Raw genomic sequence first — 120,644 nt, 5'->3', positions numbered from 1 at the left:
TGCTTTCCCTTTCTTCTCTGTCTTTAAGCTGCATGTTCTGTTCTCTCACTTTTTGCCAGCTCTTGAATCCTATGGGATGCCTCCATGAGCACATCTGGTTGAGCCTGAAGTTCAGTGTCAGCTTAGACCAATCTAACTGCTGCATACAGTCCTATTCTCTGCCCCTTTATTTTATAGATATTTAAGTTTATATAATGTATATTTATAAAGAGTAAAGCTCTTTCTTCTTTCACTTCCCTTTCCCTGGGCAATGTGTTCCTGCCCCTCTCTTGTAGCAGTCCTTTGTCATGCTTTGTCATGTCCTTTCCTTTGCTGAGTCATTTCAGCATGATAAAGTGGCAGAAAATGAACTTGGCAAAAAAAAAAAAAGGGAAGAGTTTTCTATTTCTGCTAATATTTTTGTACCAAGCTCTGCAAAACATCCAATAAGCAGTGGTGAGACTGCAAGGGAGAGGGTGGAAGGATCTGAGGAGAGGACAGGCTAACTGCCACACTTCACCGCTAGTTTAGGAGCAAGGAAATGTGGAGAGAGAGGCCTTCTTCCCTTGGTGCTTGTGAGCTGCGAGCTCTGCTCAGCCACTCACTCATCTTATGTCAGTTCACTTTTGGTCACGCAGTGGCAGCCATCTGGTCCCCCAGTTAGCCACAGTATGGGATTCTCTTGTCACATGGAGAGGGTCAATGCAGACTATGGGGGAAAGCCAGGTGGTTGTGATGGGGAAAGAAAATCCAGCTTGTTCCATCCACTGCTCACACAGACACTCATTTTAATATTATTTGTACAGAATGAGACCTGCAATTTGTACAGAATGAGACCTCATTATTTGAAAGAATGAGACCTGGCTCAACAGTGAGGAGTTTAGGCATGAAAACACCTAGAAATTGGAAAGAGATGTGTGGTGAAGAGTACAGAGAGGTATGACCCATGATCATGTTTATTTCTCTGAAGTGCTAAGTTCATTTCCTGTACTTATTCTTAGAAAAAAAACAAAGTGGTTTTAAAGAGGAAGCTCACGGAAGAAAAACAACTGTTTTGATGAATGGGGATTAAGATAAAGCTGTATGAATGATATTAATCAAGAATTAATAAAGGGAATACCTGACCTTCACTAAAGTATACAGAAATCTCTGTATAGTACCAACCAATTAAATTATGCTGTTCTGCATCAAGCAATGATCAATGCAAGGTTCTTCACAGGGAAGCAAAGCATCAAACAAACTGTAATTCACTCCACTGTTCGTGCAGTGTACTCTACCAATACATGATGTAGAACTGCAGAAAATTATTTCCTGGCTCTAGTGAGGGAACTTTCAATGTGACTGGTAACACTGGAAAATTTGAGGTTTTTTCCTCATATAACTGTACTTTCCCGGTCCTTTCTTTTGGCTGGCTCATGTTCTGTGTCAGCTTCCCAGAGTCGAAGACTTTTTTTCTTTCCTTCACTCAAATTAGAGCAAGACAAAATGTTCAATAGGCTTACAATACCACACTGATAATATTGCACAATGCTCATCTTTATTTTTTCAGTTTAAATTGTAAGATTTTGAGGCAGTCTCCCTTCATGTTTGGAATCAGCCATTGATCAGGAAAGCATGGCCAATTCTGAAAATTTCTGGATTTGAATTGCATTTTTAAGAAGAATTCTCACTTTATTCTGCTGGAATAAATTAAAATATCCATAGATTCTGATTTCTATCCAAAGCAATGAAGTTATATGATAAGAGGCCAAAGTTAGAAGTCGAAAAACTACCAAAATATTCCAGACTCTATATGATGAAGCCATTTCAGATTTTTAAATTATAAACAATTGTGTTTCTAATGCTTCAAAACAGAAGAAAAAGAAAGCCACCTCGATCAAGAGATATGGTTTTAACATGCAGTGGATAAATGTAAATACAAAATTAATTTGGTCTCTAGAATTTACCATGAAAAAGCTTTCTTACCTCATCTTGTCTGCTTAACTCACCTACTGCAGAAAAGTAATATATATTACACTTTGTTAGAAGGCTGTACAATAAATGACTAGTCATCTCAGTCTTTTGAAAGCAAGACTTAAGAGATACTTAAAAGCTTTTTGGACCTGCTTAAGTCAATTACATTGTTGTAATGAAAAACTCTCTTTTTTGTTTTATTCCTTAGAGAGTGATTATGATGTGCATTCTCACTCTCTCTTCCTGCCAACTCTTATGAAATATAATATTTCTAGTTTACACAACAGCTTTTTAAAGGAAACTAAGTACTTTCACAAAATGAACAGTTGGTAAGACTAAAATGATGGCAGCAAAACGTAAAACAGCACAGAAAAAGGAAAAAAATATTTGGCTGGGAAAACTCTCAGCATTACATACTCTTGACATTTTAAACTGGCATGTTTTATATACTGTAGCATTCAGCAAGTTTGGATGTGCAAAGCTACTTTCAGCGTCTTGCATGACAATGGTATTATTGTTTGATTTCTTTCTCATTTATTTTTCAAAATTCATAGTGAAATATGTGTAAAATGTGTCTAGAAAATGTGTCCACAGCAGTGCCTTTCTTTCCACCTGTAAGAATATTAGAAGAACTTTCAGTTCAATATTTGTCACTTCATCCCCCTTTTTTGATTGTAAACAAAGGGCATTTTATTTAGCAGTGTTGGACACATGAAGTACAGATATCTTACATATAGAATGCTAGAGTTTGCTAGTTTGTGTTTATTTAATCACTTAAATACTTTGCTTGATACTGCTTCCAACATATTCAAGCAGATTCTGACATGAAGCATCGTAACAGATGTTCTATATAGGTGACATTTCATCACAGCAAATTAGCTTCCTTGTTGTTTTAAGACTTGCCCTTATGATACCTCCACACTGCAGACAGGGTAAGAAACAGCAATTTTTAGTGGCAACAGTTCTTTCATTAGCATTTGCCTAACAAAAAGATAGTTTGTCTTAGATTTTTTTTTAAACCAAGTAATATTGCTGCATTATATTCATCTATTGCATGAGATCAACCTGAGTCAAAAATAAGAAATCAGAAGAGTACATACCATAACACATGATCCAACAAAGTTTTATGAAGAGAGAATATTTGTCCTACCTACTGTAAGATTTAAACTATTCAGCGCCTCAAACCAATTTTCATTACTGTGAATAAACAATAATAAATGCTTTCAAGAATAATACTGAATTGTGTGAAATATTAGCTGTCTAAAGTCCTTTTTATAGGGGAGTTTTCAAATTGTTTTGAAAAAAACTTCAAATAGGTGTTGATAGTGTGTTTGTAATGTTTGCAAAAGGATACGAATAATACTTGAAATTCCAATGCAATACTAGTAATGGTTAGGGACTAGAACAGGCTATCATGTGAAAAGTACAATGTGTGGCACTGGAAAATCCTGTTAGAATCAAAGTAGACTCATTATTGAAAATAAAAGTGTGTTTGTTCTCTGAGTTTGACTTTTAGAATCATTTTTCCATGCACTCCTCAAATTTCTTTATGTGTTTCTTTCAGTTAATATGCCTGAAGTTCACTTCTCAATTATATAATGTGTTAAAACCCAAGGGAAAGATTGCGGCATGAGACAGCGGCTTGAATGAGGTGCTGATATTGTTTACAAGTGTTTTGCTTTTGAAGAGTGTTTCTGAAATTAGCCTGAGTGCTACCTGTGAAGATAAGCCAACAATGGCATTTTTGCATAAACCGTTTGCTCTATTTGTGAATGTCTAAAATATTCCATAACCTCAGGAGAGAATAGTGCCATTTGACATGACACAGTCATTAATATTGTCAAAGCACTGAAGACAGATCTCCAGCAATATGCTAATAAAAACCTGAGGAAGACTAGAAGTGCTTGTCAGTGAATAAAAAAGATTCTGTCAGCAGCCTTCTGCTGGCATACATAGATGCCATATTCATTAAGGAAGAAAAATTATTAGTTGTTTATAAAGACCATTTCAAAGAATAAAAAATGCTGTGATAGCCAAGTTATAATATAGCACGCAAACTGTCAACAACAGGCACTATAACAGGAGGTGGAGATGGAAAGGAATAAGGCAGCAACATGTGTGCAAAAAGGATTCCAATGGATTTGCATGAGAGATGATATCAGAAACTGTTTTTATATCCTGCTGCCATAGGACTACTCCTTTACACCTTTCAGAGGGAGACACCCCTCCATATTTTTCCCATGTGTCATTAACATTTCAAAATTATTTTTGTGTATCAATATAATGGATCATATAATCACCAAGAGTGTCTACCAGGCTACTCCATGTAATTTGGTTACCAAAGTAATTTCCTCCTAGAACAGGGAAATTATCTAGTGCTGGTCAATCTGTTCCACGGTTCCTTTGTTATCACACACTGTTTATGGATAAAAAATTAGCTTGTTGTATTAAATTAAAGAGATAAATATTCCATTCCAAAATTCAAAACAGAATTATGAAAACAGAAAACACTGCCTATGTACGAGCGCTTATCTGCATCCTCACATGGTGTTTTTGCTGTCTCTCCTAGGACAACATTCAACCATGAGAGATGCAGGCTGGTTCAAATCAACTTTTTATTTCAGCTTTCTACAGAAGTTTGTTCAGTGTGCTTTTGAATTTTCTGAACTGTGTTGATTCCTACCACATATCCCAGACTAGTCCAGTCTCTGTAGTTTACACAGCTCTGCTAGTAAGTTGCAAAACTTTAAAAGATGTGTTAAAATGAAAGTCTTTTAGCACTGTGCATGCCCGCTTATCTCTAGCAGATCATAAAATTATAGAATCACTTAGGTTGGAAAAGACTTTTAAGATCATAGAATTCACTGTAAACCTGTAAGTGCCAAATCCACCACTAAAACACATCCACGTCTTTTAAATACCTCCAAAGATGGTGACTCCACCACTTCCCTGGGCAGCCTGTTCCAGCGCTTGACTACCCTTTCAGTGAAGAAATTTTTCCTAATATTCAATCTAAAGCTTCCCTAGCACAACTTCAAGACATTTCCTTTGTTCTACTGCTTGTTATTTAGGAGAACAGACTGACCTCTACCTGGCTACACCCTCCTTACAGGTAGTTGTAGGGAGTTCTAAGATCTCCCCTGAGCCTCCTTTTCTCCAGGCTAAACACCCCCAGCTTCCTCAGCTGCTCCTAAGAGTTATGCTTCAGACTCTTCACCAGCTTCATAGCTCTTCTTTGGATGCACACGAAGAACATATCAGGCAGAAACAACATCAAGCAGCTTTGAGACTGGTTCTGCCTTAGCTGTGGGAAGCCTCCCTGGCCTTTCTGCAGGCACTCCTGCCACCAGCGCTAGCGTGAGAAGGGCTTAGTGCAGGACTGCATTTATGGAAAGGCTTTTCCTTCATGGCTCGTCCCTTTCTGGGATGTGCAGTACCTTCTGGGACGTGAAGTCAGGAGAGAGCGAGAGTCTGTACGAACATGTCAGCGTCGTTGGACGAGCCTTGGTCTTTCAGCAGCATAGCATAATGGAGCATGTGGATGGCACCGATGGAGCAGCGAAACACTGGCACTCACGAGCGACAGCGGGGACAGCCGCCCGCTGGCCCAGCAGCGGTGCAAGCGCGCACTTCGGACGGGCGGGACCTCTGGCTACGCAGGGGACCCGAAGCGCGCGGGAGCGGCGGGTTCCAGCCCCAGCCCTCCGGCCTGACTGAAACACAAGCCTGGACATGATCCCCGGTCGCGGGGGAGGGCGGAGGAAGGCGGGGGTGCAAGCGTGGCTGCCTGGGCCGTGCGGGGCCGTTCGAGGCCCGGGGCACGGCCAGCCCGGGCGGAGGCACCACCCTCCGACAGCTGGTGGGGTGGCCCCGCCCCGCCCCGCCGGGACGGCTCGCAAAGCATGCTGGGGCTTGCAGTCCCGCTCGACGCCGTCCCGCCTCCGGCTGCGAAACTACAACTGAGAGAAACTACAACTCCCGGCGGGTAGAGGGGTGTGCTTTTGAGTGCCGTGTCTGAGCCCGCACGGGGCGGGGGCTGGTCCCACTAGGTCGGGCCGCGTGGGTGGGGCCTCTCCGTGCCCAGCGGTCGTCCGCGGGACTCGGCTGCGGGAGTCGTCTGCACTCGGCAGCGAGAGCGGGGCAGGATCGGGCCGCCGCCGCCCAGGGCTGGCGGCACACACCGCTTGCGGCTCGGCGGAGCGTGGGGCGGGGGCGGCGAGGGCTGAGCGGGAGGCGGCGGCAGAAGCGGAGCTCCAGCGCAGGCACCCGCTGCCCGGCGGGCGGCTGCCTGGGGGGGCGGCGATGGAGAGAAGTTAGCGCTATCGCCGCGCTCCAGTGGCCGGGGAGAGGGGGCCGGACCGGGTCGGCTGGTGCCGGGGACCTGCTGCCCTTTCGCCGGGAAGCGACTGAGTGACCGAGCGGCCGGCGGGGGCGGCGGAGGGTGCGCGCCTGTGTGGTCCCGTCCCTCACCGGCTCCTCCCGCGGGCGGGCGGCCGGCGCTGCGGTGGTTACCGCCTCCCCCTGAAAATGAAGAGGTGGTGGCAGCTGCTGCTTCTGGGTCTGGCTGCTGGGGGGAAACCTGGATAGAGGCTCCTAGAGAAAGGTGGAGAGAAAGTCGCCGCTCTCTGGTTCGCGGAGGGGGAGGCCGGGCGTTTTTCTCACCTCGCTGCGGGGCCAAAGCCCAGCGGAGCCAGGGACGCCGGCGGGAGCCGCTCCTGCGCGCCGGGGGAGGGGGCGGGATGCGGGGGGGGCCCCAGCACCGCCGCGGGCCGTGGGCGAGAGCCTGCGGCGGGGCGGGGTGCGAGGGCCCGCGGCGGCGCTGAGCCGGGCGGGGAGGATGGTGCGGGGAGCGAGAAGTCTTGGTGGAGATCTCCCACCGGCGGCGAAGCCTCCCTGTCCCCTGCCTCCCACCCTCACTGCCGCGGGGCCGAGGCGCTGGGCAGCATGAGGCGGCGGCGGGGACCTGTTGTGTAGGGGGAGGCGCAGATTGAGCAGCGCGGCGGCGGCGGGGAGGGAGGATGAGGAGGACCTGCTCCCGAGGCGCTGGTGTCTGTCGGCGACTGGCCCTGCCCCGGGCTGCCGCGGGCTCGGGAGAATCCCTTCCTATGGAGTAGTGACAGGGGAGCCCTGCACCCCCGGGTCTGCGCGGAGCGGCGGCCGCTTCCCGCTGGACTGCGGCTTCAGGAGGAGGAGAGCTTGAAGTGTTCCTCGGAGCTGGAGTTGCAGCCTGGTTCCTTACTTGAGTGGTTTTTTGTTTTTTTTTTTTTGTTTTTTTTTTGTCTTCTCCTCCTTAATGATTTGTTACGCGTATCTCTCGAGGGAACGTCTTAGGAATGGTCATTTTTAGCAGTGAAATCTGCTGCTCAAAGGAGGATTATAACAGATCTCTATGAAAGATAGACTCGATTGCTAAACCTTGCCTTGACCAACCTTCTGACCCTCGGAGAGAGCTCTCAGGGTGTGCGTGGGAAGGATAAAAAAATCCTCCCATTTGAAAATAAACTTGAAAAAAAAAGACTAATTTTTTGGAGCCTAATTGCTTTATAATTGCTTTTTTCCCCTCTTTGTTTTGTGATAAGTTGTTTTGAAAAGGATTGTCCTACTTGGTTGTTTTGTAACTGGTGGAGGAAGGAAGGATCCCTCTCAAGCGTTTCTGGTATGACAGCTTTGGTTTCTGAAGAGTTAACTGGTGTTTGCATTATACACCTCTTGCTAGTCTGGTAGCAGACTTTTCATCATTTTATTTGCATTTTTTATTAACTGGGGCTCGTGGAGAGGGCTGTCTTGGTCACAAGAATATTTGCACATATATATATATTGTATATATTTTTGGTGGGGTTCTCCCCACATTTTACTCTTTCTTGATGACTCCTGGAGGTGGTAGTGGGCCCATGAAAGACTGTGAATACAGTCAGATCAGCACACACAGTTCTTCGTCTCCCATGGAGTCTCCCCATAAGAAAAAGAAATCAGTTCCCAAGAGAAAATGGGAGGTTTTTCCTGGAAGAAACAAATTCTTCTGCAATGGGAGGATCATGATGGCTCGACAGACTGGAGTTTTCTACCTGACTCTTGTTCTCATCTTGGTCACCAGTGGACTCTTCTTTGCATTTGAGTAAGTGATGTTAAAGTCTTCGTATCTTCCTTCTCCTCTTCTAGTTATTTATTTTTTGACTGAAAGCAAAATAAACATTTTTATTTAGGTGTCATAGAGAATGCTGACTGAATTCACCTAATACAGGTTTGTATAATTGAAAATGTGATCCAATAAGATGCTGAGGAGGAGTGCATAATACAGTTTGGGTTATCGTACTCTGTGAAAAACTAATGTTTGAGGATTAACATTGAAGGTGTAAAAGCTCTTGCTGATGTTGCGTGAGGAGTGTAAAACAACAGGTTTGGGATGGCCAGGAAACGGTGTAGCTTCTTGTGTGTTAATTACTCTGAGAATCAAAACTGGCAGGTGCAAAAATACTGACCTTTTGTCATAGAACTGAATGCAAGAAAAAAGGTATCTTTCATTAGTTTATTAATTAGGCCTGGTTTTGTTCTCTTAACGTTGCTTAATAGCTTGTAGATGAGAATTCCAAGTGAGGAGAAAAAAAGTAAAGAGTCATACAATTTTGCATGTACCTAGCATTCCACCACTAGGTAACAGCATTAGTTTCTGTTTGTGATTATAGCTTGTATATGAGTTTGGTTTTAGTTTAAACTATGTTTGCTTTGGTTTGGTTTGTATTTTTTATTAAGCGTGCTTGTGTTGTCCTTCTAGGGCTGTTTTCTCTGTTGCTCTGAATTTTCAAGAGTCCTTTTCATCTGTGTAAAGTGAACATACAGTGACAGCAAATCAGATATACTGATTTTTGCACTTATGTTGGAGTGGTTAAATTAACTACATATGGCAATAAAGAATTAGGCATTTGATATGAGCAATACAGTTTGACTTTTATTTACTTATTTTTATTTAAGCACCAAGTACAAAGATGTTTATACTTCTAAAACACTTTATATAACAATAATTGAATTATTTTTAAAGGGTTAGTACTACTTTACCTGTTTTAAATTATTGTAGTTTGATTTGTGGCAGGGAAAAACATCTTCACATTACTTTTTTTCTGGAATAGGAGCTATTATTTATAACTGAGGCTCAGTGCTGCCTACAGGAATTATGTTTGTTTTGCTAAGTGATACAGTTGAGAAACAAAGGTCATTCATTACTTGGTGTCTTCAAGCAAGAAGATAGTGACATTAACAAACCCAAAATTGTACCTGTTAAATGCAGATCATCTTAACAACACTGGTAGCAGTAAAGAAGGTAAAAATGCTCGGCAGGTAACCAGTGGCTAAATGCATATGTGAGCTCAGCAGATGAGTTGTTATTAGTGGGCTTCAGATTACTTTAGAGGGATTTATTAATTGTAAATCTTCTGCAGACGTTATGAAGCTTGAATATCATGTGAGTAGTTGAAATAACAGTCAGTTCTGGTATCTACAGTGCAAGAGTGTTTACTTGCCTGGTTTTGAACGGGTATTAAAGGTGTAACCTGACAGTATTGCATCAGGACTGGGTGCTACTGTATTCTGTTTGCCTAGTTTTGTAAAGCTTTTCTGTGTGGGCTGACACTTGCGTCTGTGTGCAGTCTCGTCATCTTCAGAACAGCCTTTGAACGCGAGTGTAAATGTGGGATCGAAACTGTAATGTTTTATGGTCATGATTGTAAAACTGATTTATCAAACCACTATTTACAGTTTATTTGTACGTTTTAACACTTTGATCCTTCAGAGAGAAATTTTCTCTGCAGCTGCGTGATTGAGAACTGCTAAAGCAGGATGAGCGGCTGGCTGTTCATCACCTTCTGATTTCATTACTACTGGGACTTACGTGCTCTACCGGAGTTGAATTCTGCAACTTCTGTCAGGTCTTTGAGATTATTTGCAGTGTAACCATATGTGATTGATAACATTTTTAGTCAAGCTACAGCATTTTCATGTATAGTTGGTGCTTATTCTAACTGGCAGTCTTGAAGCGGGAAGAACCTTGGGCTTTATATAATATAACTGTAGAAATTCTCCTATGTACCAGTCTTGAGTCATTCTTGTATCACTTGCACTCTCCTTTTAAGGAAAATCAAAGTAGAGGGTGGCAATGGTATTTTATTTTTATAATTATAAGGTAGATTTTGGTCTTTAGAAAGCACTTGCGTTGAAAAATTATTACTCATCCTCTGAAGGCTAATTAAAACCCAAACCTAAAGACTATGAGAACGGTGTTCAGTATGTTAGTGATGTTGCAACTGCAGAAGAGTGTCAATGTTAGAAAAAGAGGGGAGTTTTTGTTAAAGTGTTACTTTGAAGCAGTTTCTAATTGTGTTATTCCTAGTACTGTGAAGTTACTATTTATTGATCAGTTGATAACATCCTGAGTTGTTAAGTGTCGTTGCCATTACTGGCTTATTTGGTTATGATGCTTCTCATTAACCAGCTATTTATTGAATATGACAGAAATGTCTTTCAGTTCTTTATGTACGTGTGGAACAAAGTGGTTTTGAAATGGGCATGTGCCTTATGTGTCTGAACTGTAAGGTCCAACTGTCATTGAAGAGGAAGATACCCTGTATGTTCTTGGAATTGTTTGGTTTGGTTTTTTTTAATTGTAATTAATTATTTTGTTCCTTTTGGTTTTGGAAACTGGAAAATAGGTACTCATGGTCCAGGTCATTCCCTGGTTGCACACACTGAAGAGGGGAAGTAGGAAAGAGATTATTCCTGGAGAGCTAATTCCTTGAAAACATCATGCTAACATAAACAGTTGTCCCTTATCCTTTGGCTTCATTTGTTTCTCCAATGTGATTTTCCCCCCCATTCCTTTTATTTTACTCTTGACATCCACTCATCCAGAGCTTTATCTCATGTACTTTGGAATACTCTTCAGGGGAGAAATACATTTCTCCAAATCAACAAATCTTAGGTCTCCAAAAACAAACATATGTCACACATTTTGACCTGGATAGCTTTTGACACTGAGCCGTGCCTTTGTAATCTTTGTTTCTTCATATTGGTGCTTCTGTGCTTTTTTCTGCCTACTTTTTCCAACTCTTGCTTTCAATTGGTTTTATTTCTTTCTCTCTTTTGACTTTTATCTCTTGTATACTCCAAGTACATCACCACTTCTTCCTTTTATCATTCACTGTTCTTTTTAATTTTCAAAGAGATAAGCTAGGATTTGCTTGAAAGAAAAGCAACAAACCATGAGGTTTCAAGCAGGTAAAATATTTATAATTCCTGTCTCCCTCCCCTTCCAAAGGAAAAGAATGCAAATAACAAGCAGTTTTATTTCTGCAACTTGTCTATTAAATGTAACATGAATGATTACAAGCACTTTTGGGTCCTAAGGGGGATGCTGTGCTTGAGTTGTCCTTAAAAATTATGCCTGTTTTAAATTGCTCAAGTTGAGACACCACAAATTACTGAATTTGTCCTTAAAATTTCAGTATATTATTTTACCTTGAAACATTTTCCTAACTCTAATCATGTGGTACTTAGCTGTTCTTTTTTTTCTTGTAAATTTGGTGTTGTGTTTCATTTTCTTTTTTTCCTTTGCCTTCCCCTATTACACACACATCTGTATTTTTCTAAAGTATTCAGTGCTCACTTATCAAGGTAGCTGCATGGAAAGCTCAGAAAACAAATTCCTTTCCCCAGAGCAAAGATAGCATCTGTAACTGAAGGGCAGATCTGCTGCTGTACCTAGCCAGTTCAGCCACTGTATTTACATATATGTAAAGTCCTTTATTTGTGCAATGGAGGCAGAACTAACTCACTTCATACTTACTGCACTTATTCAGCTAGGTATACATACTCAGAAAAGAATCCTTTATACCTGTGGTCATTTGGGGCACTGATTTTGTGGGTTACAGGAAAGCAAAATGGAGGGTGAATGACATTTAACACAGTAGGATTTTTTAAATGGGCATATTGTTAAGTGGCAAATCTTGTGTGGATGCACAAGTTCATGAGTTCCAGAGCAGTGGAAGACAAGTTTGGGTATGTTGCTACTGTGAGTAGCCCCTGTGTGCCAGCTCCCTTCCCTCTTGGACCTTACTGGGCAGGTAGCAGGAGGGAACGTGTCTGCACCTGAGCCGCTTCAGTTCAGGCAGGCAAAATAAACTTCCCATAAAACGTGGTTTTAAGTGAAGATGCCAGCTGAACTGAATTGACTCAGGCACAGTCATGTTTTCTTCTGTCAACTCATTTGCAGGGTGAGTGGCTCTGGGAGAAGGTTGAAGCAGATGGTAGGAAGCTGGAAGGGCTGAAGCAGTGCAGCTTTTTTCTCTGTAAACATGAGTCAGAGCTCTATCACTTCTCATACCATTTGAGGCTTGCACTGATTCAACAAACCGGAGGGGTTTTTAGTTTGTTTGTTTTGAGCTAATTAACCCTTGATTATTTTTTTTTTTGGTGAGCATTTGTGTAATTCTATTGTCTTTGCACAAGATGGATGCTGGAAAATTATTTAAACTGAGACTGTTTATGTGTCTATGTGTGTACAAGCCATTGATTTCTATCCACTCTTGCAGTTGCTGGCAACCTGCTCCATGCCTCCCACTTTGAAAGCCAGTGTGAGTGGAGGACATTGATGAGTCACACTCTGATGCCATGTAGATTGTTCAATATTGAACTTCTATGGCAAAGTGGTGTAACTTGCTACTCACTGTGACAAACCTCTATGTGTAAACACTGATGTCAGTAAGCTGAGCATTTTCACTGTGGTATCAATAATCATCATCATCTTATGGCAAGTGTTTTCTGCTCTTGCAAGAGCTGGATTCTTAGTGTGAGGTTTGTATTCCAAGTAGATAGAATGGTCTTCATGTAGTAACCTTCTTTATCTTTCTTTGTCTGTTCTTAAGTCAAGTAGGTTACTTGCGTCTTTTGATTGCAATGTCCTTAAACTAAGAGTTCCTTGGAAGGAAGTGCTACCAATCTGACTTCAGCTGTTAAAGGCTGCTATAAACTCACAGGGCATTTCCCACTGAAGTTGTCAAAATGGATTTTAAAGCAAAAATCATGGTATATAAACTAAAATTATTTTTCAACAAGAGGACTGCATCCTTTTTTACTTGGAAGGCAGTAGCTGCCTAATTGTGCATAGTGACATAGGTGAATGCAGTGTTGAGTAAGTGGTTTTTTAAAAATCCCTGTCATCAAAACTGAACTGGAGCAATATTTCTGTTTCTCATTTTGCCATATTATGGATCCCTGATAAGTTAGTGAAAAAGACATGGAACAGGTTAAGTCTAATCTTATGGATTCACTTTTTGTATTGAATTTATATAGTTATACCAAATGATATGACATATTTCTAAGGGATGACATGCATTCAAACCAGGTGGTGTTTATTCTTTGCACTTAATTGCCCTGAAAATGTTATCTGTCAGAGTCAAATATCTCTCACATACAAAGTATATCTAACACTTTTTTCCTTGACAAGGGACTTTTCTTTCCCTGGTCACAAAAGAGTTTGCTTAATCTTTTAAGTTTCCTGGTGATCTGTGCAACTATGTCTGCTAAAGTTTTTCCCTGGTTTTGTACTACCAGACCTTAAAGTAGTATCTCACTGAGCAGGTATATCAGTTTAAACTTGTAAACCTGCTTTCAATTAATTAAATGATATAAATTGAAATTCTTTCATCCAAAAATGACCAGCATTTGATATGAGGTTATGCATCTCTACTTTTCAAGGCTAGGTCTATTTATGTGGAAATGGATAATGATAAATGCTTCATTTTTCAGGGTAAAATTCTGTGAGGGTAACAGAAGGATAACCTCTCAAGGTTTAGAAGTCATACCTTCTTTAGTTCCCCTGAAACCACAGAAACTTTTTACGGTTTTGTAACACTAACTGCTTTTCCAAAATAAATGTTAAACAGCTTTTTTTTCTTTCTTTCTGAGGGTGTTTGAGGGTTTTTTGTTGGTTGGGAATTTTTTTTTTGTATTCAGCTTAGTTGATGGTCTTTATCTACTGTTTCACTGAGAAGTTTTGAACATAGTTTTTGTTCTTGTTTTACTTATGTTTTCTTTGTGGATGTGCAGGGCAATGAAAATAGGGACTACAGTGGTATAAGAAGGGATGTTGGCTTCTCAGATATGTCCTTTTAGGACCTTGGGAAAATCACTGTGTAGCTGTAGCTTTGGACCATCAACACATGTGCATCTTGAGAGTGAAATGTGAACACTTGTGATGGTCTTTACCTGATGTCACCCTGACCTGTTGCAGAAAAGAGGGGAAATTCCATCACAGCTGGCTGGGGGATGGTTTTTTAGGCTCATCATAATTGCAGATAGGTGTAAATTCTCGCCTGGAATATTTGATATTCTGTCCAGAGGGGGGGAAAAAAAGGTAATATCAATAATTTAGTTGTTCTTACCTATATAAATACTTCAAATATTTACAAATGCTGATGGATGATACTTTTGTACATCTTGAGTCTCTAGAATGTGAGGCTAGACTTGTAATTTTGTAACAGTTGTTTGATAAAATTTATTTTTAATTTATCACTCAAAAGTTTGAGCTTTCTTTTGCTGATATAATCTTCATAGTATGCCTATTTTATTTTGTTCTTCCCTGAGTAGGTACTGTTGTCCCTTTATCTGAATGGATGTGTGCCAAAGGTATAAAATGTATCTTCTGGAGAGACTGGTGTAGGGAGAGTCATATTAAATAGATTTACACTATTGAAATTTGTATAAGTTCTTCTTGGAAGACTGGTATTGTCATGTGGCCATCACTGGAAGTCTTCTCGTATCAACCCTGCGGAAATTTTTGTACAGTCTTTAGAGGAAAGATGGTCTTTTTCAGGTGTTTTCTCAAGTTAGTTTCTCAGGAATCATATTATATGTACAGGTTCATGTAAAGTATTCTTTTCACTTATGTTTAAAATTGGACTAATTATGCAAAAAATACCTTTTTTGCTACATGATTTATTTTCTGTCATAGCTGTGCTGCATTATTATTTTGTAAATGGCATTTCATACAAAACAAAGTATATCAGTGGATCTGGATAACTGAGAAATTATCTTCCTTTAGAAGGAAAAGAGAAAATATTAGTCTGTGCAGAACTTGAACCAAACCGTTCTCTTAATTTTTATTTTTTTTTCAGAAAAAATATTTTATTAAAAAGTATCTGGGCTTATTTGTAGATTCAGTAGAAATTGAAATGCTGAAATTTGAGCTGGATATTAAATATATCAATTCCCTTTTAACAAGTAAGTTTCTAATGGAAATGGTCTCTCCACTCTAGTGCAGCATCAAACCATTGGCTATAACGTTCAAACATGAACTAGTAATGAGAAGTGAAAATTATTGCAGAAGAGGAGAAAGCTGAGAATAACTTTCTAAGCTGCATTGTTGTTTCAAAATCCTAGTCCAAAAAAACCCACAAAAAACCCGCAACACTGGCTTAAAATACTGAAACATTTTAAAAAATTGCTTAAAAAGTTAAACAACTTTATGTAAGAAGTTTTTATTATCCTGATTGGTGATTCTTCTAAGTGAGGCTGTAGTAGCTGACTTGATGTCCAGACTGCCAGTAAATATTCGTACATGACAGTGTTGTTCATCTTTCATGTGACAAAACTGATGGAAAAGGGGAAAAAATTGCCTGAAGTATATAATTACAGGCCTTTTTTTTTTTTTAAGAACTTAATACAGGAGTGGTTAAACTTTTTATAAATTAAAAGAGGAGACAAATTGAGAAATCAAGATTAAGCGTATGTGTAATAGCCCAAAATAAAATTCTGTTCATATTTCTGATGTTGCAGAAGTATTAAATAATACTAACATAAAACATGCTTATGGAAGGAGACTGAAGTGTTTTGAAGTTTGTTTCATGTAACACACGCCCTGTCCCCTGCCCTGTTTTACATGTTCATATTTGAACTGCTGTTCGTACTGTAATTAGTAAGCAAAGAGGGCTTTGCATTTGCAAAGCCTGACCATGGGCTTTCTACAGTGTGCATTAGTGGAGCTCTTACCCAAATATATTTTAGAACTTCAGCTAAGTTGACAGTGTGCTGCAGTGCTATATGATTATTCAGCACCTGTACCCCCTTTTCATCAGTGTCCATAGGGTTTATTCACATTACTGTGGAATGGTGGCTAATTAGGTCTTATATAATGAGCTTGGCTAATGAGATCACAGCTGGTTTTGTTTTGTTTTCCTACTCCTGCTGTCCCCTTAAGTTGCTTACTGCAATAAATACTGGCAGCACACATTTGTTGCGGTGAATATGCAGTCAGTTCAGCTGCTTCTTTAAAATTTACCCTTATTTAAAAAAAAATAAAAATTACAAAACAGATTAAATAGAATACTGAGAATCAAATTGAAAACTGAGAACCTGAACTCAGAAGTTGATGTACGTAAAATCTGAGGGTGTGAATTTCATGTTATATTTTAAGCGCAAGATGACATTTTTACATTGGCTGCATTGAGTGAATATATGCAATAAATTTGGGTTTAGAATACGTTTCTTGTACATATAATCAATATATATCAGTTCTTAAGAGCAAGGAACAGATATACTAGAATTTGTTAGTATTTTAGCATAAACACTCAGTATATTACTTCAAATTATGAATGTAGATTTAAAACACTATCAGGAATTGGAAGCTTCCCCTCTCCCTCCCCCTTTAGAAGGAGTACCAATACAAAATTTTTCTGATTGTGATAAATTTTGTGTACTCTCTTTTTTTGAGCTGTCTGTATGTTTTGAGCTGACCAGAAAATTGCAGTCCTGGTCTTGCTTGTCCATTACACTTGTGAGATATCCCACTGGTTACAAATGCCATGATTCAGGGCAGAGAAGTGAGTGTCAGACCAGCCTGTACTTAAATTTTGCTAGCATGCTTGTTTGTGCACATGGTGTGGATTTTCATGGCCCATCTATGTATGTTCCTTAGAAAGCACTTTTATTGACAAAAAGGGTTTTCTAATATTCAGTTAGTATGTGAAAGAGTTATAATTGTTCCTAATTTGGAACTATGCAGAGCAGTTAAAAGCACTAAGAAGAAAAGTAAAAGCTAGAATAGCAGTGACTTCTGTCTAATCAGCATTGCAACTCTGTAATAAACTTGCTTCTTGTGAGCGTGGTTTCCTTAGACCTGAAACTCATAGTGCTTCTACACAGGGAAAAAAAATACCATTTTTAAGATACTTTTATCATTCAACATGACTTGTGTTGCATGGTGTGATACCAAAGATTGGAGTGCACTGTGTAAAGAGCATATTGATTTGCCTCAGTGAATTAGTCTGGAGAAGAGAAAGCTCATGGGGGAATCTTATTAAAGTAAGTTCTTGACTGGAGAGGGGAAATGGAAAAAAAAAAGAGCCCTGGACCCTTCTCAGTGGTGCTCAACAACAGGACACAAAAAGAATTAAAACAGAAGAAAAAAGAGTGGGTTGGTTTTTGGTGGGTTTTTTTGTTGGCTTTTTTTTTTAGTCTGCTTGTCTGTTTGTTTTGGTTTGGGTTTTTTTGACATGAGGATGATTGAACACTGGCACAGGTTGCCCAGAGAGATTATGGGCACAGTGAAAACCAACCAGATGTAGACCTGAGCAGTCTCCTCTAGCTGACTCTGCTTTGATTTGGACTCAGTTTTCTGAGGTCCCATCCTGCCTTAGCTTTTCTATGTTACCTGAACATCTGAGAACTTACCAGAAGACAGCAAAAGGTGTATCTAGCAAGATAATTTTAATCTTGTTTTGATGACCCATTTATCACATACATACCTCAAGAAAACTTCATTTTTATCTAGTCTTAGGATATGAACCTAAAGTCTAACAGAACTTAAAAATTGCAAGTGAAATAGATGTAGCTGTTCTTTCTGTCCCTCCTATTTTCTCACCTTTGAATGTAGCTTTCTCCATTCAAAGTGCACTTTCCAAGACTCTTTGGAGGTTCTTTTCCTGGTTTCTTTCATTTACATGCTGTTCCTCACCAAGCTTTGCCCTCTACTATTCATCTGGGTTTTGCTGAATTATAGCTAGTATTGTCTTTTCTTGTCATGTAAATAACAGAATTAAGTTTAAATATAATTCACTTCATACAGAAGAATGTCTCTGTATGCAGTTGTTCCAGCACTGTTATGTATTCATCAGTTTGTCTGTCTTGCTTAACTTTTTGAACTTTTCTTGCCTTCTATTTACTGTTCCTAGCCATTTCTTCACCTTAATAGACTAAGAGCACTGCTACTGTAGAAGGAATGGGGAGGCAGTAAAGGTGAAGCTCAAAGACTTAGTTTTCCCCTTTCTGTAGTCATAAAGGATGAGAGTGCCATTTTTTTCCTGTGATCTGCATTGTAAAGATATGTAAAATCATGGTCTCTGTCTTCTAGCCCTTGAGTCAGGTAAAAAAGTTTGGATCCTGCAGATTCAGGTTTTTCTTTGAGCCTGCCTTGACAATACCAGCTTCAGGCCAACTCCTGTACCTTAAATTATAGTGTGTTCCAGCTTCTGGACTCTAGACATAAAAGATGAAATGGCTTGTCTGAAAAGCTGCTAAAGCTGGATTAGTTATCTTTAGGGAAGAGAAAACACCCTAGATATGTCAGATTAATCCAAACTCGCTTTAAATGGTGATTTACTTAAAAAAGATAGAATGTGTAAATAATTCCAGTAAGGCAGATGTCCGTTTCTGGGTTAATAATTGGAAATAAAATGATAAGCAAAGAAATCTTAAATGAAGCAGTGTATTTTATTTCAGCAAAACGTATGTGTATGTCTCATAGCATTGATCACTGCTAAGGTTTTCTGAGGCTGGTGGAAGCCGAAGGGAGGATTTTCCCATACCACATATTCAAAGCACTGTTTTTTAGAGTGAACTTCATGCCTGTAGATCTGCCTGCTTTTTCTGAGAGGGCAGGGGTTGAGATTCTGCTTAAGAATCCAAACAAAATGTCAGATAATTTCATAGGAGCATCCCAGTTTACTTTCTGTTTAGCATTCTCCATTGCAGCAAGATGAATCTGGTTGTAGGCTGCTGAAAAGGATGGACCCACCTCTTCCCTTCTCCCAGGCCTCATGTGTCACTTCTTTTGTCTGGCTCTGCTGTTTTCCCCACCCAATGGTGAGCTACTTCAGGGAGTTCCCTTCCTGCATAGAGCTTATCCTTCCCTTCTGCCCACACAAAGAAAAACTTTCTGCTGCTTTAGACCACTGAGCTGGATCCCTAAAAGTTCAGAAAAATGTTAGTACTAGTGCAAGGGAGGAAGTGAGAGGGAGGAGATTGTTAGATCATCTTAGCTGTGATTTGAAACCATATCTCAACCTGAGGAAACTTGTTAAAAAGTCTTGGGTCTGTTTGGCATCTGTGAGGATGCGAACAGAACATCTTAGTTGCTTAATTAGAATTTTCAGAGTTCTGACTTCTTAACCATACTTTATTTCTGAAGTAACTGGATTGTAGTTTGCAGAACTTGAACTGCAACATCTTTCGAATAGCACGTTATTAAATGCTCCGTAGTAATTTGTGTTAGGGATTTTATGATTTTTTTTTTTTTTTAAAACACACTACACACAGTTCTGTAACACAACACGGGGCAGTAACTAAAGCAGTTTTTCTTCCTGCATCGTTTCTTCTGTAGTCTCTGTTCCCCATATCCAGACTCCAGAGCCAATGCATTGTATTGCATTTGATAGCAGAGCCTATGGAAAGCTGCATGAATGCCTCTTCACCTTAGTTTGTACAAAAACAACTGAGTTAGCTCAAAATATGCTAAACTGAACCAGGAAACTAGTATTGTCGTTCCTTGCTATTTCTTCTGTGCTTCAGCTGAGATAGCAAACAACACAGGGAAATTGCCTGTTTCTCCAGAGTCCCATTCAGCTACCTACTTGGGTGGTTTTTTTTTGTTTTGCTTGTTTGTTTGTTTTTGTAAATGTTGAAACTTTCAGCTTAGAAGAATGAAGGAAGAACCATAAAGCAGTTAATGGAAATCTGAACAGCCTGCATGCAAGAAGCAGTTGGAGTGTATGCCTCTATTCAGAGTGCAATTAAAAAAATGGCCTTTAAAATGATTTTGTTAAATAAGACACCTAAAGCTAATTAGAGCAGAAGGGATTGTCTATGGAGCAGAAGACAGGAAAGAAGTTGTGGACTGAAATCTAACAGAGATTAATCTAATTCAATGTAAGACCTTGAAAGGGTAATCATTCTTCTTTTACAAGAGAGAAAGCTCAGACGGCTTTCTTTACCTTGAGCTGTGGAGGCTTTGAGACTTTTCATCACTGCTGCAAGTATTCATCTTCAGAGTAAAATATGGGTTTTTTTCACTGATGTAATGAACCCCAGATCCTTTTAGGATCAGGCTGCACTGTGCATTGTTTTTAATGCTAGCCTCTGAAAGCTGAAATCTTTCCAGTACTTGAGTATATGAACAGTAGCGTGTTGAGGGACAGAGGGACACTGCAGAGGGAAGCATATAAAGACTGGGTGGAGTAAAATAATTTTGCTTTTTTACTCAGCTCATACTCGAGATGAGTTTCGGAAACAGGCAATTGACTATGAATGTGAAAATCCAAACAGTCTGATATGAGAAAAACAACTGACATACTTTTATCCCAGTAAGTGAAACTGTTACAGGCTGATATCCAGTGCAATTGAAAGGTAAACATGCCCTTCCCAATTCACATACCTTTCTATTATTGCATCCTAGCAAACTTTAACCAATAGTTAAGTTGCTAAATGATAGTCTGAAGGTGCAATTACCCAATGGTTGACTGTTCTTGGTAAAAGTAAGTTTATTTCCTGTTCTAAAACTTTTTTTAAACAGTTGTTGGCACTAGCTCTTGCTGTTGCAACAATGAAATGTCATTTGTGAAAGGAGAACATAGGTTTGTTGCTTCTTAGTTCAATACAAAAGAAGCGACATTTGTTGCAAAGGTAATTCACTGTTACTGAAATAACACTGTGACTGAAACAATATTTTAATTTGAGCTTTATTTCAAGTATTCTTTCTGACTGCAAAATAAAGGTCAAAGATTTAGGAAGCGTATAACTTGTTACTGAAATTCAACCCTACAGATAAGAAGAGTTGCACAGTTTTCTTATTCATCCAGAATGAGTACATTCCTAGGCCAGCTATACTTGCCTGCATATTCTGAATGATGAAAAGAAAGACAGTGTTGGAAGATTGTTCAATACATGCAGAAGATTTGGGAGCTGGGGGAACAAGAAGTGGAGAAAAACTGAAGTATTTGCTGTAGTATTTGCTTCTGGAAATTATTTTCATTTACTCAAGGGAAAGTTGTTTTGTTGCCATATTTAGTACATTTAAGTAAGCTCGTGATAACTTTGGATATGCTGGATTTTTCAGTTATTATAGCATCCAAAACTGTAGATAGAGTTGGACTGCACTTAAGTTGCTTATGCAGGTTGTATCCTATCAACATCTCTCTCACTTCAGAGACTGAAAGTAAAAAATAAGCATATGAAAAATAGTTGAGAATGAAACACTGGCAGTCCTACTTCATCAGTGCAGAATTAAGAACTCTGTGAATGACAACATGGTGCCTAGATCTTTGTTATTTGACTCTCTTTGGAGTTTGGTTATTTATATATTTGTTTTAAGAGTGGGTCAGAAAAGAGGGCTGTTAAAAGATAGTTATATCAGTAATGCTTCAAGGTTTCAAATTATTTTTGTGGGGGCTTTTGTTGCTTGTATAGAAAAAAAAATACAAAAACCACTTTGTAACCCTAAATACTAATGCTGCCTTTTTAAGTCAAGGTTCTAAGCAAATTGCATAAGTGGAGATATTTGATTAAAGTACATGTCCATAGTTAAACTTGTGGTATAGCAAAGTGACCAGTCAAACTGCCTGGGTCTTGATGACATGGAAATTTACACCAAATTTAGGTTAGTAAAGTCCATGGCATAATAGTTTTTTAATGTATACAATTTTCATTTTGTGACCATTTTACATGCTTAAGATGCTGTTCTTCACAAGGTAATGTAATACAGGTAGTTTGATAATTAGGCATACCACCCCTATATTGACTGGTTTTTTTTTTTCGTATTGTAGTGCTTCAGAACCTTCTTTTTTTACTATTATTTTTTGTAATTACTTCCAACATAATTCTTGGGTTCTAATTCTGACGATCAGCTTTCATTTTTGTTTTTTTTGTATCAGCATTACATATTAATTTTTATTTGTTTGAAGGTGCAGAAAACTTACTGCTGCTTCGGCTTTGGTCATATATCATAGTTCTAAATTTATTTTCAGTTTGTAAGATGACTCTACCTTTTGATAGCTTGTGTTGACTGAAGTGGACTAAAGTTCATTTGCCAGTGGAGGAAACTGAGGAGTTCAGCTTGGTTCTCCAGTGACAGCATTGGTTTACTATGCATGAAAAAATATAAATATCTCAAAGTAGTGTTTTAACTGTATGTGCTAGTTATAAAAGGGTCAGGCATTGATCAGACTACAGACAAGTCAGAGATGTGTGTGAGACAGACATGCTGGATGCAAATTTTTACTTCAGTATAGATTTTTCTGGGCTGTTGATCAGTAGGCACAAAAACTAGTTAATACTAAACAGCTGGCAGAATGGAGAAGCAAAACTACTTTTACTTTGCTGTTTGTTAATTATTTATTATTACTCTGTGACTTGGGATAGGTTTTTTGCAGTAAGATTGGCACTGGCTGCTTCCTCAGCTAGTTATCGAGACTCCCTGCCATTTCGAGTTTATTTTTCTTGCACAAAGCCTGGGAAAAAAGATGAACCTTGTTCTGAAGGTCACTATGTCCAGCTGTCTTTCTGAGCAACGGGATTGAATCATTTCAGAGCTACTGACCCTTCATATATAATACTGTGCCACTGGCTACCCTCATCTAAAGCAAGGGCTGACAGGATACTGAGGGGATTTCAGCAGTTGTGGAAATGAATTAGGAGGATGTCCTGTTAAGGTAGCTGAATGCAATGGACTCTTGTATTGGCAGGTTCCACTGGAATTTTCTTTAAGCGAAAATTCATCCACAAACAAACTTTTTTCTTTATTTGAAGACAGCGGAGTTTTAAAGGACTGTCTTATTCTTATGATAAGACATCGAGTACATTTTAGTACAAATTGCTACAGACTTTGATATAGGAGGCTGTCTTCTGGGAGAGCTTGAATCCAGTAATCAGTGTCTGTCTCTTGGTCTCATGTTTGTGTACACATCTATGTTACCAGTTTAATAGAGATGTACTTGTAGAGTGGAATCTTTGAAAAGGAGAAAATGGTCACTGACAGATGCAGACATGATATTTACTTTTTTTTTTCTTTTTGTCTGAGGACAAATCTAAAACATCCCTTCCCAAGAAGTATCCCTTCCCAAGAACTATAGTTGTGTTCTAAAAATGTTGTTTACAGCAGAGGCCATCCTACTAATCAAAGGCCAGCTCTAAAGTCTTGCTTATTACAGCCAAAAATATCTTTTGGAACACCCTGTATTTTAAGATGGTATCTTCCCAGTTGTTTTCTGCAGACTTTTTTCACATGCTTATGCTTAAAATTGAAAGTTGTTCCTCAGAAACTCTGTTTTCAGTTTGTACTCTGCCAGTAGGACTAACATAGTCAAATCAAACTCGTCAGAATAGTACATTTCTCCTAGCAGCATTGCTTGGTTAGATGCAGGATAGCAGTTCAACAAATCGTGTGCTTTGTGCAAAACAACAACAAAAAAATCTGTAAAAAGAAATCTTTGTGGATGACGGTTGCTGAACTATGACAAATAGGGCATTAGAATCCATTCAGAGATGAGATTAGATCAGAATATTCTTCTCAGACTTGAATGATGATTTTTATGAAGTGAAATCTTCACATATTTGGAAGACTTCACAGGCAATACTTACGATGTGTACAAAAATTGTTAAATGCAGTTAGTGTCAGTGTAAACTGTTACTGTAGATCAGAAGAGGCATGTGTTTAATTACTTGAGCATGTGCTTTTTTTCTGTTGCTTTTACTGGAGAACTCAGTCTCCTTCCTAATAGTCCTGATGGTGCATGGGGTGATCTATAAGGGCAATATAATGAAAGACGGTGTATTCCCTTGGGTATTGCTTTCCTAACTAGAGATAAGTTAGGTTGTTAAATTGAGAAATATTTTGAATATTTTTGTTTCAATTTCCTGAACTTCTTCTCTTTTATTTTTCTGAAAATTAGAGAACCTATCACTAAAACTGGCCGTTTTCTTCATCACAGGAATTTCTTCCTTCCCTCTCACCACCCCAGATACCTTAAAAAAGGTTGGGGTTTCTTTAACTCAGAGAGGATGATACTGGGAGAGTTAAGGTCATTGCCTTTGGATGTGTAGAAGGATGGTAAAAAATGGTTCTCCATGTTGTTTGGGATGTGACAGGACATTATGATTTTAAGTTGCAGAAGAGAAAATTCAGTTTAGAGGTTAGTAGACACGAGAAGAAAAGAATCTTTTCCAAGAAAAAGGATGGATAAGGACTGAAATAAATTTCCTACGAAGACTGTGGAATTGTCATCATTAGAAATTTTTTGCTAGGCACATTAGACAAGCTTTACCTGAAGTGGCTCATATATAGCTGATCTTTTCTTGAAGAAGGGTAACTTCCGAAGGTGGTTCCTCCTCCACTGGTCAGGAATATATCTATGAAATGATAGAAGGACTTTAGTTGAAACTGTTATTTTTCTTGTCTTTATTGATAGTGTGACACAACTGGGGGTTGGGAGGAGGAATGTACTGTATATTGCTTAGAAATAATTGTGTCACTTTTTTAATGCACTTTAGCTATTACTAGGTAGAGGTGATAGTGGAAAGGGCTTTTGAACTTTCAAAAACAGGGGTGCTATTGGTAACTCATATAAAAGAGCTTTCAAATGAACCTACAATCCGGAGTTTCGAGTAATCGTAGTAAACTGTTTAATGTGTGAAGGAATCAATCTAAGTATTCGCTGATGTCTTAGGAAAGGTAATTAATGAAATATGACATAAAAAATTGAAAAGGTTACCAAATGGATTAGATGGTACTTTCCAGTCCTACTACATACAAGAAAAATCTCATTATAAAGCATGGTCTTTTTCTGCGTTCTTATTAATCAGCTAGTTGTAAATGTATTTTCTTGTTAGCAGGAAAAATCACTCTCCAATAAACTAGTTTACTCTAGTAAACATACAAATTGCCTATTGCCTACTAGGGCAATTAATCAGTTCATCTCTTGAAAAGCTTGTGTTCTTTTTGAAACAAATGGTACTGTACTCCTGGGCTTAATATTTTCAGATGTCACCTATGATACGTATCTTCTTGTAGTAGGAAAGAGTTGGCCCCCTGAAGAATAATAGCGGATGAGAACAGCTTGGTGATGCCCACAGCTTCTTTGATGGCTGGAGGTAGACTGGACCAAGTAGTCAGGAGTGATGTTTAGCTCCTGTGTGCTTGATTTCTAAGATAGATAGTGTAAGCATAGTTTCTAGGAAGCCTTGGAGCTGTACTATGTACACTTATCAGCTGACTTGACATATAACATGGAAAGGGCTATTGCCTGCAACCATATTCTGCCACTGGAGAAAGTTATACAGTCACCTTATTAGAAATTGTGTGGTCCAGTGTCTTAAATATATTGAACTAAAATCGAAGATAGAATGTGAAACTTGCAAAACTTCCAAAGGGCTTCCATGTGATATATTGAGGTCTAAATATTTAAATTTCTAAATTACAGTATGTATTATGACCTTCCAATGAGTTTCAGTAGCATTGTCAAGAGATATATTAAAAATTAATAGTGTATGAAAACATGTTTGGTTTGGCCTACATAAAATAAATGCTTATGGAATCCGTTCTTACTGTTTGCATTACTGAACATCTGAATTTTAATGAACTAGTACTTCGGATTATTTTAACGTGTCTAAGCAGGTTTATCTGTCCACTGTTAGCTTCAGAATTAGAATGGGTAATGAATACCTCAATTTAGCAAGGTAACTTCCAGCCGAAGACAGGTGATGAAAGCATTGGCAAACAAATGGCGGGACCGATCCTGAATTGACTGGTAGGACAAGAGACTGGTCCACAGTGGCAAGTAGAGGTTAGTTTGCTTCTCTCAAGCTGTTGAAGTACATCTGGGACAAATAGTCAGGGTTTTTATGGAAATAACCTCTTAAAATGGCATGGGAGCAATTTGACAGTGAAAGAACACTTATGGATCTTGCAGCATAGCTGTAGTTACTATGCTTAATTTGAATGTTCAAATAGGTAATTTGGATAGGTAACAATCACCTGATTGGACCTGATGTTTTGCAGATCTGTGAGATCTCGTTTGTCTGCTTTAGCTAGGTGTTCTTGCTCACTACTGTTAGTCTCTTCAGCACTTGATAAGCAAACAACTAACCTGCTTTGATTAGAGTTAACTTGTAAGTTGTTTACCGACATATGGAATGCTGCTCTCCTGCTACTCTCATCTTTGGGACCGCAGCTGTGGTGGCTCATTAAAAAGGGGAGAGATGAGGTCTCTTTGGATGAGTGCGTGCCAGACTCTACATGTGTGCTTCTATTACTTTGTGTCTGTAATGGAAATTAATATTATGAAAAAAAATAATGTTAAAGGAACTATATGGGAACTGTAAAGCTTTCATAGTTGAATGTTAAAAATCTCTGGGATAGGAATGGATCATAACTGCCTGGTATCGTATTCCCACTCTGTACTAACAAACTAATTGTGCTTCTTCCTGAGGAGGGAAAAAAGCTAGCTGTAGATTGTATGTTCACATATATTTGTCCCCCCACCCCACTTCACCATGCGTCTATTAAATATACTGCTTTTAAGGCATTCTCTTAACTGTATGAGGACTCTAAATGAGTTTCTTTTTAGGCCTATCTTTGTTCCTGACACTGGGACTTTGCAACTAAGTTCATCTTTGTCCTGTTTTGTTGTGGGTTTTTTTCAATTTTTTTTTCTTTAAAGTCTGCTGTACTGTGGTAAAGAGAAATTAAAGGTAAATAATGTTACCTGTTTTCTGTTTTCAGTATAGCAGTGTGATTGATTGTAGGCTTTACTGAGGTATTATGTAGAAACAGGAACATACTGCTGTGTGCGATGCTAGACAATCAATTAGGTCTTGATGTTACCATGACTTATTTCAGATGGGTCCTTCCAAAAAGTTCATAATTTTTTCTAACAAATGTAATTGAAATCGGTACTACAATTGCCACTTGGATTTATTTGAGATTTAGCAAATGAACGGATAGTGCCCTAGTTCTACAGCCAGCTTTCCTCTACTTCCTTTGGCTGATAAACATTTTTTCAATCTTTAGTATTAGCTGACAATGATTTGTATCACAAAGATCAGAAAATAATGTAACATACAAAATTAAAGATCAAACACTCATGATGGTTTGTTTCTAAACTCATAGTTTTGCTTGCATTAAGTTTGTGTGTGCTTATCAAGAACATAGCGTTATATTTTTTCTATTTTCTACTTGAAAATATTTTACTGTGTTCAGTTTTTGACAGAAAGCACTTTAATTTTCTGTGAATCTAGGGATATTTAGTCATAGATTGAAAAAATGAATCTATTTGTAAATATTAGGTATACTTGAAATAATTTACCTATTAAGTAGATTAACCGACCCTTATTTGTAATATATCATTTTGATCCACCCAAAATTATGTAGTAGTCTTAATTCTAGGTAGGTGTTTTGAGGTATATAACTTAAGACTAGATAAAAACTTCCTATGTTAAAGAAACCTAGGTATCTCAGTGCCTTTGAACCAGTAGGCAGTTTCTTCATATAGTCTACTTTTTTTGGTAATGCAAGAGTAAATAACCATCATAGCTCTGACTGGCATGTGACTTAGAGCACTTTCTTCAGGGTACACTTCAAGTCTGCTTTATTTACTTTGTTGATTATTTTTTTTACACTAATTTATGTTAAATTTAGACCCTGTTTTAGGCATGTAATTGCTAAAATTAATTGGAAAGTTTGCTTCTTCTGTGTCATTTCATAATGATAGAATTATGTCTTGCTATTTGCACAGTGGTTTACTTTTGGTGACCTGCCAGAAGCCTGCTGGGATTTAGACATTTACAGAGGAAGAAGGATTTGTAAAATGTCTGCTGTAAACTCGCGGAAAGGTATACAGGAAATACCATTATAGACAACATACAGTATATTTGTAGAAATGTTTATAGATGATACTGTGCTTTTGAGAGTTTGACTTAAAGGGTGTAAAGTCTACCTTTGAACATGAAGGAAAACTAATTTGGGGCTATTTTATTTGATGACTGTCTGTAGACCCTGACACCTGGTTGTGGAGTCCTGTCCTGACCTGATCACTAGTGCATAGTCAGGAGATTGGAGGATGTTAAAGCAAGTCTAGTTAAGGATCAAAAAGTGTTAAAGCAATTTTGTGGACTAGTTGTAATATTTGTAAACTGAGCATGTTTTAATGCTGCTTTTCAGACAGCAGGAGTCCAAATCCAGGGATTCTTTGAATACTGTAATTACTAAAATCTGCACTTGAATAGTTGCTTGGGGGAAAGCAAATGTTTTCCTTGTTACAGTCAGCAGAGATGTGAACAATTGCCATCAAAGTAAGAATCACTTCAAATTATTCTTTTGGGTGTGTCAGTCATTCTACAAAGTAAGTGAAGAGTGGCCTGTTTTGGCACAGATTCTTATTTCATAAATACAGCCTTGTTATCAAAATTGATGTCCTCCCTCCTTGTGGTACAAGGAATTATGTTACATCATACTTAACAGAAATGCAGCAGAAAATATAATCTTACTTACAAAGATTATTTTTACCTTATATATTACGAAAATTATTTCCTTTATATATTTGATCAGTTCTTTTTTAACTTGTCAACCTGTGTTTTCATTGCTCCTAACACATATGCTTGGAAAGAACCATTTTTTCCAAGAAGGTGTTTTCACTTAGTTGTTGGGGTTTTTTGGAGGGTTTTGTTTGCTTTTGCTGGGGATTTTTTTAGGTAAGGTGTTGGGTTTGTGGTGGGTTTTTGTTTACTTGTTTTTGTTAAGCAAAGACAATAACTTTTGGCCTATTGAGAGGAATAATGGTAATTGCTCTATATTTTTAATGTAATTATTTGTCAAGAGTTTAGATAAAGTATTATTAGTTAAGGGATGGTCTACATGGATTATAGTAATTTTCAATGTTTGTTTAATACAAATATTGGAAATGCATTTTTCTGTGTAAGCAGTTGTTTGCCTACATGAAACAGTTTCCTTTTGCATTAAGATCCTGTCTAACTGAGAATGGCAAAATCCAAACAAATGCAATGATAGCTTTCTAATGATTCATAAGTATGCAATTTAAATAGGAAGCATGATGTATTTTGTTATTTAAACTCATTCATACCACTTAGAGATAGGGTTATGTGCCCTGCCCTCTTCCTTGACAGCTGTCCGGAGATACAATTTAACATAATTTTTGAGGGCTGTGTTGATTGTTCAGACAGTAAGCCATTCTCTGTAAGTTGCACATATTCTTTCAGTTTTGTTAACAAGAAAGACCAGTTGCAGGATATAACAAACATAATGTTTGAAAGGTTTGCAGGAGCCAGGGTAAAAAAGGCAGTTGTGATTATATTGCTAGCAATTTAAAAATTGAAACCTTTTTAAAATAGGAATTGACAGCATTTCCTTTTTTTTCCCTTATGAGATTAAGATAAAGCATCTAGACAAATTAGGATCTATTTTTTCCCCGTCTTTCATAAATGATACCCTTTGGCTGACTGTTGAACTAAATGAACAAAAATGTTAGTGTATTTTTGTAAATAGGACTTGTGACTTCTAGCTTGATTGTGGAAAGAAACTTTACTGGTTTTTAACATGAGACTAAAGAATGAATATAGATATCAGAATTGATTACTTGATGAAGAAATACGATGACTATTGAGAGTTAGAATACCATTTTCTACTTTGGTTTCAGAAGTTATGCTGTCAAGGCATTGGAGCAAACTAGACAATTTTTCTGTGCATCCAATGATATGTTTTTCTCTTGGATCTAGGACCCTAGTATTTTCAGACATTTGTGTTTAACAAGTGGATCCTTATAAGGGCAGAAGTAGTTAAGCTGCTTTTTTAATTGTCTATAAAATTCTTTTAAGATAACTGCATCTCGTCTCTATGAAAATGCCACGGAGAACCCTCAGATATAATACCTACCCTCAACACCCACCTTCTTATCCTCCTCCCACAGTATCTCCAATACAAAAGATAACTATAGGCAACAGCTGCTGATTTAGTAGAGTACTAATTTCTTTGTCACCTCTATCTTTTGATTTTTATTAGAACAAGCAAGCTTTTAGGTATTCTTTATTTCTTTATACTTTGTCAAAATCAGGTGAAAGGTTTGTCCTGGTCTTTTGGAAGTTATGGAAAGAAGCTGGAAAAGGAAAAGTAGATGGACAGGATGATAGTGTGCACTCTGGTCATTAGGATATCCAAGATGAAAGTAAAATGACTGAGCTTTGTTTCAGTTCTTCTTCACTTTCCTTGTGTGGTAGAATGGCCACCAGAGGATCTTGAGTGGTTTTTGTACACATGTTCATACTGTACCAGATGTTTTAAAGTGAAAATACACATATTTACTGTAAAATGTAACTAGTGTGCTTTTGTATCTTTCCCTTACTTTCTCTCTGTTTAAACCTTTTAATCAGAGGCAGATAAATAGTTGAAACTTCAAAATTTTTTGGAAACTTGGAGCCGAGATAGCATACTCCCTCCATTTAGACCTGTGATCCCAGCCTGAGTGGAAAGAGAATGTGCACAAAATCCTAGAAGTACAAACCACACAGAATGAAGTGTAATGCACGTGAAGGAGTGTCTTGAATACTGTCTTGAATAGACTCTAGTTTTCTCTTATGAAAACAACATGCCAAATGCAACAGTTTTGGGGTTTTATCATGTCTTTTTTCCCAAAATCATGTGGGTTTTTTTCACTACCAAAGTAATTACTGAGATACTTTGAGGCTCTCGGTGAAAATCTCACCAGTAAGCCATATATAATAGTTTATATCTACCACTTTTTTGTAACTATCTATTTATGCTTTCGGATGTTGTTTTTTATATATTCTAAATTATTATAAAATGTGTGAGAGCATTCTGTGGCAGTTGCAAAGGCTGGATCTGCAACCAGAGAGAGTAACTGTTGCAGTTGATTGGTGCAGAATGTTTCTTTGGAATTCATATTGTTATCTATTTTTCTTCTTTCTTTTCTTTTTGTATAGTGATACAAAGTTGTACAGAGACAGGCAGTGTTTTGTCTTCAGTGTGTGCTTTCATGTGGTTTTGACTGAGACACATGCCTCTCAACTGCCACATTTTTGGTTTGAGAACTCTCTGAACTTGCATGTTTAACATGTAGTTAAAATTTTATTTCAATGTTAGCTAAGCCATATAGATTTTTCTTCTTGTTTTTCACTGCTGCTAAGGTTTAATGGTATTGAGCTCTGTAGAGGACAGAGGAATTGGCAAGTTTGTTTTCAGCAAATACCTCATCCTAACTTGGCCTAAACAGGATGCTTGTACGTATTTTTAGTGTAATTGACTGTCTTTCTGGTAATTTAAGATATGTAAATTCCTGGTTGTGATGTATTAATGAGATTTTTTTATTTGAAAGAAATGATCTCTTAAATTGCACTACTATTTACTTTACTTTTATATAACATCAAAAATAAACTCTTATATCTTTCTCATAATAAAATTGATTTATATGAGATTAGTGTACAAGTGGACTCGGGTCCACAGATATATTCAGATACCTAACTTCCTGATGGAATCAGTACTATTTCAGAGAGATACCTTAAATAAATTTTTGAACCTGGCCACAAGGATTTTTAATGCTTTTTAGGCCTAATGATAACTCTTTTTTAGAGTGATCACTAAGTGAACTGTTCTTTAAAGTGATCACTTTATTCTTTAGAAGTGTAAGTTTCTTTTGCAAGACATATTGATGTGATACTATGTATCACAGAGAATGCCAGCAAGAATAACCACGTTTCAAAATTATTATGTAGATATATATACAAGCAAAGTTTTCTTTGCTTGCTTGCAAAGGTGCTGTACAGTTCTGTTCTTTAAGGGTAACTTGACTTTGCTTTAGGAGCTGTGAGAGACAGTTTCTGTTTTGGTAAATAGCCATGGTTTGCATATTAGATTAAGCTGCCTGCTGACAGTAATTATTCTAATTGAGAATGTAATTAAAAAAAACAAACAAAAACCAACAACCCAAACCTGCTCGTCCTAATTTATTTAACCTTTTTTAAAAAAGAACATCAGTGTGTGTGAGACCAAGATGGAGGGGTAAATACGTCCAAGTACATAGCAATTGGATATAGGGAAGGAAGGTGTGTAGAGGATTCATTTTGCTATTCTGCCTTGTGGATAACACTTCCAAAGGTGGTCTTTACCTCGGTCAAAGAGGATAGTGATGGACTTTTAGATTATTGAGTGTGGGCTTGATTTTATTGATTGTAATAGTGTGCTTATTGCGTGGTTTCTTTTGGGACAGTTCTTCATAGTGTTTGTGGCTCAAAGGGACATTAAATTGTTTAGTTTGCCATCCTTCACATACTACAAGTGTTTATATTTCATCCAGTTCTCCTGATAATGAACCTTGTGACTTAGCTGAGCAAAATGTAGTTTGTGCTTAGATAAAGTGCATTTGCAAGTATATCCATCATTTATTTAAAGATGCTGAGGGATTGAGAAGACACTACTTTTTGTGCTAGTTTTGTTCTGATGGTTACTTCACTTTCTTGTTTGAAGGGAAAAAAAGTATTTCTGCATTATGACATTGATTTAAAATTGATCCTGACTTTTCAGGTTGGTAACGTGTTTTACAGATGTATCTGTATAATTAAAATGTGTATATGCACATAGTATATATGAGGTCCATACTCTCAGTCTTAATTCCATTAAATATATTTTTGTTTTTGGAAATTCTGCTATGCCCTTTGTCATTTACCTATGATGTGTGGATATGGCACAGAAATGACAAGCTGATTGGAATGAACATAAAGGTTTTTATGGTAGTTTTATCTAGTGTGAACACCAGATAAATTGTGAACACAATTCTGTAAATTAATAATAACATGATTATTTCTGCTTGTTATTAATTACCTTTGCTCTGAAACCTTTTACAGCACAGAGCTTTCATTAAACAGGGTCAGAACAGGACTGCACAAACATCTGCTATTAGACTTTAATAACTTTTGGTATTTATTTTTTAGCACGTGCTGGTTAGATCTAGAATTCTTCTAGCTTAAGTTTTTTTACCGTGTTCTACAAATGCTGAATTTTTATATTTATTGTTTTGTCTCGGGTGTATATGTCCAATTCCCACACTGTATGGGGACTGAAAAAGCATTGCATTGGCCAAAATCCCTAATTGCTTTGCAGATTCCTATGAGAGCGTTCTCTTCAGCCAGGTTTTGGGTTATTGGAATCTGCCCCACATGGTGTTAATAAACCTTCAAATATGGTGTCATTTTCCATTCCCCTTCATTATGTTGCTGTTTGTCACACTATTGCATTAAGGTGCAAAATTGCTTTCAGGATGTATGTTTTGGTATACATTACTGTAGTTTTCTGTGTTGTGCGGCTTGCTTTTGGTCCTATTGTATGTCCTCCTCCTACCCCATTACAAAATTTCAGCCTTTCCTAGGTAATCCTCTTATTTTTAGTATGGTGCCCTACATTTTTTGGCCAAGTATATATTTGAGAAGCTTGGGACTATCAGCCATATCGTTGACTTTATTTTAGAGTTTAATTATAGGGTACAGCTCAGTGTTGTGTTGAGATCTGTGCAGCATTCCTGCCTTTCCCAGGTTTCTTATGGTGATTCAGTTAAAATCAGAATTTCTGTAGATAGTCACTACTTGTGGGGGTTTTTTGTTCAACTTAAGAACCTTGAATTTGACTGGGAAAAGTGCTCTGAGCTCTCATGTGCAATTGAATTGATAATAATTTTGTGTTAAGTAAATACAAAATTCTGTTTTTTATATATAATAAAAATATGCAAGGCCACTAGTTGGGTAAATATGCTGCTGGATGTTTCAGTTTGGCATCCAAATCTTGAACGTTTTTTGCCTTTCTGTGCCTGAATTCTTCCACGTCAAATCTTGAGGTAGTTCTTTATGGGTTTTAGGGATGTGTTTTCAGGACAGTGTTTTGTAAGACACTTAGTTGATATCATAGTGAGCCCTATGGAACACCACAGCAGGAAACTGAGGAGTCTGCCTTCGTAGAAATACTTGAGTAGTGCTCAGTATGGAAGGTCTCAAGCTGTATTTCAAATACTGAGAAGAAAACAAAATATTGAGTTGGTCAGTAAACAGGTGTTGATTCTTCTTTTTAACTGAATCAGGGAGCAGCCTTGTGGGTGGTAGTAGTATGTAATTCTATAAATAAAAACTTGACCATAATGCATGCACACAGGGCAAGGGCAAATCAAGGCTCCTAGGCATCTTGCCCGTGGTTTCTGGCCATGTTTTTGGCGTTTGCTGACTTTGGAGTGCTGGATTTTGCAGCTTGGTTTGTCTCTGGGCCTAGTGTCTGTTCCTAACTGTATAACTAGGAATAGCCTGCAAAACCTCTGACATGGCAGAGATCTGGTACAGAACAGCTTTTAGAAGTTGATTTTGACAAGGATCATTGTAGGGTTGAAAAGAAAAGGGTCATGCCAGAAAAAAGGCCGGGAGTTTTTGGGTTAAGAACAAATGACTGATATGCCAGTGTATTTGTAAACTGTGTTTAATCTCTGCTGTGGACAATTCGTAATTTATCTACCACTAAGGAAAAGGAACATGAAATTTCCTTCTCAGAATGAGCAATCTAGTGTGGGAGCTATTCATCAAAGTTTGAATGTCAGAAAGGTCATGGGAAGAGATTTGTAAAATTTTCATAATTCCAGAAATAACTCCTTCAGCATCCAAAAAGAAACTTGAGTGTTTAGGAAAGAACCTAGTGTATCTGATACCATCCTGGGGCAGGGTGGGTTGGCTCTCTGTGATGGATGTTCTGTTCAGCAGGGCTGTATGTTTTCACATACCTCTCCCTTCCACTCTGTGGGAAGAAAGGGGGAGGTAACATGCATATATTTTGTGTGAGACAAACAGAATTTGTTCCCTTTGCTGCTCGTGTCTGTCTTGTTTTGATTTTCCTACTCCATATGAAAACCAACAGTATACTTTAGAGACCCTATATTAAACTTGCTGTTAATTAAATTCTTCAGATAAAATTCTCCCAGCAGGAGATGTTGAGTTGGGAAGATTTAAAATGGAGCTCTCGTGCAGAGGCTCCTGCTGCATTCTCTGTGAAGGCTCTACGTAACTAAAATGTCAGAGTAGCAAGGTATTTATCATCCTGTTTGTTAATATTTTTTCCATTCAGATGTTTTTTACCTTTGTTCAGTTTTCTGATATCCCCTAATTGTCCTTATTTCTAAACACGTTCTATGTCAGAGTGATTTTCCTAGTATCTTTTTTTCAAGTTCTAACTCTTAAACTGTTTACATCTTATGACTGCAGATAAGAGAAGGAAATGGATTTCAGAGTTTTTTCCCCCTGGATTAAGTATGCCAAGATACAAAATACTCAGTTGCCTATTGTAGATATCTGTGAACTACTCTTAGAAAATTCTACTTTCAAAGACATTTGTATGAGGAACCAATATTATTCCCTTTTTGCTGAGTTTTTTCTCCACTCCCCCAAGAGTTTAATTAATCTCTGATCAGTATTAAAGCAGGTAATAGCAGAGAATATAAGTGTTTTTTCTAAAGGAATAGTAACAGGAGTAACTTCAGTTTCTTTTTATTAAAAGCAAAGCATGTGGCATTTTAATATACAAAAAAATCATAAAATCATAGGATGGTTTGGGTTGGAAGAGAACTTAAAGGTCATCTAGTTCCAGCCCCCTTCCATTAGACCAGGTTTCTAAAAGCTCCATGCAACTCGACCAGGAACACTTCCAGGAATGGAGCACCAACAACTTCTCGGGGCAACCTCTTCCAGTGTCTCACCACCCTCACAGTAAAGAATTTCTTCATAATACCTAATATAAATCTACCCCTTGTCCTGTCGCTGCATGCCCTTGTAAAAAGTTCCTTTCCAGATTCTTTGTTATGGTATTAATTGGAGGAAACTGATTTCAATTTGAAGTGTTCATGGACAAGATTCAATTTACATAGAAAAAACTGCTTGCAAAAATGCCCTGTATTTTCCCCCTTCCTTTTTCTTTTCATATCTGTGTTGTATACGGGTGCATGAAATAATGTGTGCAGCGTCAGATAAAGGAACACTTGCTACATAATTGGTAGACCAATATAAATTTTTTAGGGAAATATTTTATTGCAACAGGCAACATTACCATAAATAAATAAAAAAATCTAAAACAATGGCCTCCAAAAAAAATCCAGATCAGCATTGTGTACATTTCTTCCTACAAGTTTTTTTAATTAGCATTTTGGGTAAGACCTTGTTGATTGCTGATGTAACAAGGTAGGCAGAGAGCAGAGGCAATTCAGGAACACCGTAGGGTCTTTCCTTATTGTTATCACTGTTGGAGTAGAATCAGCATGTAACAAGGTTTTTAAAATGTTCTTTCATCCATGATCTAGGGCTATTGATATAGTTCATGCAAAGATGTGAAGTTTTCAGAGTAAAAAATTTCATTTCAAGCATTTTGAGAATAAAGATCACAATGAAGAAAAAAATCTGGTTTTCTATAGGAATTAAAGTGTGCCTTTGGTTTTTTTTTGTTTGTTTGTTTGGTTTGTTTTTTTTAATAATATCTAATGTTGCATTAGTGTTTTAAATTTTGCCTGTTTTGTCAACCATTTTATCTGTCTACCTCCAGTTTCATCTTCTATATTATATTCTGTGCCATTTTTCCCTTTCTGTTTTCATAATCTAGAGTACAGCCTGGCAATTTTGTTCTTCCTGTATAGTGCTGATATCTGATACTTGTATAAAAGATGGACACAAATTTAGCAAAGCCTTATGTCAAAAATTGCTTTATAGAGGATTTGTGAGTTTACAGTCATACGTTAATGCTGTGTAAGTATACATAGAGGACAGGTTTAATTGGAGTGATGTTTTGAATTGCCTTGACTCTATTGAAAGTGACTTCACAAAAGATGAAAACTATTGCTCTTTGGCTGACAGGAATTAGCAGAGCCCAGGAAGTGCTGTGTAATGGTTTTCTTGATGATTTATTTTTAGACAAGGAAAAAAAATTACTTCACAACCTGGTAGTGTCTTGAAATACTGTGAAAGAAATCAAAAGGCTTGTTCTGGAATGTGTCACTCCTGTTACAAAGTAAAAATGGGTTTAAATTCACTAATTAGAATTTATTTTTATACATTTGGTCTTTTTAATAATGCAGTTCTAAATTTCACTTTATTCTTTTTTGAAGATGTACTTACTTTTTGTTATGGTAGAACATTTTATTTTTAATGGATTTTTTTAGGCCAAAGGATATTATTGTTATGACTTGTGGAGTTACACTGTCAGTTTTACTTCCTCTTACCTGTATCAATGCCTGTGTGCAACAAACTTGCTAGTTGTAAATCAATTGCTCATTTGGAATAGTTAGTTCTGATGAGAGAAAACAATTTCATAAATTTTTCTACTGAGCTTTCTTTATCAGATGTCCTGTGAGAGAAAAGAATTTTCAACTTTGCTGTGCTCAGGCCAAATATATATTTAATTCTTCAGAGTGTCCATTTGGGTTATGATTAGTACCATGGTATGAAGTCAGGACTGTAAAACCCTCTGTCAGAATGGACTCCCTCTGATGTTCAGACTTACTACCAAGCTAATGTTAGAAGTTGCAAGATTTTTTATATTGATTTTTCCTATATTATTTTGTTCAATAATTTTTTGTAAAATTCCCTCCTGTAGAGGTTTAGATTCGCTTTATACAGCTGCTTTAAAAAACCAAGCATGACTATGCCACTGATGGTGTCAAATCTTTGCTTTGATCCTTTTTTTTTTTCCTGCCTCGGATTTCTCAGATCCTCCTGCACAAGCTAATGCCTGTGTCATCCGTCTTTGTTCTTTAGAGATAAAACTTTGAATTAGATTTTGAATTGCTCCATAGCTAAATAAGTTACCTTGGAAACATTTTAAAGTTTCTTGGTACAATGAGGGTCAGAATACACGTATGTATGTATGTGTGTGTACACTTGTGTCTATAAGGATGTACGCATATGTATGTATACATAACTGTGTACAGTATTAGATTCTGAAAAACACAAATTTTGTTTTGGACACGAGAAGACAAAGAAGTTCAGCAAATTCCTTGGAGCTTGTGAGATTTAGACATGCAGCTATTTTAGAAGAATTTGGAGATTGTTTTAATTCTATGACTCTGCATGAGGGGATGGGTTTTAGTGCAAAACATCTTTCATCCTCTGTTTTGCCAAGGCAGCTGGCCTATTATGGTGAGCAGTCAAGATGCTTATCAATTCAGGTATCTGATCTCAGTTAGAAGTCCTGTAATCTTGGCCATAATTTTTGAAAGTTTTAATAGAAGACCAGTCTTACTGTTTCTGTAGCTAAAAAGTTCTTCCAGTTTGGATGATATTTAACATAATGTCTTGTGCTGTATTTGGTGTATGCTGTTACTCTATCAGGTGTGGGGATTGCCAGCTTTTCTGATTGTTCTGGTAGTAGCATGATGTAATGTTGTGCTGAGAGTGAAATTAGTGTTATTTATAATGAACATTTCTCCTAAGCTCTTAGTAGTTGTATTTAGTAATATCATGAGTAAAAATAACATTTTTGAAGTGGTTTTGAGGTAGTAAAATGAAATATTGAGGAGAAATGATTACTTTACTGCTTTAAAATAATGGCTGCTATTATAGCTGGATTTTTTTCAAACTGAAGTGAGACAGCGCCAAGCAAATGTAGTACTAGAAAAAAGACCTTAAATGCTGTTTGTATTTTATGTTGGCTGTCTACTAGGGACGGACTTCATGCTCAGTGAGAGAATATCAAAATAAGTGGCTGTAAAAACCATTGCAAAGCCTTGGCAACGATTGAATATGAAAATAGGTATTAAAAAGAATAGTAAACTACCTAAGTTTGGGGGAGATATCTTTGTTTCAGCTGAGACAGTATGATGTTTGGTTACTGTTACCAGGAGAGAGAGATGATCTTTCTAATGATCTTTAATCCACTGCTGCAGCTGTGGGTATGGTACTTTTCTCTCCCATGCTCCAGTTCCAATGCTTCATGGATTAGCCTCTGATTTTGTCCAGTTTGCTAATGCAGTGGAAAGTGCCCTTCCTCAGCCCTTTTGCTAGGTGAGGGAGCTGCAGCCTCCCTCCTTGGGAGGCTGGCACAGGGTGTGCAGTGGGATTGCACAGCCGCGGGGTGTGTGGGCAGAGCAGGACTAATTGACTCCTCCTGTCACACGGAGTCCTACCTTTGTCTGTAATCCCTGTGCTTTTTCATACTACACAGCAGTCATTTTCCAAATACACCCTGCATTCAAGTTCTAATTTTGCACATTTCAAAACTTTATTGCTAGTCTCTCTCACCAAAGCTGCTCTGCAAGGGATCAGATCTCCTTGATCTCTGCTCCATGGGCTTTTTTTTTTAGCACTTGCAGATTTTAGATCTCACCTTTTAAACATATTTCTTCCCACTTGTACATTTTAGTGACTTAAAATTCTTTTTACTGAAGTTGGACTTCTTAGCCTTCGTATTTTGCATAATACCTTATCAATATGCTTATTGTAACTTATAAATCCTCTGAATGAGTTTCTTACAAGCTGCACAAATCCTTTCTTGTGAAGCTTTCAGTACAAAATTTTAACATAATTTTCTGCTTCAACTCCTGGTTGATCTTTTTTTTTTAATCACATGCCTCTGTTAATCTGGGGATTAGTATTGGTTTCCTATAAATTAAACAATTTAGATGAGGATAATTCTTTTGGCCAAAAGTATTTAAATGTGCAGCTTTAATATTATTACTGAAAGTTTCTTACAGGCAAAATTTTGCTATTTTTATACAAGTTAATCATTATTAAGAAGATTATTATTTAATATAAGGGAGCATTTTCTGGGTTTTCAGGAGTTCATCAAGAGCATATTTTTATCTCTTAGCAAAAAAGTGTAAACTTAAATCACTATAATCAAGTCTAGACTATTCGTAACTCACTTTAATTGCCAATGTCAGAGATACTGACTTTTATAGTTGTTCCTTTTGGGGTAATTTACAGGATCCATCACTTCCTGTAGTCTATAGCTTGGTTTATAATTGTGTGTATTCTGGTTTATATTGTGCATGATTTAGTTTATATTATGCATATGTATTATGAATCAGTTAGCTGAGAAAATATTTTTATCTTTCTATCCATTTTTTTCTTCTGTGTAAAATTAGGTTTAAACAGCTGTTTCCAGTGAATCTAATTATATGTATGTTTAAATCAAAGTTGCTTCATAAGAGTCCTTTTTGATAAATTAGAGTCCTTTAGCGTAGTAGTAATCTAGGATCAGTAATCTGCTTTTAGAAAGTGTACTAATTTGAGACAAAATCATTGAAGCAGACCGTCAAATAGAGGGTCAGCACTTCATGTTGGCTTTTTGACTTATGCGTGGAAAATTTAAATTGCCAAAGCAACTATGGTAAAAATGTGATTGTGTTGACAAAAACAATGGATTATGCTCTTCAGACATTTCTCACGCTATTCTCCTCTAACATGTAAACTTTGTCTTTTAATTTTAGTGGGTCATTCTGCTATTGTGAGCTCCTGCTATGATTTAGGTAAGGTAGAGATTTTTGGCAATCGTGAATAGAATAAGGGTTTTGGGACACTGTGCAGGTCTTTTTACAAAGAGTGTGGGACCTTGAACTAGGCAATGTAAGATGTAAAACTGGATAGGACAAGAAGCAGGAATTTCTTTGGTAGTTTTTATGGTCAAGAAATCCAACTAAATCTTCATTGTAATTGATTTTACACATTTTTGTAAATGTCATTATTTCACCTCAGTTGACAAGTAAATGTAGAAAGAATAATGCTGAGAGATGAGACTTTCATTTTTAGTTTGTTTACTATGTACTTCTTCAGTTCTTTCTTTCAAAATGCATTCTAAAGCCCTTTTTTTTGGGGTCCTTAAGACAAATTCAGAGTTCTATATTTGTCAGAATTGGTTTCACAAATGCAGTTATTTATTGATTGCTAGTCATATGGTAACATAAAACTACTTTCACAGTTTTATTACAAAATATGCTGGTTAAATATGCTGGTTTTTTCATTTTTCTGGATTATTATTCCCATAGTAGAGCATGACATACTCTCTGGGTTTCTCTCAGAAAGAGATGGGGACTTTTGTATTCCTCTTCAGTTTTTTTTTAGCTTTTTCTCCATGTCTTGATTTATGCTGATATGTTGTTTCTTGGAAGCAGAGGCAAAGCATCTGTTTGATGCTATCTTTGATTTTTGTATGGCATGAGTGCATATTTTTTTGGTTTGGATGAGGTTTGGGTTTTGGTTGCGTGTGTTTAGTGGGTTTTTTTGTAGTTTTTGTTCGTTTGGGTTTGTTTTTTTCTGTTTGTTTTCAAATTTAAGAAAAAGTGACAAAATTGTACTTTTTTATACTAATTCAAATATTTATTTGAGCAGTTCACTTCTTAAGCAAGCAATTTTTGACTTCTGGGATGTAAATGTCTTCCCTCAGCATTTCTGTTGAGCTTCTATTCAATCCTGGCAATTTTTCTGAGGTTTTAATTTGTATAGTTAGTTTTGGGCACCTGCTTCTCTCTCCACCACCATCCCAGCCAGATAATTTTTGTGCTTTTTGAGTTAAGAAATGACAAAGCCTCCTTCAGATCCAGATTTTTGTGTTCTCCAGTTCTACTCTTTTATTGTTCTGAGTTGTTGGGGGGAAAGGGATGGGCAAGTACCTAGTTACTGACTGATTTATCCTTTTACTGAACTTCAGTATTAAAAAAGTTGATTCACTTTAATATCAGTTTATTTCCTATGACTTGCTCCTTTGTAAAGTCCTTCCTTTTATCCTAAACCGGATTTTAATTAACAGTGCCTCCCTGTTAGGTCAGTGCTTTTTCACTGAAGAAATCTTAGTCTTTCAGGGATGCTGCTGTTTGGTGGTTTTTGTCTCTTTGTGAAGATAGTCTTTCCAAGACGATATTTTTACTCTGTTATCCTCTATTCATCTCCCAGACCACTTATTGCAAATAGCAGCACTGTAACTATAATCTTTTTGAACTATCATTTTCCTAACTCAGACCAAAGCTAATTCTGCTTTATCCAAGGAATCTGTATTTTCAGTTGGGAAGACATTACTAATGCGCTTCAGTATCTAACTGGCTTTACTTTTGATTTACTTTTTCTGAATACCATCAACCATTCAGCTTTGATATAGATATTCCACTGTATTTTTCTGTACTACTTCTAATGTGCTGAATTTAATGTCTGGAACCATGATTTCTGATTTTTCACGTTGCATCTTCCAGGCTTCATATATTCAAATGTTTGTTGCCTTCTAACCTCTCCTGAAAGAGTCAGTTCAGGTGCAGTTCTTTCATGAATGCTACAGCAGTAACTACACCTACTATCCATATTGGATCCTCTGCTGTGTTTGTGTATCCAGCTTCACATGGGTGTAGAAACCAAAACTCCATTAATACTCTCTCGGACTCCGAGATCCAAAATCTTCTAGGATACTGAGTTCATATGAAAACAGGTTTAAGTTTAAGCTTATACACAACAGGGAGTTTCTATATTTCCTTCCAAGTGCCTCTGTTAGACATTTTTGCTTTGGTTTGTAGAATTACACATAATTTAGCCTGAAATGGTTTGGTTGATTTACCTATGAAATAAAAAGCAGCTTCAACTTGCTTAAAATCCTGCCTTTAACTAAAAGAATACAATTCTGAGTGCGAATGAGACATGATTAAAATCCAAAATGCAGTTGACAATGTCTTTCCATTTTGCTTTGTTAGACCAAGTGAAAAATGAAAGACAGAGCAATTGTTGCTAAAGTTGAAATAATACACAAAGCTAGTCTGAGTGTCACCTGTATAACATATCATAGTCCTATGATATGAGGATTTTTATAAAGCCTATTTTCGTACACTTTGTCAGGATAGCATTTGATGGTCATTTTCATTATTGACCCAATTTACTAAATTACTCAGTATCACGTCACTTAACAAAACAGTAGTGGTGGTGTGCAGATAGTTGCTAGCAAATTAAAAAAGAATCTCGATAACTAAGGATTGTTTGTTTCTTGGATGCTTGCATTTCTTTAGAGATCTTATTTTCTTTTTCTGAAGCTTGAGGCCATACAAGGACATATATTTTTGTATGGCATTCATCATTCACTGTACTGTTGGGGTTTGGTGGGTTTCTTTTTTCCCATTTCAGACTTTGCCATTGATTGCACAGTCACAGAGCGAGCTGCAGGGCAGAAAGGGAAATGTACTTTTCTGTCACTCAGAATTTGCTTTTGTTGGAGAAGGAAGCAGTGCTGAAAGGAACAAAAGTGAAGCATTCAGTCAGTGCTGCATTGAAAATGCCTTCCCCCCAAAAATGATTCTTCTCTCTTTTATTATAGGTTTATAACACTGGAATACAGTTCTTTCCTGCCAGATTGAGATAATTGAAACTACCGAGTTACAACATCCTTCTGTATAAAGAGTTTCTCAGGTGTAGTCTCTGTAGTTGTTTCTCTGTTAAGCAGAGGGAATGGTCCTCTGGCTGGAGTCTGCAGTGTTGGAACACTGAAGTGTTGTCAGGTGCTAAGATACTCTCGTTACCTAACTAGGAACAAAAAGAGTTGTTTGCATTTTTATTTATAAGAACTGATTATCAGGATGCTTCCCTGGATAGCTGTCTTCTGAAAGTTTAATTTCCCCAGGAACACAAGGCGCTGTTTTTATGGCTGCTATCCATGTGTCACAGCTGATGTGCATGGCGACTAGAAGGACAAGCAATGCTCAGGACTCTTCAATACTGACAGTGGGACTTGATCTGCTTGCAGGAAAGGGCCATGAATTAAGGAAAGCTATTAGTTTTGAAGGAAGGCATTTTGGTGCTTCCCAGCTCAGATGGTCAGTAAGCTTCACTGCTTACTCCATTTGTAGTTCTGCTCCAGTGTTAATCCTTTTCCAATTTAGAGGTGTTTATGTCATCTTAAAGATGACACTGAGCATTTGGCATTTGGATTAGGCTCCTGTGATTCATTCTGTTTGCTGGAGTTGATTTAATCAACTCATACAGGCATTGGGAACAAATACAGATTTGTCGAGTTTCTTAAGTAAAGCTTTCTAATAGTAAATGCCGGAGAGACCGACTTGGAGATGTGCTTTTCTTGCAAATAGAAGGTGCAAAATGCCTGATGTTCGTATTCAGGATTTCAAGAAAGAAAGTGAAAAATAAAGGAAGTTTGACAAAGTAGGAATTTTTTTACCCATGGAATCATAGGATTACTTTATAATTTACTTAAGTCTAGAAATGATATAGTTATTGAAGTATTAGCAGTAATAATATTCTGTAATATGGAGAATATCAATTAACTCTAACAATTTAACTGTTGTTCTGTCCCAATAAAATTTAAGTTCTACTAAGTAACCTCATCTTACAGAAAATATTTTTGTTTGACACAAGAAGAAATTGCAGACTAAGTGAATTTTATGTTAAGTAGCAACAACTTTCATATAACATCAACACTTTTTTCATTATCTGGGAATCAGAGTGCTATATAACAAAATCAACAACAAAAGAAAGGAGGAAAGTGAAACTTTCCTTGTTTTTACAGTGGTAATGGTAGAATTTGCTTTGTACGCATCTCTGCAGATGACCCAACTTAACTATGATTTGAAGAGGCTGAGTGAAATTAGGATTTCTGTTTAAAAAAGTTTTTTCTGCAAAATTCTGTAGAGTTCAAGAGTAAAATGCTCAAAGGACTAGGGATTTTTATGTGCTTTGGATTGTTTCTTTAATCAGTCATCTCAATTATAATGGGCTGCAAGTATTGCTTAATAACGCCTATTCATATTATCTGTGAATTCTGTTGCTTTCCTTTAAAGTTCAGTCCTACTACACGGTACTTACTGTGCTGGAGTCAGTCCTGTGGTGTCTGACTTTTCCCTAAAAATATTTTAAAGTTTTTCTCTATTGTAGCTGTGTTTGTAGTTTAACTGAAGATGATTTCAGATCTTTGAAAGCTGGTGATCAACTATTTATTAACAATCTGCAATAAGAGACAGACAAATCTAAACAATTAAACCCAGCAATTTTAAAAACAACCAAAAACCCATCTCACTTCTCACTCTAGCATGTTTTCTGCACTTCATTTTCTCCTCGGGAGGGCATCAGTCTGGTCTGTTTCCTCACTCCCTGGAACATTTGTGTCAGCACAGTGGAAATGACTAGGCTGGCTGAGAGGAAGAAAAGTTTTATTTGGCACCATCCACAAAAGTTACTGTCAGCACGGTGGTGATGGAGAAATTCCTTTGGTGTGTATGGAGTACTGTTACTCTGCACAGTAGCAAATAGGTAATATCTGATTGCTTCAAGGCTCAAATACTGAAATTCAGAAAGTCGGGGGCTTTTTTTGAATCAACTTTCTTGGAACATACATATTTCTCAATATCATTCACTTTACAGAAAGAAGAATCCAAGTATCTCAGTAATTCTCAAGAAACTTTTTTACCCCAGGACTTTGAAGTATTTTCCTTAGGGTTACTGACAGATGTACTGACTATATTTGGAAAGAAATTATTGATAACATATCTGCCAACATAAGGTTCCTATAAAATATTTTTGAAAACCAGTTAAGTTCTTTTCTGAAACTGAATGGTATTGTTTTATAAAACAAGATAAAAATGTATGAAAGACAAACACTTTGTCTGTTTAGGAGAAGCTGAAACACTTCTGGTTTGATATATTTCTTAAATTTTTGTAACCACAGTATTTAATGAAATAACTAATAATCAGCATAGTAACATATGGAGTTACTATTTTAAGTCCTCTTCCTTTTTTTTTGCACCTATTGTATTGTTTAAGGCAAGCAGTGTATCCTGTTAGCAATTATTTGTATTTCAGTATTACCTGGACATTCCAACTGATTTGCTTACTGCTTAGACAGTGTTTTTGTAGAGTAGAGTCCAATACCATCATCAGTGTTCATTGGCAGCAAAAAATCCCCCAATAAAAATAAATAGCTGGGGGTAATTTTTATAGTCGTATGGAATTTGGCACATAATTCTGCCTTAAATGTGTCCTGGATAGGTGTACACTCCAAAAAAGCAGAGGAATAATAGAGAGGTGAATTGCCTTTGCTCAAGGTCATGCTGCAGATTGCTGGGAGGCAACTTTACTGATTCCTAGTCTCTTGTCCCATCTGCTGAACTGTCTCTGAGCTCTGTTGTAATGGACCTTTCTTAGATTGAGCCATCTCCTTTTTGAAAGAAAATAAAATATTATTTCATCGACAAAAAATGAAGTCCAGTGCACATGTTCACCGTCCTTCAAAAGAGACAAAAGACGCAAAGATGGATTTTGTATTTAGCAACAGTTGAAGGATACATTACTGTTTGTACAATACTCTTTAGGTCTCCAGAGATTCTTTCCTAAGCATAGAAAGGCTGAGGAAGCAAAGGCATTGGCATGGTGTCGAAGCAGCTGCAGAGGGTTGGCTAAGCTACAAGCATGTGAGTGCAGAGTAGGTCAGAAAATAAGGAATGTTGCTTTGTTGTTTTGAAAAAATGTATAGCTTTAGCTAATTTTAGAATTAATATTATAATGTCATATACAAAATAGGGATGATTGCACTGTAGGGGTGCAGTGTAGCAAATAAACAATTGGGGGGTTTACGCCATATATTTCCAAAATAGTTTCAGTATTAATTTTTTTTGTAATCTAGACACTTTCTTATACCAGTTAGACTCTAATAGGCCACCTCTGGCCAGTAATGGTGCCAGGGCCTTTGTTTACACTTCACTTACTCCTGTCAACATCCTTGGCATAGAGATTTCTTTTTTTTACCTAAGTCTTTTGTGAAGGAGAAATATACCTTAAAATTATGAATTTTTAAATTGTGTTTATAGGTTTAAGGTTTAATTTAGTTCTTCAGTACCATATGAGAAGCACCTTGAGAGGTTTTTGACAAGGACAGTATGCCAGCTTTTTGAGAACAGTAAGGAAAAACAAAGCAAAACTTTAATCTGTTGCTTTGGGCATCAAGTAGTCAGTAAAGAAATAGTAAAAATAAAATAATAAAGGATTTGCTGCTGTTCAACTTTCCTTCTTAAAAAGGTCTCCTTTTTTTGTCACTTTTGTTTCATTGGTTATTAAAATTGTACCATTTTTTGCTCTATTGTAGTTTTTAATACAACTGTCATTAACATACTTTTCTGTGAAATTTTTTCTTTATGCACCGATACTCTTGACTGTGACAATGGTAACTGGGCTTCAAGGAAACTCTTGCTTAAAAGCTAAGAGTAAGAACACAAATCATTCCGTTTATAGACCCTTCATTGTGTTAAGGTGCTCCTTTTGCTAATTTTAGTATCTAGCTAGATATTGCAAGGGAACACCACATTGTGGACTAATTCCTACAGGTGTTTTAATTATTTTTGTCAGTTGTATGTATGTTTCCAGAAACAGGAGAGAAGGGGTTGATAGAGTAGGAATGAATTAAATGCTCTCAGAGATTGGATTTATATTGGCACTAGGTTCCATTCCAGTCGGTGCTTATCATGTTCCTAAATGCTGAGTTTTTTCTCTGGGACCTTATCTTAGTGTAGGATAGGCTTGCAGAACAAGTGTTTACACTTTTTTAGGTTACAGATCAAAATGCAGCTGAAGATGCTATGAATAATTATTACTGCTGTTGAGAAACAGCAGTAATATTTCTCACTGTTGAGAAACAGCAGTAGGTTCATGTTCAAAGAGGGAGATTTGTGGTGTCCTCAGGATGCTCAAAGTGAGTTGATCATACCCTCTGCATAGTGCATGAGCCTGAAACACAAGCCTGGCAGTAGTTCCTGGTTGGCAGATGTGGGCTGTTACATTTTAATGGCTTTTCACTGTTCTAACAGTCTGAAAAATTACAGAGAGCTCTTATCTTAGTATTTCTCAGTGTCTGTGTGGAGTTGGACACCAGTAACAGGGCTCATATCCATTCGTGGCTATGCATTTTAATTCAAGAATAGTTGCATTAAAAATCTTTTGGTGGAATGGATGCGGCTATACTAGCAACTTGATATTTGCCATGCTGCTTGCTATTTTAAGGTTTGTAGCTTTTCTGAATGGAATAACTGCACTGCCAGCTCTTGCATGTTTGCTTCTATTCCCTCCAGCCCTAGTCTTTTCTGCATGTTTTAAACAAGGTTATTAGTATGTATTTAGGACATAGAATATGAATGTTGTATTGCAGTTCAGGACAAAAACACAATATTTAGCATTTTAATAAACATAAATTTAAAATAGGAGTTTCTCTCTAGATTAGAGTGTATGTTAGGATAACGTCTGGTTTTCATAAGTCGTGTAGTTTTCAGTCCTTTTTTCATCCTTTCAGCAAAATTTTGTTAGAATCTTCTGTATCCTAGTAAGCTTTGACTTCATAGACAGAACAGAAATGTGTCTGACAAAGCATCAAATATGAGAAAAGAATGCAAGGGGTCTAGTAGTGAGAATGATTTGGTTTATTGCTTTAACAGGGGCTTTAAAAAATAAGCAAGCAGGAATTGAATACTCAGTTTGTTGAGAAGTTTGGTTGCCTGACAGTGCTTCTGGACTTCAATTTGTGAACTTATTCACAGTGATATGATGATATGATGATATTGTTTGGTGTGTTCGTCATACCACTGAACCTTTGAGGGTTTGATCTTCTTCAGGCTAATAAAACACTAGGTAATACATTATTGTTCAATAGATGTGAAAAATGAAGTTTGGTTTGGCGTGTAAGAGGGCAAAATAATTGCTTTTGGAGGATTAAGTGCACATAATGTTATTTAAGCTTATAATGTAAAGTTCAGTGGACCTGAAATTAGATTTATAACTGTATTTTAAGGTTGCTTGCATGACTGTCCATTCTTCTCTTTTTTTTTTCTCTTCAGAGAAAACAGAGTATTGGAATAAAGAATGCTATACTTCAATTGTAAAATAGAGTACTTTCCTATGCTTTGAGAGGCAAAGGTTCTTTGTATACCTGTGAAGAAACAGAATCTTGTGCTCCTGGTCTGTCCTTTATTTGTAAATAGAAATTGCTTACTCTGCTGCAGTGCATGTACACTTTGCTTTGTCATTGATTCACTGTGAGCATTAGAGTAATGTTAATAACTAGGAGCAAGATGCACCAAGGTCTGTCTTTTCTGAGCACACGCAGACAGAAAAAGCTGTAAATCCCCATTACATTGCACCTTTCTGTAGAAAAACTATGCAGACTTGAACTTGACAACTCCTGAACTTTGTTGTCATGTAAAGTGTACAGGAAGGAGGAGGAACGTGTTGGGCATTTACCTTTTCATTTAGTGCAGCTATTTGAAATTACATAATCAGCACCCTTCTTAGTTACATGTAGCGTATCTATTTGAATGTAGTATGTTCTGCAAACCTGAAAGGAAAGCTTTTACGTGGAGAATGAACATAATCAGAGGACAGGTTGAAAGAAGGCTGACGAACATTACCATTGCATCTTCTTCCTGGTTATGGTCTGTGTAGGAAGCCGCTAATTATTCCAGGGTAGCAGCTGCTCTTTAAGTTCAGTTGCCAATATCCTCAGATAAGTGGGGACACTAGTGGGGTGTTGTGAAAGCTGCAGCTCCCCTCTGATATTGTAGCACAAGGAGCCATGTGAGTTTGGAGCTTGTAGAAAGGCCCAAGCAGCCTCTGTTCTCTGATGCCCAGAGTCCAGCCAGGAGAGAGCCTGAGGAACTTGGGAGGAACTCGCCAAAGACAGCAGAAAACCTGGTTAAAAATAGAAAACACCAGGTTGAAAAGTGGAGCTCATGATACCAGTACTTGAAGGACTCAGTGAAATAGGTTGCCCGTCACTGATTTACATTTAGAGATGGTTCACTACAGAGATATTTGCTGTAGCATGATGTTTTCTACAGCCAAATGCTTCTTTTTTTTTTTTTTTTGGTAGAGTAGTAGTCTTATAATGGTATTTCATTGGTTGCTACAATCTTTGTTTTATTTTAGCTTCTGTGCAATTGTTTTAGGTATTCAGAAGATTTCCATTTTTATTTAACTTGGTGCCCTGCTGGTTTCGTGTTTGTGTAGAACTCCCAAGCACTGGTGCAGTATTTGCATGGTTGAGAGTGTCTGGAGGAATTGTTTTTATGTCAGCATCTGAAACTGGAAGGTGGACAGCAGAACATGTTTAACAGTGGAAAGATGGAGAATAAATCTTGTGTTGCAATTCCCGAGAGTATATTCTGGGAACAATGATTTTCATGGCTGACCTTAGAGAGAGAGTTCACATCATTCCGCTTGTCTACTGGATGTCTGTATAAATACTGGTAAAACAAGTGTTCTTTCGGGGGGGGGGGCTGGAAATCCCATCATAGATAGGTGCTAATAAGTTGCATAATTGAAATGTTAGGGAAAAAAAATTGAAATTTACAGTCACGGTGGATGTAATAAAGACCTTTTTTTTTTTTGCTTCACCTTCTTGTGACAGTTTTTAGGAGTTTTGGCAGTCTGACAAAAATAGATGTTAAATTGAAGAGGTAAATTATACTTTCAAAGAAGGATAGCAGTAACACCCTGTGTTTGTTTTTCTTCCCTACCTGAAATCCTGGTTCAATTTACATTAAAATTGGGAGTTGTGGTAATTACTGGACAAAATTGCAGTATCAACTTAATTGGGAAAAGACTTAAAAATTTTAATGAAATAGTAGAAAGAGAAATTTGCATATGAAAAAAATTAAAACTGAGTGGCAATTCTAAATAAAATTTTTTTAAGAAAGAATGGAAAACCTAGGCATTAATTTGTCATCTTACATTCAGGTCTTGTTTATGCTTTAGCACTCAAAATATTTAGTTACTCTACAGCAGCTAACAGTAAATTAACTGTGGTTCTTAAGTGACTGACATTTGTATGAAGAACATAAGTCTTTTAAATGTGGAAATTATTTTGCTCTTGAACTTGCTACAGAACCTTCTATGATATCCTCAACTTTTAACAATTAACGGATTATTTTGTTTTTAATTTTTGAAGTAAAATTTCTGTGATAATTTTCATTGTATTTTTCTGTAATGCATTTTTCTTGATGTAGTTGGTTGAAGAGAAAATATGCTGAAATATGCTTTTTTTATCTAAACAGGTGATGTAAATCACAGAATTGATATGTGGTAGAAATAAATTTTGGTGAATTATACAAGTGTTCAGGAAGAGAATAATGGAATTAATAATTTCAGTCAGTGGTCTTTCTCAAGGGGAAATGCCTGTGCGTGACGTGTTTGTGGAAATACAGAGGAAAGCAGAATATATTAAAGCCACTGATTTTCAATTTGAATGTGCTTAGTTTGATAAGTATTTAACATTTGATAAGTATTTAACATCAAAGTGTATAAACAGCATTTTAAATGTCTTCCTAGAAAAGGAAAAATTCAGACAAAAGTGTTTCAATATTCAAACAGTGCAATCTTCTGCACACATCCCTATCCCTAAAGACAATTAAATAAATAATAAAATAATTAAATAAATGCTATGACATTGCTAAGCTCTGGTGATTCAGAAGCAATCTTTCAGTGTAGGGTATTTCTTAAACTTACATGACTGGACTTGTGTGGTTTGCACCCAAATCTCATTTCTGATGCAAAACGGTAAAAGGCTATTCCTAGTTGTTTGAATTACATTGCTGACCCAAATATTGTAGTGGTGATGCTTTCTGTGTAGATGAAGCACTGTGTGTTTTATTTTTTCCATGAAATAAATGATTTGCCTCAAGCTGGTCTTGCAAGTTGATATATTTAAACTGACCCATTTTTAGATATGGAGATTTGGCACTGCTTTGGAATCATGAGTGCCAATTAGTTGTTGGGGGTTTTTTGATCTGAAGTGGCTTGCAATATGCCAGTCTGCCTGTCCAGTGAATGCGTAGTCTGGGATAAGAGAATTTGCGTATTACTATGAGGAGGCAGTAGGAGAAAGCAAAGGATGCCATTTCAGGTAAAACTCTGCCAGCGCTTGTGGAGACCCACGGCCATGAAGTTACTACTAACAGGCCTCTTGGGTCTTTGAGAAGGACGATCAATTTGCTGAATTGCTCAGCTCTGCTTCTTTTGGGGAAGAGGAGGTAAAAGTCTTAGTTTTATCCTCTTTCTTGCTTTATGTTCCCAGTGGCTTTATTTATAACAATGTGATGCACACTTTTGATATGTAGTGTGGGCAGGATCATCAGTTCTCCACATTTTTATAAGTAAAGGAGCCCTAGGAAGTGCTGTATCTGTATCTGTTTTTCCATGAATGTGCAAAGGCTTCTATTATAGTGTATTCCACTGAGAAGTTAAGATTTTAATGTTTTTTCTCTGTATTTTAGATGAAAGTTCGTTTGTGGGTTTTATACCAAAGACAGGAAGCCGAATAGCCCCCCTGTAATCCAGGAGGAAACAGCGACCTGCTGAGCCACTTGAGTCTGTGGGACCAGACAGGATCCATCGCAGGGTGATGAGGGAGCTGGCGGAAGAGCTCGCCAAGCCGCTCTCCATCATTTACCAACAGTCCTGACTCACTGGGGAGGTCCCAGATGATTGGAAGTTGGCGAATGTCACGCCAATCCACAAAAGGGGCTGCAAGGAGGACCCAGGAAACTACAGGCCCGTCAGCCTGACCCCAGTGCCTGGCAAGGTTACGGAGCAGATCATCCTAAGTGCAATCACACAGCACCTACAGGATGGACAAGAGATCAGACCCAGCCAGCATGGGTTTAAGAAGGGCAGGTCCTGTCTGACCAACCTGATCTCCTTTTATGATCAGGTGACCGGCCTGATGGATGAGGGGAAGGCTGTGGATGTGGTCTGTCTGGACTTCAGCAAAGCCTTTGACACTGTCTCCCATAGCATACTCCTGAAAAAGCTGGCAGCCCATGGCTTGGACAGGGGTGCACTCTCTGCTGGGTTAGGAACTGGCTGGAGGGCTGAGCCCAGAGAGTGGTGGTGAACGGAGCTGCATCCAGTTGGTGGCTGGTCACTGGTGGTGTCCTCCAGGGATCAGTATTAGGCCCAGTTCTATTTAATATCTTTATTGATGATCTGGGTGAGGAGATTGAGTGTACCATTAGCAAATTTGCAGATGATGCCAAATTGGGGGTGAGCGTTGATCTACTGGAAGGCAGGAGGGCTCTGCAGAGGGACCTGGACAGGCTGGAGAGATGGTCTGATTCCAACGGGATGAGGTTCAACAAGGCCAAGTGCCGGGTCCTGCACTTTGGCCACAACAACCCCATGCAGCGCTACAGGCTGGGGACAGAGTGGCTGGAGAGCAACCAGGCAGAAAGGGACCTGGGAGTTTGGATTGACAGGAAGCTGAACATGAACCAGCAGTGTGCCCAGGTGGCCAAGAAGGCCAATGGCATCCTGGCCTGTATCAGGAACAGTGTGGCCAGCAGGACCAGGGAAGTGATTCTTCCCCTGTACTCAGCACTGGTGAGGCCACACCTGGAGTACTGTGTCCAGTTCTGGGCCCCTCAGTTCAGGAAGGATATTGAGGTGCTGGAGCAGGTCCAGAGAAGAGCAACAAGGCTGGTGAAGGGACTCGAGCACAAGTCCTATGAGGAGAGGCTGAGGGAGCTGGGGTTGTTTAGCCTGGAGAAGAGGAGGAGGCTCACTCTCTACAACTACCCGAAAGAAGGCTGTAGCCAGGTGGGGGTTGGAATCTTCTCCCAGGCAACCAGCAGTAGGACAAGAGGGCATGGTCTTAAGCTCTGCCGAGGAGGTTTAGGTTGGATATTAGGAAGAAATATTTTTATGGAGAGAGTAATCAGACACTGGAGTGGGCTGCCCAGGGTGGTGGTGGATTCACCGTCCCCGGAGGTTTTTAAGATGAGACTGGATGTGGCACTTAGTGCCATGGTCTAGTAACTACAGCAGTGTTGGATCAAGGGTTGGACTTGATGATCTCGGAGGTCTTTTCCAACACGGTTGATTCTATGATTCTATAATTCTATGAATTGCAATATGGAGAATTGCAGAGGAAAAAAGAGGAAAAAAAAAATCCGGGGTAAGTGAGCAGCTGTGTGGTGGTTAGCTACCTACCAGGTTAAACCATGACAATAAGACAGTAGATCTACTATTCCTAAGCTCACATGACTATATGTGGGATTTCATTTTAAAGCGAAGTCCACATAGCAGCTGAGTGGATCTAGAAACAACAGTTGAACTTCATCCTGCCTTCTGTATGTTCACTGGCACTCATTAACTGTACAGTGAGTGAAGCTGTTCAGGAAACTAATCAAACAGAAAATGAATGGTTTTGGGTATTTTGGTTTTGGTTTGTTTTGTTTTCCAGAAAAGGGAACAGGTTGAAAACAATTCCTCTCTTTTAACTCAGTGTTAGCCAGCTCATTTGTGCTATACTGGGGTGTGGCCAGGGGTAGGAATTGCATTTACAGGCCTTTGCCCTTTAGCAAGAGCTAGGCTTTACATCTAGCCTTAAGATCTTATAAATAGTGTAGGGTGAAAATAAAATATGGTTCATTGAAAGCTTGGAGCTGGCAGCAGCTTACTTGTGTGTGCTTCAATTTCCAGAGTATCTGAAGAATCATCTAGAAACTCGCACTCCTTGAGGGACTTGCTCGTGATGTAAAGCATTTCCACTTATTTTGTCCCAGTTTTCATTTCTGTTCATTAGTACTTGGGATTAACCTGATGGTTTAGTTATAAAATCGCCTAACAGGAAATGATAAGAAATAATAAGGAAGTAATATGAAGCATAACAGGAAAGGAAGTGTTCTATATGAGCTGTTTAAAAGAAATGGTGAGTTTACATATTTAGTGGAATTCATTAATTGGTAGTTGTTCACTGTGAAAACCAGACCTTGCACTGTATGCAAAACTGGAAAATTCAAGTACAAATATATTTTTGGCTTTTTGAATAAGTAGTCAGAGAACAGAAATAGCAGTAAAGCAAGACTGATTTGCTGCGTGGTTGGAAACCATGCCTTTTCTGAGTTTGTCTTTTGAGGATATGGCATACTTACATTGACCATTCATAAAGAAACCAATTATTTGCTAAGATTCAGGTACTCGAGGTAGAGTTTGGTAGATATTCCTCATTTTTTTACTACCTTGCTTGGAAATTTCTGGCCAACAGTTGATGCAATCAAAATTTTAGAAATTGTGTTCTTTAAAACACAGACGTTCCTTCTCTGTATAACAAAGCAAAATTTAATTTCCCTTGTAGGAGCTTCAGTAACCACATCTGTTTTGCAGACAGGTTCATATTGCATTATGCATGTTATTTATCCCAGCTTTGAAGTTTGACAACAAATCATTAGAGTTAATTCATGTAGCAATAAAAACTGGGAGGTCACGCAAGGCTGTTACTTTGATTGTTGTATATCTGCTTCATTAAACCCTTAAGACCTTTACTTGTAGAAGAGAGTTTGTGGTTAACTTCTACAATGTCATAATCAACCCCGCTTGCTTAGCTTCATCTAAATTCCTACATCCAAATCCAGCCAGTGAAAATCTGATCTCAATGGTAATGCACTACAATTTAATTGAGTCAGCGCTTCAAGGTGTTCCACTGAACACTTGCAGGTTTGAGCGGAGGACAGACAGGTCCATGCAGTCTTTCATTCTTGAAATTGCTCATGTGTTTGGACAGCAGTTTGAAAGACCAAACTGCAGAGAGTTTCCACATGAAACTTTGAAGACCAGTTGTTGAGCTTTTCCTGCCTAGGGTAACATTACTCTAATTTTATTTCATACTAGGTTTCTGAAGTACTTAATTCATTAGGTTTAAGGGTCATGCTGTTCAGTAATCTTTGTGGTTTCATCATATTAATCTTCTTTTAAGTAATCCTTTTTAAGTGCTGGTGGAGGCGAGGACCACTTAGGTACAGACTATAATTACTATTAGTCTATATGTCTTCCCACTTTAAAATTAATTTTAATTTTAAGTGGAGTTACCCGCAAGCAATATTGCAAATACAGAAAAAAGTAGGATGTATCCAGTACCTTAAAATACAGAATAAATGAGTAAAGTATTTAAGTAAAGTTCAATGCCACTTTTCTGTAGTAATTCATTAAACATACCTTTCTGATTTTAGATTGTCAAACTGAGGAGGAAGTAATATTCTGCGTATTGGTTCCCCTCCTGTTGTCATTCTGCCTTTTGTTTGTCAGGTGGTGTTTTCCATAGTTTTCACACGTTTGAAGCATTCCAAATTTCCTGGATTTGAAACGGAGCAAGTTATTAGAAGACTGATTTTTGTCTTGTATTTTGTCAAATAAATTTTGAAACTGGTTGACTACTCTGAAATAAGGGAGTGTATGATTTAGAAAAAATGTACAAAACACAAAAATAATAACTAAATAAACCTACTTTTATAAGTAAATTTCAAATCCTATTGAAATTAGTCTGTGCATGCCTTAATATCTCTTTAAAAATTCAGTAGGAATTTTAAAGGCTGTTCAAAAGAATCAGGCAGATGTGGGAAAGTAATGCAGAACTTCCTCAGCTAATCTTGTTAGGAATTTCATGTAACATTATTTGGACTAATCTATACTCAAATTACACATTTTTTGTGTGCCAGCAGCATGCTTGTGAAAAAAACAAGTACAAAGAAGCAACCTTTCAAAGCCTACAAGGCAGTGAAATTATTTCACTCTGATCATTCTCTTTGTCCTGTTTATATATTCTTTCTCAGGCAGCAGCCTCCAAGGTTCTTGCTGTGCCCTCTGTTTTGCCCATCTTTCCACCTTGTGTTGTCTGTGTTGTTCTTCATGTACATCTTTGGCTGCTTTCTTTAAACTGACAACTTGTCATTAGAAAAATAAATTATGAACTATTTTTATTCTTCTAGCCCAGAGTCTTGATTTGCCTGTGATTTATCTGTGTGGGTATTCTGTTGCCATCTCTAAATTGAAAGAGGTCAAGGTTAGAACATGGTTTCACAAGAGGAAGTGGTCTGAATGAAAACCTTACTGACAGCTGCTGAAATGGAGGTCTCCTCCCTCTGTCCCAAGTTTCCTCTCACTATAATTTGGTGTTTGCTTCTTTCTCTCTTGCTTTGTGCCAGTCTCAATGCTCCTTTCCAAGTGCATGTTTGGTTTGTTAAAGAGACAGAAGTCAACAAAATGGTGTTGAAACTTTATGTTGACATAAGGGCAGAAGTTTGGGACTGAGAGGCTTGGAGCAATGATGCAGTAGAGTTGAAAGGAAGGGTAAACTGAGAGGAACCATAAATGAGAGTGGAAGGAGAAAAGACAAACCCTTTGGGCTAGCTTAAAGAAAGCGACCCAGTCTCATTCAGATGTTAACTTGTAACATGTGGAACTGAACTCGGGGTTTGCAGTGCCAGCCTTCCCTCTTTTGTTGGACATCACCTGCATACCAATAGCTACTGGTATATTAAATAGGCAATACTTGGAGAAACGGAAATTAAGTTGATGATGTAGGAAAATGAACAGTTATTTTATTTCCTTATGTTGCTTGGGTCAGCTATATTTATAGTATGTTTTTCCTAGAGTACTTATATTTGATATCTGCCATGAAGAGTTTTATGTTGATGAAAAGCTTGACATAGAGTATCCTCATAACAGTCTTGCTAGCCAAGCTTGTAGGGGTCTTTTTTTTTTTTTAATTAGTGTAATTAAGTGTGATCTCTGCATGGAATTTGTACTTGTATTGTTTTCTGTCTGCCAACTGAGCAAATACTAAATGAAATCTCTAGTGTAACTAAAGGCTTAGCCTCTCTCCAAATCTCCATTGTCCCTGCTGGGCAAATTTGTCATTTACTGAATCTCCCCATCAGTGAATAACTGTCAGAGAACTGTTCAGGAAAGGCTTAAGGAGACTTGTTTCCTCCCCTTTTCTCATGACAGTGCTTGCAAGTTGTAGGACTCTCACTGTGTGTGCTCCTCAGTACGGTTACTATGTGTACTTTTCCGCTGGTGTCGGCAGCCACAAGGAGCATGGTTACACAGTTAAGAGGGCTGCTTGTAAAAATTGTTTTTGTTCTTCTCCTGTATCTTTGTTCGAAAGGGTGATGCTTGATAATGTTGCCAGCGTGTTTTTATTTTTATCTAGACAGACTAGTCTTCCAGCAGATTTTATTTCCCTCCTACACTCATGCAAACTTTCACATGGTGCTTCAAGAAAGCAGCTGAGAAGCCAAGCAAAAAGCAGGGCTGAAGGTATAAAACTCCTCAATTAATTCAAACCTTTAAGTTGTGTTATAGTTTGCTATGTGCAGAACAAATATTTTTCTCTGAAGAAACTATTTTCACAGTCACAGTTTCTAGTGGGATCTGTGGTCAAGTAGTATTTCCTAAAAATTTTCTGGGGTGGACCTAATCAGTACTTGCTGTCATTACAGATACTGATAAAGAACAATTGTTCTATTCTAAGATGTAAACTGAGGAAATCAGTTCGCATCTAGTAGTTACCAAGTGTCAGTTTGAAAAGGTTGGTCACTGTTTGCTCTACAGTAGGACAGAAATTTTTCTGGACCTCTCTGCTTTTTGTCATAAGTGGTGCTGGCAATGGACAGGTCTCTGCTCAGGGAGTCCCTCTGCCTGCAAATTCTGAAATTTGCTGTCAGGAAATACCCACTAATGTTTACTTTAAAAACTCACTGAAAATACCATCAAAAAGAAAATATTTCTTGTAATATCTGAGGAAAGCTGATGCCTGAAGGGATACATTCTCATTTAAAGCAAATTAATTAAGGAATTTGAGCAAATATTAAGGATAATCTTTTTCCATGTACTTGACATTTCTGAAAGTAGTAACACTAAAACAAATTGTTTAATATTGACTTAATGTAGCAGTACAAGTACATTTGTTATATAAGCATGTAAATATAAATTATATAAATATGCAAGTGTATTTCTACAGATACATTCGCAATTTTGAGCTAAGATTCACATTTTTAATTTAGAGTCATGTTTCATCATCATCATGGCTGGGCTTCGTGAACGAAGATTTGGGAAGGGCGCTACCCACGTTTGTTACAAGCCTGTTGGTGGCTAAAAAGGCCAATACAAGATAGACACGTCCGGTTGCAAAAGGCACAGCAGAAGGACTCCTTGGGTGGTATATTCTGCAAGGCATGATGCTTCCTGCGTTGTCTTTTCTCCTCAAGAGTGATCCTGTGTGCTTTCTCAAAAGCATCAGCAGCGTTAAAGATGGTGTGTCTCCAGACCTCCCGATTGGAGGCCAGAGTAGACCAGTTATGGTGATCAATATGGGCAAGGCTGAGATGTTGTTTCAGGGAGTTCCTTGTATCTTCTCTTTGGGGCTCCTCTCTTGCGACAGCCGGTGGCAAGTTCACCATAAAGCAAGATCTTAGGGAAGCGGTGGTCCTTCATCCTTGAGACGTGTCCTGCCCATCGCAACTGTGTTCTCAGCAACATGGCCTCAATACTTGTGACTGCTGCTTGTTCTAGAACAGACGTATTGGTCACATAATCTGACCAGTGGATGTTTAGGATTGTACGGAGGCAGTGTTGATGGAAGCGTTCTAAGAGATGCAGGTGGTGGCGGTAGATGACCCATGATTCAGATTCATATAAGAGAGTAGACAGCACTATGGCTCTGTAAACACTGATCTTGGTACTTTTCTTCAAGTGTTTATTACGCCAAACTCTTTTATGAAGCTTTCCAAAAGCACCATATGCCTTTGCTAACCTGTTGTCTATCTCCCTGTCAATCTTACCATCTGAGGAGATGAGACTACCTAGTCATGTTTAATGGATTTTTAATAACCCAGGAGAATTACAATTTTTTCACGCCCCTTTTTTATACAGAGATAAAGAAAAAGAGTCTAACAGTATCTGCTGGTTTCTGTTGGTGATTTTTGTGCTTTGTTTTGAGATTTTTTTTTATTTAGCTGACAGCTACTTGAAAAATTAATTGGACCTTTTTAAAGGACAGACATCAGTGAGATCCCTGCAGGCCCATGTAATCAGACTGTATTAAATGGTCCTACCTAGGCTTACTGTCTGAATCTCTGTAAGGACTGTTTACTGAGCTTGAAATAATTTCTGAATTGGTGGAACATTACTCAATTTTCTACATTATTGCTGAATTAATTCCAAGTCAAAGTTGGTAAAATACAAATTGTTAAACCCTGAAAACACCTTAGGTAAAGCAGATTATCTTACACTTGCTTATCATGAAGAGTATACACAGCTTTGAGAGTGGGTTTTTTTCACTGCTGATGGACTTGGTTCAGCAACGCAGAGACAGATGTTTTCATGTTTTTTTACTATATCGAAGACATCATTTTCAGAAATGCAAGGCTTTCTCAGTATTTCAGCACAGGAATTTGTTCTACCAATTTCCTATGAAATTACTGTTAAAAGAAAACATGTCAGTGTCATGATGGCCCTTCAGTTTCCGCTCTTTGAGTATCAATGAGAATTTGTGTATGTAGATGCCATTGCTGTTTTTGTGTTAACACTTGTCAAAATTGTATTGTACCTATTGTGCTACCCTGAGATTATCTCATGTTACCTTTCACGCACATACAGCTCTTATTTGGTCAACAGACTTCACCACAGTTGCAATTTCCTTGGTATGTGTAATGAATAATGCAATGGAAGAATAATAGCACTGTGCTATATTTAGTTTTCATTAATGTACATGTTCCTTCTAATCCTTTTAAAAATATGTTCTTGCAGCCTATTTGTACTCTTGTCTGAGCATATTACAGTAGTTTTGATTTCAGTAGTACTTTGCGGCAAGAAATAAATTGAGCGCTAGGACATTTATAGACTATGAAAGCTTCTCTTTGGTTGTTCGTTCTGACTGACTTCTCTAAAGTGAAAGGAGGAAGGCTTATAGCTACCAAGGCTTATGTCTTGATGCTGGTTCCTTTAGTTAGCACTGATTTTTATAAATCTGGGTCTTTGAGATTTTCTTCAAAGTGTACATTTGAAGTACATCTCCCATTTGTTATGGAGATAGTCCATTTGTTATAGGAAACTGTAGGATCTCTTGTCCCTCACCTTTATTCTATACTCAGTTGTCTTTTAATATTTTGTAACTTGTTACACTTGTAATATTGCATTCATGTAGGGAGAAAGATGATTTCCACTCGTACTGGTGTTATGCACAGTGCAATGTTTGTGGACTCACTGCATCCATGAAACCCACTATGTTTGAACCATCCAAATATATTTAAAACGATTATGCAGACAGATAAACATTTTGAACATGGTAACTGGTATGAAAAGTGTTTCCACTCTCTCCCCATCCCGCCGGCAGAAGTGATGGACAGTGAAGCTGACATTGTCATCACTTGCTCAGAGTTAACATTGCACTGAGGCTGACTAACTTGCAGTGCAAAAACTTGCACATCTGAATCATCATTTGAGGCAGTCAGCAGAAGCAGGGAAAATGATGTTAATTAAATTTGATTGATACCTGGAAGCTTTAGATGAAGCCCTAAGGCCTAGAACTTGTTGATTTTTAGCTTATGTGGGGTTTAGGCTTATTTTATGACTTCTCATGCAGACATAAGAAATACATGAAACCATCTTGGTATTCTGCCCACCCTACTTAATATGAGAACTATGAAGAGAATCTTCAACCTGTGTGTTTTCTAAGATGGTCCTGCAGTACTTACTGTGTGACTGAGATTAGCAAGACTGTTTAATGTCTAAGTGCTCATATCCCTTCTTTTTGCCCAACTGTAGAGAGATACTTATGGTTGTCTAGTGTTTAGATTCCATGTGTCCATTCATTTTGATTTAATCACATGTAAAACTCAGAGGAAAATTTGCTAAAACTGTAATCCAATCTAGACCCCTGCACGTATATTGTAAATCTGGTAAGCACAGGGCCATTTTTGTCCTGTTGAAGGGCTGTTGATATTGCCATAGGCATGCGCTCCCCACTCCAATTATTTGGTCCCAGGTGTGTTGCACTGTCATTTGCACTCTTCTTACTTTGTAAATGAGTAAAAAAGTTTAGCAAGTTACAAGAAAGAGATTAAGAAACAGAATCAGTAGTGGTGTTATAATATTGATATATACCAAGGCTATTAAAGGAATATGTCACAAGTTCTTGAGCACCATCTTGCTGGTGGATATTAAGTTCATTGTATAGACTTAATTGCGTTTTCCAGTGTGGCTTATTTCATCATGTTATATGCAGGTTATTTCCCCTTCCCTCACTCTGCCCAATTTACTTTTATGTAACTGGACATTAGATGAAGAAATATATAAGCTTATTATCCTGTACTAAAAATATTTTCTTATGTAAATGAGTATTGCGTAATAGCGAGACCATTATTATGCTATTTCGGCCTTTATTGAACAAATCATTGAGAAATTTTAAAGTGTCATAAACACATAAACAGAAATTTCAGCTTCAGTAAACATTCCAAGACAAATAATTTATCCATAGGAGTGAGTTCTTCATATGCATTTATAGAGGTAAATAGTTTTTGAGAGCAAGTTGCCCGATGTGTTGTTGATTGTTTAATCTTTTTCTCTTTCCAGTTGTCCATATTTGTCAGAGAAGATTACGCCTGCTATACCTGCAATTGGTGGGATTCTTTTCTTTTTCGTGATGGGGACCCTGCTGCGTACTAGTTTCAGTGATCCTGGTGTCCTCCCCCGCGCAACACCAGATGAAGCAGCAGATCTAGAGAGACAAATAGGTAACACTGAAGGTCTGTTGTCTCTTCGCTTTCCTCCCGAGGGTGCATGTACTGTGTGAAGGCAGTGTGCTGCTCTGATCATGAGAGGAGTTACTCCTATCTTGCCACAGTGATTGTTCCGGAATTGTAATATCTAATAGCATTGCAGTGATTCCTGTGAAAAGATCAATTCTTCACCAAAAAAGTAAACACGATCCTGGCCTTGGACTGCGATAGTTATTACTGTAAATACTTTTCAGCAAATCTGGTAAAAGTCTCTCTGTGGTGCACAAGAGAATACTTTTTAAATTGTTTTTGGTAAAAAACCTGATATTTCAAAGGTTCTACAATTGTGCATCTTTTAAAGTAGTGTATCCTCAGAGTTTAACTGAATTTAATTGTTATTATTTATACTGTGAAACTGTATTAATATACAGTAAAAATGTTACTGTTTTTTATTTGTGTAAAGCCAGCATAATTAAAGTAGAGACCTAGATTTTAATCAGCCTCACTTATCAAGAGAATTGTTATCGAAATTCTAAAAATTATAGGAATATGCCTTGTTTATGGTTCTTGGGAAGGAAAAAAAAAGAGAGAGAGAAAGAAAAATAGGCAGGCCATGTAGCTATTACTCTAAGTAACCCATTGTCATCTGAGTCATTCCCACTGAAATGACCAGGAATACTTGCACAACTGATGGGCTGTGTCTACTGGCCAGTCTGGTTATGATCCAGGTTTGAAAGTAAATTTTCCAATCATCTCCACCAACTGCACACTCATTCTGCCCGCAGAGCATGCAAGAAACAGATTCTTTCCAAAATGAAATAAAGACAGACATACACTCCAAGGGTGCACCAAATTTACTCCATTATTTGAGTCCTCTGGACAACTGTAAAATATATGCACAATGGGGATGTTTTGTTCAAGCAGCTAGACTAAATGCACTCCAAAGTAAGTCCCCTAAACTGCATATAAAGACAGAGGTAGGGGCATCAGCACCAGTTGCATTTAGGTCAGCCTGCTGATCTACCCTCGCTGAGCTGAACTACTCACTAAAATAGAAAAATGAATAGAAACTAAATAGTGGAACCTAACGATTAGTTGAAAAAAAATTAAATTATTATTAGGAAGAAAAGATGTGCAAAAAAATAGCATAAAAAATACACATGGATACTGGATTCATTACTATGTGTTTACAGTTATGCATATTAGCAAAGTATTTAGGCTCTAGTGAATTAGAACACATCAGTGTCCAGAAGTTCTATAGTAACTCAGAAATACCTGCAAACTAGGAAGATGAAAACACACAAAATCAATAAACTGTATAGTATTGAAGAAAATGCAAATGAAGGATGAAATTCAATTGTCTATGTAATGAATGTCTTTATTAATTTAGCCAAAAGTCATATGTATAGATTATGTCAGGACTATTTTCTAAATAGAATATTATTTAATATACATTTAATGAAATGAGGGGAGAGTGAAGAAAGGAGGAAGAGTGGAAATTATGTGGGTAGCTGCTGTTGCACTGGTGAATCCAGAGCTTCTAGAAAGTCCTTGATAAATCCAAGATTCATAAACTGTGATTTTACATAATCTCTGTTTTTGTATTTTAAATATCTCAAACTGTCTGTACGTTAAATTCTAAAAGTGAGATTTCTACAGCTACAAACATGCTGAATAGCTAAAATGTGCTACCTGGATAAGAAACCAGGACGAGTTTGCAGAGTTGCTTCATAAGCAGTGGATTTGTGTGCTTATTTTTTAGTAATCTAGTAAAGCTTACCAAGGGCTACTGTATCTGCTTTGATATGACAGCCAACGGAAATCTGATTTTTCTGAAGCAGTTTCAGAGGAATGCACACTCATATAATTGAAATGACAGGTAACAGGTTTATGCAAGCACGGGAGAAATACCTGAGGCATCCTTGACATTTAATGCTATAATACAGTCTTGGGCTTTTTACAATAGAAGTATTTAAATGTTTGCTATCCATCTGAATTTCAGAAGTGGTTGAATCACCTTGCTTAAGCATCTGAAAATCTCAGAAAAAAAGGTATACAGCTTAGGCCACAAAATTTCACCAAGATTTTTTTTTTACGCATATGGAAAAATATAATGAAGCATTTATTTAGCACCTTTTCCTAATCAGTGTTATAGTCTACTTTCATTGATCTCTTTCAAGGAATTCTTTACCTAGAATAAGGTACTGGCTTTAGTCCAAAATACAGGCATAAGTTCCAGTTTAAGGAATTGCTTATTTACCTTGAGTGCAAAGAAACATTGATCTATGTCAGGAAAAAAATTATTTTAAATAAGCAGTTAACAATAATTTTTTGTTAGCATCTGTCAGAGTTTCAGCTAAATAAAAAACTAACAATACAAATTGGAAACTAGAAAAAATTCTGTATCAAAAAGTTGATTAGGAGAGTCAAAATGTTTCCATGTGTGACTATTTCAGAACTTCTGTTTACAAATTATAATTTATTTAAATGATATTGCATACTTGCTTCACAGATTCAGGCTGCTGAGCTGATCAAAGCCACTGTCTTTTCTTCAGCAGTAGCAAAGGCAGTAGCCTTCCAAGAAAGGCCAGTGGAGTATCAAGGAATTACATTGCCAGCAAATGTGGAATTCCCAAGCATGAGGGCTTATGGCAAGTCTAATAGAGGAACAAGCTAGGTAGCTATAAGAAATCCTTCTGCCCTAAAACTGTGACTCTGGATTCATCAATAGAAATGGAAAGAAGGATTTCTGTACTCTTAAAATATATTTTTTTTTAATGTACCCTTAAAAGGTGTATCCTAGTGGAGTGGTATTTGAGCAGCAGGAAAAGCTGAATGGCTCCCACGGTTGAAAGGAAAACTAGATGCTCCAAAACTATCATTCTGGTTAGATTGCCTTGTAACTTGCTGTACTTTTGAACTTCCAGTGCCTTCTAAAGATGTGGTGTGAGGTTAACAGTAATATATTTCTAGGCAAGAAATTCTTCAGATAACTCACCTAAAAAATAGTGCCTCTACCGAATTGGTTTTTTTCTAAAATCTGTGTATGTTGCATATGCTATCTGTGGCTTTCACTTCCCTCAAGTCATTCTTAGATACTTGAGTCTTACACTGCCCTACCTGTCTCTTTGGGAAGCAACCTCCCAAAAATTATTACAAATGCAGTGAGAAACAGTTGTGTCCTGAGAAGAGGAATTCTGATTTAAGAATGTTATTTAGAAGTTTTTTTAAAACTTTTTAAACTAAGACATAGAATAGAATGAGCTGATTAAGGAGAACGGTTCTCAAAATAAGGCTCTCTAAAGAAACTGCCGGTACTTCATTCTTTCAGGTGACTTTTTGGAAACAGGGTCATCATACTGACAATGAGAAATGTTTCCATTGTCACCCTTGTTTGGGTGAAGATGGGGGACTAACAGAGCTGTGATGCTACTGTTTCCACCCCCCGGGTACAAGAATGCAAAGCAGTTGTTCTTGCAATTTTGCAGTGTTCATAGGAAAACAGAAAGTGAAAGAAACAGAAAAAATTGTCCAAAAAGCAAAAGGGACTTCTGTTATTGAAAAATATTACATTAAATGCACATCATCAAGCTATCCTCATCCAGAGGAAGGTTGGAAAGTATACTAAGAGGCCATTCTGACTGTATTTGATTGCAGTCAGAAAGGTACTTGCATCATAAGTTTCTAAAGGTGAGTAAAAAGACATGGCACAAGCATATTGGGAAAGTGTGGGAAAGGCAAAAGTAGAGTGAAGTCAGTTACAGCCATCAAGGAACAGTAGAAGGAAACAGTACAGGTTCTGTTAGAGGTTAGAGGAAGAAAGAGAAGCTGAAGGTGTGCTGTGTTGTTGGAAAATGAGAAATAGCAGAGGACAATCTGAAGGATCAAGACTGCTTTGATCTCAGAAGATAACTTGTAGCTTCTTGACTGCTGATAGGAAGTACAGGTCAGGAGAGGGAAAGTAGTTAAAAGTCTGTCAATCTACTATACTGTATCTTTACTGGTTTATCTAATGTTCTACTTTAGAAAACATCAGTTTTCTCTCTAGAAACTATTCTCTGGTTAGAGAGACATGGAGTAAACTGCTAAATGATCAAATTATAAGAATTGAGCCTGGCAAGGAGTAGGGGTTTATGGCCATTTAAGTCTCAAAAAGAACAACAAAGTATTTCAAAGCAAATCAAGAGTAGCCATGTCCTTTATTGAAAGAAGTAGCGCTTTCTTGGTGGAAAAGAACTTTTAGTGGATAAGAAGAAGCAGATGTCCTTAATTTTTCACTCTGAGCTCTTAATGCTGTGCTGCATAGTATTCTTTCTATATAAATTTTGGAAATAAGGTCTAGATTAAATTGCCACAAAGTCAGTGATCAACTTTTTGAAAAGACACTCTAGTAGCAAATGGTAGGTGATCAAGTAGGATATTTCAGAGACTGACTGTGGACTCAAGAAGAATATGCTTAACTCTGAAGTTGATGCTGACATGGGGACATTTGCAGCTACTGGGTTTGATTTTTTTAAATATATTTTAAATAGTCTTAGCAAATTTAGGGAATAAACACAAAATGCATGACTACAAATGGAAATCAAATATTAACAAAAAAGGGTCTAATTGGTGAATGGACACTTGAGGATTATCCACAAGCAGATTGATATCCACAAGCACTGTGATATGACAAAAAGGGGAAATCCTTTTTGGGATGTGGTAGAAGAAGAGTCATTGCATGAACCAGAAGTGACATTCTGTGATACCTAGTGGTGATGAGGGGTCATTTCACTGTCTGGCTTTTGACACCCTGGGTGGAAACTCGAGAGGAAGGCAGCAAAACAGAAGTCTAGAAAATGGGACCTGTAAGAATATCTGATACATACATGTGTTTGGCCTAAGAGAGAAGAGGAGCAAAAATCTTAAAATGCTCTAGTTTGGTTGCCTTTTTTTTTTTTTTCATATAACAGCAAAAGCAACTAGATTCATGAGGCTTATATAATGCAAAATCACTCAAGGTAATGTAGGGTTATTTGCTATAAAAGTGCTATAATTTCACTGAAATGCAGCATGGTCTTTTTTTTTTCTTCTCTAAATGGAACATTAAACTTATTGATGTAGTATTTTTATTTTGGTTATAACTTTCATTGAAATTAGAAAGTCATTTTTTCCAGGGGAACCCCAGTGGTAATTGCATTATTTTCATGATGCTTCTGCAATAACACAAAATATACTGAGGGGGGCTGTTTCTTCTATGGAAACATAAATAGTAGGAGCAGCCATATTTTGTAGCCTCTTTGCAATTATGATATGTATCTCTTGTAGTTACATTAGTGTGAAATCACCTGAAGTGGAAAAGTTCTAAATATGAAGGCCTAAAAGGATAACCAAATCCAGGAGAATGGGTTTCTCAGATGGGAAAGTGTCTGTCCAGTTGACATACACAAGTTTAACAATTCTTCCTCAAAATTGATCTTGTTTGCATTGAATAGGTGATAGAATAGAATCATAGAATCACAGAATCAACTGGGTTGGAAAAGACCTGGGATCATCACGTCCAACCCTTGATCCAACACCGCTGTGGTTACTAGACCATGGCACTAAGTGTCACATCCAGTCTCATCTTAAAAACCTCCAGGGATGGTGAATCCCTGGGCAGCCCATTTCAATGTGTGATTACTCTCTGTAAAATATTTCTTCCTAATATCCAACTTAAATCTCCTCGGCAGAGCTTAAGACCATGCCCTCTTGTCCTACTGCTGGTTGCCTGGGAGAAGAGACCAACCCCCACCTGGCTACAACCTCCTTTCAGGTAGTTGTAGAGAGTGATGAGGTCTCCCCTGAGCCTCCTCTTCTCCAGGCTAAACAACCCCAGTTCCCTCAGCCTCTCCTCATAGGACTTATACTCGAGTCCCTTCACCAGCCTTGTTGCTCTTCTCTGGACCTGCTCCAGCACCTCAATATCCTTCCTGAACTGAGGGGCCCAGAACTGGACACAGTACTCCAGGTGTGGCCTCAGCAGTGCTGAGTACAGGGGAAGAATCACTTCCCTGGTCCTGGTGATGCAGATAAATGAAAAGATGATCATAATAATTTATCCTTCCAGCCTTAAACTCTTTGGATTTTTCTTCAGGCTAACTGTCTTAATCTGTGTGTATCTTCCTCATTTATTCTGTGCAGCCAACTCAGGCCAGATCACAGTTTCTTCTTGCTTGCTTTTGCATTTTCAAAAGCCCTGGTCACGTTGTAGTCTCCGAGGAGTGAACCAGCAGGCCGGGTAACCTCCCATAGCACTCCTCCAGCAGGCCCCCAGCACGGCCTTAATACCCTCGCCGTGGTAGCCCCTGGGTGCCCATTGGCCAGTTCACCAGTATCCAAGCAAAGTTCGCCTGGTACCAAGATGGGCCCTGAGTGTCCATTGACTGGTTCTCCGGTATCCAAGCAAGATCTGCCTGGCATACCTTCTTTGGGAGAGTAAGTCCTTGCCGTGTTCTTGACTGTAACAACTTATCTTTTTTGCTGGTCCACCTGCCTCCAGCAGCTTGCTTAGGTACCTGCTGGAACTTTTGCAAGCAGTTCAGCTCCTGCAGCAGCCTAGCTGCGTCATCAAGGCTTTTTAGCTCCATGCTCAAGGCAATGGTGAAGGAGACTCCATCTTTTAATCAGTCATTACACGAGCATACCTTTCCAATAAAGTTTTAGACTTCAAGAAGATCATGCAATTCTACTTTTAAGAAAATAATACATGATTTCAGAAAAACTTAAGGCAGCAAGTCTTAAGTCTTAAAGTCAAGACCAATATACGGTCGATATCTCTTGGTGGCTGTCAGATGAAGAGCTATCTTAAGAATGCAGTTAGCAACTGGTGGTTTCAGTCTAAGCCAGGTTCCCAGTATTGTTTGTCCCTGAGATTACTGGCTGGCAACAAGAACATTTGATTAAAGTTCTCTCCCACCACCCCACCCTGAAATAAATTAGTCGATCCTCTTGTAGCCCACTGTTGTTAAGCATGTAGCTTAGATTTAAGTGGTTCAACACAGTGGAAGATATTTCTTAGAGGTCTGCATTTTTGTAGGGCTTTGTTTTGTTTGATGTTTTTTCTGTTGTTCTTCAGATGTTATAGGTTATACATAAAGATTTTTTTTCTTACGTTGTCATTTTCTTGTCAGGAAACATTACAATTATTTCAAGTTGCTGACTTTTTTTAGTAATCTTGTTTGAAGATTGAAATTGTGTCCTGTTAAAGTTGTCAGCAAACCTTGCATAATATGATTGTGAAGCTTGTATAGAGACAATATGGGGAGACAACCTAGGGGCTGTTTGTCTTAGGATCTTAAGAACGTTGACCAAAAAATCCAACCCTTGATTGAGCAGGAGAATCCCAGTGATATGTATAAAAACTTGCAGTGTCTGTGTTTCATCTAAACAGCACCTCTCATTTCTTTTCAGCATAATAAATTGAGAAGTCTAAGTGGAGTTTGTTGTCACATTAGAAGGTTGCTAGGCTGTGCTGTAACTCAATTAAATACTTATTTTCTTGGAGCAGTTTGGGTCTCTTGGTCCTGCAAAGACATGGACTATATGTTTGTGACTTTTGTAGTAGGGTAATAAAAATGCTGGAGCCCCATCTAGTGCATGAACAGTTAACCCTGCTAGAGAAGTTATAAAACATGTCAGAACAGAGAGGATAGAAGGCAATTCCGTTAGTGGGCAAATTTTAGCCTTTTTGTAAAATAACTTGTATTACTACATCAATAATGGATTGGATGAGAAAAATGTAGTAGTGGTCAAACACAGGTCGTTGGGGGAAGGTGATTCCATAAAGGTTAATTTTATTGTGCCTCAAAGGGACCACATATATTAAAAGATTTAACTGTGTTAGACCCCAAATACGAGCAGTCAAATTGAAGGCTAATTACAGTCTGAAAATTCACAGTGAGACCAGGACATGTTTAGCACATTTAGATTAGATAAATCAGATTAAATCCAAACACATTTGACCTTGCTCAGTTGCTTGTTTCCAGGAAAAAGATGCTAGTAAACAGAAAGACTGGGACTTTCAGGTTTGATTATGCAATTTAGGATTGCGAGTAAAATTCTGAGTCCATGGAAAGTCAGCAAGACTGTTTTCATTAATTTCATTTGCATCAGCTTTCACCCTTGGATTTTGAGATTAATTTTCCTAAGAGAGTTAGGATTTGCTGTCTCTGTGAACTTCCCTGCAAATGTCTGGGAGGAAATCATCTTAGAAAACTAGCATTGTAAATATAATGGGCTAGACAGTAGTCTCCCTTCTCCACCAGAGAAGACGGAAGTTGCCTTTGAGATTCTGCCAGAGCCCATTTAAAACAAATGCAGTGCACTTTTTGAAGTTCATGAAAGGGAGGGGAAATACTGGATTTAGTCAATATTCATTTTATAGCATAAATGTGTCTTTAGGAAAAAGAGCATTTTTCTTCTAAACAATTCCTCTTGACTGGTTTCAGTACTTTTCTTTCAATGATTATGTACATACTCAGGAATAATAAGATTTTTTAAAATAAGAAAATCTGAAATATTACTGTTATTTTAGGAAATCTAATGCATCAAAATTTCTAGCAGTATAGAAAGCTACACCTAGATGAAATTCAGGCTTTATAAGTATTTTTTTTATAATTATGCACCTAAATTTGGGTATGAGTATCAAATGGAAACCTTCAGTTTATTAATGAATATGCTATGCATGCATGTGTTAAATGCTTTATTCAATAAAAAGCTAACTAGGGCAAATGACCTATGTTTTTGCTCACAGTTTAAGTCTTACTTTGACCAAACTATGGTAAGAAATGGGCATAACAGTGTGTTTTGTGGACCAAGGATTTCTAGAAAGACTAAGAATATTACTAGCCTGCTGGTTATAATGTTACTGGAAGTTTTTTTTAATGTAATGTGAATTATAAGACATTCTTCCCAGTATTCTGGATTTAGGAGTCATCCTTGTCTCTGTAAAGCTTTAAATAGTATAAGCACAGTTGTACTGTGCCTTCCAAAGATCATCTTTTCAGCTTACACACTGATATGCACTGGTATACAGCTTGTAATGCAATACTTATTGAATCAAAAATACTGTGTCAAGTAGTATTGGCCTTGAGGTCAAAATCAGTGTCATTGATAGTTATGGGAACCACACAGTAGTCCATGGTTCCATATGAAGATCATAGGACCTGGCCAAGCATCACAAGGGCGTGGTTTAGATCCAACCCAAGCCAATGTCTATACCTCACTGAGCTCTAGGAGGCTGCTTCTAAGCTACTGTTTCTTCAGTATTCACCACTTCATTCTCATAACGGATGTTTAGGAGCTTCACACCCAGATTCCATCACTCTCAGCTATTGCTCCCTTCATTCCTTTCATCCTCTTCTCTAACAGAGCTTTCTGAAACCTGTTTCATTGGTCAGGTTTACAGTGGTGTCCCACAAGGACTTTTATTGATGCATATTTGTGAAGTGGGTGAGCACGTTGCAGACGAGAACTTCTTAAGTGAGGTTTGCTGCCAAATCAGGCACTTTGTATAATTACACCTTTGTTAGTTGTGCTGTTGCTAGTTTGAATATCTTGCTAGGTGAGGAGGCTTTCTTATTGCCCTCTTGGAAAATACATAGTTTGTAGACTGTGTAATTCACAGAAACTGTAATTGTGGATGATATTTCTAATGATTTGAGCTCAAATACAGCTCATAGATCTTTTAGTAACAAGCCCCACATGAAAGAGAGTGGGACAACTTAAGACACAGTTGTGCAAGTGACTGTGACTTTGAAATGTATTTTTGTTCATATATTGGGAAGTACTTTATTTTACAGCTGTTCTACCTGTCCAAGAGTAATAATTTAGGGGGTTTTAACTTCTGTAGTTTGATTTGATTGTGATTACACAAGAACAGTTAAACCTAGAAAAAGGTGCCACTTTTAGATGTTCAACTTTGAGTTAAGTTCAGCTTGGGCAAAATTGAATTTCAGTGACTTAGCCTGATCGGTACTTTAGTTGCTGGAAAACTTACTGCTAATGCCCTAAAATAAAACAAAATGAAGTTAAGAAACCAAAGCCAAAATTCCACCACTTGTATCAAATGAGGTAGTTGGAAACTGGTTTTATGCAACAAACAAACTTCCGAGTGTGTACAAGTAACACTGGGAGTTGCATTTTCAAACTTCTAAACAGCAAGAGCTGAAAAATACTATTGTGAATGTGCCCCATTGTATCATAGCATTCAAGGGATCTCAACATATGCTAGGTTCTGATGACAGAGCTGTTGTTGCTTAAGTAAATGTACAAGTTCTACATTTGGTTGTAGAATTTCTGCAGCACTTCTAGAGAGACTTTTTGTTATTACTGGAATTCTAAAAATATTGAGGAAGATCCTAAGGAAAACTTGTCCAAGTTTTACTATCCTACACCAGTATTCATAATTGTCGTTAATGTATTATCTATGAACTATTAGGGGATGAGAGAGTTGTAACAGTTTGGGGATCAAGGTCATTGTCAGCATTTGAGAATTGGGCTTGGATGGTTTCTTTAATTCAAATTGATTGGCTATGTATGCTATTTTTAATGAAATATCTCTTTGCTATGTTATTTTAGGAGAGTTAGGAGGGCAAAAATTTATTTTAAGTGTGTTAATATAAATTTGAGGCTTGCTATAGATTACCATCAAGGACAGTCATACATCAGCATACATCATAGCTTGTGAAAAATTTAATGTGTTGTATTTCCATGTTTAGATATAGCAAATGGCTCCAGTTCAGGAGGATATCGCCCCCCTCCCAGAACAAAAGAAGTGATCATCAATGGACAGACAGTGAAACTAAAATATTGTTTTACTTGCAAGATTTTCCGCCCACCTCGTGCCTCACATTGCAGCCTTTGTGATAACTGCGTAGGTGAGTAAAAAATAAGATATGGCATATGTTCAATTTGGTAGTATTTGGTATTGTTATGAATACTTTACTTAGGAGAGAGAAGAGAATCAGAGTTAGTGACAAGATTACTCATGAGGTGACTTGCTGTGTTCATCCTTCTTTTCTGCAACCTCTGTTAAATATTAAGAATTTTAGTGGAGGCAGGAAAGGAGATTTGGCCTAACAGATGTTGCTAATCTAAGAAAGAAAAATATCTTCTGATGCATACACGTCCTAACCTTCTCTGTAAGGCAGAGAACACACCCAACTCAAATAGGGCTGCATGCAATGTGCAATGACCTTTCCAATGCAGAGAATCAACCTTTATGGAAGTCTCAGAATTGTTTCCTTCAACATATTAAATTGTAGGCAAGGAGCTGCTTCCCTAGTTCATTAGAAACTGATTATAACACATAGTTCAAACTCTTAGGGCTTGGACTGTGACCAAAATACACACTGTAGGTGATTCTCACCTTTGAGCAGTTTTATGATTAGAAATTTTAAAGTCAGAATCCATAAGAAATTATGGGCAAACATGGTATTTTCAGAGGAAGTACATGTGGTCAGGACCTAAGCATATTTTATAATGATAGGGTTGGGGTTTGTTTCTTTCTGAACATCTTGTCCTTTTTCATGAGTATTTCCTATGGAGGGCAGACAAGGTGATTTAGATATGCTTGGATTTAAAAGCAAACCAAAAATCCTCTACCAATCAAATCTGAGTGGTTTCCAGTTAATTAGATCACATTTGGAGTTTAGTGCGGTTGATTAGCACACTGTTGAGCCTGGATCTTAAGCATTCAAGAAAATAATGTAGAAAGATATCTCCAGCTGAGAAATGTAATTGCAGCATTCAGTAGTGATATTTTTAGATATAAAGCAGTCATTGGAAGAATTGGAGTTTTATGTTTAGATGACATTCATTTAGGGAGTACACTTGCATCACAGTGAAAAGTTTATTAGCCTTTTGGCCCTATGGAATTGTTTGGTATCTCTAGATGTAGATTTATTTATCAGTAAATAAATTTTTCTGATGTGTTAGAATTTTGTAAGTGTTGCAAAAGCTATTGAGCAAGTAGGAATGTTTATGAATGGCAGTTGACATATTTTTCAGAAAAATATTTTAGCAAATGTGTAACCTGAACATTACAGTGTTATGATATTACTCAGCAAACCTGATAATGTGGAAATACAGTTGTTGACCAATGCAGTAAATAAAGTTAAAAGGCTGTTGTTGTCTTTACCAAGAGAGCATAAATAAGAGCAACCCCTTCACCCTCCACACACATCCTGAAACTTATTTTAAAATACTGTTTTGGTTTTTTAATACACTGGTATGAAGGATTTTTCTATAGGTTATTCTGTACCGTTTTCATACTACATTTGGAAAACCTATTCTGTGAAATATCACAGTCTTCTGATTATGTCTGTGGTGAAACAACAGATGTGAGTTATTATGAATGTCTATCAGAAAAGAATCTGAGCAAATGATTCATACAAGTGAGATATCTTTTCTGCCTATAAAATAGATATGATCATTGTAATTTGCTCTTGCACATTTTTTAATTTGGAGTTTATTTGTTTTAAAATAATTGCATCCATTAATTGGAATGAATTTGCTGTGGTTTTTTTCTCCGTGTTTATAATGAGAATTACAAAAAACAGTAACTTTTTCAGAGTACACTGTATAGGAGTTTTGTTTCTTGTTTAGGTACATCTGTTTTTCATATAAATATGCAGATATATTGAATGCAAAAAGTGAAATCTACAAATACCTGCCACGAATTTTCTGTGAAAAAGAGGTGTCAAGAAAATTGGATGGCTTACATACTTGTGGAAATCTAACAGTATAAGAGCATGCACTTAATCGGAATGTGTTATGCAGTTTACCACAACCTTTTAGTTAGGATTGTCTATATGGTGATGCTTTCATTTCATTTTAGTTTGTGAATAAATCTTGTAATAGCAATGAACGTTCTTGCGCCACTGTCATTTGCTAGGTTTTTACTGATGTAAGTCCAATGCACAGGTAGTCCTGCTTCGCACACATATGGATATTTAAGTAAGTTACTTAGGCATAACATCTGATATTTAAGTAACATCTGATATTTAAGCAGCCCACTACCAAAATGGCCATGTGTTCCTTTTTAACCACATAGATTCCAAAGATTTTGCTGCATAGTTACAAACCAGCTACAGAGACTATGTGGTGCAGGAATGGAGTCTGTCTTCAAACCAGCACTCACTGCTCAGAAAAAAACAGTATGCTACTCTTACCTAAAGTGTCTACTTGACAAATGAATGCAGTGTGAAAAAGAGGTTCTTTCATCCTGTGTTTTCTATTAATGCTTTTCATTCTCTAAGGAATCTATTGCAGCATTTTAAATATGTAAGTACATACAAAAACTTATTCTTTGGGGTTTTCCCTCTTTGGAATTAATCCTAACTTTCTAGTTGTTTAGTAAGCATGTGTGACTTGATCTTTTGCACTGATTTTTTTATAAATGTCTATGTGGTATTTGTAGATAAAAATAGCAAGAAATAGCTTTAAAATAATAATAAAGAGGTAATTAGAGTTCTACCCATGGTAATACTTCAAAGTCCTTTAGGTCTACAACATTTTCCTAGTAGTATCCCAAAAAGTACATATTTTCATACAAATTTCATAGTTTGTTGCATTTATGTAATGCCTTCGAAAATTTGGTTGAATAAGTGTTCCCTGAAGCAAATATCTTGGGTGTATTCCTGATTTGCTTTTTTTACTACCTCTGTGAATGTCAGTTGGAAGTTAGCTCCTCAAGGGTTTTGTGTACCATTATGTTGCTTAAGAATTATAAATGAATTAAAAATAATGGATGTCCAAACACAAGAAATAAAGACTTTAAAGATAAATAATGAGAGCAGACATAAATTCTCAGCCCAAGCTAGTTATTGCCAGGTTTTGACAAGAAGTTGCTTTGTAATGCTAGTAAAGCCAGTGATTGGGCTTGCTTCTCAAATTAACAAATGGCTTCTTTTTAATTTATATTTGGTAATTTCAATATCAACTGTGTATTATCCTGGTTTTGCTTGGGTTTAATAAATAATTTTTGTCTTGTTTAATTTGATTTCTGTAATAAAAGCTGAAGAAGCAGGTGACTATATCCAAACAATTTACTTAAATATAGTACCTAATGACTAATGAGCAACAGTGAATAATGATTAGCAAGCAGTAAATCAACTTAAGTGTTCTGATCTAAATGTCTAAAGTCTTGCTTGTCTTCACAATGACACAGTTTTTCTTTTCAAGTGAAGTAACTGTTTTTAGACTTAAGACAAAAATACAGTAAGGTGGAGGAAGAGATTCACCATTTATATTAGACTAACACAATATGGCCTTTTTATTAATTTCAAAATCTGTGTATCATAGATTTGTGTGGAACTGATGGATAAAGATTATTTTCTCTGGTTTCACTGTGTTTCTTTCAACACCTTTTTTTTTTTTTTTTGCATAGAGGATTCAAAGCTCAGATTTTTGTACTTTGGTGTCGCGACTTTGAAACATTTAGTTTGATTTTTCAGAGATCACTGATAAACATGAAAACGGCATACTAACTTAGACCAAAATTTTGGTTCATGTAATAGCCCCTTTTCCACCTTGGCAGAGTGGATCCCTGGGGAAGAAAAGGAGAAGAGGGTGAGCACGTGGGAATGCTTCCTGTGAACATTCTCACACTCAGAAATCTTCAGTGTAGGCCTTCTTGAACCCTGAGTGGTTATTCTTTTTTTCAATAGCTCTTGATAGATCCTAGTGGCCTCTATACCTAATATAAGTTTCTTGAGAGGGTAATCTAGCATGCCAGTAGTGCCAAAGGCACACACCATACTGGCATTTTTTCTTGATGTTTCTGTTTCCTGTAGAAGACAGGATTCCTCTAACTCGTAAGTAAAATTGCTTTTATACAGATCCTAAACATGACACCAACTGTCAAGATTTTGAAAGAAAATATGCTGTATTAGAAGCCCATAGACACCGCCTTTCCGGTTAAATCATTGCTTCTGTAAAGCACTTCTGCCAGGCAGTTGTAGGCATTGTCTTCTGGTTTCAGTCTTGACTGGACTCCATTAATTTATTGTTTTGAAAATTCAATGTGTTATGTACTTAGCAGTATGCCAAACAGCAGAATTTGGGTAAATTTCCCAGATTAGGCACCAGTGTTGTAAACTTGTTTTTAAAATGGGGAAATAATTACTAAAACACACAAAACATATGACACATACAATGTAAGACAAAGAGTGAGAATTACCAATTTGTTCTGAGGAGAAGCTTTTCCTTGTAGTTACTCTGGATACCACCATCTTCCTGCCTGAAGAACACAAATTACTTCAAAAGCGGGCTGAGAGATGGCATTGTAAGAGTTTGGCTTTTATAACAGAAATGTGTCTAAAAGTAATTTTCCCAGGACTTTTTGGTTCTTTATAATCAATGTGTGTTTACTTGATGTTGGGACTTGCTTGGTTTAAATTCCATTTTGTAGCACTCTTCCTTCATTAATTTATTATTTCCCTTTTTGCCTTCAATTCCTTTTCATGACCTTTGCTTATTTCTTTCCTTACATTTCCTGCGACGAATAGACTACAATTTTCATTTCATTTTGAACCTCCTAAACCTTAGCTCTGGGTGTCTTGAAATGACTCTTTAGCTGAACAGTTAAAAGTACAAAGTTGACTGCTATGACCTTTTTTTTTCTTTTTTCTTTCTTTTCTTTCCATGTGTATTTTTCCCAGTTTTTACATGTGACAAATGGCTTTGGCTCTTTTTGTATGTTCTACCTTTTTGGGCCACCCAAGAAGCTGTCAAGTGGCGTACACACCAGTATTTACAGAAGCGATATATTATTTATGATTGTGCCATCTATATAATTAGATGTACTTTAGAAATTAAGAAAACATGGCATGTGTGTCAAAGAGCTTTTAAGTCTTAAGCCAAAACACTGCAAAATATGTCAGAAAGTCTCTTTCAAAAAGAAAATAGTATTATAAATTACTTCAGAGAGAGGTTGTGACTTATGCATCGGTCTGCATATAATAAAGTACAGAGATGGTCATAATATCTAACTGCATAAATGATGTTGTAAACCTCAGATGTCAGAGTAAAAAAAAAAAAAATCAGGAACCCAAGAAAATAAACAAATATTTACATTTGGTACAATAACAATTTGCAAGATGGTTAAACTCAAATTCAGATAAAAGACAGCAACAGAGTTGGGTAAAAAATTTTACTTTCCTGTAAAAAAGAGGAACAAATCTTTAAACTTTGTGGATGCTATTATTTGGTAAGGATAGTATGCTTCCTCTAGGGACAAGTTTGGGGTTTTAAAATCTGTTCGTCCACAATTGGGCTTGTGTCCGGCACTCATCTGGTTCCCAAAGTGCGAAGGTGTTGTACTGACAAGGATTGGTATCTAAGGAGAGATTGCAAAGCAGTGAGGTCCATCACTGCCCTCTTTGTACCTGTCAAGGAGTAGACATTCTAAACTGCTGCTGCTGCATTTGAAAATGTCACCATTAATGTGCATGCAGTCAAAGGATTTTTTTAGTTAGTCAACATTTATTATTGGAGGACGCAGTGATCTATGTGACAATATGGTTTAATTACCAAGAGCTATCCTAGGGCAATGGCTGGATGTTTTCCTAATAAATCAATTGCTATCTTTATTTTTAAAATTAGGCATGTTTGTTTTCTTTTTGTGAATGGCATTCGTCTGCCACTGTTGAAGTTGATTAGCACACAAAAAGTTGACATTGCAACTTAACTTTCTAAAACCACCCCTACCCCCCAAATAGCTTAGCTATCTGGGACAGTTTAAACAATCATATGAGTGAAATATCTGTTAAGTGGCTCTTGTGTTTGTGTTTCTGTTTGACTTTTAGTTGTAGATATCTATGCACATTATTAGTTTATTTCATTAACAGAGACCATCTTTCCACGTGTTACATTGCTGTTTCAGTTGGCATCACCTTGTAGACATTAGTGTCCAGAATGTAATTTGGAGTAAACTTTTGGGGAGTATTTCCCAAATGTGAACTTAAGGCTGGAAGGCTCTCTCTGTTCTTTTTGGTTTTCATGGGGTGTTTTGATTTGGAATCTGAGTACAAAAGTACTGAAGCTTGGTGATTTAAAGGATCCATTGTGCATTGTCCATAACAGATGTTCTGAAATAACATCAGCATGCATATAAATGTAACTTGCAATTGGTCTTTTGTTATTTTCATATAAATTTCTACTGAGATTTCATTCCACAAAAGTAACAGGAGAGATATTGACAGAGGACTGTCAAACAGATGAATGGTGTGTAAGTTAAATTGATCCAAGTATTTGATTGCTGTTGCCAATTGGTGGCAAATATCATCAGTGTGGTTTTTAAATATGATTAAATAAATAATTTTCTTAGGAGTTTTAGTTAGTGGAACTGAACATCTGGACTAAGGATAGTTTTTATGAATATGCTATGAATACTGGATACAAATTTTTTTATAATGTCAAATTATCAGACATTTTAAACTGACTGTAAAGGTCTTAATGCAATGATTATATTTGCTTTTGTGCATGTGTCGCTCTCAGCAGTTGGGATTTGACTGCTGTGTCTTTGAGGAAAAAAAATAACTCTTTATAGTAAAAAACTATTTTTTAAATGGACTTCTAAAAACCACATTTGTTTTCCTAAACATTTCAAGAGCAATCACATTCTGAAGGCACTGTTTTTCATACAAAATGTCAAGTCAAGAAGCCTGAATAGATGTGGTCACATCATGATGTCATAGTCCTTCAACAAGCTGTAATTGTCATCATTATAAATACCTGCAGATGTGTCAGTATCTCTACATAATTGCTCAGTGTGAATCCATGACAATGGACATTGTAGTCCTGTGTTGTACTGCTGCTAGTATCACAAGTAATTTTGAGTAATCCTGGCCCAGGATTGGGCTGAATGGTTGATCTGTAGTGTGATTTTTTGACTGACACAAGATTTAAATAGTAGGCTGTTGACTCTCTCCTGTCCTGGGATGCATGTTTGCATGTGTTAAATAAGGATGGTAACATTCAGTGAATGCCTTAGGTTTGTGCCTTTGCCTCACAGCACTTTACTTGACTGGCAAGGAAGAATTATCAAGTGAATTCTAACTTGTGCTCATTGGAATCTCTGAGTAATGTGACCTAGATATTTTTGCACCTGTCGACTTCTTGTCTTTGAGACCTGCCTTCACATTAAGCTTTAGAAAAATGTATGCTGGTGTGTAATGATCCTGTTGAGCAAAAGAAGAAGGAAGCAGTTCATAAATACTGCAATCTGAAGGGCCAAGCTGGCCTAAGAATGTTCCCCATAAAAATGCCTTTGTGTTCCTTTTAAATTATAAAGCTTTTATTAAATGTTTTGAAAGAGGAAGGGAAAGCATTGGGGTCATTTTTTACATGGTTTCTTGGAGTGTAGTGATTGAAAAATGGAAGCAGAACACGTAAGGATTTAAGAGTCTGGGCTTTAAGGATTTTAAGAGGCTGTGCTGTGGAAAGTAGAGATTGGACTCCTTGGTTCTGAGCAGCAAGGAACATGCTTCGGTGTGGCTTCTGAAGGAAACACTCCATCTATAAGGCCATTGCTTATTAAAATGGCAAATGTTCTCTCTTTTTTTTTTTTAAATCTGAGATATCCAGCAGTTAATGTTTCTCAAGCAAGTTTTCAAATGTAAATGTTTCAGGAAAGGTAAAAAATGAGAAGTGTCTAAAGTATGAGGTAAGGTATTCTTCTGTGATCCAGTTAGCATAGATTATTAGGTGAGTGTTAATGAGACCACTTAAGTGAGTGTTAATGTCATGCTGACAGCTTGTGGTTTCCAAAGGGATCTGAACATCATCCCACTTGTGTGATTCTCTCCTTTGTGCCTGTTCTCACAGCCTTGCTAACACACAGCCATTGCTAAGTCAGTTTTTCCCACTGAGCAATGAACAAAATAATTCCCTTATTTCTTTCCTGCCAATTCAGGGAGGTGACGTGATTCATCATGAGCTTACAATGAAAAAAGGAGGTGGGATAAAGTGGCAGGAAATGCAGCGTGTGACCATCTCTTTCACTGCTACTAAGCTTTTAGATTGGCTCAGTTATCTTGTGAAGCCTCATCTTTTGGATTTGGTTATGGTGGTGCTGGCTATCCTCACAAGTTATTATCTAAATTCGAAGTTACTGATCACTTGGGAAAGACTAGTGAAATAAAGTCATTGTTACAGGTTTACTGACAGTTCTTGAGCTTTCTTACTTCTTTGGTTTTCTGTGATTTTTACAGCAGTGTTTTTAGTCTCCATTTGATCATCTCCTCTTTCCATTGATGCTTCACCTTATATACTGTTCACACATTTTCTCAGTCTGTTTTGTATGCTTCAGCTTTTGTTCTCAGATCCTAAAAAGTTAATCTCCAAGATTTCTCCTGCAGTTGTGATAAGTGTTAACATGTACTAAGGTTGGTGTTACAGTTGCACTGAAATAACACTTAGCTGTTTCTGAAAGTGTCATTTCATTCCTTCACTGGCAGTGTGTTCTTACTTCTTCACTTGGCACAGCTTTGGTGTTTGTCTGATACTGTGATGAGCTGGTCTGAGGAGACAGGCAATAGAAAATCACGGTTTTAAGTTCTTCTGGCTCTGTCAACCAGCTCCCCACAGGGTAAAATGAACACCAGGCTTGACCTAAGAATAAGGAGCCATAAAGACACAGGCAAAAGTTTGTTCGCAGGACTGCTGAAAGAGTAGAAGTTGGACCATCTGTTTTAGCAGCAGTTGTTGATTAGGTAGATATAGCTGCAACATCACACCACATTGTTAAGGCAAATATATTGTTGTTTTTGCTTAAAATTGAATGCATGAGGATGATCTATCATAACTTTTCTATCCATGAGATTCTTCCACAGAAAAACTTTTCAGCCCTTTCAACTTTCTTCCTCCCTCATTAAGAGTTCTAATATACTTTCATTGGCAAGTGTTTGTATTACCAATGTTTTCATTCTCTTAATTTCCCTCAAATATTTTTACGTTAACCTTGTCACAAATGTATGATCAAATACAGCAGTACGTTAACTATTGCCTAAACATTTAAACCAGAACTGCAGTCATCACCTCTAAACAGTCTGTTATTCTTCAATAAGAGGTTGCATTTCTATTTTCTCTGCATTTTAAGTTTGCAAGGGCTGGAATTCCAGTTTTTCTCAGCATCAGTAGTTTTCTTTTCTCTGTAAAGTTAAATCGTAATTTTGCTGCCAACTTTGCCCAAGCCAAGTAGAAATATCAGACAGAGCTTCCTTTACCAAATAATTCGTTGTTCAGTTAGTAGGCATCTGGAGGACCAAGGGTGAACCTTAAGACACTGTGTTATGTCTTCATTAGTACTTATTAAGTTGTGTCTTTTTTTAAGGAAAAAAAAGCAGCTCCAGATTTAATAGCTTTTATATTTCTTAAACGTGAGAAGTTTCTGCTTAGCATTTGTCTGTTCATTTTGACATGGTTGGCAGTTTCCTCCTGCATTAATAACTAAGCAGAGCAGCTTGCGAGCTGTTACCATTAAATTACATTTATGTATTTGTGCTCTTCTGAGTAGAACGTTTTGCTTTTTAATATGCTGTTCTGTGGCACGTGTCATATGCCTTTCTATTTTATGACTGAGAAAAATGAGGCCCAGTTTATTTATCATAACATTCATGCAAACTCTTTAATACATATCTTTTTTCATTAGGATCGATTCCAGTTAAACACTGTGGCAGTTTTTCTTATCCAGCCTTTTCTGTCCATTTCTCCTTTATAGACATATTAGGTAGTTACTTAGCTTCACAATGGTTGGAAAGGTATTTATTAAAAAAAGAGTTCACCAGGAAAGTTTGAAGATGAAAATTGGAGAGGAGTGACAAGTAGGTTAAAAATACCAAGTCAGTCTTTAGTAAGGCATGTATATGTGTGTGTGTGTGTGTGTGTGTGTGTGTGTGTGTGTGTTTACACATAGAGGGGTTGTGTGTATGTGTGTGTTTTTATTTTTGTCTGCATTTATCTGAGTATCAAATATATGTCTACATATTTCTAAGTATTGTTTCATGGCTAGAAACAACTTTAAGTCAGTATAATTTGTTGTTTCCTACTGTGTCAGCATAGAAGAGAATGAGTCTGTATGTACAGAATTTGTCTTCCAAGACATGTAATGTATTTTTTTAGCAGTAGGGTACAAAAGTACCCTAGGATTATGCTCTTTAAAAAGGCTCTGTAACTGTATGTTTCTTTGTGGTGTTGTTTGCTCATGTGTTGTATGTGTGAATAAATTTAAATGAAGTGTTTATCAGAATATAAGGACCCATTCAGAAGCACAAATTTAAAGACAAGCACTGTTCAAAGGCAATGTCAATTTATTTTGGGAATACAATTGTATTGCAATGAATAAAGGTAATATCATCTATCCAGAGTGTTTAGTTCTTGGTATTCTTAGCAGTAGTCATTCAATCAAAATATTCTGAAGCCTTATCCTGAGGAAGTTCAGTAGCTTCACCTTCAATAGCCCTGTTGGAATTTGAAACAGATTTATGGCAGAAACTTGTGTTCCAAACAGCTGTCATGCAAAACCATTTAGAAAACCCCTGAAAGTCTGGTGAACTCAGAAATCCATTGCGCATGTTGTTTTGACTTTTTTTTAATTAAGATAATACATCCTTCCAGGAAAACCTCTAATGTAGGTCTTTAACATAAAGCCATAGCTAAAATAAACTGATGCACTTGGTCAGTGTGCCTTTTAAACACAGGGCTTAAGGACTTCAAATTTATAGCTCGCCTTTCCTGTGGAATTACAAATAGTTTGATATCGTACGTCAATGGAGGCATAAAAGTCACAGAAAACAAACCAGAATTTGGACAAGGATCAGAGAGTGAGAGAAAGAGTCAGAATGAGAGCATCTGTCTTATGGTCTTGGATTTGATTTAAAAAATTTAAAATTCTGTCAGTGTAATCTCTCCAAAATAAAGTTAGGCAATGCAAGTTTGTTTCCTGGCAATAGCTCTGTTTCCACTATCCAGCATATGGGACACAAAGGGTGGGTCCAGGCTGCCTGGGGAGAAGCAGAGCAAACTGTTCCCCCTGCTGCCTTCCAGGGCTGGAACATTTCCCCCATGTTGCGGATGCTCGTTTCTGATCCACCCTGACCTTTTCCTATCTCATAAACAAGTTAATCTTAGGGAAATAACTGGAAAGGCCTTGGCTTAGTAAAATCGAGATGGAGCCTATTGTGCAAAGAGTAACAGCATTCAGATTACATGTACCAAATTTTATACTATGTGTTTAAATATTATCATTTGCAAAATGGTTTATGTGAATGATTTTGCTATTTTTAATGGGTTTGTATGGCAGTGTCGACTCCAAGTGGAAAAATAGGTGGTCTGGAATGAAGAGTATCTTGAGTGAAGCAGTAAAAGGAAGTGGGAAGGTGTAGATATTTCATACTCCTTAATGGGTGGGTGATATGATAGTATACATAAGTCAGAGGTGTGATCATGACAGATATAAGTAAAACAATCTCAGAAAGTCCAATTTTGAGTAGAAGATGCACTGAAAGAAAAAAAACAACCCATCTTTTTTTTGAAAAAATCACATACTATTGAGTTGCTGATGCTCCATGTGACGGTGGAAAAATACATACATTTTGATCTGACAGCACAATTTATCACAATAATACTGGTAGTTTAACAGGAACTCACCTCAACCATGCTTTGATTTCTTGAAAAACTGTAAAGTTTCATTAAAATACTCCTTTTTTTCTTTTCTATTTTCTCTTCCTTTCTAAATAAGAACTTCTCTGCAGCTACTTTGCAAATGCCAGTTAAATCATGAGTTTTAATGTAGTATTCAGAGAGCTTTTTTTTGAATAAACAGCATTTTATTAATCGTTTTCCATTTTTTTTTCTTCTGCCTCTCATTTCAGAACGGTTTGATCACCACTGTCCCTGGGTAGGCAACTGTGTGGGGAAAAGAAACTACAGATTTTTTTATATGTTTATTTTATCTCTGTCCTTTCTGACAGTCTTTATATTTGCATTCGTTATCACCCACGTCATCCTTCGTAAGTATGCTGATGAAATCAGATTACGTATGTAGCCATTTGCTTGAGTTTTTTAAGTTAATATTTTGATCATTCAGGGTTTATTTCTTTATTATTTGTTTATTTGCCTTTTCTCTGAAGCTTCACAATCCCCAGTGAGTCCCATTCTGGTCTATAGTAGGCCCCATTCATAACAGTCATTGACTTAGCAGTAGCTTTAACTTAATACAGTGTTAATTTTTTTAATTTTTTTTTTGTCCTTTTATGGATGATTTATTGGAAAAGCATCACACATACTGTATGTCTAAGTATACAGGTAGTATCATTTACCCAAAGAACTGTTATGTGCTTTTTTAACTGTAAGCATGGGTCACTTGCCATCCAGGCAAACAGGTAAATTATAGGAAATAGGTTGGAGCTATACTTTTGGTTGTTTGCCGTTTAATTTACATTGTTCTCTACCTTATTTTTAACACACATTATTTTCATTTGCATAGACATTCTGAGAATAACCAATTCATAATGAAGTGAATCAGATAAATATTCAGGAGTTTGAAGTTGATTTTTAATTGTGTTCTGAATTGTGTTCGAGGTCAGAACTCTTTTGGGTGTTGTCTTTTTTTTTTTCCACACCCCTAACAAATTTTGCTGGCTCCTATATGATGATGATGATCTCATTTATGGTGACAGGCTATATGACTTGTCTTTAAAGATCTTTTGTATGTTGGAGTTTTTTAACTCACTATCATAGGAAACTTCGGAATGTTTTATTTTTTTCACTAATTATGTAGGATATTGCCTTGAAAAGTAGGTCTTTAACCATTTTGGAAATGTGATCTTTTTATTTCTTTGTATTCTGTATTACAACACAAACCTGGTAGAAATAATAATTTTGGTATTTAAGACATTTATAAAACTAACTTGACAATGGTAATATTAGAGAATGTTTTCCTGAAAAAAACATGTTAGATTGTGCTCTTCTAAATTGCTTACAATGTACTGGGAAAAGCTGTATTTTAAAAAGCAGAACTCGTGCTTTTATTTGTTCTTCACAAAAGAATAAGAGCACTGAGCAACTCCCTTATAGTTCAGAAATCTAGCTCATAGACTAGAACTGGTGTGCCTAATTTTGAGGGAGTCTGAATAAACAATTTGTTCTCACCAACAGTTACAGCATTTCTAATACCAGTTGTTTAAAAAGGGAAAAGTAGTTGTTGGAAAAAGAACACTTGCCATTAATACTTAAATCCTTGACATTTATCTGGGCATACACACAGATATACATATATACGCACATTTTATATACATATATACATACATACTTTTTACATTAAGAAGAAGAAAGCGTGTTTTTTTCTGCCATCTTACCTTGCTAGAGTTCAGTAATTGAAAACATTACTAGTCTGACAATGTAAAGCTACTATTGACACTAGCCTACCTTCATTTCACAAGGACTGCAGTGCTTTTCTCTTTAGTTTTCAACATATGAATTACCAATATTATGTCAATATTTCATGTACTGTATGTCAAGGAGGTTTATCTAGTGGATTTTAACCTTACAGTGTCCATTTCTAAGTATGATTTAGACGAAGAGCAGAGTAATTAATTGTGCCTCTCTGTGGTTGAGAAACACTTCAGCATTGTGTAGGTGTTGCAGATAATGTATAGTAAATGTTAAATGCTAAACTGTCTACCAGCTGCAAAATGTTCTTGCTATGGAGGTTTGTCTACCTTGGATGAGACAGGGAAAAACATCCTTAAGTTCCAAAGTTTGGTCAGTCCTCAAAGGCAATGGGAGCAGGTATGAAATGCAATTAGTTCCTCGATGTTTATTTGCTACACTGAGGCTTCAAGCCCAGCTTTCAGATTTGTCTTCTGTAATCTTGGCAGTGTCCAAAAAAGAGTTCTTTACAAATAAAGTTTTCTTATCACATTGATCGCTCCAATCTGTGCCTACCATGCTTCTAGAAGTCCTCATATCTACCTTTCTGATAGTTACCGCTCAACTATTTGTGTTCTATTTTGCAGCCCTGTAGTTGTTCAGCTGATGCTAACCATTTAGCAGGATTCTCAGTTACTTAATCTGAACCTTTGCACTTGGCACAGACTACTTTTTGTTAGTGTGTATGAAGAAAATCTCAGTTATTAGACCTGGAACTATGACCTTTCCACAGTGTTTCAAGGTCATACATGTACATTTTCGTAAGACCTGACAAAATTATTTTATTTTAATGCCCCTTGATTTGGACAGATTTTGAAATTTGTATATTTTTCTAATACATCTTGCAAGCTGGCATTTTATAATTTTTGGGAGGCCTAAGTGGTGCTATGAGATCCATCTTAACTTCTGAGGCATATGTTGGAAATTTGTTCTTGCTAGGATTAAGAGTGTGTGTACATAATATCTTTGAAGATCATAAAACTCATTTTAAATATCAAAGGTATTGTCTTGCAAGACTTTCTTCCATCTCATGAAGCTGAATGCCTTTTCAGTAGTAACAGTGTCTTTGTTCAGAGTTACTCATCTCTGTTTGAGGCATCAGTATTTCAACTGTTTGTTGCAGTGAAGAACCCTCCCCTTCTGATGTTTTGGTCGCACTGCTTAGAGGAGTGTGACCAGCAGTAGGGTGTAGAGATCACACCTACCTGCTGCCATTGCCGTTAAGGAACCTAAAAAACAGTAGAGGAGGTAGGGGAAGTTCCATTAGTCCTGTACCTTGAGAATAAGAATCAGTTATAAGAATCTGAAAAGTCTCAGAAATACAAGGTAAGTAACTTTCCTTTTGTAATGGCGAACAGTAAATTGACCAGATAGATCTAGAGAATATTTTTTTATTCTTATAAATACAAGATTCTTCTCTCCATACAAGTCTTCAGATGAATTTAGCTAAGTGGAAAATCTTTCTGCGGTAGGACTTTCAACCTGATGGATTTAAATCAGTTATGTTAGATGGTAAAATTCAAACTATGTGCCTACAGTGTGTCACATTAAGTTAGTTTCTACCGAAGATTCATTTGCTGCAACCAGGAAATTGTCAAATCACCCTTTTTGACTACTGTCTCAGGGTTATGGAACCCAAGTGGTTCTGCACTCTGCATACTTTGCATCTCTAGTTGAATAGCTCATGCTTCTCTTGACCTTTTTTCAGGTAGTAGATTGTGTTTTATTTGCCAAGAGGCAACAGTAACCTATTAGAAAAATCTTCTACGTAGGTGCATAGGGTGCATAGGAGCAGGATTATAGTCAAGAAAGCTCTGCTTCCGAAACAAAGGATGGAAAGTTGAAAAATCTGAATTTATAGGATAAATTTTCCAAGTTAAAAAGTTACTTTGAAAAATAGTATTTCAAAATAAAACAGGAGGTTATAATTTTTTGTTTCCATATTAGGTCTGAAAAGAACAAGAATAATCGGAAATCTTGTTCATGGGAAAGCATGCGTGCATCAATGTGGTATGACTGAGCAAATATCCTGCAGATGTTAAACCTTATAACTTACCCAGGTTTTTTTCAATGTTGTTGCTGCTGTGCAGCGTATTCTCCTATTCATATTAGTAAATCTATTCTATGATTATTTGATTATCTTCAAATATTAATTGTTTTAACTATATGAAAACAGCCTGTAGCCAATTTCTTACTCAGGTAATTTTGTGTTCTGTTTCTACAGGTTCTCAACAAACAGGGTTCCTCAATGCCCTGAAGGACAGTCCTGCAAGATATCCTTTCACTGAAACAAGTTGCTGATTATGTTACAAAATAACATCTGAGATGTGTGTTTGCTTTTTTTTTTTTTTTGCTATTGTTGGATATGTGCTTTGGGACTTTATCAGTTAATGACTTCATCGCTTCCTGCACAATAAGATTTCTTGCCACATGTTGGAGGTAGGAAGGAGACTATAGCCCAGAGTGGTTTTTATTCATCTTTTGCAGAGCAGTACTCTTGACAAAGATCTGTAGTTTCCATATGTGATGAAATATGCTTCATATTTTGTGGTGAATTTCATAAATATATCTTACACTATGCCCGTGCTGTGGTTTCACTTAAAATATTCAATAATTCTCCTGGTTTTACGTCCAAAAGTATCCCAAATGGCTGATTCTTTTCAGGATAGAAAAAGTAGATTTTGGAACAACTGAAACCATATGCTGTCCTCAAAGAGTTCAATTCCTGAAACTATTCTTATGTTTTTAGAGTAGTCATTTTCAAGTATTAACTTCTGTTAAGCTACAGAGCAATATGTAACTTGCGTACACAGGGACTATTATTGTTGTTCAGCCTGGAGAAAACAAGACTCTGGGGAGATCATTGTGGTCTGTCACTATATAAAGAAGTCTCATAAGAAAAACAGAAAGAGAGACTTTTTACCAGGGCCTGTAGTAACAGGGCAAGAAGCAGTCGTTTTTAACTGAAAAGAGGGTAGGTTTAGGTTGGCCAAAATGAAGACGGTTTTTACAATAAAGGTTGTAAGACACAGGAACAGGTTCCCCAGAGATGTCGTGGGTGCTCCACCCCTGGAAGTGTTCAAGGCTGGGTTGAATGGGGCTTTGAGCAACCTGGTCTAGTGGAATGTGTTCCTGCCCATGGCAGAGGGGTTGGAACTGCATGATCTTTAAGGTCCCTTCCAACCTAAGCCATTCTATGGTTCTGTTTTGTAAATGCTCCATGTACTAGTTGTCTCTTCATGAGAGCTTTCTGTATATTTTCTATTCAGTGGGAATGGAGTCAGAAAGCAGCTAACATAATGAAAAAATGGGAAACTGACGTAACTACTGGTTAATTTCTTTCTTACATTTCTGTACAGACCATAGGCTTCCTGTTCCTTATGTATATATTTTGAATGGTTTGTGTCTGAATAAACAGTTTGCACTTCTCACAAAGATACTATAAAAAGAATTCTTTCCCTTTTGTCCATTGTGCCTCACAAAGTTTGCTTTTCCACAGAAGAGTAGGAAGAGTCCTTCAGAGTTGTGCATAGAGACCTCCCTTTCCAGATAGTTTTCCCAAGTGTCAAATTCTGCAGATACAAATTTTTTTGTGTTTTTATTCATCAGGTAGAGTCAGTGAGCTGTAAACTCCCTGTTTAAACAAAGCCATTTTTCAGATTTTTTTGTACAAATAATTTTACAAATCACAAACTTTTCTAAATAGCATAACCATAGCTTCCAATTAAAATAATTACAATCAATTCTTGCAAAAGATGATTCTTTCAAACTATTTCCAAACTGAGAATAGCTTTCAGTTGTCCTTAAATCAAAATGTGATCGCTTATGCACTTAAGGATTTTTTTGTACAGGAGCAATGGGCTATTAATTCATAATTTATGTTCAGAGATGTGCTGCTTTGATGCTCAGTAGCGCATCTTCTAGAAATGCCTGATTTGATAGTGATATGTTGGACAATTTAATAGCTTGGTTACAATTAACAACAGCAAAAAATTAAATTGTCCAAATACTATTGGAAATGCTGCTTTGGAGCCAGTCAGCTCAGGCACAGAGAACATTGCTATTTCTATCTTGCTAACAACCCTGTGTGAGATACCGTATTATGACAGAAAGATAATTATGCTATAATATGCTAGTAAGCTATACTTTCTGTTGAGCATATATTGGGTTTTTGTGTTTCTCTTTAATTAATGGACTCAGGTTTAATTAATGGAGTCATGTTAATTTAACATAAACCACACCTGCTGTTCTAGAAGTCTTTTTGGATCTTGGTGTGGGGAACTGAAAACTGTCCCTTCATGTAGTGAACTGAAAGAAATTCCCTTTTTTGTCAGTAGGAATTACTGTGGGGAGGAGAAATATACTTTTCAGTACCTTTTTGAGTGTAATTGTGGTGAGGAACATCCTATAAGTGGTGTGTTCGGGTTGCAGGGAGCCCTTCTGCCTCTAAGGTTCTTATTATCTGACCAGGTGAATTTTCCTCCTGGTGTGTAGATTCTATCCAACAGTGCTTGTCTACAACCTTCTGTACTACTTCTACCCTCTCAAAGCCCAGTTTGTATTGTGCATAATATTTTGGCCTGTTTCCTTCTTTTACATGTTCTGGAACCCTCTGCCAACAGTCTACTTCCTTATCCATTCTTTCTTGTACTCCTCGCTTTAGCTGTGGCCATTTAACAGTCAGCTGAGTCAGAGTTCCTGTCCTGTGTTGGTTTGACTTCACATAGTTTGAGGAGGAGACGAGAGGGAAAAAGTAGTGAACATGCTGCTCAGGAATGAACTTTGGTCATCCTGCTGCTTTTGGAGATAATTTGCTCGAATGCAAATGTCTCTTTTCTGGCTTTAAAACCCTCTGATTGGAATAGGTTGTAGGGAAAGTTACACCAGGACTTCAGGTGTTTCCCAGTTTGTTAGGGGAGAGCAGCTCTGCAATACAAAACTCTATGCTGTTAACTAATATTAGGATTTTTCATTGCAAACACATCCATCCATGCATTTTCCAGTCTGTGTCTCTGTGTAATGGTGAGGAGCTGTCATATTTCTCTTCCATTGATACGTTCAGGATGTTTATTCTGTGTTTTAAGGCTATGTCCTTGTTCTGGAAAATTTTGACTTGACATTGTCTTGGAAAGTGACTATACTAAAGGTTGATATGCTTAATATACAGATTATTTTTATCCTCTTCCCATCATCTTGTTCCTACTGATTCATTTGATCTATATCTCTGGGAACTAAAGCTCCTTCTGCTGTTGATTTGTGTTCCCTAAAATAAAACCCGAAAACCTATTGAAGTGTTGTAGAAAATAGCGTTCTCAAAGCAGATGTATTTTGAGTTCATGGCTATTTGTGTAAATAAAACTATATATAAATAAAAAACTATAGCAGGAAGCTTTCTATAGAAAGTTCCTCTTTATGTTTGCTTATATCAAGTTTAGAAGCAACTTTATTGTCTTATTGCTGAAACAATGATTCCTTTAGAGTTAAAGGAATTATATAAACTCTAGTGTATGCAGTGTTGAGTGCTGACTGATTTTCCTAGTATATGATTCTCACTTTTAAAGCCTAGCTACTTCTTTATGGGTATAACATTTGGGTTATACAGTTTATAATGAATGAAAATACAGGTAGTTTGAAAAGTTGTAGTGATGCACACAAACGTGCACGTGCACACCTTTGCTGCTCTCTTGAGGTGAGGGTGTTCTTGCTGTACATGTACCTGTGCCGCTCCCTTTAACTCACAAGTGAGAACACCCCTAGAGCTCACATGCTTGTACCTTGAGTGCAAGTCCCTGTACATTACACCTCATACTGACAGTCTGCTGTTTGGATGCTGACTACTCGATGTTTGACAGGGATGGTGCTGTGTCTGGGCTCGACAGATTCCAGCAGATTTACCTGTGGCTATACCAAACCAAGTTTTGACTGCTGCTGTTCCCACTTCTGTGGGAACAGAAGTTCTCTTTCTGCCATTTTTTGTGATTTGCTTATAAATCAGACTGATGTCTTCATTAAAAAGTCTACTTGTAATTCCTCAACTAGTGTTTAATAGCAGCACAGTGAGCTGGGAGTTGATAGGCTTCCTCTTTAACATAAGTTTTGGGCGAATGCTGCTGAGTTTTGAATATCCAATGCCACCACACCTATTTAGACTCACAGGTTTAACAGAAGTTGCTTTCCAGGCCATTTGCCAAAGCTGGGCCACTCAGGCATCCCCAAAGTCGTAACATAGAATATATCCAGTTATTAGGGGGACTTGAAAGAGCAAGTGAACTTTATATTTTATTTGGACTAGTGCACTTCAATGCTAGTGTTAGGATGCCTATCAGCATCTTAACTTCAGTAACAGAAGAAAAACAGGAGAGTCTAGCAGTTAGAACATATGACTGAGATGCAGTTTACCCAGTTGTTGTTGCCATATGTATGAGCAGAGATCTAGAACCCTTAGTCCTGGCTGAAGACTCACACTGTGCAATAAGTATTTGAACAAACATATCCATTCAGTTTTTGGTGTTCAGCTAGCCTTGGGTTACTTCTCTTGTCTTTGATCTTCCCCTCACCCCATCAAAACCGTTATTTACTGTTACTTATCAATTTGCCTGTCTTAATAGAAGTGTGATGACTTTTACAGGATGAACATGAAAATTTGAATTTCAGCAGTTGAGTAGTTTCTAGCCTTTTTCAATTTGCAAACCCTTAAATATTTGCTGGTGTACTATTCAGTGGTCTATACAATAAAGCCTACTGGCAGTAGTCTTGCTTTTCTGAGTTTAATTTTTGCTGACCCCTTTGAAGTACCCCAGAGATCTAAAGGGACTTGTGGATTACCTGGAATTTTGTGATTTTTAACTACTTTTTATTGGATTTTTTTTCCATTTGCATATATTTCCTTGACTTTCAATTACTGTGCTGGAAGCTGTGGTGTGTTTTTTCTCAGTATGGTCCATTGTTGGCCTCTCAGGTTTTCATACATATTTGATCAGCTCCAATCAAACAACAAATGAAGATGTAAGTTCATAGTTTATTTCTACATATGTTTCTAAATAGTAGTGAGGAGGTTTTTCTCAAATCACACCTGTCTGCATCATTTTGTGAATACCTCATTAGGAAAGAAGACAGTAACATGGTTGTGCTTGATTCGAAAGATCAGATGAAATCTTTTTACCTATATTTGTTGTAGCTTGAAAATATGCTGGTTTATATACATAGTATGTCCATTATGGTTTATGCGTACAGGACCTCGATCTTGAAATAGGAAAACATAGAATAGAGGATAAAAAGAAACAAGTATATTTTATACAGTAGGGAATTAATAAATACTTTTCTGTATCTGTTTTTCATTGAGAGTTCTAAATATTATTTGACTCAAAAATTGATTACTGTGAAAATTAAAAAGTGTGTTGAATTCTCTAAACAAAAATTTCATCCTTTATTTTATTTTACCTTTGAAAATTTTTTGCCAGTCTGAGGTCTAAAACCTCTGGCAAGGAGTATATAATTAATTTGAAGGTCAACATTCTCATTTCTACAGTTTTCTATTTTGCGTGTAGGTTTCTACTGTTTTGGTGTGGAAATTATGTTTAACTGTGTGTGACGTCTTCATGTGTCCTCCCCTAACTAAAAGGAGAAACACAAAATGAATGAAAGGAGAAAATAAAATTAGCTAGGGAGCTAATGGTATAGAAAGCTTGTTGGAAATTTAGTAAGTGATCTAACAAAGGACTGCAAACTTTAAATTATTTTGCTGTAATTTTATGTTGTACCTTTTTCATAGGTATTTGGCAGATATAAACGTAGCATCTTTGAGACTGTCAAACACATGTTTTCTCATTGTTTAAGGTCACTATTAAAATAGTAAACTTTACAATCAATACCAATCAACCACAAAAAAACTTCCCAGGCAGAAGGAATCGTGCCTCAGCATCAAGTATCAGAGCAAGTAGCCTGACTTGGAAGAAAGCTACGTTGTTAGTAAGACAGATGAGATACTCTGGTATTCCTCAATTATTAGGTTTAGGCCAACATTGTGTCTCTATGTGAACTTGTTGTACTTCTGCTATCCCCACTTCCCTCAAATAGATGTCTCTTTTGGATTGTTGAAAGACAGATAGCAGTGACCTGTAACAGTGGAACACATCTGAATTTCAAGTAAACTGTTCAGTAATTTAGTTTAAAACGTACATCCCCAATTGAATACAGCAAGACATTTTACTCAGGCTCTCAAGTATCTCACAAACAGAAAAGCTAACTAGCTAAGGAAAAATATAATATTCAGTAAAAGGTAGTAATGGCTGCAGATACTTCACAATATTTTAGAGCCATTTGTGAACTGTAGGGAAGATAATATCATGTGATATGACATGTTATTTGTAAAATTAAACTTAGACCATTAGGTTTAGATGATGAAATTCTTGCTGTGAATATATTGATTCCTTGAAATTTTGGGTTGCCTAAATCTATGGAGGTAAAGCATGTGCTCACTTTTAAGATTTTAGGATCCAGCCTTGCATAACAGCTCAAAACTCTAAGACGTTTGGAAGTGTCATCATGGGTTTTCTGTGGTCTGCTTCTGCAAGTAGCATGTTGCTGCTTTGATAACCCTTAATTTGTCCCAGCCATTTTTTGTATTGTTTTACATGTGATGTATATTGTTCATATCTCTTCAGATTAAAGGATCATGGTCAAATAAAAGAGGTAAAGAAAACTATAATCCCTACAGTTATGGCAACATCTTTACCAATTGCTGTGCTGCGCTCTGTGGGCCCCTCTCTCCAAGGTAAGAGTATCAAAAGCATTGTTAACATAAATAGAGCCACCTGACTATTGATGACAGAATTATTCTTTGTGATTGCATAAGTTGACTCAATAAAACTAAAGTTTTGTATTAGTGTCCCTTAGAAGCTTTAATTAGTTTTTTCTTCAGTAGTAAAGAGATAAATTGGTAAATTGTGGTTAAAGTAAATTAGTGATCAGATGCTCTAAAATATATTTAAGATTGACATCTGAAATGAAAATAAACTTATTTGTTGTTTGAACTTTTACCACTGCAGTTAATAACTTACAGCAGTGGAAGATTGCTTGTAGTTAGCCATTGCATAAAGGATAACTTGAAATTTTATTAAACTCTTGCATATCTAACAAATGTTTCATGAGTTTAGGAGAGTTTATGAACCTTTAGTCTACAGCAGCTTGATAATTGTTCATTTTTGACCCATTTTATTTAAATGGACAGTATTTTTTTTATTTAATACTATTAACTTATATACATTAAGCTGAATTTGGTGGTCTTACACCAAAACAATTCAAAAGAAAGCACAATGGATTAAGTTTTGCTGCATACATTTTCACTTTTGAAATCCAAAATGTTTGCATGTGTAAGGTTAGAGATGTTTTTTTCAGCTTGAACAAAATGTAGGACAGAGCTGAGAGCAGAGAAATAAAACTGCCAACTGAAAAGACTTCATTCTTTTCTTATTCCAGTGCTCAGTGATTACATAGTTCACACACTACATATGCACTTTCACTGTAGAGACTAGCTGAGATCTTGTAGATTATTTTTGTGACATACTCATCAATTGATATGTTTTGCTTTGTCTGGAATTATGTAGTGATGAATCTGAACTACCAAGAAGGAGGAAAGTAAATGGCTCTATGGTCCAGTGGCCAAGGTGTTTAGTTGGAAGTGGGATTTTATGGCTTCGCTGTCAGGAATATCAGAGGTGGTTGTTCTATGAGCAGTCAAAGGTCAACAGGAGAGACTGATGTCTTTTCCTAAATTAGAGAAAACTGGGTAATGATTTCCACATACTAGGTTAACACTGGTGAGAAAGAGTAGCCCTATCTCTGCTTCCTACCTGTGTGGATGTTGCCTGAAGCCAGCCCTTTAATTTTGCCGTTTTGCTTTTCATAAAAGTATGTGACATAAAAGCTTAGTGGCACACTTCAAATTCTTTTGACTCCAAATGGAAATCTTTATTAAAACTACATCATGTTTCTCAGTATTTGAAATAGCATCTTAGGCTGATACAAGTAGCAGCACACAATTAGACTAGACTGGCATTGGCTCCTGTGTTTTAACAGAGTTTGTACATTTTTTCCTATTCCATGCAGCAACATTACTTATTTAGATGTCAAAATATATGTAGAAGTTCTTCAGGGAGATATTTTATGACCAAGGGGAAAAATTTACTGACTGTAAAATGTAAATTATATCCTTGCTTTTTTTACTTTTAATCTCATCTGTGTCTCAAGTCACTAAATATTAATTTTTCCCTTAAATTCTGGAAAAGTGGCTTACCAGTAATTACAGCTTAAAATTCAAAATGTTCAAATGCCTTTGAGAGTGCAATGCAGGGAGAGAGGATCTGTAAATAATCAAAACTTTTCTTACTTCTGTTAAAGATGGTTTCTCATTTTTAAATCTATGCTAGCAAATTCAGAATGCATTTTACATGTCCTCCACAATTACTTTCAAATCTTAATTTGATCCATAGCTGTCAGCATAGGTCTAATCAGTCTTCTGATATAATAAATCATATAACATTTTTAAGCATCTTTAATCTTTAACTAGGTTAGATTATTCCATTCTATTAATTTTTTTTTAAATCTTATGTAGATTTTTACTTATTTTTAGTAATTTCTTCACAAAGCATTTTCTTAGATGCAAATAAGCAATTTTATGAGTGCATCACTTTGGTAAGCACAGTGGAGTATTATAAGCGGTGTTAAGTAGCTGTCATGAAAAACCTGACGAGTAAGTTTTCTGTCTGAACAAAAGTTCATCTTTCTTTCTTTCTTGCTAAATTTTGTGACTAAGTGGTTTTAATTTAGATGTGAAAACTGGCAAAAAAACCAACCTTCAGAAGAGATGCTGAATCAAAGTGCCCTAGTGAGTTTTGTAATTTGTTTTCACATCTATGGTTTAAAATTCTTTGGTTTTGTGGTATCTGCTGGTAAGCTTATGAATCTACTGTCTGTGATAAAAATCCAGAAAAGTAGTAGTATGTATGACTGTGTGATAGGCAGTATCACAAGGAAGAAGTACCTTACTGATGAGTACAAATGAAGTCTTGTACTTCAGTTGAGTAAAAGAGGACATTCTTTTTATTGAGAGGAAGTAGTTATTGACCAGAAATATTTCTAATTCTTTTTCTTTATTGTGATTATTCTGTAGCTTAATTGACAGAAGAGGATTTATACAACCAGATACACCGCAATTAGCAGGACCATCAAATGGCATTACTATGTATGGGGCCACACAATCTCAGAGCAACATGGTAGGAATCATCCCATAGTGTTCATCAAGATTCCTGTGAATGTTTTCCTTCTCCACTTTCATGTGAACTAATCAAGTAATAACTAACTGGATACAGCTGACACACTGGGTGGAATGACTTGTTTATTAACAGTAAAGAAAAAAACCAAAACCCAAGGCTCTTTTTAATATATGTTTCACACAGTGTAATAGTTATGGCTCATGGATTCTAAAAAAAAAAAAAAAAAAAGGCTTTTCTACACTTGATTTATTGAATATACTGGCATTTTGACTTTTACTGTTGACACCTGCTGTGTTTTCAACTGGAATATTCAAGTATCATGGACTTGCTCTGGTTCGTCATTTTCCAGCTAATTGTTATTTTATATGGCACTTCCTTCATACTTTATTTCCTTCCTTGCTTGTACACTGCGGTTTTGCATAGACTAATGTATTTAAAAAAACAAAGATGAACAAAGAGAAGTTTCTAGGGGAGAAGTATTTTGAAGAAAGAGCAGGAGGACACTGAACTTGCAATGAACAAAAAATGGCAACTGGATTGTTACAACAAAAGCTTTTAAACACCTTTGAAACTGTGCCAATAGTTTTTACTTTGTTTTTTGCTGGTAGCATTTGCTATCATAAAGGAAGATAGGATTTCCAGTGCCAAGAAGAAGAGAATAACTGGAAAGATCTCTTTCCAAAGGCAAGCATCTTGCATATGTGCCTATTTCTGAATTGTTATCCACATATCTTCATATAATGTGGGTTCTAAGACTTTGTCCAAGAAGTCATGAGTTATGGACACCCTCCCTCTGCCAAAAAAGAGGAAGCCACAAGGCCTTCTGACATAATTCAGCCTTTCTTTTGAACAAAAGAAGAAAAGACACTCTCTTCTCAGACAGATTAGTTTTTGTGTCACTGATAAACTCGTGTAAAAATTTTGGTTTAGTTCCTAAGCTGGTTTTACGTATTATTTTGAAGATTAAATAGATTTGTTAGTCTCCTTAATAAGAAAATTTATTAGAGGCACAGTGTTAAGTCTGAATCTTCTGTGAGGTGCAGTTGAGCAGAACAAGGTAATGCTCCATGCAGATTATCAAAATAATATAACTCTGAAGAGAGAAAAGGGTGTTTAAAAAAAAAAAAAAGAGAAAGCAAACCTTAGAAATGGGCTGAGGTCTTTCAGGGATTACCCAAACTTTCTGACTCTGTCAAGGCTTCTTATTTGTGAGGATTGTAAACCCACAGTATGTCCCTGGCATTAAATTACCTTATCATTATAAGGATTATACTTGCATTATAAGAAGACACTATCATTATTCCTAGATATTAATGAGAAAACCTTGTGCTAGTTTGATAGAAAATTGACTAAGTTTGTCTCTAGGAATGGAGAAATCTGTTATGGTATTACTTTAAGTCAAACAGGTAGCTGTTATGATTTTTAAGTGTAATACCGGTAATTATGCAAATTCTTTGAGGACTTGAACTTCTTATGTCCTAGAACACCATACCACATGAGCTGGGAAAGGCTTAGGTTCTTTAACAGTTATCAAAATCACTAGGAAATGTCCAGATTTCATTCCTGAAAATGAATCTCTTAGAAAAAGCTTGAAAAATGTAATATGTCAAGTTTGATTTGGAGGAATATCTTTTATGACTGTAATGCTATTTTTCTCATTATACCTCGTCTGTATCCAAGACCAGTTGGTTTCTAGTGGCCTCTGGCTACAAGGATTAAAATTTCTTCAGTTTTGTTGCAAACTGTTAAAGACATGCTTAGTTTACCAGTCTCTCTAACACTGTTTTCTCTTTCCTATTGAAGGGGATGTGTCTGGTACTGCCGCTTGTATTGTTACAATTTTAGATAAGGACAGACAAAGTAAAATTCCTTGACTCGAAAGGGCATGTGTAGATCATAGTCTTAGACCATAAATACTTTTTAAATCGCAGAGGTTTAGCCATTTATACATCTTCAGAGATATTTACGCTATTTTAGCAAGCTTAATGCTTCTGCATACAAGAAATAATTTACTAGAAATCTGAAGTGTGTTTCAGTACACCTTTATGGTGTGTCTCCAGTTTTATTCCAGAATGCATTGCATCTTCTTATCTCAACATTGAATCCTAATGTCTAGATGTTATGCTGCTTAATCCACATAGCATGCTAAAATGTCTATCCTGCCCACTGATATTAAATAAAGATTTTAATGAGCATATTCTCTCACAATTGTCTTCTCTTTTTCCTTCCCTCTTTCATTTCCTTCTCTTCCCTCAAATCTTTTATTCAGTGACTTGTGTCTTTCTAAATAGAATTATTGTACCTCACCCCACTAGCCTCTTATCCCTCTTTAAATCTCTCTGGGTTGCTTAGTCTTATATTCTCTTTTCATGTATTTTAATGAATCTTTTAGCATAGCATCATTTTTGCATTTAAGCTCAACGTAAATATCAGGTTAAGTGTAAAGTTGCCAGACGCTTGTTTTCAGTGCAATGTATTATCTCTTATTCAGTATACCATTTGGGGGGCACTATTTTTGTATTTAACAGCTTTTGTGGTAATTTTGCCTCTGAGACTTTGAATATTTCATATAGGATCTACTCTACTCATGATAGTGACCCAGTTTGTCACAATCTCAAAAAGTCAGGATTATTGCTATAATCAGTGCTTGATAAACCCATACTGTGATTTTATTTTTTTATAGATCTTTATAGAAGAGATTTTTCTCATGTTCTGTCCTTAGTATCTCCCTTATTTTACTAAAAGCTGAAGTTGTATTTACTTTTATGAAGACTGGATTATATATATATACATATATATATATAATATATATATATATACATATATATATATAATATATATATATATACATATATATATATATATAATATATATATATATAGATATATATATATATATATATACACAATTATTATTTTGCCAGTATGTTCCAAGTGTTTTTAATTTCTTTTCCAATATAATTTGAAATTAGTCTGGTAAATTGATTAGCCAGCTTCTTAATATCCTTATCCACATGACAAGCATGGTCACTTGAAGCTCATAATCCATACATCTAGTTATTTCCAAAGTATTTCCCTATTGCATTTTAGTGCTGATTATTTTTGCAACCTTGTCATTAGTTGGATTGCCCAAGTATATCTCTTATCCCTAAGAAATTCTTTTTTTGTGTGAAGCACAGCATCTCATCCATTATGAAATAAGAATTTTCTCTGTAATTTATTCTTTGTCTTTCATTTTGAAGTTTATTTTGTGTTCTGAAAAAAGTTCTAATTTCACCATAAACCCACCAGCTACCATTACTTAGGTCTGCACTGTTGTAGTACTTAGCTTTCCCTTAAAAGCCTGAGCTGATCCTTGGGGTTTGATACAGGGTATTTTATTCTTTAGTATTTCATTGAGAGGAAACACAGACTATCTCACTCCCTGCATTTTTTTTTTTTGTGAGGAATTAGTTTGGTTTATATTTACTATGATGTCTCTAGGAGTTCTCTAATGCCTTACAAACTGATAGACTTCGCTGCTATCTGACTTCGTGTCAGGACAGGTTTATTTCCTTGTTTTTAAGAAATTCGCTTGTACTCCTGCATTCCTAGGCATCTCTTCTTCAGTGCTTAGGTAGTTCCTTGTGTGCCAAATTCCCTTATTTCTAGTGCTCTGTTTCCTTTCTTGGATGCAAATTCTTTAGAGTGTTTTCTTACTTATATGCACCACTAAAAATCGTAGGAGCCATAGTGCATGTGCAACATTCGTTACCAGTGAGATGTGCAGGAAAGTCCTCTCCCAGGTGTTCACATAAGTATTTCTATTACTCATCTGGAAACAGATCCAGCTGCGACAGGCAACAGTAACTCTGGCAGTCCTGGTGTACTTTTTCCTTTGATTTTCATATTTTCATTGTTAGCAGTAAGTATTTCTATTATGACAGTAATAGGATCGGCAAGGACAGGAATCCCATTTTGCTGGGAGTGTTTCCTTGTATATTTACCGGTGTCCTTCCCAAATGCCTGAAACAGAAGTCAACATCACTACAGTCAAGGTTTTTCATTAAAGCATTTTACTTCACGGTTAAAATGGGTTAAGGGCACATGCAAGTAAATCAACTTCAGCATTTTGCCTTGGGTTGGAATATGTTTTAGGAGCAATTCTTTTGATAGTGCATGTTCACTGCAATTTAATTCATATCCTGGAGCAGTGACAGAGCACATGAACTAGATTTATTTTACCTCATCATAGATCTGCTCCTTGTGCACTGTAGTACTTGACAGTGGAGCCATTCACTTGGTGTGATTTGTGGCTCAGTTCTTGCACAGTATCCACAGTACATTGATTTTGATTGTGAAATCCTGCACCTGTTGGGAACAGTTATACAGCTCCATCCCTCCACTTTTTACCTATCTACTATATCCACCTAGTATGATATTTCAGCATCCTTTCTGTTACTTCATAGCACTGTCAGCCTCCTCTGAACTTCTTGTTGTTTGTACTTTATTCAGAGATGCTGAGATAATTCAACCTTCTTTTCTCCATCTTCTGAGAATTGTAACAATTCTTGAATGTTACTAGTGTTTAGAAAATTTTTAACAAAGTTTATTTAAAATTTAAACTAAATGATCTCTGATTATTTAGAAATAAACACATTTAGAAATGTAAAAAATCTATTGCCATGTACAACAACTATGTTACCAAGTATTTTCTGTGTAGCTTAGAAAAAAACAGATTTTCTTCAGAAAAAAAATTTGTTTCCTTAGTTGTTTGTATTTATTATTTGTGAAATAAACACAGAATTCTAGGTTTTGTCTAATTTGCTTTAATTTATGCCTTTTTATGTGAAAATAAATATAGAGATGGCTAAAAATTTCTATGCATGCATGTAGTTGAACTTCTGTACTGGTAGAACTTATTGGACTTATCTTACCTTCAGAATCTGCTGTTCCTCTTGAAACAGTGGAAAATAAAGCCGGGTCTGAAGTAAGTAGGTACTGGTGGAATAGTTTTGACAGACTTTTAGTTATTTAGATTTCAGTTCTTGAGTTTCTTTTTGTTGTAGTCATAGGCTTTTTTATTTCATTTGAAATCCTGGTGTTGAATAATTCATGTGATTAGTAGCAGTTAAGGCTTCTGGCCCTAAATTTCATTCAGTCAAGAGTGAAATATGGAATCGAGGAAAACCTACCATGCCAGCCCTATAAACAAATCTGATTTCCTTGTTTAGGTTTGTGTTGGCTGTTTAAACTCAAGAATAGTCTTGCCTGTATATTGTGTGTTTTTATCAGATTTTTTTTGAGGGCTTCATTGAGCACATATACTTTTTCTAGTTTAAACGCTACCCTAGTTCTCTTTCGAAAGTTGTTTACAGCCTGTATTTTCCCAAAGATTTCATGCTGCTCACCATTAAACAAAAAAAGAAAAGGAAAACCTGAAATGTATCTAAATGAAAAGAGAGGCTTTAGGGAAATGACAAGTACATGAAAAATGAAGAAGAAAAATACAACACCTGAAGAAGTTTATAACACTACTTAATGGAGCTTTATGAGGCTACTTTTTCTTTTCCAGTATTGATTCAATTGAAATGCAGTAGAGTTCTGTAAGAAAAATAATTCAGACTATACAATGAATTCAAGTAAATTACCTTCAACTAATTTAAAAGGGTGTACTTGTATTACTTGTATTGCCTGGAACACATTAATGATTGCCTTTTGAAGATCAGAGCTGAAAGTTCACTAAAGCAATGTCAGTTGCTAATGTTATTTGTTTTCAGTGTACCCCAGTGGTTATAGGCATTCCTTTGTTATTTAACTTGCGTTTTGGCTGCTGCTTTTCAGAGAAGATAGATTTTGTTGGTCTTTTTGAAGTTTGAAAACTCAGTTAGCATATTTTTGAGGTCTGCACAGTAAGGTTAGTTGAAGGGGCTATAGTTTAATTGAAGTAAGTGGGTGTGAATAACAGAATATTGATCAAGAATGAGTTATTCACACTGAATTACTAATTGAAAACATGACTTTAAAAGATGCTGACAGTTTTTTTCTTAGTAACTTAAGCAAGGTTTCAGCTTTAAGCCTGTGAGTAATCCCCCTGAAATTATAGGGGACCACTTCAGTTGTTTGGCTGGGGCTGTTCATCATTTTGTGGGGGGGAAATTGCTTACAATTTATATGAACTCAATTCATGTAATAGGAAGTCTTTCTGAAAGCAGAAGTGTTAGAAATATGTAATTGAGTAAGGATTGGACTTCTGCCTATCAAAAAATAGTTGCTCTGGAAGTCCTAAACTACTTAGTCATCTTTTAAATACTACCTATCTACTATGACAAGTACTCTGCCTGCACACTTTCTGAGTGTAACGTGTGCATCCATCATTAAGCTATTCAGTGGTGAAACTGGAGAACCTGAAAATACCAAAGGAACCATTCTTGGTTGTGGTTTTCATTATACAGTAAAGGAAACAAAAGTCTTTCCTTAAGTTTCCTTAGGGTGTATCACAGTGGCCTATTAAACTCAAAGGGGCATTTTAGGGAATTGCTATGATGTTACTAGCAAATATTGGAAAAGATGATGGATTTGTAACACCTAGTGATTTGATATAGATCAAAGAACTTAGTCATAAAGCAGAACATACTGCTTTAACAGAATTCTTGAAATAGCAAGAGTGAATAGGCATGTCTTACCTCTGGATGTATCTTTTATTTTGCTTGCTTGCTTCCAAATGTTCTTCATTGCATTGGATTTATAGTTGTATTCATTGATTGTAGTGTTTTTCTTACACAGCAGAACAGTACTATGGCAAATGAATCTAACAAGATTTTGAAAATCTGCAGATGTTATAACTGATCTGGCTAGGAATTAAATATATTGTTTTCCTTGGAAGCTCTCAAAAATCATGCCAATTTGTGTTAAAGAAAATTTGGCAGTAGGTGTACTACCCACTTAGCTAGCTGGACATTATTGAGTCACCTACCTGTCTTGTCATCTCAAGGAATAAGTGATAATTTTGTATAAACAGGAATAGGTGTAGAGCCAAAAGCATTTCTCGTAATAGTCACTTCAGCCTAACTGAATTTATATTATGCTGAATTTTGCTTGGTTTTGAGACAGTACTTACCAGAAAAGGTTTTGTTTTATACATTGATTGTTCACATTGTCAAGATTAGTCAAGAAACTGCCTAAAAAATCATTCAGGTTGATCTCAAATTGATACGTCTGCAGTGCTGCCTGATTTCCACACATCCACTAGAATACAGAGTATAGTGTAGTATATTCTGTAGAATGTATATATCATGTATTAAAAAATAATGTAAGAAAAAATTTTTACTCATAAGGGCTGTATTGCCAACTGTATTTTTATAAAAATCACCTGCGTCAGAGGAATTCTTGTTCTGGAAACCTTCTGTAGTAGCTTAATTCCTGCATGTGAAGACCAGTTAAAAGAAGACAATTGCCTAGTGTTTTTGAACTTAAAGATGTTTAGATCTATTTTAAAGACTACCGAAGCCCTTAAGTGAACACTGTAAATGTTTTTCATAATTTACTTTGATAATAATTCAAAGCATTGGCCTTTCTTTTTTTCTCTGGGCAGCATGCAATGGGATTTTTGGGTGGCTAACTGTGGAATGATACTAATGGCTTTCTTTTTTTTCTCTTCACATCCCATTCTTTTCCATACCTTTTTGTCCATATTCTCCTTTTTTTTTTCTCTCTTTTGTTTGCGTTGTATGATTTTGACACCCTTTCCATTCTACAGTGTGACCAAGATCAGTGCATTCAGAGCACCAAATTCGTTTTGCAGGCTGCTGCCACCCCTCTACTACAGAGTGAGCCAAGCATAACTAGTGAAGAGCTACCTTTACCAGGAAAGACTTCTATCAGTGGGCCTTGTGCAGCTCTAACTCTAGGGCAACCGACACCACCATCTTCTATGCCAAATCTCACATCAGATTCAGGTTTGACAGACATCATACCATTAAAAGAGGAACACGAAGGTCATCAATTTCTCACTCCTGAAGAAGCTCCATCACCTCCTGGGATGCTGCCAAGTGGAAGTCCTATCACACATAGCCATACAATGCACGTCCTGAGTCTAGCCAGCCAGGATTCATTGCATGAAGACTCAGTACGTGGTCTCGTGAAGCTTAGCTCAGTTTGAACAGCTTTTTTGAACATCGCACCATTTCCTGGTGTCTATACAACTCTCTAATTAACAGGAATGACACTTCAGTACCGCTGTAAGACTTCATAACATACCTATAATGGAAACTATATCGCATAGTGGAGTCTACTAAAAAAACAAGTTATTTTTCAATGGAGCTATGGCATTTTTTTGAACAGATTGCTAATGGTTGTGCTTTGATGGTGACTGCATTTTATTTTTAAATAAAACCAGAAGAGGTCAATAATCTTGTTTCCTGAAGCTTTGGTACCCCAAGTTGGAAGTCTGCCTGTAACAAACACCATGTACAGTACAAAAGAGAGAGATTATTGGATGTAAGTGTCATGCTCTGTGTTCTATGCTCTTGTAATACACACTTGTTAAGGCTTACCACACCTGTGGCCAGAATGATCTGCACTTACATGTTATGCTACCAATATTTGAGAATAGAAAATTACCATTCCATTTGTTAATACAAAAAAAAAGACTGCAGATGTGGATTTGCATGCCACGCTACAGTATGTGTTACAGTGGTGTTGGTATTAAGAGAAAGTGCTGCTTTTTTATTTGTGACTTTCAAAGTGCTGTTTCATTTAAAGACAGTACAATAAACAAATTAATGGACTATATTTTTTCAATTTATTAAATTTTATTTTAAATTAATCAGTGGTGCCTAGAAGGTGACGAATTACTGATTTGATCATGTTGCATATCATTTAACCTTCTGTTAAGTGTTTAGAGTGAGGTATTGTGTTGTGCCATACCACAAAATTCTTCCACTCCCTAATGTGATACAGTTACCTGTGGACCTCCAATAAAATTACATCCTCTATTTCGTGGACATGTGTACAGTTATCCTTACACAGTTTTGGTGGGGAAAGAGGGGGAAATTGTGACTGGGTAACACAGTTTGTAAAGATTTGACTGGAATATATGTACATAATGAAACTAGTGCTATGGAGGAATAGTTGGTTGTGATTAGGGTGGCTTCACCATTTTTTATGGCTTTGTTTGAGATGTGTATTTGCTCCCATAAGAGGTCCTTACTTGGAAACAGTAGAATTACCTTCTGCTTGCACTGTAATTTTATGTTCCTTATCATAGGGCTAAAGGGTGAGGGACTTAAAATTGAAGACAGAGAGCTTAGTGAAGTAATCTTAAATGATTAACATAGTCATTAGCTGTCCTCAGCCATCATCCTTCATTTGTATTTGTCCTTTGATATTTTAAATGGAAATCTTGATTTCATAGAATTCTTCTGTCCTTTTTCTTTGTTTAAGTAAAGCACAACTAAGAGGTTAAAGAGATTTTTATAAGTATTTTTCATGACAGCTGAAGAGAACCTTAGTTAAGCAGAGAAACTGTAATAGCTTTAATACTGTATTTACCTGCTTTTCAGATTGTGGAACCTGGATTCTTCTTTTTTAAGGACAGTCTAAGTACAGAATACGCTTTATCTGATGCTTCTATTACATGAAAGCCATAGTTAAGAAAAGTACCACCAGTTAAGGAATGTAACAGTTCTGTATTGTTGACTGTGGCCATTCAGCAACACTAAGTTAAAATCTTTTTTCTTTTTTACTTTCATTGTTGAAATTGAGAACAATCAGCCTGCAGAAAATCAGTTACCCGTGCTATTGAAGGTTCAGACGATACTGACAAATCCCCTACTCCTCTAAGATTTCGTAAGCAATCTGTTTCTATAATTGATGATGCTAGCTTTGACCTAATTCAGTGTGTAGAATATAGCAATGGTTTCTGTCTGTAAGTGCCATAATGGGTCTAACAAAGAACCTCTAGCAGTCAAACCTGTCCCAGTCATTTGAGCCACCAAAGAAGCTCTAGCAGACAAGTCTGTCCCAGATACTGTAACTACCCTCCCAGCATTTTGCAGAAGCTGAGACAGTCTCAAATTCTTTCCACCAGCCAAACTGTGGTGACTGACATGTCCCAGTTGGCTGATCTCCCAGTAAGCCACAAGTATCAGCACTTACTTCTGTATCTGCTCTTGAAGAAGAGTCAGTGATACTGATGATCTTGATTTCATCTTTCTCTAATACGGCTTCACATGTATGAAGCTGTGAACATCTGCATTAAAACAGGTAATGGATTGAGGGCTGGAGATACTGGTCTCATAGACCTGGGTAAAGAATCCCAGCTTTTGAGGTTGTAGACCAGTATTTGATGAATAATTATCTCATAATTATTCTGTGTCCGTGGGTAGTTAACTGTGGGTGCATTATTCACTACAGAGAAGGGCAAGTCAAATATTTTTAATGTGGTATCAAAACTTTCCAGTTGTACAAGTAATGATGAGGATGACTATTTTAAGGAAATTGTTCTTTTTAAGTCTCCCTGAAATAGACGGGGGATTTTATGTTTCCAAGAATACCAGCTTCGTGACAACATTTATATGTCATTGCCACTAGGGAGTAGTGCAGAAGGCTCTGTGCACAATAAAATTTGTGTCAGTTTTAACATGAAAGGGAAGGGAGTGGGACAGGATTAGAGTCTGTATGCTGTTTGCCACGTGCTCATGCTTTCTGCTATCATTTTCTGAACTTTGTTTTGTTTATAAGTGAGGTGTAAGAATTACCAAACAAATTGGAAACAGATGCCTTAGTTTAAACATGTGCTAGTTACATACTTGTTCAGGTGACTTTCTTTTAGTTTTTAAGATAATGGTCTTATTTTCTAAACATGCTGCCTATGTTTCTAAGTTTGGTGTTTGAAAAGGCATTTAATACCTTGAATTCGTTTATATATCGCCCTTATTTTAGGTCTCTTTTTCCTCCCCATCTGTCTGTTATAAATGGTGACATCTCTAACCTTCCTGACACGCCTGCCTTGCGAGGACATCTGCTGGAAGGTTTCGGAACTAAGTACTAACCCAGGCGGAGTGGTAGTTGCAGTCTTTGATTGACAGCAGGCAGTGATTTATCAGCAGGTTGATCAAAGCGGTGCCTCTGACAGGGGTTTTAGTCCCTTCCCCTCACCTCCATCACATCTGTCTTCAGTCGTGAGCACTCCCTTCGTCGGAATTTGTGTATACATCTGGAATGAGTCAGCGAAGTAACTATTCATCACCTTCTCTACAGATTTGATTACTGATATTTTACTTTGAACTATGATTACAGAGCATGCACACTAAGGATCCAAAATTATAATCCTAGTTAATACTGCACAGGGGGTTTTCTATGGTTTTTTTTTTCTTTGATAATTAGTATATTGTTATTAAAATTAAATGTTTGATTTATAAATATAAATTCAAAGTTGATATTTTCAGAAAAGTAAATATTTTTTTCTTAAAAACCTAAAATCTTTGAATGTGTAAAACTAGCTAGTTTATCTGATTTAAAATATTTATTGTGCTTTAGTTTTTTTAAATCATATTTTTCCCTTCTAGTTGTCTATATAATATTCTTTGTGGAATGAAATACAGTGCTTCATAAAATGTTTTTAAAGGCTCTTTATTCTTGTGATTTCTCAAAGACACTTCTGCCTGGAAAGGGAGTTTTAAGTTACTATCAGTTAAACAGTAATGTAATAAAAGTCCAAGTATTACTGTATTTCTGTATTATAGTACATCCTTTGGCAACTTTTCATCTGTTCCTGTTAACTGATGATACAGGTAGATGTATTTCTGCATTAAGTGGTTAGTGCATTCATTAAAAATAATCTTACAGATGGAAGATTAGCTGTTTTGCAGTTGATCCTAGTAAGTGCTCGTAGAGGAAACCCAAAGACCTATGGTTTAGCAGCATGTCTTACAAGGGTGACAACCAACTTGTAATAATGCAGATTTTTATTTTTTTAAGTCTATAACGGTAAGTATAATAGTTCACAGTAAGTAAATGGTTGCCTGATGTTCAAAATACTAAACAAAGGAGCTTCACTGCAGAACCTATAAAACTGAGCTTCTATTCATTTCTTAGTTCCAAAATTCAATACATCTTGAAGAACAACTCAGCAATGTTACAGAGGGATCTAATCCTTACATTAGTCATTTTCTGGTTTAAATTATTTGTGGGAACTGTCATCACATATCTGTTGATCTCTTTTTTTTTTTTTTCCCCTTCACCTCCTTATCAGCAGTGGTACTCTGAAGCTGAACATGGTGTGTTTGCTTGTGGGCCATTTTGATCTTTGTTTTAAAAGCCAGTTGCTGCCTGAATGCTTTTGTTTTAAGGGCTGACATAAAACGAGGTACTACAGTTCAACACTTTCAAATACTCTTAGGCCCAAAATATGAATTAAATGTGTTGCAGACAGTTGCATATCAGTTTAGTTCACTTAAACTAGAACTGGCGTAGTTTTCAGGATTCATCTGGATCAGGGCTTCCTGCTTTTGTTTACCTGCCTGCAAAGATGTTGCAATTTGACATCTGTCTGAGTGCACTGCCAAGATTCCCAAAAGAGTCATTAAATTAAGTGAGATATTTAAACCTGTGGATATCTAGATTAATTATGAATTGTTGCAGCAATTCAGTTCCATCACCAGTAGGCAACTGTCTGTTAACATTCAACTATAGAATTTGAAAGTTCACCACAAACAAGGCAAGTTGGGGAGGAGAACAACTTTTGGATGTTCTGAAGAGATTAAAAAGGAGTTTATTTCTAAGGTGTGTCAGAGAGGACAAGAATAAGAAGATGAAAAGGAAAAGACTGAGTGAAAATGGAACAGAGAAGATTAGCAGGTGACATGGAGGAAAAGAGGAATTACCTGTAAGCTGTGGAGGGAGAGGGAGGGGGTATAAACAAAAAAACTTCTGTGAGTAGTGTGCAAGTAGGAATTAAGACTACGGGCTAGATAAACTTTGTGGTTTGCAAACCAAAAATCTATCCCACAGAGATATATTTACTTTTATATATCCTTAAGTCAGTTCCAGTAGCAAAAAAACATTAGTGACAGAGTTACTTTAATGTATTTTATGCTCCTCCCAACTTTAGCTACATTGCCACTTCTGAAAACTTGGAAAAACAAAACTAAATTTAATCCAACTATAATTTAAATCTTGTCAAACCCAAAGCTGATAACAGCTACTGGGACTTACTGTATGTATTTAGGTATAGTTATAGAAAGGGCAGGAAGGGACCACCTTTAAACAACTTGGCTGAATATGATCTGTGATGCGAGAAGAACTCTTAGAACCTTTCTTCAGCTCCTCTTGAAAGCACCATATACAGCTGAGAAAAGAATGTGAGTTTAGCAGGCTTGAAAGTGTCTCACTTTGATGTTGCACTCTATAGTCTGTTCATGGCAAATTGCAGGGATCTGACTATGCTGGGCACTCTCACCTGGGAGGTGGAAGATGAGCTGGACTATTTGGTTGTTGCACTTGTTAGGGAATGAACTTCTAATAAGGGTGGGAAGTTCAACCAGAAGATGGTGGTACTCTAGTTAAAGCAGTGTTCGTGCGAAGGCAATGGGTGAGTGATTCCTGTCACATTTGCTAAGCATGAAGGTTTTGGTAGCAAAAGTGCTTAAGTCCTGTGACCTGATTCCTGAGTCTTCTACATTGTCAGGAGAGAGAGTGTTAGTACACAGTGGGTTCACACAGCAAAGTTCATTTATTAAAAAAAAATAGCTACTTAAAGGTGAAAATATTAATCTAATTCAGCATATGTATTTATAGTTATTGCATGTTGTGCTGGTTTTGGCTGGGATAGAATTCATTTTCTTCATAGTAGCTAATATGGGCCTATGTTTGGGATTTTGCTGGAAAGAGTTAATAATTCAGGGATGTCATGGTTTCACCCCAACCAACAACTAAGCAACACACAGCTGCTCGCACACCCTTCTCCAGGGGGATGGGGAAGAGAATAAGAAGAGTGAAGTGAGAAAATTGATGGGTTGAGATAAAGACAGCTTAATAGGGAAAGTAAAAACTGCACACACAAGCAAGGTGAAACAAGAATTCATTCACCATTTCCCATAGGCAGGCAGGCGTTCAGCCATCTCAGGAGAGCAGGGCTCCATCACACATAATGGTGACATGGAAAGACAAACATCATCACTATGAACATTTCACTCTTCCTTCTTCATCCCCCAGCTTTGTATGCTGAGGACGATGCCATATGGTCTAGGACATCCCTTTGGTCTTTAGGGATCAGCTGTCCTCCCAACTTCATGTACACCCACAGCCTGCTCCCTGGTGGAGTGATGTGACAGGCTCAAAAGGCCTTGACACTGTGTAAGCACTGCTCAGCAATAACATCACTGTAGTATCAGTACTGTTTCCAGCACAATTCTGAAACATAGGATCATACCAGCTACTATGAAGAAAATTAACTTTATCCCAGTCAAAGCCAGCACAACATGGTTTTGCAGGTGAGCCACAACTATGTTGCAATAAACAGAAAATTGGTTATAGGATTTCTAATTCGTCTGCCCTGCTACCTGCCTTGTGGTAGTGGAGCAGTTGGTTGTGGTTATTGGCTGAAATAGGAAGGACACAGCTAGCCAAACTTTCTTTTTTTAGTGAAGTGTTAAGTTTCTTTCTATGTAGGTCACAGAAAATTAAAAGCATGCTCTGTAGTGCTGACCAGTTAATTTTCTAGCAGGCAGAAGATACCTAATATTTTTTTGTACTTTCTAAATTGAAAGGAAAAACAAAGTTCAAAAAAGTTTCCACAGGTTCTGAAGACTTCAATCGAAAAACCTTTTGGAACACAAATGGTGTTTCATTTTTAAATAAATAGTACCTTTATGTATTTAGTATTTAATTCATTACCTATATGAAATTGAAATATTGAGATACTAAAAAAATCATCTCAAAAAATCTCAAAAAATCATCAGGCATTGAAACGGCCTACCCAGAGAGGTGGTGGATTCACCATCCCTGGAGGTTTTTAAAAAGACATTGGACATGGCCCTTAGTGCCATGATATAGTAATTGGAGTTGGATCAGGGGTTGGACTTGATGATCTTGGAGGTCTTTTCCAACCCAACCTATTCTATGATTCTATGAAAGTTCTACTGTTTTCATATTCACAGTGTCTGTCATAGAACCATAGAATAGTTTGGAAGGGATATTAAAGATGATCTAGTTTCAGCCCCACCTGCCACAGGCAGGTGCACACTATCTCTTATTATAGTTACATTTGAAGAAGAAAACAAATGCTTTATGCAATAATTACATGAGTAGCAACAGTTTCTAATATTTTTCTGTTACTCTTGAATATTTTTTCTCTCTCATATCAGAGATTTAAAATTCTCTTTCATCTCTAAATCAGTGTTCTCTAACGCATTGTACCTGATCTTTTTTAATTAGTTAATAAATTTCTGATAGGATAAGTCAAGACTATTAAAAACAGCTCACACATATCAGGAGAAAACCCCAAAATACTATTTTTTGTTAATTTGATCACAAGACTTCACAATTGTAATAGTATAACTGCAGTTGATATGAGATGACTTGCTCAAGATTCCAGATTCTGATATCAAAGAGGCAGAGAAAATTCCTATCTTCCATTTTAGAGTGTCTTTTCCCTTTCATCCTCCTGTTTCCCCACTAAATCAGAAAATCCTGGGACAAAGAAACTTTGGATCGTCCCATCTGTCAGACAGATGTGTCTGACTCGGCCTTTACCCTCTTAGTCACAACCCCCCTCTCTGTGCCTACCCAGCACCCTGGTGCACAGCTTCCCTTACTGCTGTGGCTCCTGAGAAACCCTCAGTCTGCAACAAAACCAGCCGGGCTTTCTCTGCTCCTTCATGTGGGGATGCTCTTGAAACCACTCCTGTCATTGAGGTTTTCTGGGAGGCACACAGGAACAGGAGTTGTTTCTCAGTTGTTTGTTTTCATGAAAAGCAAAAGTTCCCTGTATTTCCAAGATACCTACCCTTGTAGGGAGACAGAGACACACATATACATGGCCGTATAATTGCATAGGAAACCAGACTAAAAAAAAACTACAAATTTGGATTGACAGGCTAAAATATGTTGTGAGAAAGGAATATATGGGTGAGGAGAAAGCAAAAAGACTTATATCCAGAACTTTCTGACTAAATGCTTGGGACTGAATTTCTTTTGGCCTTTGTTTCTGTATGTATTCACATTAGTATTTCAATGCACTTTTGAAGTTTGTTTTCTTGTTACCTCTGCTTAGCACTTCAGCTATAATGACAATAGCATCCTACAGAATTTTACTAACACGTATGTCAAGGATGATTAAGGAGCACAGCACTGATTAGAATACATACCTAAAAAGTCTTAAAGAGATGCATTTCTTCCACCGACAGTAAGGAAAGAACAGATTACATTGGAGAAAACAGAAACGTAGAGTAGTGTGTTGGATTTTATATAGTCTCACTTGAGCAGCATCACATTCACACAAACTGATACTTGTCTGTGGTCACACTAGTGTTAGTGGGAAAGCAATGTAAGTATAAAGAGGTAGCTTTAAAGTCTTTAATTTAGTGTCTTTCCACTGGGATTCACAGCAATGAACTGTTGGTAGCACCAGTACAGTGGCAGATGCATTGCCTATACATGAAAGAAAAATAAGAGTGGGGAATGCTGCATGCAGCCTGTGATATGATTCACAACAACTGTGTGCAAATTAAGGATGCTGACACACTTAAAAATGACAACTTGCTAATACTTTTATCTTATTCTAGATATTAGCTGTTGACCCAGCATGCTATTCACGTTATCAGTCCTTGAACATCTGCATTGTAAAGATTCGTTCATAGTGAGAATTCTATAGTAAAACATACTGTGAGTAATTGTTCTAAAAGCATAGAAACTTCTCTTGATGTTTCTGCAGCTGGCTTTTGCTTATTTCTCATAGGAAAAAAAAACTCTTTCCAAATCATTCCCCAGTAATAAGTAGGTAGTTTTATATAATTATGTTTGAGCAATAACATGCAGTGGGAAATGATTAGTTATTAAAATTAATTTTAAAATTTGTAAATAATTTAGAAATATAACCACATGTGTGTCTTTGTGTGAAATCACAATTTTGGATATTTATCTTGGAAGTACTGCTGAGTTTAGATAGACATGGAATTTATAAAGGAAAAATACAGCTCAGAGGACAAAATCTCTGACCCAGTGCAGGCAGCCTCACATAATTAAAGGATTTTTATTTATTTTGTTTTTACCATTTCAGGGGTACATAAATGGCAAATACTGTGTTGGTGTAACATTCTTGACATATGTAGAATTTTGTAATTAAATAAGCCATATTTTCCAAACAAGATATATTGAAAGACCAGGGTACTATTCCTGAGTGTAGAAAGTCTGTTTGATTTTATTTTTTTAAACACAGCTTTTCAATACTCTGTTTTATTATATTGGATAATGTATAACCCATATAAAAAATCAAATATCCAGGTTTGACGTCTTGCCAAGGTGCTCTGCTGATTTTACGGAGCCTGGTGCTGTCCCAAGGCCTTATCTGTCATGTAGATCTGAGGTGGTTTTTCTGTCCTCACAGATTTAGGCAGTGCTCTGCTTTAATTTTTTTCTAATGGACAATGCAATTGGTCACAGTTCTGCCCCAAACAAGGAGCAGGAACTGCTTTCAGGCTTCTTTTCTGCCACTTCAGTTTCATAAATACTTACCTCTGCAATTTCTTCTGCATTTCATTCTTCTAGGTTTCTGGATGTTCCTCTGTCCTGCATGGGTTTTCTCATTTGTTCGTAAGGAAGGTGTTCTACTAGGAAGTTTCATCTAATGGAACATTTAGCTGTGTTTCTCTTTGGATTTCTAGTTACAACTCTTTGGAGGGGATCAGCTATAAACAGAGTTTCAAATGTTCAGTTCTTAAATTGGAAGCTGGTGAGGTCTGTAGCCTTCCATTGTGCCTGAAGTGTCCTGTTTGAGACAGGACTTTATATCCTCGGGGTGGGGGTCCATAGTCGTGTAGGTATTTATTAGTTTCCCTAGTGAATATATGAATTTACAGGTATAACAAAGATGCAGTTATGATTGAGTGGATAAACTGAAACGTTTTGTGGTGATGCATGAACTGAAAAGAGTTTTCCTCATGGTTGCATGAATTTCAAAGAGTAGGGAATAACAAGATTGTACTGGTTCTGTCAATTAATTATGTTTCAAAAACAAATAAATAGGCATATTCAGTTCACATGGGAAAAGAGCTGCTCTACAGTTCTGGGCTTTTTAAGTAGTCCTTTTGTCTGGCAACACTCACCTTTGTTACTTACACTAAATTTTCCCTTGTCACCACTACTCACTTCTGTGTTTGCATTTGCTACCTAAATTGGGAACACACCAGTTTTGAGTCTGAGTTAGGTAATGGAAGAATATATTGCCTTATCCTCTTAATCTGAAAGCCCTGGAATACCAATATCCTGCCCAAAACTCATTTTCTGTGATTTGCTTGCCACAGCAGCATGACCATCTCCCACAGACTTGCAATGGAGATATATATATTTATGTGTATGTATAAATACATACACGTATACGCTCCCTGTATCGCTGCAGGGATTGTGCTCCAGCTGCCAAGCTCTGCATTGTTTATTGCTGAACTTAACAGGGATGTTGTGTAGTCCTCCAGCCTGCCTCAGGCTCCCTGAATGTCAGCCTTTCCCTTTGCACACTGGCTGAACCCCCATCTCCACCCCACCATACAACTGTTGGCATCATTCTCTGGTAGCTTCAAGGTTATTAGTAGGATCCACACCCGCATGCATACCCACAAGCTCAGGATGATTGCTTTGCTTAAGTCTGTTTTTAGAAAACCCTTCTAAAGAATCCACACAATTTTGCTTTATGCTTTGATTTTCTTTACGTGCAAGTCCACTATAGATAGCGTGGACTTTCATCCACATACACATAATGCTGACTAATATCTGATGTTGTTTTCCTGTTCAAAGAATATAAGCCATAACATAGAGCTTCTTTCAGTATACTTCTGCAGCTCCTCAGTGTTTCCGAGTTTTACCTAAAGTAATTCCTTGAGCTTATTTCTAAGTCTGCTGAAAGCTTCAAGATAGCAGATTACTTTGTGTAAGTGGCTTGCTGGACCACTCAACCTATAAATGATTTAGTACCTATCTTTCCAGAATGGCTGAAGCTAGGTTATATGTTCTATAATTCAGAAAATACTTCACACTTGAGTGAACAGGCACATACAAAAAGAATTATGATTCACCCGGTATTAAAGCAAATCTCTTGCATGTAATTTTTTTTTCCTTCATCATTGTTCAGTGTTCCTCATTCTATGTTAAATGAAGTTAGGTATGTAGGAGTATACATCCAGATCTAGAAAGGCAACAGGAACAGTAACAACCCTGTTTAATTGTGCTGTTACATCAGAACATTTAAAACTTACTGGTTATAAAAACAAATGTTGTTTGTTCTTTTTTCTTTCAGAATAAACTGCTTATTTCAGTGCAGTTGGGTTCAGTGAGGTGCTATTTCGTTCCTCCAGAAAATTTACTGGTTCTTTTCCTGGGAAAATAAGTATCGTAGAAGGCATTTGTGCTGTAAACAGCTGTGTTGTTTATCAGATCACCTTAAGATGCATCTCTTCCATTCATTTAAGTAAATGTTTGTTTACTGAAATATAGTTCATAGCTACCATTTTTCTAAAAAGGAAAGTTTCAGGCAATAATCTTGCCCACTTGCAATAATATGGGAAGTTCCTTGTGTAGCTTTTAGTTTAAACTGGTGAAAAAACACTCTGTAAAGTGTGACTTTACATAAGACACTTGTACGTAACTGTGGTCTCTCTATATCTTTATGTTGGGAAGAGCTTGCTCTTGAAATGTGAGTTTCACTGGGAATTAATATATTTATCAACCAAAGAAAAATAATTGCTTTTTTTTAAGATCTGATGTAGACAAAATTAGCAAAATAGTGTGAATAGGAAAGAATTTTGTAATAATTCCCATGAAGAAAAAGAAGGACCCCATTTTCAAGAGATAAAATTTTGCAGTCAAGATCTTCTGAAAGTCTTTTCCTACCTGCCTGTAATGCTGCAAAATGGGCTAAGCAACTGATAGTTTTTCCCACTGCATGTAACAGGAGTTGGAAGCTAGCACACAGGGATTTATACTAAACAGTGTGTTTAAATCCAGTGGTTTGATCAGCTAAGATTAAGATAGGATTAACAATTAGGAAAAAAGCCTTTTCATTTGACCTCTTTATTGCCATATCTGCCAAACTTTGAGTCACTGTTGCCTCAGGTTAATGTTTTACAAAAACAATTAACTAAATAGGTTTACATCGATGCCAACTTCAATTCTTAAAATGTAGAATCGGCACCACTCTGCAGTGACAAGAGTTAGATGCATGTGTGACCTAGTAAAGAGATTACATTTTGTTATCCTCTCTTGTTTACTACTTTAATGTTGCCCCTAGTAAATTCTGGGATTTTGAGTTTTTATTGTCTTTTATAATTTCCAAGAAAGTGAGAAGCTTTTTTTTGTCTTTCAGGAAATTAGCTGGGAGTTTTTTCTGCTTGAAGCCTCCCAGTCTCAAAATTAGTGCCATTTGTTCTCATTTAACCCATGTTCTAGGCTCTGGGAATGGAAAGTTTAGCTCTACAAGGAAGTGAAATATATTTTTAAGGGTGTTTTTTGTTCTCCACTCCCATTTTCACAGTGAGGAAACTAAATCAGAGGTGTGTGGCCCAGTCAAGTCGTTAAATAAATATTAGTAGTTCAGTAGATTATATCTCACAGAAAGCAAAAGCAAAAGTTCAGTGTTAAATCTCAGCTTAAATTCAAGAAATAGTTACTGAGAAGAAGCACTGCTAGAAGGGACCCTGAAAGCTTCTAACCCATCCTTGTGTCCCAACACATACAAATGCCTGTCTCTGTCACACCTGAACAGTTCTTGGTTATACTGTGTGTAATGAGGGAGACTTCAGAGACTCTCCAGGCAACCTTCTGTTGCTTCAGTAGCCTCACCATTAGACATGTTTTCTCAGAGTCTAAATTAAATCTCCCACAAGATAACTCATTCCCATTATCCCACGTTATGGCTGTTTGGGACATGTTGCGCAGGCAGTGATTTTCTCAGCACTGGCAACCATATTTGCCTTTGGTACTTACAGAAGATTCAGAATATCTTACTGTATTTGATTATATTTTGATTTTTTTTCCTTATCTACCATAGAAGTGAGGAAAAGCTGAACAAGTACTTAGATCCTACTATCTTACCTGAAAGTGTGGGAAAGACGATGGAGATTTTAAATAACTTAGTTTCAGTGAATGCATTGTGACAGTCTGTTTATGCCAGCTCATCCAAAATTCCTAATATAACTGATATGATTCTTTGGAAAGAAAACTTGTCTTCATCATGCAGTTCTGATATCAAGTTTTGGTACGAGACAGATCCCCAGTCTTTGCTATGACAACATAGGTACTATGGAAGTCTTCATTTTCCAGACATACGTGAGAGTCTGTTGCTGATGGTCATGTCTTACATTAGGCAGTACTGCACAGTGGCAGAAGAGGCATGACATTGGTACATCTCTGTTGGATACTCTCAGGTACAGTGCTATCAGAAAAGCTGCAAAGCTGGGTGGATTGTGCATGTGGTGCCAGTAGTTCCTGTGCTCTGGAAAAGGGATACTTCCATGAGGAATGTGTGTGATGGTCTGACCACCCTTTGAGCGTCTTGTTCTACGTAAACCATGAGTTTCATGTCTTCATCTTGTTCAATAATAGAGATCTGTTGGGAGATGGATGGGGAAGGAGAAGGAAAGGAAGGGAATAAAGAAGGAACACGTATTTCTACAGGGATGAACTAATACATATTTTAAGTCTAAGTAAGGAGGTTAATTGTACATAGTTCTGTGTTTTACGATGTGTTGTGCTGAAATAATTTGGGTATATGGAGCCCGTGCTTCACTTTTACATACAAGTTCTGCTTTCTCAGCATACAGAGTAAACAGATTTTACTCTCCAGCAGCTGCCTTCTGATTACTCTGTGGAAAGGACCTTAAAAGCAGCACATCCCCTGCTTTCACCCCAGAGAAAATGGCAAAAATAGCAGATACCTAACCAAATGCAACCTA

General features: G+C 36.9%; 1 protein-coding gene across 4 annotated transcripts; it reads left to right on the top strand.

Annotated features, from left to right (window-relative positions):
* Positions 1-6,717: 6,717 nt before the first annotated feature.
* ZDHHC14 (zinc finger DHHC-type palmitoyltransferase 14) lies at positions 6,718-110,103 on the top strand. 4 transcript variants are annotated; one of them, XM_039387422.1, is made up of 9 exons: positions 6,719-8,047; positions 62,632-62,792; positions 73,517-73,675; positions 85,673-85,810; positions 89,455-89,503; positions 94,133-94,235; positions 95,894-96,003; positions 98,401-98,503; positions 106,241-110,103. In XM_039387422.1, exons 1-9 carry the CDS (start codon positions 7,797-7,799, stop codon positions 106,640-106,642), a joined length of 1,476 nt encoding a protein of 491 aa, XP_039243356.1. In that variant the 5' UTR covers positions 6,719-7,796; the 3' UTR covers positions 106,643-110,103. The 4 variants fall into 4 exon arrangements, with proteins under 4 accessions (XP_039243357.1, XP_039243356.1, XP_039243355.1 ...); XM_039387421.1 differs by having other exon boundaries at positions 62,632-62,804; XM_039387425.1 differs by lacking the exon at positions 6,719-8,047 and adding an exon at positions 9,755-9,851 and having other exon boundaries at positions 62,632-62,804.
* The last annotated feature ends 10,541 nt before the right edge of the window (positions 110,104-120,644 follow it).

This window comes from Pipra filicauda, unplaced genomic scaffold (assembly GCF_003945595.2).
Source record: "Pipra filicauda isolate LSUMZ 115617 unplaced genomic scaffold, ASM394559v2 scaffold55_size4083901_pilon, whole genome shotgun sequence".
In the NCBI taxonomy this organism is placed as follows: Eukaryota; Metazoa; Chordata; class Aves; order Passeriformes; family Pipridae; genus Pipra; species Pipra filicauda.
The sequence above is the reverse complement of the archived record's forward strand: the minus strand, read 5'-3'. Positions and strand labels throughout refer to the sequence as shown.

Bases quoted from the DNA above. Each gene is read 5' to 3' on its own strand.
- ZDHHC14 (XM_039387421.1), top strand. From the start codon at position 7,797: ATGACTCCTGGAGGTGGTAGTGGGCCCATGAAAGACTGTGAATACAGT. The intron at 94,236-95,893 runs GTAAGTTCATAG...ATATCTCTTCAG, and splicing joins ATCAAACAACAAATGAAGAT to ATTAAAGGATCATGGTCAAA. The intron at 96,004-98,400 runs GTAAGAGTATCA...ATTATTCTGTAG, and splicing joins TGTGGGCCCCTCTCTCCAAG to CTTAATTGACAGAAGAGGAT.